This window comes from Amphibalanus amphitrite, unplaced genomic scaffold, assembly GCF_019059575.1.
Source record: "Amphibalanus amphitrite isolate SeventyFive unplaced genomic scaffold, NRLGWU_Aamphi_draft 000559F_arrow, whole genome shotgun sequence".
In the NCBI taxonomy this organism is placed as follows: Eukaryota; Metazoa; Arthropoda; class Thecostraca; order Balanomorpha; family Balanidae; genus Amphibalanus; species Amphibalanus amphitrite.
Window position 1 is genome coordinate 350948 of NW_024882053.1, and position 104744 is coordinate 455691.

General features: G+C 49.6%; 5 protein-coding genes across 8 annotated transcripts; 3 read left to right on the forward strand and 2 right to left on the reverse strand.

The window, feature by feature from the left end:
* The first annotated feature begins 418 nt into the window (after positions 1-418).
* LOC122393858 (cubilin-like) lies at positions 419-53651 on the forward strand. Of its 3 annotated transcripts, none has more exons than XM_043390277.1 (17): positions 419-529; positions 9932-10095; positions 12351-12434; positions 14869-15046; positions 15556-15764; positions 19935-20054; positions 20288-20378; positions 20683-20891; positions 21267-21415; positions 23017-23129; positions 24630-24823; positions 25788-26010; positions 43077-43297; positions 46360-46530; positions 50349-50546; positions 50952-51065; positions 51758-53651. In XM_043390277.1, the coding sequence occupies exons 2-17, from the start codon at positions 9948-9950 to the stop codon at positions 51958-51960; spliced, it is 2625 nt and encodes an 874-aa protein (XP_043246212.1). In that variant the 5' UTR covers positions 419-529; positions 9932-9947; the 3' UTR covers positions 51961-53651. The 3 variants fall into 3 exon arrangements, with proteins under 3 accessions (XP_043246212.1, XP_043246215.1, XP_043246214.1); XM_043390279.1 differs by having other exon boundaries at positions 422-529; positions 9932-10011; XM_043390280.1 differs by lacking the exon at positions 12351-12434 and having other exon boundaries at positions 421-529; positions 9932-10011.
* Positions 26986-28904, reverse strand: LOC122393860 (cytochrome P450 3A31-like). The gene has a single exon (XM_043390282.1). It carries the CDS (start codon positions 28376-28378, stop codon positions 27221-27223), a length of 1158 nt encoding a protein of 385 aa, XP_043246217.1. The 5' UTR covers positions 28379-28904; the 3' UTR covers positions 26986-27220.
* LOC122393859 (probable cytochrome P450 6a13) lies at positions 30069-32046 on the forward strand. The gene has a single exon (XM_043390281.1). It carries the CDS (start codon positions 30201-30203, stop codon positions 31755-31757), a length of 1557 nt encoding a protein of 518 aa, XP_043246216.1. The 5' UTR covers positions 30069-30200; the 3' UTR covers positions 31758-32046.
* A 14824-nt stretch (positions 53652-68475) lies between the features above and the next one.
* On the reverse strand, positions 68476-71050 carry LOC122393861 (uncharacterized protein K02A2.6-like). 2 transcript variants are annotated; one of them, XM_043390283.1, is made up of 4 exons: positions 70340-71050; positions 69404-69655; positions 68955-69095; positions 68476-68698 (listed from the first exon to the last, which is right to left on the reverse strand). In XM_043390283.1, exons 1-3 carry the CDS (start codon positions 70904-70906, stop codon positions 68970-68972), a joined length of 945 nt encoding a protein of 314 aa, XP_043246218.1. In that variant the 5' UTR covers positions 70907-71050; the 3' UTR covers positions 68476-68698; positions 68955-68969. The 2 variants fall into 2 exon arrangements, with proteins under 2 accessions (XP_043246218.1, XP_043246219.1); XM_043390284.1 differs by lacking the exon at positions 68476-68698 and having other exon boundaries at positions 68705-69095; positions 69559-69655; positions 70340-71049.
* A 3860-nt stretch (positions 71051-74910) lies between these two features.
* On the forward strand, positions 74911-92018 carry LOC122393862 (transducin-like enhancer protein 4). The gene is made up of 4 exons (XM_043390285.1): positions 74911-75404; positions 80904-81001; positions 89769-89832; positions 90861-92018. The coding sequence occupies exons 1-4, from the start codon at positions 75354-75356 to the stop codon at positions 90915-90917; spliced, it is 270 nt and encodes an 89-aa protein (XP_043246220.1). The 5' UTR covers positions 74911-75353; the 3' UTR covers positions 90918-92018.
* The last annotated feature ends 12726 nt before the right edge of the window (positions 92019-104744 follow it).

Sequence of the window (104744 nt, forward strand, 5' to 3'; positions counted from 1 at the left end):
GACATTAATAAATAGAAAGAGCAAATGTGTACAATGAAACCAAACACGAAACATGAATAGAATAGCGTAAGCTACATGAATAGCTGCTTTTTAGTAACAAGTTGTGTAAATGCCCAAAAGCATATGCCCAGCGCATCTTTACCGCGCAAGTAGCGAAAGCGTTTGATTCAGTTGCACTTTTTCAGACCTGCATTATGCCTGCTACATACCTATGTCGGATATTCGGCAATGATCAAACAAGGCTGATATAAATGTCTTTAGACCAAAACCATTTTTGCGTTTTATTTTGCCTGCCTCCGTCTCGCCGCCGCCGCCGCCGCCGCCGCCGCCATGCATGACGTCACGGCCCGGCTACAGCTGCCGCCGCTGCCGCCGCCGTCTCTGGCCCGGATCGATAGACGGGAGACTCGGCCAGTCGGCTCTCGGTCGGCGCGCAGTGCTCGTGCCACCACCACCTCCTCCACCGCTAGCGGAGCCGACATGCCCCTGGGCCGGCCCAGGTCACCGCCCAGCCTCCTCTCCTGATCAGGTCAGTGGGAGCAGAGGGTCTGAGGTCAGAGTGAAACAGTGGGAGGCGAGAGGAGTGGCGAGCAGAGAGAAGTGCACCCGTAGAGGGGCTTTGCAAGCCGGACGTGGGAATTGCTCCTGGTAAGTGTTATGTTATCCCTCTTTTCGCAACAACAGAGCATTTACACATAATACCTCATGGGCCACTAGCTATACGAACGGTGACTATAGGTTGTCGTGTAGCTATAGGTGGTAGAACACTTGTTTGGCGCAGAGCCAGCATCGATTTTGTCACAGCATTCAGCCATTGAGAGCACTGGATGAAGAATGCTTAGCCTTGTTAAACGATGTCCTTTAGAGCCGAATATGTATAAGCTCTTGTTGTTCTTCAACAAATTATACGTTAAGATTCCTGAAGCGTAAAAATCGTGTAAATTAGTGCGAAATATTTTGGTTCTTATCAAAAATGAAGTAAGTGCCATCACTTTCCCACACGAAGAGCAATAGATAGCTGAACTTTTATAACTTTTGCGTCTTATGTCTTAGTGATTCGGAAACTATATAAAATGAGCTTTAAGCATTTCATCTGTTACTATGCAGAGTTATTTTTTACAGCTCTTTTTAGATTGCCAGTACGTTTGAGCTTGGGATACCGACAGATTGACAAATTTACTCTTTCTTGGGTTTTAGCTTTTCTTTTTGAAAGTAGCAAAATACAATTCTAAACAATGATAAATGATGAAATACAAATAATAATAAAAATAAAACACAATGCTTATAATGATCAAACTGTGTAGGTATACCTATACTCGTACACTTGTGAGGTTTATGTACAAAACTATGACTTATTCGTGAGATAATCTAAGAAAATAAAATCAGCAGCAAGGTAAAATTGCAAAGCTACATAGTTTTCAGTTAGTGCTAAATGCATTGTACTATGAGCCCTGTGTTCTAATTAAAGGCATTGTAATACTTATGGGAGCGAAGAATTACCCTTTCTTCCTAGTCATGATGACCACAGTGTATTAATGGAGGGCACTGCCTTCCCCTAAATGACCGTTACTTCCTCCCTGGGAACACGGTCTCGCACTCAACGATTGTTCAGGATTGTGCGTGGCTGCGGGATGCGGTGATGGTCATGCTCTGGTATTTTGTATTGGATGAATTGTTTTGCATTGGATTGTTATATGGTATCTGGCCCAATGGTAAAGTTCTGTGATCAGAGACTAGGGGGGGGGGGGGGCGATATGGGGGATCGGTTAGTCATAACAGCGTTCGCAATTCCTTGATTATGTCTGAAGAAAGTAACCAGAATGTCAGATTGTAAAAGAAATATCCTGGCGGTATACCCCAGCGAGCCACATGCTGCCCTTATATTGTACGGTGACCTCTTCGTTTGTTCAGTAGCCGACCTTTTCCAGAGGTCAGCTGTGCCACATCAGTCTAGTAACTGACCCGGACCCGCAGCCTCCGGGAGCATTGCGAAAGATCCCGCGCGCCGGGGCAGCGGTCCAGAGGAGCGTCGCTGACACTTCAATCGATGACTCTGACCGCTGTCTATGGGGGTAGAGTGGGAGGAAGAGAGAGAGAGGAGAGGAGGCATGGAGGCTCTGGGTTAGTCTCGGTACTGACTGCTGATGCCTATAGGTACAGTGCACACTGCACAGCGGGGAGAGAGAGAGAGAGAGAGAGAGAGAGAGAGAGAGAGAGAGAGAGAGAGAGAGAGAGAGAGAGAGAGAGAGAGAGAGAGAGAGAGAGAGAGAGAGAGAGAAAGAGAGAAAGAGAGAGAGAGAGAGAGAGAGAGAGAGAGAGAGAGAGAGAGAGAGAGAGAGAGAGAGAGAGAGAGAGAGAGAGAGAGAGAGAGAGAGAGAGAGAGAGAGAGGAGAGAGCTGTGATGGGCAATTTAACGGCAATGTCCAATGATGGCAGCATTACTGGCCGGAGCCGGTCCACCATGTTTATTTTGCCGGAGCTCAATGCTGCGCTGTTGTTGTAGTGAGCAGATGACTATGCGAGCCAGCTGGTCCTCAAAGCCATCCAGCTGGTCCCCCTCACGCAGTTTGAGCGATAAACGAACAAGTGTGCGCTGCCTCGAACGGCGCGCCACCTGCGCCAATCATGTCACCGCTCTGTGCGACCACACCAGCCGTCTGCTTTCCGCTGCCTTTGCGTCTGAATAACCGACGTTGTCTCTTCTAACTCCGTCGTACTCTCCGTATGTCTCCCCGTCTTAGTGTCTTTCGTCCTGTCTCGGTGTCATTGTTGCTAGTCTTAGTGTCTTGGCATCGTCTTCCTTTGAACCTCAGCCTCTCCTTCACGGAGAAAAATATTTGCTCCGCTAGGCGGGGTTCTGACGTCCCAAATACAGTACCGATATTGGAGTAGATTTTCGCCTTGTTTTGGAGTTTTATCCATTTAACTCCATCTTACCGGGTTTCAATACTCCAAATAATTATGCATGAGGAGTAGGAGAACTCCCAGGCTTCTTCATTTACTCTGGTACATCAAGTGAGATACTTAAGTTACTCTGCCTCGTCATGGAACACTCCAAAGTTAATGGTATATGAACACCGATAAAAGTAGTTTCCGAAATAAGGTGTTTGTAAATCCTTCGAGGCGTAAATATTTTTATCCGTGTTGGCTGAGGATCTATTCAACTTCCCTCAACTTTCTGTCACTGTTTATCGGCAAATGTGCTTCCCGTCTAACTCTTCTTTGTATCCGTCTTTCTGTCTCAATGTTCCCCCATCTCACTACCTCTTCTTCTCTTCCTTTCTCCTCACTGTCTCTCCGTTCGTCCCTCGATCCTGACCCTATCTCAGTCTGCGATCCAATAGCAAACAGCACTGGCTGGTGCCACACCATAAGGGACTCGTCAGCGCTTTTAGAGCTCGGCATCGGCGCCGTTTGTTTTGGCGCCTCTCGAGGCAGAGTACTGCGCTCTGCCTGAGTGTCGAGAGAAGGAAAGAGAAGACTGAGACAACGAGAGCACTGCGCTCTGCTGTGTCTGCAAAGAACTGCTTCAGTGTCTGAGCGTGTGGGCGAGTTCGAAACCAGGATAGAAGGATTAACAGTAAAAAAAAAAGTAGGGGAGAGTGGGGTAATTTGGCCGGTGGTGTAAATTGGCCGCCCCCACCTGTACGAAAGCTGATAAAAGTGAATGAAATAACTTTAGTCTCTATTCATTTGTCATCGTCAGAACATACTCCAGAACAAATGTCAAAACTTTCCCCCTCTTAGTTTTATTCAAAATTAATAAAACGTGAATTTCGTTAGAAAATGATAACTTTTACTTCCGTTTAAAAATTTGTATAACATGTAGTATTTGGGCTGTAAACGAATCCCAACATTATAGCGCCATTCTTGAGAGTGTTCAGCGGTTCCAAGAGCAATTTCATCTAGTTCTGTACAGCCATGACGACTTTATAGACAAAAATTTTCAGAATGGCAATGTGGGGTTATTTGGCCGGGACTAGCGGGGCAACTTGGCCGGTGCGCTCAGAGTCACTATGCTGGGACGGCCAAGTTGTCATGGTCAATTATACCATAAAGGACATAATTCATGACCAACTTTGACTACCTTGATGCCATGTTTCCTATTGGACAGCTGTAAGGGCATGTGACGTCATCAAAGGTTACCTAACGCTTTTTTGCTAATAAATACTTACAGAAAAAAGATACAGCCGCGCAAATGGTCTCATTGTGTTCAGCTCGTCAACGCGCATCGAATGATATACATGATGACCTTGAACGCACGTAACCTTGAGGTCAAGCGACCTGAGGTAACGTGACCTGAAGCCAACCTTTGACCTTGACCTCTCGAGGTCAACACATACATGTTTCGATGCGGAATGACGAGAGAATTACGATGGTACTTTTAGTTTTGGCCTAGCTTGATTACTTCAAAAGCTATTCTTAAAAAACTGTCATCGCATCTAAAGCCGCTATTTTGACTATTTTCGACCCCTGTGACCGCTGAGTCAACCTCCAAAATGCTTCAAATGCGTCGTAGGACATGCGTCATTGCTGAATGTGAAGCTGACTCGCCTATAACAAAAATCATGGCCTGAAACTAACACCGGCCAAATTGCCCCACACCCCCGGCCAAATAACCCTGCTAGTGGGGCAATTTGGCCGCTTTGCAGACCTTTGTAATCCGTCACAATTTCAATATAAGTAGTTACTCTATCATTTCAAGTTTACTGTCCAGGAAAGTAAAATGTATGCCACACCTGGCAGCGTTGAGAAAATGCAGAAGTGTGTTGTCGATTTTTCGTTACATCGTTTTCTAAAAAAAGCGGCCAAATTACCCCACTGTCCCCTACATAAACGCATTACTACGACCGCAGCTAGCTCTGGTTTGCATGGCCGCTATTGTGTCCATAAACAGTATTATTTCTAGCTATTTAATCCGGCGGCCGCTGGGACTTGCACCCATCCGCCAGCCCACTACACGATTCGTTATATTGTTACTTATTCCCCATTGAGCTGATGGCAGTAGCTTGTAGTTTCGGATATTCGCTTTCTTTTAGAAATAATGCATTTATAGAACAGTCTCATATTTTTGTTGTATTGGCACAAATGGCTATTTTGTTGTCTGTGTTTTCCACCAAATTGAGGACAATATGAAGGAGACATGGGATTGCCAACATTTGGTGTATGTTTTATTTAAATAAAATGATCATTGCAACTTGACAAATACACCGATCAGTCCAACAGCAAAGGTTAGCGCTTTAAACAAAACAAAGGTTAACACTGACCTTAAATACCTCGGTGTACAGGGGTCAATGCTCGGACACATGCAGACTATTCGTGCTCAGAGCTTATTTCCTAGCTGAGGTGCCCCCAAATTATTGAGCGGGCCGCACAGAAGGCATGCGGTGCCCTGCAGCAGTGCTGTTCACCACCCTCGGACGGCGCGATGGTCATAGAGTTATGTCGAAGTGAAGTGGGTAATGCAGCAGCCACATCGAGCCCAGGACATAGCTTCAACTTCTAGCCCACCTCTTAGCGTCGCTGCCGGACAAAAGGGAATGGATTCTACAAACAAAAGGAATATTTAGGTTCAGGAGTCTGGGTAAGAATGATTTAATGCAATGCTAAGGTTTATGACACATCTACCTCTTATTCATATCGTAGAAAGGCTCAAGGGAGTACAATTCAAGCAAGTAAATTTTAAATATGATTATGCATAGGACTCATCTTGAGACATTTTTAAGGATGATTGGCGGCAAATGTATTTGCGATTACATTTTGAACTTCAGTACGGGAAGCTAATTTCAATGAGTAGTGAGAATATAAATAGGTAGGTTAGTTACAAAGTGCACAACGCTATTGTGCATTGTTTTAGTGAGTCTTTGGAAAATCATGTTGTTTGAAAGGTATTGTGGTCAGCTGTAGGGCACGTCCATGGAACATTTTCAGAAAAAGAGTGGGGAGAAAAAGAGGAAAGAGAGTGTTATGTAACATGCATTCAAGACATGTTGTCCTCTTCCCTGTAGTAAATGCAGCCATATGACTTTCAGAAAAAATACATATTTCTCGACACAAAGTATTGGTGATCCTTCGTTTCTTCTTTCCGTATTATATTCGTTCCTGCCAGAGACCTATTTCACCCGTTTACTATTACACGTAAGTATTCATTGCACAATGAAACCGCACACTCGACAACTTGTGCCTGGTTCACTCTGACACACGTTCGCTCCCCTTCTCTCCTCCTCTCCCCACCTCACCCCATGGGTCCCGCGCTCTCCGGGCTCCCCTATAGCCAATAACGTCTACCCCAGTGAGCCACCCGCGGCCCACCGCTGCCCCGCTAACCACTGGGCGGCGGCGGCCGGCCGGCGGCGTTCGGCATCGATCCCCGGGCAGAGCGGGAAAGAGCGATGGGGGACGGCGCTGTCCCGGTCACGTGGCGGGCCTCGGAGATGAAAAGGTGCTGAACTTGTGCCGGCGAATGGAGGAACTCTCTGCGGATGGTGTCCAAAGTAGTTGACGAAAAGCGGCAAAGTCGTGTGACAATTCAGGGGCTTGGGGATTATTTATTAGATTAGATATTATTTATTACGTTAATTATTTGGGATTTGGATATTATTTATTAGAAATTAATTAGAAATTGCTGATCACGACCCAACTAGGTCGAGTTTTCCGGGAACAAGTTTTCAAATGCAGCAAAGGCGAACATCATGTTTCATAGTTTTTTTTAAGTAGGAAGTACTTTGTGTTTGGATCTTGCAGAAAGGACACGCTGGTAGAAACGTTGCGTCGTATCATTTAGCGGGATCATCAGAGGTGAAAAAACCCTGCTACTCGCCTGCGTGCGTAGGTGACAGCCATAGGAATAAAGAGACAGATTCGAGCATCTCAGTTGTTGCATTTAAAATAGATAACTAGTCCGTTCCCGCTAAAATCAGAGCTGTCTTCCCATAGAGGGCCACTATGGACCACGGCACAAAAATTTAACAGCGTCATCTCTTTGTAGACAGCTGGGGCTGAAAATACCGCCGGTGCGACAGCCGGTGCGTTGTGAAGCGCCATAGACGGTTCCATGACAACTGAACCAGTGACAACTGAACCAGGACAACTGAACCAGTGACAACTGAACCAGGGACAACTGAACCAGTGACAGCTGAACCAGGGACAACTGAACAAGTGACAACTGAACCAGGGACAACTGAACCAGGGACAACTGAACCAGTGACAACTGAACTAGTGACAACTGAACCAGTGACAACTGAACCAGTGACAAATGAACCAGTAGACAACTGAACCAGTAGACAACTGAACCAGTGGACAACTGAACCAGCGGACAACTGAACCAGCGGACAACTGAACCAGTGACAACTGAACCAGTGACAACTGAACCAGTGACAACTGAACCAGTGACAACTGAACCAGTGATAACTGAACCAGTGGACAACTGAACCAGTGGACAACTGAACCAGTGGACAACTGAACCAGTGACAACTGAACCACTAACCAGTAGCCCAGCAAGCAATTTTACTCCGGGCCCAAGCAAGCTGAAGTGCGGCTTGCCCGAGATTTTTAGTCGAGCTAAAGTCGGCTAGCGCTTGGACTAAAGTCGGCTAGCGCTTGTGCTAAAGACTAAAGTCGGCGTATGACACAAAAACGCCGACTAAAACCCATGCTCTGCCGGAGGTATGCCCTCTGGGCCTCTCGGCGAGCTCAGGACAGCCGTTGTTTAGCCCTAGTTGTGCGACGTTTGGCGTAAGCCCGATGGATGTAAGCCCGAGCAGTGAATCCATTTATATACCGGAGATTCCTCTGGGCCCAGGCGGGCTGAACTCTGCCAAGCCCACGTTGCGTGCCCTGTCTGTCCCGAGTTAGGCCATCAAAGTGAATATCATTTATACGTTGCTAACTATTCGGGCGTCCCAGGTGGGCGTAACGGTTGCCACACCAGTTCGCGACCACCAGGCTAGCTGTCAGCCCTGTCAGCCGTCGTACGGCTCTGGGACGGACACTCTAATAGATCGGACACAGATCAATTGGCAGACCGGCAGATTGGCACAGACCGTCCGTCCAGCCACCCGCTACCTTATACCTATACAGCGCAGTACGACATTAGTTGTCCACTGGTTCAGTTGTCCACTGGTTCAGTTGTCCGCTGGCTCAGTTGTCTGCTGGCTCAGTTGTCCTGTCCACTGGTTTGGTCGTCCACTGGTTCAGTTGCCATACTGGTTCAGTTGTCCACTGGACACTGGTTCAGTTGTCACTGGTTCAGTTGTCACTGGTTCAGTTGTCACTGGTTCAGTTGTCACTGGTTCAGTTGTCACTGGTTCAGTTGTCATACTGGTTCAGTTGTCACTGGTTCAGTTGTCACTGACTCAGTTGTCACTGGTTCAGTTGTCTACTGGTTCAGTTGTCCACTGGTTCAGTTGTCCACTGGTTCAGTTGTCCACTGGTTCAGTTGTCACTGGTTCAGTTGTCCCTGGTTCAGTTGTCACTGGTTCAGTTGTCGCTGGTTCAGTTGTCGCTGGTTCAGTTGTCGCTGGTTCAGTTGTCACTGGCTCAGTTGTCACTGGTTCAGTTGTCCCTGGTTCAGTTTTACTGGTTCAGTTGTCCCTGGTTCAGTTGTCACTGGTTCAGTTGTCTGCCTACCCCATAGACAACGCAGGAAAAACGGCGACAGCGCGACAGCTCGTCCCCGCTCGTCGCCGGTTGAACGGTGGCGGGGACCGGCGCGGCCTTGGCCGCCGCCGGAGTAGGGAAGGACCGGGCGACTGGGACGGGGGACGTCACATCTGGGCCACAACTGGGGTGAGATCCATGACCATCGGTCCCAGAAACTTGGTTGGAGCGTTGATAATTGGTTCCGACTAGTGAAGCAAAGGCAAGTGAATCAGTGACAACTGACAATTCTTTCGTGAGTTCTGATTGAACTGGATCAGGAAGCCAGGACGAGCTAGGACGTCGGTCAGACCTAGGTTTAGGTAAGTTGGATGGTAGTGATTTATTTTTGTTGTACTGTGTCACTGAAATGTGGTGATGCGTTGTGATGCCCAGAGTCCGAAATTTTAAAGGTCAGTTTCTTTTCATTCTAGCCTCATTTTCATTTCTAGGCCTAAAAGGGTGATGAGAAAACGTCAAAAAGTACCTTCTGTTTCAAGATTACTGTTGGTGACAGCTAGACATCGCGTAGGTGACAGCTTTTGCGTTTTATTCACCTCTGGGGATCATTTTTCGTTCCCATTTCATATGACTGGCGGCTGAGATCGTAATCTGATGTACGTAACTTATAAAACAGTTTTCGTCGCATGTTTGTGGTTAAATACTTGGCAATCACGGAAGAATACATGAGTTGTCGATTAAATCCACAATTGATAATGGACTTCCTTGCGAGTTTTGGAAATACTACTGTTTGTGGATCCTAAATGATTGCGAAATGGAGAATATTTCACCTGACACTCGCCCAGATAATCTTCTAGGATCTTTTTGTGAAGTGGGTGGACCTCACGGACGGCAAGCTCTAAATCAACAGCAACCTTAATTATTCAACAACCAATCAGTGCATTTTTCTAACCCTCAGGACATTCAATTACGGTGCGGTTAAGTAGGAAAACTTTACAGATTGTTTTTCAGCACGGGCGATCTATCACCGGACACTATTTTCCGCTGATATGGGCCTCTCCCCACCTCTTACTCTTGTGCAACACGGTACCTTTTCATCTCCGCACTTATGAATCGAATATGTCATTAACCCGACCTATGTAAGGTTTTAAGGCTAGCCAAATGCTGCTTCAACATAAGACATGTCCAGATGATTTATTAGAGGAAAGATAACACTCTAATGATAACCTGAGCATTAGGACTATTAGGATCACTCTGTTATTACCTTCTCTCGAACAGAGCAGTATGCACAATAAGTACAATACACTAGGTAATTACCCCTCGCCGTTCCCAGGTGCGCTCTGGCCGCGATGCGGGCGCTCGGCTGGGCGCTGCTCGCCCTCCTGCTGGCCGTCGGCAGGTCGGCGGCGCAAGGTGAGCAGCCGATCGTCGACGACGACGATGCATGCGACGACGAGCCTAGCGAGCCGCCTTGCTCTCACTGCACACCGGCGCGCGGTAAGGGGCCTGCATGCGCGGCCAGGGGCGCAGCCAGGCACCGCGCCGCCGGGGGTCGGACGCTGCCCCGGCGCGGTGGAGAGAGGTCGGTTTGTGGAAAATGAGGATCGTAATGGATCAGTATTTTCGGTGGGAGAAGTTAAGATGAAGACGTTTTTGAGGCCGCATTGCTAAAAAAATATTTGCCTTTCGGAACATTGCACATCAATTCTCTATCCTATTAATTATGCTTCTCAAAGGGTTCTCAACATTTTGTACTCAAACCAATCTTTAATCCTCTTTTAACTTTATGTGCACCTAATGGCAGCCTTGTCGGCTGCTCCTCGCAAAGCGACATATACAAATTTCTGGTTTAAATCCGCTATTAAAATGCCCTCCGAAAAACTAAGATCCATCACTATCCGTGCAGAGTAAAACACTGTCTTTACACTGGTTTTGGTGGCAGTAATTGCCTGGCTGCGCCCCTGTGGTAGTTAAGCCAAAACATGACAAAAAGTCACACACATCTTTTTCATAGAGTGAAACGTGAATGACATGTATCTAGCTTGACATGTGTATTTTGAATAGACAATAACACTACACGTTGTTAGAGCCTAGAACACTGTATATGTGTAGCACTAAAACGGTTTGCTGATTAGGATGTACAATTACTTATTCAATTACAATACAAAGGCCAAACAATGTGATCTACGGCTTTAGATGTTCACCATGACCGACATAAATCCTGTTTGCAGGGAGTAGCATTTTTCTGCAGCACTGCTTACAATCAATTTTTATTATTGTTTTTCATGCTTGCAAAGGTAAATTTTTATGGAAGTAAAGCGAGCAAGGAAACATTCAAAACTGTAAGCATGCGCAGCAGTTTCGACATACCTTTACATAACCTCACCTATTATATAGTAACTGCCGGTTCCACTCAGGAGGGGGGTGGGGGACATATCAATGCATTTTTGGTTAGGACATTTTTGCACTACCTTCCCCGTGGTGTCTGAAGGCCACCTGTCTGAATCCGCCAGAGCATACGCGCAGCGTCATGCTTGCTTATTGCTTGCCGTAAGCTGCTAACGCTAATTCACCTCTTCCATAACTGCATAAAACACTCGGGATCTTATGCAGCTCAGTGCACATATTTGGCATTATAAGCACGTAGTAACCCCATCGTTTACGGGCTTCATTCTGCTTAAGACCACCAAGGCTCCAACCCATTTCGCGGACGGTGGGTTGCGTCACCAGTCGCCACAAATGCTGCTCTTTTAGATAGTGTCTGCCTCAGAAGGTCTTGGTCTGCCTAACAAAGGACTGTTGTAATGCAAGGGGCATCACCGATTGCGCTTTTGACACGAGATTAGACCGAGATGGAATGGCTTCCTCTTTGGGGAGAGAAGCTGCTGGCCAAACGAGCTCACTTTGTTGGGCAATGTTGACTTTTGGGCATAGGGAGACCGTTAAGCTATAGGCACAATTCAAACGCAATTTACTGTCATGAAGATTGTTTCGATAAATCAATGCATATTTGCGCTTCCTATTTTTCAAATATAAAAGACGCGAGGTTATCTAGAGGTCAATTTCGCACACCTTACGATTGAAGCATGCATTACGATGAAGCAATCTAAACTGCAATCATTAACTCTCTTGCAAGAAATACATGCTTACATGTAAATCATTACTAGACAGTTGCATTACACGTGCATATAGAAATGCATGAGACGTACCTACAATCAGGCAATAAAGTATTGTACATATTATTCACAGAATGCAGCGGTGACGCAACATTAGCAAGTTGACTCCTAATGGACTTGCATACATATCAACTGATCACGCTACAAATGAGATAATTGTGGGATGAACGAACCGCAGTTTGGTAGTAAATAGACGTTCTATTTTTACACTTAAAAAGGAAAAAGTAACGAAAGCAAAAAAAAAAATGACATGACGACTAAAATTCACCGTTCAAACATTGTCTGTCCATTTCCAAAAAAAAAATCAATAATGGTCATAACTCACAGACAGACTGACATACTTATTACGTAATACCTCGTGTTACTATTCACGATTTTTAATAACGCCAACCCCCAAACTACGCTAACCGTTTTCCGCATCACCTCTACCAATGCTGGCCACTGTAAGTTTTTGGTGGTGGTGAGTGGGGTGTGTGCTGTTTGCTGTGTCTCGGGAACCCCCCTCTGCCGCCGCCCTGTGCGCGCCCCTGGTTTGACCTTTGACTCTCCCCGCGCTGACCTCTGCCGGACTTTCAGTCGACGCTGCGGCGGGAGCAGACTCGGACGGCCCAGGGCCGGAGGGTGACCCCGATCGACCTTTTGTGCCGCTATCAGGAGCAAGTAGGTGACGCCGTGGCACACTGCTCACTTTGTCCTCTATATAGTGTTGGTACACCCTTCGTATAGCTAGATAGACGCTCAGTCTTACCGATGTGATGGACGAATGTATAATGTATATAATTTTGGTCACTTGTGCTGAAACGATGATGGCCTTTTTGAGCAAGAGTCCGGCATTATGAAAGGACTAGCATTACCTAACTACATCAGGAGATGAGCCTTGAATCAGTCTGAGTGTTTTAGATTATCACATTCGTCCTCGTTACAATCTGATGACTGAGGTCTACAATGCTAATAATTTATTCTTGTAGCACATGCTATCTACCTTCAACTTTTGCTTTGTCCTTGCAAAAACCTTCTTGAATTCTATTGTAGGTGGGCATTGGTTGGCTGACCCTTATGTATTTACTACTTTTGGTACACTTAAATAGCCCTCAGCGATTACATTACGTAGTAGTTAGATGGTTATTCTATGATGGCCTGTCACTTACCATCTGCCATTATTATGAACTCACTTTTTAGATCGACTCTCCAGTCTCCAAGCGCATCTCCACATTTGCATTCTTTTCTTTTGCTTATACCTGCATAAACAGCACAAAATATCAATTATACGCCTTCAATCTCATGTGTTTAGCTAAATTTTGAGCATAGCTCAGATGAAAATTTTGTTTTTCCCTCTCGATATGCCTGTATATCATATGTAGTTTCAGCACATCCTATCAGTAAGACTTTAGTGGGCCCCACACTGGGAAATACTGTAGCGATTCATTGATGCAAAATGTCCTGCTCAAGCCAATGGCTATCGGCGGATTACCGGAGGTAGGAGCTGAACTGATCACCTTCTCTTCTAAGCATGTCATTTTCTCCGTTCCTTGCATGGGTGTTTGTATTGTCAATATGTGGCAAGTTTGTGTGTGAACACATGAAATACATGTAGATAAATGTTGCAAGCGTGAATGCGTGATAAGGTGTCCATCCAAACATAATGGATACTAAAGGAAACATTCGTTACAATTCTGCTTATAGGCAGCTCATGTTGTTTATGTTCGTTTTCGTTGCATTGATTGAAAGGAAACTGAAAAAAAGTTCCAAGCAATCGTGCGAATAGCATCAGAGGCTGCACCAACGTGATTGCTAAACCCTCCCCTTGGTATGCGGCCAATGAAACATTTCTTGTATCAGTAAAGTCGTTGAAGTTGATGTCAACGCGTAAGTTATTCCCGCTTGGGCAAGAAGCAGCCATACAATATTTGAAATATGTCGCCTGAACGATTTAAAAGTTCCATTAAGATGAGGAAAGTTATTTTTACTACGAATGTGTCGCACTATTGACACTTGAATAGTGTCTCATAAACCTTCCACTCAAATGAACTAACATGTACTAGAATATGGTCACATCACAACTACATCAGGAGAGGCCAAACAGCCAGAGAAATGACACTTCATAACGAAGTTCCTTACCTGCGACGTACTGTAATTGCACTGCAGTGATAGGTTGTACCCATATTTCTGAGGCGAGGTTGATTAATGTGCCCTGAGGGTATTAAATTGGGCCGCTCTTCTAACCAGATGCTGTCCATTACAATGTGTAAAGCTTAGAACATAAAATTAATAAACGGCTATCAAAGCGTGTGCGTCATTTGGGTGGCTTGTTAGCCTGTACTTTAAATTGCTAATGTATAATTTCTTTTGCTCATTCATTCTGCTTATAATTGCGCTTTATTAGCAAAATTTATATCAGAGTATGCGCTGCCTTCTGTAAGTAAATGCTTTTTTGGCATCCGCTTGGTCTGTGTTGCCAGAGGGTATCGCGTGTTGTGGATAAACGTCTTGAATTTCATTTTGAAAATACGACTTGCAAGTTTGAGTTTCATCCATAAATGTGGATTTTAGTGTTCAGTTAATCCTCGCTGACACTAGCTATTGAACCATCATGGACGGCGCAAAGGGGTAATATGACCCTCCCCTTCCCCCAAAACAAGCATTTAACAGTCAAACTGTAAACTCAAATTTCAGTTTTTTTTTAAACCTATGTGTGCCCCATCGAAGACTTTTCAATACAAGTCGGAGTACCGGGACCAATAATAACTTTTACCCACTACCCAGTGAAAGTCCGTTAAAACAATTTCAAATAAGTAAAAATGTCAGTCAGCCTAACTTATATTTTTGATATCAGTGCATTTTGTCAAGTGGCTGGTGAAAGTTTGGGAGAATCCAAGGTCTAAAAATAACTACAGCAGGCGATTTTTCTGTTGGTAACACTGGCCTCAGAACCATCATTTTGTTAATGCTTGAACTGATTTTAGCAAGCACCACTCAATCATACAAAATTTATGTGCTGAAATTTCAGAACTGCCCTCTTAGCATCGACAGCTCCACTTTGGACTCGTCAACGGGGCGTTGTGTGCCAGCCGTCTGTATGTCTGTGTGTCCCCAGAGTGTGACAGGGTGTATGTGAGCCGCGAGGACCAGGACGAGCCGGCGCCGTTCGAGGCGCCCACTCTGCACAACCCCCTGGGTCACTCGCGCCAGTGCCTGCTCAAATTCATCGCACAGCCTCACCAGAGAGTGAAAATATCGTTTCGTCTGATGCGACTTCGAGGCACCTATCCAGAGTAAGGAGTGCATGATAGTAACCTTACCCTATGTAGTTGCATAGGGTAATGAGGAATAGGGATAGGGGAATGTATGACACAGTTGAGCTGTATTCCTTAGTTCAGCTGAATTATAAATAGGTACTACTTAAGTGTGGAAGTTATTAGTAAAAATAATTCAAACTTGTCAACACTCTTTTAATTGTGTTAAATAATAGGCATTAATAATACGCACCGTTTTCTGCATGCCTCATACTGCTCTGGGTAGAAAATTACGCTGAAACCATGGACAATTTTATGCATTATACATACAATATCTGTGAACGTATCTTGATGTATGCACAATTCAGACTCGATTCTCCAAGGCACATTCACACGGGCGTTATGTCTCTTTAGCATTGGGAAGTTACACGAGATGTAAATTATCTTCACTCACATTCCATTTCACGTTCCCTGTTCGGCCCTTACCGGCCTACATTATAGGCGCCTGTTCAACACTCGCCGGCACCGTCTTCCCCTTCTTTATGCAGCTGCCAGCACGAGTACCTGGACGTGTTCTCCGAGCTGCGTCGGCCCGACGAGGACCTGCTGGAGACGCCGTTCGGCGGCAGGTTCTGTGGCATGATCGCCCCCCGCGCCCGGATCAGCCTCTACAACAGCCTGGTGCTCGGCTTCTACACTGACCAGGCAGAGACAGACGGCGAGCTCTTCTACGGCACCTACCAGTTCATCAACGCCTGTGAGTTGGGCGTACCAGTTCATCAACGCCTGTGAGTTGGGCGTACCAGTTCATCAACGCCTGTGAGTTGTGAGTGGGGCGTACCAGTTCATCAACGTCGTGAACGACAAACGTCGTGAAAAAATACATCGTGAACCCTGCTGATAAAACTAACCAATATTTATGTTCATAGGCGTAGGAACAGGGGGGGGGGGCAATGGTCCCCACTTTCCAGCCATTTTTTTAAGTACAATGTTTATTTTTTAAATGCTAAGAGCAGGAACTGGTTCAGCAGGGTGAGATGAGCACAAAACTGCAAAGAATTTCTTCATAGGGGTACCTATTGGGGCTCCCACAAAGTGACGTTTAACCCGCGCCCCACTGGGGTCTGTGTATAACACGCCCTACTGGGGGGGGCTATTCATAGCCCCCCCTCCTAACTCCGAAACTACTGGGCCGATCGTCAAAATTCAAACGGCGTCTGATAGCCCCGGAAAAACTGTCGAGCGAAACCTAATTTCATTGACCTCGAGGTCACCGATGACGTCACAGGTCAGGTCAAAGTAAAAATTATTAGCACTTTGGCTTGTTCACATTTTGGGCTCTGGCCGCCGTCTTACAAGTCAGATCAGGCTCATTTTTGGTTTCCACACTCGTGAACAGATGCTCTAGATACCTTGAGGGTACCAAACTTGTACTTTGATTTTCAGGTCAGGGTCAGGTCATCACAGGTCACGAAAATATTATATCATGTGTCGGTCACGTGACACATTTTTCATGGTCCATTTAGGCCATAGATTTCGAATTTGATGTCGTCTGTGTCATTCGAGGTCATTTTGAGTCGAATTTAGCTTAGGTCAGGTCACTTTCAGGTCAAAAAAGGTCAAATTTTGAAGTTATAATTTTTTCAACAAAAAAGGTGTCTATTGGATGCAGTTTGAGCTCAGGAACACGATGGTGCCATTTATATTGGTGTACGATGTCAAATACGTACTGAAAAAGTGATTTGAAAAATTAATAATTGTGAATTTTTTGCAATAATGCGTATAACTTGGCCATTTTTGAAGATATTTAGCTAAAACTTGTTAGAGTTAGTCATAATCATGTGTTCTGTCACATATATTCCGGTTTTTTCGAAAAGTCAAAAACTTTTTGAAAAAAAATATAAAAATATAAATTTTGAATATTATGATATAAAATTTTCGAAATTAAAATCCGAGACAGCAGTTTGATAGCGCGGTCAATTTTGAGTCCTTTCATGCAAAGAAATTGGATCTAGCTTAAAAACTGAGCTCTTGGGAGCGATTGCCGTGGTTCAATGTTTTGCGTCGAAATCGGACGAACATGACGTCACTCTGACGTCATTTCCGGCCGACCTATGGTAGCTACGAAGTTCAAATTTTGACACAAGGTGTCAAATTGATGCAGCCGAAGGTACTGAAAGTTTGGCGTCGATACGTCAAGCGGTTTGGAAGTTATTGCAGAAAAACGGGAGGGGGGCTATAAATAGCCCCCCCCAGTGGGGCGCGGGTTAAGTTTCACTGCCCCACCCCCACACTTTTCGTGAGGTTCCTACTCCCATGTTTACGTTCAAATGCCAAGGCCACAGCAAGGCTCCTTGACCGTCGCGCCCTAGCCGTGGAGCTGCACTTGGTGTCCGGACAACATCAAAAACATTATGTCCAGTCCCGGGCTTTATTCGCATAGATCAGGCGACGGGTCACTGAACCCACTTATCACTTTCATGCAAATAATGTCAGACTTTATGTCGGAATTTATGTTTACGACCTGTATGACTGACTTCTATGAATGGCGACACTGCATCATCCGTGCTTGAGCGATGGTGTTTCACTTTGCACATAGTTGTTATGTAATAAATAACGCCTTTAAATTGATACTTGCTTACAAAGTAGTCGCCTTTCAGCTCCAGGGCAGCACTAATTTGCTTACTTTGTTTCATTTGTTTCAAGAAGCATTTGCTGGACGTTTGCTTTTTCGCTCACAATATGCAACACCGTTGCATTTCCAACAAAAAGGCAGTAAATCGAAATTGATTTCCAAGTTATTTTATAGACCATTTAACCCTGTCCATTCACGATCGACAACATCTGGCTCAAGACAGCTAGGCAAGAGTTTTTTTTTAACATATATTTCAGCAACATTTGCATTGAACTAGGAAAACGTTTGCATGAAAACATATGTTATAAATATGTCCTTAACCTTCCAGGCGGTGGGGGGGGGGGGCATTTTTTGCCCCCCCTTTAGTTTTTTTCGATATATCTGGAGAACCGCTGCGCCGATCGTCACCAAACTTTCAGTACCCTCCCGGGAGTAGCTAGCGCACATGGTGACCAAACATTTTTCCAAAGGCTATGATACGTTGGCCGCTAGTGACGTCAGAGTGACGTCATTTTTGCCATTTTCGGCCCAAAAAAAGGTTTCGCGGGAAGAGCTGTCAGGCCTTTAGCTTTAGAGATACAGAAAAATGTTTCAGACATAAGAGGTGTAGAATGAAGAGGGCTACAAACCTGATATTTCGGTTTTTCGATTTTTTTGGATTTTGACCCCCAAAAATTAAAAATAGATTTTTTGAATATAATAGCCGAAAAATCCAAAAAGTTTTTTGAATTTCGAAAAAAAAACGGAATACATGTGCTAATTCCTACCACCTTCTATCTACATACCAAATTTGAGATCAATACCTCTTTTTTGGCCAAGTTATAGCGAAAAAACTGTTCAAAATTGATGACGCCAAATTTTCAAACTCAATTTGTAGCAATTCTAGACCTCGTAGCGCAAAACAAAGACCACCATTAGACTCCCCGTGACGAGCTGCATCGAATCGATACCCATTTTATCCAAAAATATCAACTTTGAAATTTGACCTTTTTTGACCTGACCTTGACCTGACCTCCACCAGAAAGTGACCTAAACCGTACCTGATGGTCTTATAACCAACACTATTGAGTTGGAAATGAAAAACTGGCCATAAAACAGGCATCGCACAACCATAGTAAAGTTGGGTTCATGTGGTGACCCTTGGTGACCTTTGGTGACCTGAACTGTGACATGACCTGGTATGACCATTGACCTCTAATAGCAACATATGTACTAGACAACTGACGCCCTGTCGCTGATTTTCGACAAAATGCGTTTTACTCGGTGTTATAGCGCTTTCCCTTGAAGCCCCGTAAACGGTGAAACATTTTATCTTTGACCTGACCTGTGACGTCATCGGTGACCCCCAGGTCAATGAAATTTGGTTTCCTTCGACAAATTTGACAGGGCTATCAAACGCCGTTTGAATTTTCCGGATCCGTCCAGTAGTTTCGGAGATACGGGGGGGGGCAAAAAAATGCCCCCCCCCCCCCCCACCGCGCGGAAGATGGCCGGGAGGCCCACCGCCTGCCGGGTTAACCCATTCTTTATAAAGTACTAAGCCACACAGATCCGGCAAGTTTCTCAGCCCCGAACACCTATAATCCGAACCATGCACTGACGGATTGGATGGTAGGTAATACCATCTCGCCGTGAAGAACGGGGCAGTACTTCTTCAGCGCGAGACATTAGACAGCCTGCCTCAGCCTGTTGACCTTATCTAGGTTAGAGGAGATTCAGAGGCTTAGGGGAGGACTTCCAACGCCATCCACACTCCACCACTGTAATGATGCTCTGCTTCATAAGGAAGGTAGAGCGAGGAGGAGCGGTAGAGCAGCCATGGTGACAGTGAGAGCATTGCAAGCAGGCTAGTGAGATACAATAATTACGACAACGGCGAAGTGAGTTCAATCCATTGCTCTCACTCTCACTGTCACTCTCACTCTCGTCTCTATTTGTCTCTCCCCTTCTCTCTGTCTTTTTATTCCTCTTTCTCCATCTCTCTTTCTGCTCTATCCATCCCTCCATCTTGCTCTCGTCTCTCTGTTGTCTCTCTCCTTCTCTTTGTCTTTTGTTGCTCTTTCTCCATCTCTCCATTTCTCTATCTTGCTCTCGTCCCCGTGATCTTTCTCCTTCTCTCTCTCTTTTCTCTCCTTTTTCTCTCTCTCTCTAACTCTATCTCTCTTTCTTTCTCCCCCTCTCTCTGTCTCTGTCCCTTTCATTCTCCAATGCCTGATAGTCTGCCTGTAACTTGCAGCATACTTGGTGTAGCTCCTCATAGACATCTAATTGATTTTCTCATGGACGTTTCAGCAAAATATGAGCTCGGCACACCCATCCCGGGCAGTCCATGCAGCTTCGAGATAAACCACAGCAATCAGAAGCGGAAGGGGCTTCTGGTGTCGCCCACCTACCCAGGAGTGTACCCAAAGGGTAAGACTGAAATGACTTGCATGATAAATGTAGGTAACGTCGATTTGTATTAAACTGAACGATATAAGCAATTGTGCAGATGTTCCACCGTTGTTGATCGTATCAAAGAAGTACATGGAGAAGCTTTAGCATTGTATGCAGGGCGAATCCAAAGAGTGAAATGAAAATTCGCAGGGCGGAATGTTTTTATTCAACGAGGCCAGGGTAACAGGAACGTTCTCATATCTTTTCAGGTCTGAACTGCGAGTACCGCTTTGTGGGAAAACCCGGCCAGCGGATACGACTCGAGTTCAGAGACTTTGACCTCTTCATGGGCGGCCATCAGTGAGTAGAGACTCTGGGGGTGCATCAACTAGCGGAGTCTAGCTGGGCTGGGTTAACTGATTTCAGGGCGGGTCGATGACATTGTTCGTATACGGTGGCAGTATGTGGCTGAAATGGGAGTAGTTACTGAGAGGACACCCATCACCGGTTTTTTTTTTTTTTTTGGTGAAGGTTGTGGTATAGCCGCCTTATATGTCTGTCTGCGCTCTCAGTACCTCATTACCTCCGACTAATCAGTGCTCCTCTACACCTATAGGCATCGCTCCTCGACCACTAACCGCCCCTCCCTCGTAACTTGTTCCAGCTGCCCGTTCGACTTTGTGCGCATCTACGACGGAGCCAACCAGTCTGCCCCACTGATCGGCACTTTCTGCCGACCTGAGCGGAACCTGGTCAAATACTCCACCGGCCATCAGCTGCTGATGACCTTTGTCACCATCCAGAGGACGCCCAACCCGGAGAAACGCGGCTTCAGTGGCATCTACGAGTTCAGCGAGAGCTTCGTCAACCTCGGTCAGTTATCCGGAAAGACAATGGAGCTGGGGACTGTTTGCTGGTGTGCTGGAAAAGCGTAAAGTACACTGGCAATCATGTATATCAAGAGAAAAGCAAGAGCAATTACTATTGTAAACGAAGGCTTTTTAGGATATCCAGGAGCTTACGGAGATGCTGTTTCGTTTGCTAGTGATACCGTGGTATATTTAGCGTCCAACTGCATCGAGGAGGCAAAAGGAATATTGTCCGAGAATACCAATACCAAAAAGGTTATTGTGCAAAAATGCCGGTTTATGCAGTATCAGCCGTTCTGTGTTGCCTGTAAGTTGAGATTTTCAGAATGTCCTCTGGCTGTTAAGTTTACAACTTGATTCGCTGTAATTGTTGTTTCAGATTTTATCACTGGCCAGCACATACGCGGAACAGAGTGTGACCAGAGGATTCTGAGCAAGAGAGAGTCGTCAGGCATGGTGTACTCTCCAAATTATCCATTTCCGTATCTTCAGAATATTGTCTGCAAGTACTTCATATACGGAATGAAGGTAAGCACTTAGCGTTCAATAAAGGGATGTGAATTGAACACCAATTTTTGATATTCATATATCGATGGTCCATGCTAGCCGTTTTGACGACGGCCATCTGGCACACATTTGGTGTAGATTAGGTGCATATTTGGAACGGATTTGGTCAAATTAGGTTCACTGTAGCCGTTTTGATGACGGCCATCTGGCACACATTTCGTGTAGATAAGTTGCACATTTGGTGCAGATTTGGTCAAATTAGGTTCATTATGTTTCTTCAAAGTTATCAATTTGGGTTGCGCAAACGCTTATATGTCTCATTTTTCAAATAATCAGGCATCATTTTCGATTAAAACACTGAAATAAATTCAGGACATGAAGATATGCGTTATATTAGGTCGTTCAATAAGTAACGAACAATCGGTCATAACTTCTTTATTTCTTTATTTAACACTTTCAAACTTTCACAGATTATAGATCAAATGTTTCTGAATATAGCCTTTGCCTCAAACCAGTCGCCGCCCACCTGCACACACTTCTCCCAGCGTTCCGGCCAACGCCGGAATTCCGCCCGGAAAAACGCGTTTTCCGTCTTTTTCACCCAGTTCTTGACAACGCACTTGACTTCAGCGTCGGTCTCGAAGTGTTCACCACGGAGGCCATCCTTCAGGGGCCAGAGATGAAAATCTGAAGGAGCCAGGTTCGGACTGTAGGGCGTCTGGGGCATGATATTCAGCCCTGTCTCGCGATCTCCTCGCGTGTGGCGTGAGACATATGCGGACGAGCGTTGTCATGGTGTCATCCTGGTGGGCTTTCTTGAACCTGGGCGGACTATGGACAGCGGGCCGCTACATCACAGTCCTGCAGGAGACTGAGAAAAGCAATACTGAAGAAGAGGCGCGGCTCGGATGTCAACAACATCACCATACACCGTGACAACGCCCGACCGCACTTGTCTCACGCCACGCGCGAGGAGATCGCGTGACAGGGCTGAATATTAAGCCCCAGCCGCCCTACAGTCCGGACCTGGCTCCTTCAGATTTTCACCTCTTTGGTCCCCTGAAGGATGGCCTCCATGGTGAACACTTCGAGACCGACGCTGAAGTCATGTGCGCTGTCATGAACTGGGTGAAAAAGACGGAAAACGCGTTTTTCCGGGCGGAATTCCGGCGTTGGCCGGAACGCTGGGAGAAGTGTGTGCAGGCGGGCGGCGGCTGGTTTGAGGCATAGGCTGCATTCAGAAATGTCTGATCTATAATCTGTGAAAGTTTGAAAGTGTTAAATAAAGAAATAAAGAAGTTATGACCGATTGTTCGTTACTTATTGAACGACCTAAGAGATTTAGTGCAGATTTGGTCAAATTAGGTGCATTCGCCAGATAGCCCGTGGTGAAAACAACTACTCTTATGCTATTTGGTATCCAAAACATGTTTTTAAGCAGGATTGCTTATTTCGTGATACTTGATTGTCGTTTTTGATGATTTAGCATATATTAATGATTATTGATTAACTCGATTAGCTTCATTAAACAAATGGGAAGTTTAGGTATAGGCTGCCGGGTCTCAGGATAGAGCCAGGGTCACTGGCTGCCATGCTGACCGGGTGACCTCCCCGGTCGTCAGGACTCTCAGAACCTGGAGCGGGTGCTGCTGATGTTCGACATGTTCGACGTCCCCGGAGAGGCGCTGCAGACAGGCACCACAATCGCCGAGTACGACTCCGACACCGACAAGGGGTAAGGACGCGCCGCGATAAGACAAGAGGTAAGGGTGCTGCGGTAAGACAAGGGGTAAGGGCGCTGCGGTAAGATAAGGGGTAAGGGCACCGCGGTAAGACAAGAAGTAAGAGCGCCGCGGTAAGACAAGGGGTAAGGGCACCGCGGTAAGACAAGGGGTAAGGACGCGCCGCGATAAGACAAGGGGTAAGGGTGCTGCGGTAAGACAAGGGGTAAGGACGCGCCGCAGTAAGACAAGGGGTAAGGGCACCGCGGTAAGACAAGGGGTCAGAGCGCTGCAGTAAGACAAGTGGTAAGGGCGCCGTGGTAAAACAAGAGGTAGTAAGACCACTGCGGCTAGACACGGGTTAAGACAGGGATAAGAACGCCGAGATAAACAAAATGAAATGAGATAAAACAAAATGAGATAAACAAATGCACATCAGAACAGGATGTCAGCCACTTTCTGAAAGTTTCATGATACTCTCACCTTACCCCACATCCCCTGCCACGTCCTTCTGCTGGCCAGTCTTGCTCACAGCTATAATAACGATCTAAAGGACCATCTCATTACGAAATACGAATACAACACACCCACGTGACTGTCCCCATGCCGTCTTGGTCAGGTGCGACCGTGTACCTGACAGGTCAGGACACGAGCTCACCCCCTCGTCTTCCCCAGGTGTGACGGCGGCTACGTGCGCATCTATCTGCGCGGTCAGGACACGAGCTCACCCCCTCGTCTTCCTCAGGTGTGACGGCGGCTACGTGCGCATCTACCTGCGCGGTCAGTACACGAGCTCACCCCTCGTCTTCCCCAGGTGTGACGGCGGCTACGTGCGCATCTACCTGCGCGGTCAGGACACGAGCTCACCCCCTCGTCTTCCTCAGGTGCGACGGTGGCTACGTGCGCATCTACCTGCGCGGTCAGGACACGAGCTCACCCCCTCGTCTTCCCCAGGTGCGACGGTGGCTACGTGCGCATCTACCTGCGCGGTCAGGACACTAGCTCACCCCCTCGTCTTCCCCAGGTGTGACGGCGGCTACGTGCGCATCTATCTGCGCGGTCAGGACACGAGCTCACCCCCTCGTCTTCCTCAGGTGTGACGGCGGCTACGTGCGCATCTACCTGCGCGGTCAGTACACGAGCTCACCCCCTCGTCTTCCCCAGGTGTGACGGCGGCTACGTGCGCATCTACCTGCGCGGTCAGGACACGAGCTCACCCCCTCGTCTTCCCCAGGTGCGACGGCGGCTACGTGCGCATCTACCTGCGCGGTCAGGACACGAGCTCACCCCCTCGTCTTCCTCAGGTGTGACGGCGGCTACGTGCGCATCTACCTGCGCGGTCAGGACACGAGCTCACCCCCTCGTCTTCCTCAGGTGCGACGGCGGCTACGTGCGCATCTACCTGCGCGGTCAGGACACGAGCTCACCCCCTCGTCTTCCTCAGGTGTGACGGCGGCTACGTGCGCATCTACCTGCGCGGTCAGGACACGAGCTCACCCCCTCGTCTTCCTCAGGTGCGACGGCGGCTACGTGCGCATCTACCTGCGCGGTCAGGAGGTGAAGGAGGCGTTCGACAAGTTCGACCGTGAGCTGTGCGGCCGCCAGGTGCCCGAGTCGGTGCGCTCGAACGGCGCTCGGCTGACGCTGGTCTTCAGCAGCGGAGCCACGCAAGGCAGCGGCTTCAAGGCCAACTTCAAATTCGAGACAGGTGGGCTGCAGCTGATGACCGTTCTATCAAGTTGGCATGCGATGACTTTGACTAAAATCGGATTAATCAACTGTTGATGATGTTGAAAAGACACCTTGATTGAGGGATTTTTCTACCTTTACCGCCCGAAAAAGTACCAATTTAGCCACCCGAACCCGCCAACAGAGTACCTAAATATCTAACCACCTCTGCCTTCCGACAGAGTACCAATCTGACAACCTCTACCAGACGATAGAGTACCTTTCTAACCACCTCTACCTCCCGATAGGATACCAATCTGACAACCCCTACCTCCCGACAGAGTACCAATCTAACCACCTCTACCTCATCTCATCACATCTCATATATTTAACACATTCATTCGAAACAAACAATCAGTGTCGCCTCGATTGGCGCAAAAGTGCCGGAGCACTTAACTCGGGGCGCCGCACAATCACACTGGGTGCCGCCCACAGCCTCGCAGCCGCTGCCCGCCACCGCGCAGACCGCTCTCAATAGATGTAAAGGCGCCGGCGCCGAGGGCAGCGCTCTGTGACGACCGGTGTCAAAGGACTGGGCGTTAGTGATAGGTGGCAGGATGGGAAGGAGAGGCCTCCCGACAGAATACCAATCTGACCACCTCTACCTCCCGAAAGAGTTCTTTTCTAACCACCTCTACCTCCCGACAGAGTACCTTTCTAACCACCTCCACCTCCCGACAGGCTACCAATCTGACAACCCCTACCTGTCGACAGAATACCAATCTGACCACCTCTACCTCCCGACAGGGTACCAATCTGACCACCTCTACCTCCCGACAGGGTACCAATCTGACAACCCCTACCTGCCGTCAGAGTACCAATCTGACAACCCTACCTGCCGACAGAATACCAATCTGACCACATTTACCTCCCGACAGAGTACCAATCTGACCACCTCTACCTCCCGACGGAGTGCCAATCTGACCACCTCTACCTGCCGTCAGAGTACCTGATTCCGGGTACCGCCGCCCCCGACGGCAGCTGCCGGTTCACCTACAACTCAGCGGCCGGGAAGCGGGGCGACTTCAACTCACCTCGCCATCCGGCCAACTACCCTTCAGCCACCGCATGCGAGTACACGTTCGAAACGCAGCGTAACGAGCAGGTGCGCCTGGTCTTCGACAACTTTAAGGTGCGCGCCGAGAACATCAACGGTTCGGCGTACGGGTGAGTTCGGGACGGGGGAGCTCGCTGCCGAGATTTATATTCAGAGGCGGCTACTCGGCGCTCGCTGTTAGCACTGACACAGTTGGCCGCTACGTGCCCATTTCATTAGTAGTCGACCACTTCCCATCGACATTAATACATATGCAGGCTGATCCTCCCTGACCACTGCCCCAACTATCAGCACGGATATCTGCCCCCTGACCATAACAACCCTCTTTGCTCCTCGTGTCGACAAGCCTGATGTTGAGCGAGTAAAAAATAACAATTATAAAGAGCAATTAAAAATATATAAACCAAAAACAGTGGCTGTATCCGTCAACAAAAGTGATTCTCTTATCACAAGTAATTTCCGCCCTTAGTTACATGACCTTGCCTTGAGCTGATCTTCGATTCTCCTTCAAACAAACACCAAGTCATGGCACAATTTGATATGATCAGTCATTTAGCTGAGATAAAACTTACAAATTAAGAGTTATGTTTTGGCTGTGTAAACCGTTAGTCAGGTTATAACAAAAAGGAATAAAAAGGCCACCACCGTCTAATGTTTCACGAAAGCATGGATCAGCGCATGTGCTGATGTGCACATAGACGGTGGCCTTTTAACTAGAAGATCTTACCGTGAGACAAGACAGTCGGAGAACCTAGATCTGGTTGCTCCGCGAACAGATTTTATTAAATATTAATTTTCATATCATGGCTCTGAATTATGGAATAGTTTGCCCACTAGAATGAGGAATGCCTCAAAATGTGAATTGAAAAGTACCTCCTAGCAAAAGCAGACACTGACAACTGATGATCACGTTTCACCCAATGTGTGCGAATGTACTCGTATGTGCCCTGCAGTGTACCGTTAAACGTACCAACCATCACTGTTAACCGCATGAACAGACGTGTTGGAATTGGCCATTTTCCACTGTAACGCCCACTTTATGCTTGTGGTTAGTGGAATACACGATTTAATAATAACAATAATAATAATAATGTGGATGTTTTATTTTGTTTATTCTGCCCTTATTTTATTCAGTTTTGAATCACTTCGTGATAGCTAACATATATTCAAATGCGACATTCCAAAACGGCAATAACCATAATATTTGCACGGCCCAATTGCAACAACATAATCACTAATCATCCTCAGAGATGAAATATAATCCATAAAAGTGATCTTCTAACTTCCCTGAGGCAAAAGCCCAGACTTGGCACCAAGCAATCAGCGTCGCACCACCTTGAGCCAGGTGCTGCCCTTCTCCTGGGTCTGCGCAAGCCGAGGGTCCAGCACCGGCTCCATCTTCCCGGACTTTGGGCCCGTCACCAGCGAGTACTTCCTCAGCAGCGCCACCAGTGCCACCTTCGCCTGCAGCAGCGCGAACCGCATGCCGATGCAGTTGCGCGGTCCCTGACCGAACGGCAGGTAGGTGTACGAGTTGCGCATCTCTTTGCCTGTGGTCAGAAACCGATCCGGGTTGAAGGACTCCGGGTTCGGGTAGAGATCTGCGTCGTGCTGCATGGCTAGAGGAAACATGTACACAATGCTGTTGGCTGGCAGAACTGCGTCCGTGCCAGGAATGGGGTAGTCGCGAGTCGAGCAGCGCGTCAGCTGCGCCAGGGGGTACATCCTCAGGGTCTCCGTCAGGACGCTCTCAAGGTACGGCATGCCGCTGTTGACTTTGTCGAAGGCGATGGAGTCGTCACTAGATGGCAGTGCTTCGTCTATCTCGGCTTGGACTCGTTCTTGCATTTCAGGATGGAATGCAAGCTGACGCGCAGCCCACGCCAGAACGTTTGAAGTGGTATCGCTTCCTGCAAAGAAGAACAAGACGCACTGAGCCGTGATTTCGTCGTCGGTGAGCTTGCGCGCCTGACTGTCATCCCGACGTGAGTCGATGAGCAGCTGAAGGTAGTCATTGCGACGACGTTCCGGGTGCTCCTCTCGTTCCTTGATAGTACGTTTAGAGATGTTCACGAAAAAGTCGATGGCCTCCTTGTTAACCACAATGCTTGTCGGATCAAGTCGTTTCTTGATGAAGGACGGCATTATGATATAACTCATAAGGGCAAACATGCTCAGAGGTGTCAGTGGACTCCTGAGCAATTGTGCCTTCTTGGCGATGGTCGACTCTGGATTGCGGATGGAATCGGCATCCAGACCAAACGCTACTGACGCTATAGTGTCCATGGTGAGTCTAGCAAACAATTCCTTCACATTTACCTCTCCGTCTTTCTGGGACTCCTTAAACATCTGATCTGCTAGAGTGTTGGAAAGCTCTTCTAAAATGACTGTCATGCCACGGATTTTCCCGGTAGAAAAGGATGGAGTGGATATGCTTCTCACATCTTTCCATTCCTGTCCAGTGAGGCTTGACATCATCTTCGAAAAAACGCTGCCCGAAACAGAACTGAAAAAGTCTGGACGCCGGAACGGGAACGTTTCAAAGTCCTTGACCAGAATATTTTTGATCAGCTCTGGATCACTCACCACTATTCCAGGGCCTCCCCAGTCGATGATACCCAAGCATCCTCCTGCCTTTTTCGCCTCTTCATATAGTTTTGCACAGCCCTCATAGAAAGGTGTTTTAAAGAACTCCAATCCGGCAGTTTCCCATGGGGAAGCGGTACGGCTTGTTGGCGATACCCTTCCCCTTCCAGAAGTTCTTGTGGCGCGTCAGATAGCGGTAGATCAGCGTCAGGAGCAGCACCACGAGACCGATTGTCACCGGGCTGAACACCAGGGACGCCAGCCAGCCGAGCCAGCCGAGACACGCCGACAACATGACTGACAGACACTGTGATCAGGTCGCACGAGTTTTAGACAGGACGGTAAAACTATGCGTCCTCTCTAACCGATGCCGCGTAGAAGCGCAGGAAAGCACACAAACGTCGCCGCCGGCCGATGGTGACTTGATACGGTCATAGCGAAGAGAGAGAGAGAGAGCTCTTATACAGCCGTGCTAATCAGCAAGGTCGCCACCCGCCACACCTTCCCGTGGTCAGGGAATGATTAGCACTGTTTCTTGATAACAAGGTGCCCTATGTGCCCACCTTATCGATACGTCTGTTCGACGAGTCGGCGCTGCTGGATCATGTCATAAAATGTTACAACTTCTGCAATGTTAACATATTAAGTTTTCCGTAATATCGGCACCGGATATTGGTATATTTGAATAACTGTCAATTCTGGATTATATCAATATTACGCACGCTATACCTTAAGGTAGAAAGCTTGATGTCTTCTTTCGCAATGGGCGTTGTAAATGTGTGCTCTTTCGGGTGCGAACTTGATGGGAGTCCCAAAACCTGCGACTATTCATCACCGATTTCTTATTATTTCTTCAATAAGTGAAGTTTCCGTTTAGTTGCGAATGCGATAGCCAAACGAAGTTTAAGCACACACAGCTGATATTTCTAGCCAAAGTCAGGTCCCAGGCACCGCATCGTTGACGAAATGACCAACCGCCACCACCAATAAGAACGTCACTGACCTCTGACCACCGATAGGCCACAGCCTGCGCAGGGCTTCAGACAATACTCTGACGTCACCCAGCAGCCCCATCCACTGCTTTTGGCGCACTATGAAAGCTGCCGAGCAACAGCAAGTATTACCTTTGCACACACATTGTGGTAAATTTTGATTGGCAGTGAAACGTCGTGATAATTATGCAAAATAAAGAAGAAATAGAGCAGGTATGTAAGCATTCAGTGCTAAAACTTCGTTGCTGAAGTCATGCATTCAACATCTTTTTAAAGAAAACAAAATTTGAATGGCAGGCGAATTGCAATCTTGAGCATTACCTTATGTGACCTCATACCAATACACGTGTAGCAGCTTTTTCATGGTCAAAAATTCTAGAAATAATATGTAGGTATATGGATTCAGGTAATAACATTCGCACCAATTTTTGTTACACTTTAGTTATACATATACCACGTCAGCGAGTACACAGGTTTTGCATCTCCATCTCCCTCGAAGCCGGTGGTGGGGGCGGGGTGCGGTGACCTTGCCGATAGGCTCTGTGACTCATTGCTGCCGCCTCCCGCTGCGCATCGCACCGACTGGCCTCAGTGGACCACCAGAGGCCGGCTGGGACGGTGGTGCACGCTCCTGCCCGTCTACCGTGCCACCACGTCTGTGAGAGAGGAGACTTGGCTTCACCGCCCTGCCCGCCGTGCGACCTGATCACGGTGTGTCAGCCATGTTGTCGACGGTTCTCGGCTGGCTCGGGTGGCTGGCATCCCTGGTGTTCAGCCCGGTGACCATCGGTCTCGTGGTGCTGCTCCTGACGCTGGTATACCGTCATGTGACGCGCCACAAGAACTTCTGGAAGGGGAAGGGTATCGCCAATCTGCCGTATCGTTTCCCCATGGGAAACGCGGGATTCGACTTCTACAAAACACCGTTTTATCAGACAAACGCAAGGCTCTATGACGAATCAAAGAAGGCTGGAGGGTGTTTGGCCATGATCGACTGGATGGGCCCTGCTCTGGCAATCAGCGATCAAGAAATGATCAAGAATGTCATGGTTAAGGACTTTGAAACATTTTCAGTGAGGCAGCCAGCCTCTCTTAGTAACAGCGAGAGTGTCTTCTCGAAGATGATGACCAACATGAGGGGTCAGGAATGGAAAGATGTCCGAAATATATCCACTCCTACTTTTTCTACTGGGAAAATCCGCAGCATGACAACCCTTTTGGAGGAGCTTTCAAACACCCTCGCAGACCAAATGTTCAAGGAGTCCCAGAAGGATGGAGAGATCAACGTCAAGGACGTGTTTGCGAGATACACCATGGACACAATAGCGTCGGTAGCGTTTGGTCTGGAAGCCGACTCCATCCGCAATCCGGAGTCAGCGATCGCGAAGAAAGGCGTGCTGCTGAGAAAACCTCCACCCATGTACAAGATCCTGATCTTCATGAGCGTTTCTTACCTGCCATCCTTTATAAGGAAGCGCTTCGATTTCACCTCTTATATATTTGGGAACAACGCCCTGGAGTTCTTTGTCGACATCTCAAGGAGAACTATCAAGGAGCGAGAGGAGCACCCCGAACGGCGCCGCAACGACTACCTTCAGCTGCTCATCGACTCACGTCGGGACGACAGTCAGGCGCGCAAGCTCACCGACGACGAAATCACGGCTCAGTGTCTTCTGTTCTTCTTCGCCGGGAACGACACCACATCAAACGCTCTGACGTGGGCAGCGCGTGAGCTCGCTTTTCACCCAGAGGTGCAGGAACGCGTCCAGGCTGAGATAGATGAGGTGCTGAAGTCCGACAAGGACTCCATCACCTTCGACAAAGTCAACAGCGGCATGCCGTACCTTGAGTGCGTCCTGACGGAGACCCTAAGGATGTATCCCCTGATGCAACTGACTCGATGCTCGACTCGCGACTACCCCATCCCTGGGACGGACGCAGTTCTGCCAGCAAACAGCATTGTGTACATGATGCCGTACTCTATGCAGCACGACGCAGATCTCTACCCGAACCCGGAGTCCTTCGATCCGGAGAGGTTCCTGTCTAACAACAAGGAGGCACGGAACTCGTACACCTACCTGCCGTTCGGTCAGGGACCGCGCAACTGCATCGGCATGCGGTTCGCGCTGCTGCAGGCGAAGGTGGCACTGGTGGCGCTGCTGAGGAAGTACTCGCTGGTCACGGGTCCCAAGTCCGGAGAGATGGAGCCGGTCCTGGATCCCGGGTTCACGCAAACCCAGGAAAAGGGTGGAACCTGGCTCAAAGTTGTCAGGCGTTAATCGGTCTGCGCTGCACTGTTCTGCATGCTTTCAGTGGCTAGGTCGCCCGAAGTTAGTTCTTTAGGTAATCTGATTTTCTTTAGATATTGTTGTGGAAGCTTGACGCCATACAAATATGTTATACTTTCTCCTACGCGAGAAAAACATGACTTTAGCGGCTACAAATGATGGGTCTTAAGTGATACCAATGATGCTGAATGCCGGTTATCTTGTTGTAGGTGATGTCGCCATCTAATTAATCTGTTGCAATGTTTGAGGAAATATAATATAAAGGAAATGAGGGAGACCATACAGGCCACAGACAACTATCAGCCACAGCCCCCAGACTCCAGACGTGTGGCTGACAGCGACTCGGATGTGCGGCAGACGTTCGATTGTCAGGGGTGAAACTTAACCCTAGTCCATAGTGGTGTTTTGACAGCGTCTAACGTATATGGGGGGGGGACGTCCATTGGACCCCCTTGCCGTTCGGCCCCTGATCGAGCTAATGCTTCGTAGAGAAAAACGAGCGTGCTGCCCTCGACGAGAGGAAGCCGGAGATACCCAAGTTTAAGGTCCTAGTTCATTTTTTGACCTTCCAGGTCAGGTATAGGACCCAAAAGTCGAGAAAATCGGGACCTGCTAGAACTTTGCAAAGTGAAGTTGTAATAGGGCTTTTTGGGGTTTCGATCACGAATTTCATGTTAGACTTGACGACAGATGATGTCTTCATGCATTTAGGCCTTGTCGGGTCGGGTCAGGTCAACCAGTAGGCGTCCTGTCAGCTATCCATAGTATCAATCAACCACCACTGACAGCTTCGTAACATGCTACGAATGCACCACTACGTCGTTAATGTTCAAATGATTTCTAAATTCGAAATCAGCTCCAAAATCTATCTCAAAATAATGTAGCACTCGAAAAGTGAACCACGGTCTTTGAATATCATTAACCTGATTTGACCTTCAGGTGACCTTGACACCCACTAGGGGAGAGTGGGGTAAGATGCCCAGGGTGGGAAAGACGCCCCACCCCCTCTAGCGGGGAAACAAAGAATCGAACCTGGAAATTAATGTTCTTAGCGTAAAGCGGAAGCCTGCCTTGTTAACTGCTCAAAAATTTGCGAAGCTCAGTTGGGCAACGGCTGGCTGGTGATTGCATGTTTTTTATTTGCTGCTTTCAAAAAATATTTTGGCGTCAAAACATTGTAAATATCAAAGAAGGTAGATAATTTTTGCGTCCCTTGCTATAGTCGTGATACATTAACATGCGTGTACTGTGTCCCAAACAGTTTGTTTCAGATTGTAGTTTTATGGCTAACAAATTGTGCTGATTTAATGTTACTTCGGTACCTTGGGGTAAGATGCCCCCTGTCCTGATGGGGAAAGACGCCCCCCTAAATCCGTAGGCTGTCCTTCAAGCAACCCGTCAAATCATTTATTACATAATTGTGATGAGAGACAAAAGCCGATCTGGGACTATTGAGAGTCCGGTACGGTCGGGTGCTCCCCATGCCGGTCTCTCGGCCCACACAGCGACTTTTTGGGCGGCATCTGACTCTGAGAGCCCTCACGACGGCCTCTGTGGGCCCCATTATTGGTTCCAGGGCCCCTCACGACATCCTTTGAGGGCTCCCACGTTGGCTCCACGGGCCGCGCTGGCATCCGAGGTCCCCACGATGGGCTCGAGAGCCCTCAAGCATCATGAAGACCTATAAGGGCCCCACAGTGGTCTCCAAACGCCACCACGGAGGCTTGTTTGGCCACGCTGGACTACGATGGCCCTAACGATGACCTCTGAAGCCCCTTACGACTACTTTTGAGGGCCCTTACGATGACGTTTGGTGTCTACTGCAGGCTCGAAGGGACTACTGATTCGTTCAGGCGATTCACGTGCCTATTTATGTCACTTTTAGTGCAGGGGGCATCTTACCCAACGCCAGGGGGCGTCTTTTCCACCCTGTGGGGTAAGATGCCCCCTTTCACTTCTTCAGGAAAATGCTTAATAGCAAAAAAAGTTATCATATTTTAGGCACGAAAGTCTGATATTTTTGGAGAAAAATGATGTCGGCTTCCGTTGAAACTCCAAGTTTTGGCTTTCCAATCATCATTTTCGAATAATATATGACATAGTCAAACCCTGGGCATCTTTCCCCACTCTCCCCTATAATGCATGAGATTGATGAGATCAACATCATTTCACATGGTTGAAAGTTTAAAACCACAAAAAGAAATGAAACGCGCGCATAATGTGAGCCGACACACGCCGAATCGCGATTCCGGCCAAACATGGTATCGAGAAACAGGTCACAGGTCAAACGCCATTTGGCTCAGGGTCATGAAATTTTTCAGGGTAGGTGTAAAATTGATCAGCTCAGGGTACTATAAGCTTCGTCACGATCGGCCGATTTTTGCGCGAGTTAATCGCGAAAAAACCGGAAGGGTTTAACCCCCTATCAGTGCAAAGGTTAGCAGGCATATTCTTGGGGAACCTCTCAATATTTCCCAAGGCCCCACAGATGATAAGCTGGCTACCAATGTCCTACAAATGGCGGCGTGTGCTGTCGAACTCACCTCACCTGGGCATCGGGTGCAGCAGCAATAAACGCTACCGCTCCATCCAAACCCAGGGTGCTCCTTCAGAGCTCTCGGCGCCCGGTACTGAAGACCACAATAGGGCTGGGACCTGATCAACCACGCCGATATCCTTGGCACCAAAAAATAGCCATTCCGATTTGACCTATAGCGCATCCTCACATACACCAATATTTTTTCTTCTTAGATCATAAATTTCTCTAGACGATCATAGGTGTCTCAATATCCTTCAGGGCTTATGACCTGTAGGACGCCTCAAGTCATCAACTAGTCAATAGCATCATAACGTATACAGTCATAGTCATATACTATCATACTGAAGTCATCCTAGTGTGGTTAAGGTTTCCAGATGATTCTATACTTAGGGTAATAGTGTCCACACAGGATTTTGGGACATCCTCAGTCTCTGAAAAGCTTCACGACGCCCAGGACACAATAGACTCGACAAAGTCTGCTGGACGCCCTAGACTCCTGAAATCGCACAGCTCAGAAGCTGCAAGACGCCACGCCTCAAAACTACAATTTTAGGAGCCGCAGAACTGCGCAGCAGGATCCGATAGATACATTTATTTAGTTATTTATTGATTAGATATTTGCGATTAGCCCGCCCCTCTCTGGGTTATTTAGTCGATCGCGTCCTGCTGAAAGGGGAGGGGGTGGGGCAGCTTATGCCTCATCCTTTGTCCGCCCTACATCTGCTGGCCTTCCTGGTACTGCTGCGCCGCCCTATCGCGACCTCTCCTTACCCGGTACAGCGCTCTCCTGTCCTCCGTTACCCACCCCTTCAGAGGTGGCTCCTAGAACACTTCAGTAGAAGTACGACGTGACTCATCAGACCAGCAGACCTGTACCCTCATGTCGACTGTAGAGATGCAGGGTCAGGCGGGGGGCGTAGGCATTACTTCCTCAGTATTTTTTACGCTTTTGGTCAAAAAATCTTTCTTTACAGAATGTATGTTCATTGTTTTGAACACATTAGCGGGACGCCGCCCATTCGATATTGTTTCAAGTTTCAACACATGTATGAAGATGACCAGACGTAGGTATTCCCAAAAGCAGCCAGCCTCAACCCAGTCAGGTCATTTGCAAATGATCTGAATTCTCAAGGTGCTTTGAACATAAGCAGCTAGTTATGGCAGACCCAGCCTATGCATAGTTAAATATTAGCACTTTGCATATACTCATGCAAAGGATATCAATCCCGAGCCCCATTGCATGTGAGAAGATAAACGTCTGTTTTTACTGCGATATAACACTGCATAGATGCATAGGTACACAATCAATTAACTTCGCTGTTCAAGAAGCAACCAAGTACGAAGTTGGTATATAGTGGGTAATCTCTAAAAATAGCCCTCTCCTCCCCACCCGGCACCCGCCCCCGATGGTTTATCGCAGGTGACCGTCTGTTAGAGCCGGCTGTTGCTGATAGGACCGGGACCGGCGGGCTCTCAGGCCGACGCGGACAGGCGGCCCGGGACGCCGCTGACTAGTGACCTTGCCGATAGGCTCGATGACGAAGCGCGCCAGCGGCGGCGGTATGTAAGCGCCCCGAGTAGCGGCGGTGACAACAGTGGGCGGCCAGCGCTCGGCGGAGACGGTAGTCTGTGCTAAGACGGACCGTGTGTCGGAAAAGACGTGCTTCGCCTTCTGTGTAACCATACCACGGTGTGTCAGCCATGTTGTCGGCGTGTCTCGGCTGGCTCGGCTGGCTGGCATCCCTGGTGTTCAGCCCGGTGACCATCGGTCTCGTGGTGCTGCTCCTGACGCTGACATACCGCTATCTGACGCGCCACAAGAACTTCTGGAAGGGGAAGGGTATCGCCAATCTGCCGTATCGATTCCCCATGGGAAACGCCGGATTCGAGTTCTTCAAAACGTCGTTCGATGAAAGCTCGGCTGAATTGTACAGAGAGACCAAGAAGGCTGGAGGATGTATGGGCATGATTGACTGGATGGGCCCTGCACTAGCAATCAGTGACAAAGACATGATCAAGAATGTTCTGGTCAAGGACTTTGAATCATTTTCCTTGAGACAGCCGGAATCATTCAACGCAGTCCAAGGGAACGTTATGTCGAAGATGCTGTCAAATCTGACGGGGCAAGAGTGGAAAGATGTCAGGAATATATCCACTCCTACCTTCTCGACAGGTAAAATCCGCGGCATGACAACCATTCTGGAAGACCTTTCTAACACCCTCGCAGACCAGATGTTCAAGGAGTCCCAGAAAGATGGAGAGATCAATGTCAAGGACGTGTTTTCTAGATTCACCATGGACACAATAGCGTCGGTAGCATTCGGTTTGGAAGCCGACTCCATCCGCAATCCGGAGTCAGCGATCGCCAAGAAGGCAGAAATGTTGAGAAAACCACCGTCAGCCTTCAATCTGTTTGTCTTCCTGGCTCTCTCCTCAATGCCGGAGTTCGTCAAAGAGCATTTCGACATGACCTCGTATGTCATCGACAAAGAGAGCCACGACTTTTTCGTCAACATCTCGAGACGTTCTATCAAGGAACGAGAGGAGCACCCCGAACGGCGCCGCAACGACTACCTTCAGCTGCTCATCGACTCACGTCGGGACGACAGTCAGGCGCGCAAGCTCACCGACGACGAAATCACGGCTCAGTGTCTTCTGTTCTTCTTCGCCGGGAACGATACCACTTCAAACACTCTGGCGTGGGCTGTGCGTCAGCTTGCATTCCATCCTGAAATGCAAGAACGAGTCCAAGCCGAGATCGACGAAGCACTGCCATCTAGTGACGACTCCATCACCTTCGACAAAGTCAACAGCGGCATGCCGTACCTTGAGAGCGTCCTGACGGAGACCCTGAGGATGTACCCCCTGGCGCAGCTGACGCGCTGCTCGACTCGCGACTACCCCATTCCTGGCACGGACGCAGTTCTGCCAGCCAACAGTATGGTGTACATGTTTCCTCTAGCCATGCAGTACGACGAAGATCTCTACCCGAACCCGGAGTCCTTCGATCCGGAGAGGTACTTGCCCAACAGCAAGGAGGCCCGCAACTCGTACACCTACCTGCCGTTCGGTCAGGGACCGCGCAACTGCATCGGCATGCGGTTCGCGCTGCTGCAGGCGAAGGTGGCACTGGTGGCGCTGCTGAGGAAGTACTCGCTGGTGACGGGTCCAAAGTCCGGGAAGATGGAGCCGGTGCTGGATCCCGGGTTCTCGCTGACCCAGGAGAAGGGCGGAACCTGGCTTAAGGTGGTGCGACGCTAAAACGGAGCTGCGCCGAAAATGTTTCGCCTGCAGCTAGACAAAGTTAGGCGGTCTGGCTGTTTGTGCTGTTACTGGACTGAATAGTAACGCTCATATCTATCTTTATCGTATGGGTAATTATTCAGAGACATCAAATGGACTCTGCGACGAACTTTTGATTGCCATTTGTCAGTGCTTCTTTCAAAGCGATTGGTCTAACTGGTTGTGCAGTGTGCAAATAAGTTGTGAGCTTAAGCACTGATCTTTCTTGTCGGTGTTGTTTCGTTGCTTACGTTGTGTTTTTGTGTGTTGTGTTTTGTGTTTGTGGTTGCGTTGGTTGTGTTTGTGTTTTGCGTTGCAGGCAAAGACATTGTTTAACTGTCTTGGCTGAATCAATAAAATAATTTGTTGAGCTTATCAACATACGTTTTGTCAATCCTATATCTTCCAAGTTCCATGCAATATCATGCTGTGAAGTTTGAATGGCGCAAGACCATCATTGTGTGGTATTGAGATAAAAGATCATTGAAAAAATGATACAAAAGGTCAGCTAATGTAACGTCGAACACTTTTCATATATAGATAGGTGGGTAATCGCACGATCATCGCACAACGCACCGATTACCCATGCTTTTGAGTTTTGGGTGGGTAATAGGGGTAATTTTGGGGAGGTTTATTGCTAGTTACGGACTTAGTGACTTTAATAGTTGGTGAGGGGGTTCAATCTAACACAAAACTAGTGGGAAGTGAGGGAAGGATACAGAAGCAATAAATATAGGTAAACAAATATTTTCATTAGTTTTTCGTTACGAATTCTACACATTTTTTAAAGATTGGCTAGGTAGCGCTCTGCTTACCATAATGTTTTCTGCTATTTATCTACTTGTGTTAACAGAATCAAGATTGACCAAATCTTGACCCATACCGCGAGTGATGGGGGAGGGGGGGGGGGGCTCTACAGATTCGATACTTCCGAAACTACTCGTCTGATATTCAAAATCTGAACGGGGCACGGTAGCCCAAAAACTGTTTGATGAAACTTCAGTTTGCTTACCTCGAGACCACTGATGATACCACGGGTCAGGTCAAAGTAAACATAAGTTACATTTCGACATAACGGCCGGCACATGTTAACCCTACCAGGCCAAGGGGTCGGGTACCACTGGGACAATTTTTCGCGATTGCTTGGAACACGCCGGCCATAGATAATTAAAAGTTGGCCTACCCGACTTTTGACTTAAGTCGGAACTTAATCTTTCACTTTTGCCGTATAATAACAAATACCTTCACCGTCGGTTCTATCTTCCAATTTAAGGACAGAGATCCCAAACCTTGGTGTTTTTTACCAGTTTTGTTGCTCCTCGTGTGGGGAGTCGTACATTGGATTCACCCATGTACGCCTCTTTACCAGATTGTGCCAGCACATGGGGATTTCTGACCGCACCGATTAAATGGTAATTAGCCCAAAGCCCTCATCTTAACATGATGTCATAATGCATATTGCATAATTTGCTTACCTACCTCATTATGATTGAGTTACGAGCCTACAGGCAGTAAAACATTTACCCAGTTGCAGCTATGAGCGTGTCTTACATGTCGAGCAATGGGACGTGGACGCGAGGTAATTACAGCCTACTAACTATGCAATAATTGTTCATTTATCACCTTTCAGGCCTACTCCTCTATTGACGGCGGAGGCAAGATGTGGGGATTCAGCCAATGGGCACGGAACCATTCACGGCAAATCGCCCTAGCTAAAATAAATAGCTTTGTTTGTTGGCTACAGGGACCATTTTCAAATGAAGGGAACGACTTTCTTCAACACCAAGAGGCCGCGGGGGTTGCAACCTAGATAGATAGTGGTTTCTGAACCTCGCCGCAAACTTGGCTATCTCAACTCAAACCCCATGTTAAAGGTGGGATAGTCCCTTTAAAGACCATGCTGATGAGTGTGGCACTGCCTTCTCAATCAACAATTTCGAGATTTTACAAAGAAGTTGCCTAGAATCGGACATGAGATTATTAGAATCTCTATATTTGTACAAACGCGGACCAAAACTGAAAACAAAAAACTCCGCCCTGCCAACTTAATATAGTGGTGTGAGTGACCTGCGCGTCACACAGCGGAGGCGTTCAGAGATAATTGAGACAATTGTCAGATACTTAGGGAAATGTGTATCGCGATTCAGTGCCTGATCTTACGATTTATATTAACCCGCGCCCTAATGGGGGTATTTTGCCCCCCCCTCCCATCATATCCTTTCCGTCATTCCATTTCCTGTTGTTTTTTAATAGCGAAAAACGACGGCGCGCAGCGCCGCCAAATGTTTAGTAGCTTTTCAGACATCAATTTGACATTTTTATTCAAAACTTCAAGTCGTAGGTCATCTAAGGTCAGGAGATATTGACCCTCGCACGACCAGGCCATTTCTCATAACACGAACGACCAGGGGGGGGGGGGTTGTTACGACCCCCCCTGGCGTTTCGAAACGGAAGGTCGTAGAGCTTAGCGGAAAAAACCAACGGATTGCTCTCAACGAGGTCTCGCGATTGGTGGTATATTTTTTGGTCCTAGGTCAACATTTGACCTACTTTTGACCGGTCGAAGGTCAAATTTTCGGAAAAATATACTTTTTTCAACTTTCGGCGGCGATTGCGGCAAAACGGTGGGAGATATCGACTTGAAACCTTCACTATCGTGTTCCTTGATCAATTCTCTATCGTTTGGTATGTATTTCGTTTCCCTAGCTCTAAAAATGGCGCGTTGGGAGCGACGGAAGTCGGCAAGGTCACAGTCGGCGGCAGAAATTCGAAAAAATCAAAATTTAAATTTTTGAAATCTGATTGTATTTTTGGATTTGGGAGGTCCATTTGCTCCCTATAGAAGCTAATATTGCTGCATATTCCCATTGAGGTGACAAGAATTAGCAAAATAGTGGTTCGGGCGCTTTTCAAAAATAGTACCGGACGCTGTTCCTCTTGTGACGTCATAACTCCGTGACCTGACCTGACCCGGTCAATTTTCTTGCACCACACGATAGCCAATGCTTGCCCCAACATGCATGGGAAGTTTCATCATGATCCATCAAATAATGTGGGTATCACCGGCAGAAAACCTAGGGATTCGGCGCACACGTTTGGTAACTGTCGGCCGGAGGCTGTACCTCTTATGACGTCATAACTCCGTGACCTGACATGACCCGATCAATTTTTTCGGCAAAAGATGCGCAAAGGTTGCCCCAGAGGGTATTGAAAATTTCAGCCCGCTACGACAAGCCGTTTAGCGTGCACTTCGAAAAAACCTCAGGGGGGGGGGGTTGATACAACCCCCGCCAGGCGTTCTAGGGTTGAGGTCTATGTAGCTGAGGTCATGCTGGAGCAAAAATGAGCAAAAAACATAAAATTTTGAAACGCTGATTAAAGCTACAGTTAAGAGCAATTTCAAAGTTCTTTATATGGTCTTGTAGAGGAAAAACGTTGTTACAAAATTCTTATCTCGTATTTTCAAAATTCCGTGATTTTCACCAGATTTTTTAAATAAAATAGTATATAAATCCTAAAAGATTTTTGTCGAATTTCGACAAAAAAATGGAATATGTATGATGATCCCCACCCTCGTCTATCTACATACCAACTTTTAGATCGATATATCCTTTTTTGGCAAAGTTAGGTATAGCGAAAAAACTGCTCAAAATTGATGAAGTCAAATTTTTGAACTCAATTTGTAGCAATTCTAAACTACGTAGCAAAAACCAAAGACAACCATTAGACTCCCCGTGACGAGCTGCATCGAGCTGCACCCATTTATGCAAAAATACCAAGTTAAAAGTTTGACCTTTTTTGACCTGACCTTTTTTTATAAATTTAGTCCAAACCTTTTGATAGGAAGGATTCACAAGGACAGAGCCACCGCTAAGCGAAGTTTGTTGCGGTGACCCTGCCCTCTACCCTCCGATCGCGCAATTCCAGTTCTATGGCAGAATTTAGAGTCCAAATTTTAACGTGCGCACATATCCGCGCACGGCCGGTCCCCTCACTGACTTCGCCTGGCTACGGCCTGCCACCAACCGCAACCATACCTGTCAGGAGGCCCATAGATGTCAAGCGCCCGTCGCGCTCGAACCCGGACTGTTTCAACCGGGAACGCGTGCTCTCACCACGCGGAGTCCAACGTTCTACCAACTGAGCTACGGACCTTGACCTGACCTTCACCAGAACATAACCTAAACTGGCCCCAAAGGTTGCCTGACCCACATAATCGCATTTGTCATATAAAATGGACCATGAAACATGCATCACATGATATCTTCATATTGTGACCCTCAGTGACCTGACCTCTGTGGCCTGACCTGGTATCAGTGACCTCAATTAGCAAAATATTTGTTTGACGAGCAATTCCCCATTGATGATTTTCAATTGAATGCATTTTAGCCTTTAGGTACTCTATTTTACAACGCATTTCTTTGAAATGTTTGTAAACGGAATGCCTGTAAATTCATACTATGTTTAAATTGCCCCACCTGTTCAATTTACTCCACCCTACCCTACCTTTCGATGCTTCTGATCATGGACATAGCACAATGTTGCCAAAACCCCGGCTCTGCGATAATTTTCTTGGCAAAGCTATTTACCAAAAATCCTGAACCCTACCTGATACCTAAGACTTTAAAGGCCGCCCCACACTGGACCTCGCATGCGGGTTGCGAGTATTTGGGTTTTCGGGTTTCTTCAAAATCAAAGAATACAATCTAAGCTGAGTGATCCACACTACCATCTAACAAGCGAGCCTGCATGTTTTTAGCTTGCGAGCCACCTTGCATCGCATTTCAAAAGTTTTTTTTTAGAGTCAACTTTCGATTTTCCTCGCTGCGAGGTGTGCGAGTTCTGCGAGGTTTGCGGGTTTTTCGTTGTCCAGTCGAATTTTGGTTCGTTGCTCTGGTATTGCGACTATATGTATTTTTCTGAAGGTGTACCGGCTTCACTGCATTCATGAAGTTACCATCAGGGAACGGTCTAATCACTCTATTAGTATTATCACAGATAACAGTAGTACTACTGTTATCTGTGGTATTATGAATATATGAATATATATTAGTATTATGAATTAGTATTATGCCCGCAAACTCAAAACCCGCAAACTCGCAACCCGCATGCGAGGTTCAGTGTGGGGCGACCTCAGTCGCTACGTCCCGCAACGGCACACACGTCACTTCTAGCTCAATTAAGGGTGAAACTGTGAGGGTTTCCAACCTAACCCCATTCCCTTCTTCGGCCGGGGACATGTATGAAGAAAATTGATAGGTTAGCGACGGTTGACCAAAGTTCTTCAATGAATCAAAAGATAGTTAAATTACAAAATTAAGAATTCAGGTATTACAAATTATTACAAATTGTAAAAAATGGTCAAATTACAAATTACCTGCTACGCGGTCATCGTTGAACTCTGTCTGGAGCTGCACACATAAGTACAAATAGACAAATAGCTATATGACCTATTTCTACATGATATATTTATTTTCTTACTCTGACAGAGTGCACAACTGCCACGAAGACTGGCTGGAGATATACAACATCTACTACGACAACAGCACGGACCTGATCGCCCGGTACTGCAACCAGTCGACTCCGGGTCCCACTGAGTCCATCCGGGGTGCCCGCGGACTCCGAGTCATTCTGCACTCTGACGCTGATCACGTATCCAGCGGCTTCAAAGCCAAGTACATATTCCTCAACGCAAAGGACATATTTGGAGGTGAGTGTGGGCAGTTGACGATTAGTGCCCCCCATCATTGCTAACTTGTGTGGGAGGAGAGCCTGCGTTTGACGGGGAGGGACACAGCTGTGGCAGCCGAGTGTAGGCGGGAAAACAAACCCACTGACGCTGACCGAATGGGCCTCGACGGTCGAACATCGATTTTCCATCGATTGTGTTCTTTATTATTTCGCTTCTGTTAAAAGTGCAACGACATAACGTCAGGCAGACAATAATGGATACATTTTGTCATTATTTTCTTACTTTTGAAATTATGCGTAGCACTTCATTTTGTAGCGTAGAATTTGACTGCTATGCACCCTTATTTTTAAGTGAAGGCCAAATGATGTGGTCGGGCCAGTCAGGACGCACCATGACACACCTTTTTCCAAATGCGGTCAAACATTATCTCAGCATAAATGGAGAAATGCACGGCAAAGGTTTTACCGTGGTTGCTTACATCTTATTTTGATACATGACGCTGCTCTAATTTTGGTAACCGATGAATCTTGCATTTAATCGTCACCTCAAAGAAGAGATATTGAGACAAAGAAACGTTACCTCAAAGAACGACATTGATATTGAGACCCTCGTTGGATCTAGGTGTAGTCAGAACGTTTAAGGCCGCCGTCCACTGTGCGGAACGCGTGCGGTCCGTACGGAATTTAACACAGAACCCTATGGGCGCATCCGGTCCGTACGGAAATCGTGTGCGCTCCGTCCGGACCGCATCCGAACGGCAATCAGCTGTTGATTTTCCGTCAGCTCTCCGCATGCGTTTCGGATGCGGTTGCTACGGAGACGGAAGAGTGATGTCCGACGCGTTGAACTTTTCTGCGGAAAACGCATCCGGAACGTCCGGAACAGATGGTTTGGGGCCGTATCGGAGGCAAACATTGTGAATTGTACGAAGAATTGGAACTCGATCATCATGAAGTAAGTAAAAATTATTTCCTTAGAATAGCAAGAGTATTCGCTGCTGGTTACTTGCAATATTTTATTTGGTAATAAGTGATAGGAAATATTTATTAGCTCTCCGCATCCGGACCGCATCCGGACCGCATCCGGACCGGATGCGGCGACATTCCGGACGGACTCCGGACGGAATTCCGTCGCAGTGGACGGCGGCCTTTAGTTTAATAGAAGGATGCAAGTCACTGGGTGACTCAACCATTCAAAGCTTTCAGTGACACGAGCTATATAGCAGGAACCGGTCAGAGTTCATTTATTTCGGTCATGGGTCTTCATGAACAGGGTGTGTTCGATACTAATAAGGTATCTGTCTCTATCAATGAGTTCAGTGTGCTCAAGGTTCCCCGATAGTGTTATCAACTCAAGTGTGTGGCTGCCTAGGTGGGCTTGACAGACCATATTCGGTCTAAGATAGGGCATCAGCCATATATGGTATGATCCCGTTGACACCATATCTGATTATATGGTGCATCGGTTTAATAAACTTGGTTATGATGATGATGATGATTGTATGTATCGTGTCAGACATTGTGATATTTATTCACTTTCGATGGCAACATAAAAGCAAATATTCTAAATAGCCAGACGTTTCGGCCTCAGGGTGCCTTCGTCAGTGACAATATCGAGATACTAATACATTAATAAATTAATCAATATCTTTTACACTTTCAAAATACTTTCAAAATTTCATGTCCAGGTCATGTGTATTTTGAAAGTGTTAAAGATATTGATTAGTTTGTTAATGTATTAGTATCTCGACATTTTCACTGACGAAGGCACCCTAAGACCGAAACGTCTGGCTATTTAGAATATTTGATTTTATGTTGCCATCGAAAGCGATGATGATGATATGTGAGACTGTTAGGTGGGTAACTGGTTTCGTACTCGTGAGCATTTAAAACCTGCTTCACGCCTTACCTCTATGAATATTTTATACAGGATCAAACTCGTTTGAAAAAAATATTTATTCCACATATCATTTTTGCACTTTAATTAATCAACAGTTCCTTTAGAGTTTGCGTAACGATGTGTTTCCTTTTGCGTGCTCTGAATGCGAATTTCGAGTAATTCAGAACGATTTTCAACGAAGATTGGAAATGTAAACGTGGATTCAAAGACGCTTTAGGGATTGGCGACTATTTCAGGGTCTATTTCTTACCTGAAACGCTAGATATGATAAAAATATCGACGTAATAATATGAAATTAATGTTAAAAATACATCATTTCTTTCAAGTCACATTATCCTTAAATTATGAAGCACCATGACAGCTCCTCCCTGTTGGCAGTAGCGGCGGAACACCTTCAATTGGGGGGGGGGGGGGGTGTCACTGCCGACTTTTGGTCCCATTCTTTCCATGCAACGCTCATAGGGCTAATGTTAAAATGGCAAAATCAAGGGGGCACGGTGCGCTGGTGCCCCCCCCCCCCCGTTCCGCTGCCTATGCCTGTTGGTATACCAAACTTGTCGGTATAAGAATTGCAGGTTCGAAAGTCCATATATGAGCTTTCGAACCTGCAATTTTTACAGAGTAGCAATGGGCAGTTTTGCATTTGCCTGTGTAACACAATCTGATTTGCATCAATGCACGTACAAATGGTTTCAAGTTGGTAGGTATCAACGTAGCAAACTGCTTGACTAGTAGGTACCGATTGCTTTTCTGTAACTTTTTAGCTAGTGTATAGTCGACTACAGAATGATGTTCCACTTTTCACAGGCAGTTATTTGCTTGGAGTGGTAGGCTGTGCCGCATCACACGGGCTGAGTTCACAAATTATAGCTTTGTCCCAATGCTCACAATCGACACGCTTAATTGCGTGATAAAAGGCACAACTTAGCGCTCCGGTCAACTGATAGCTTCTAAGGAGTGGAACATCATTCTGTAGTCGACTATACGTTTAATTATTCCACCGTTTTATTATATTATTACCATACTACACTTTATTTATTTCCAATTCAGTGTTTGAAGCCCGTGTCTATACCGGCTGCTTTGTAAGCAGTTACGTGCCGTTGATGACTACCTAGACTACCTACACAGGTCGCCGTGTCCGCTGGCTGTTTTCCAACTATACACTGCCTCTGCGCCCACAGACTGCGGTAAGAACATCAGCAGCTCCCAGGACGGCGTGGTGACCTCGCCCCTCTTCCCGGACAACTACCCGGCCAAGGAGAGCAAGGTCTGCCACTGGTACATCCACGTCAAACCCGAGAGGAAGATCCTGCTCTACTTCGACACGTTCATCGTGGAGGGAGACCGATCCAGTGAGTCGACCTCCTAGGTCACTATGAGGTCACTGTGAGGTCACTGTGGGGTCAGCTAGGGTTCCTCCGGGGTCAACGTGGGCCTGTGGAACGAACAGCAACACAGCGACACTGATGTGATGGCGACGGGCTGGGGTCCCAATAATGCCAATAACCAATTTGATACCAACTATTTATTGGAAGGCGTATAACTGTATAAGACATCCATCTATTTCTTATTTCTGAGCGGATGGGCCACATATTGAATAAGCGGTAGTGACACCGCTAGCTCCCGTTGCTGTTATGTTGCACAAGCCCTGCTCTGCAATCTCTGAAAAAACACTCGGTCTGAGCCTTCCTGCTGCTTCCGAATGCACTTGACCTTCGGCTTGCTCCCCACGCGGCGTGAGAGCGGGGAGGGGGCAAGAGGGGGAGGGGAGGGAGGGGAAGCGTCGTGAGGTAGCGTGGCGGCGCGGCGGTCACCGGCACCAAATATGGCATGGTACGGGCGCGGTCGATGGTCCCGTGACTCAGCTGATTCGCACCAGGTGTCACAGTAAGATGGCGGTCCATATAAGGCGAGCATAGCGCGCTGGAGTGAGTAATATGCTATTGATGAACGGAAGCTCACATGGACAGCCGAACAGCGGCAGACGGGCAGACGAAATGATAGAACTACTGACGGGCGGCGGATTGACGCATCAGGCAGATACACTGGCGGATCCAGGCTTGCGTTTTGGGGGGGGCCAACTCATGCAGGAGCCAAACCTAGGGTACCCCCAAATCCTGTTTTCTCATCGGATTTAGGCCACTTATTTTTCGTCACAGCCCTGACACTATGATTTTTTTTAAACTAAAAAGAAAAATATATAAATGGTAGCCCACCCGACCCATGCCTTTATATTACTTTGTAAACACTTACCATTGTTTTTATCGACCAGTTAAAGGGACCCTCCCACCTTAGCATTAGATTTGAGCTGAGATAGCCAAAATGGGGTCCCTGGCTCACAATTACCGGTTTCGGCACGCACTCACAACATCGAGAAATGCCTTAAATCGGAAATATTGAATTTCCAAATTGCAGCATTTTGATTCAGAGGGGCTAATGCTTTTGGATACCCCTCTGAATGTGTGACGTCAGCGGAGATCTAATGATTTTTTAATATTTTACTAAAACGTTTGGTAGCATGCGGTGGTATAGGCTGCTTTGCGCGCAACAAATGCCGCACTTTCAAATAAAGTCGCTAGGAACAGCAGCGGATATCCCAAAAACTAAACGAAAATAAAAGTCTAATCTCTTGAAAACCGGTGAATATTTTTCGATAAAATTTGGTAGATATTCGTTTTCGCCCTTTCTGAACCTAGCGACATCACTTTCATGCCAATTCATTAACTTTTTGAAGGTGGGAGGGTCTCTTTAACCCGCTTCGAGTCAGTGCTTGGGTCCCTTTGCGGGCCGGGAGGTGGTAAAACAGCCCTGTCTAACTCGGCTCCTGGGCCACGCCCTGATTGAACTATGTTTCATTATCGTTCGGGGGAGGGGGAAAACGGGCCACTTTAGGCCTCTGGGAAGGGGGCATGGCCCTAAATGCCCCCTCCCTGGATCCGCCAGTGTAAGAAGAGACCATTGGAGCTGCAGTTGGGTACCTCAGACATCAGGGTACGCCCTCAGATGTATGTATAGGACTCGCATGGAGACCTCTTATGCTATAGTGTACTGAAAGGACCCAAAGGAGCCTGTCTATATGGGCTCCCGGAGGTAGACGTGGGCCCTCAGGAGCCCGCCAGAGCCCCAATGAGGGATAAGTGAGGGATACCAAGTGCCTGCAATTGCATATTGCATAAGCCATAACGCCTTTACAAATCAATATATTATGCATCAGTGGCAGATCCAAGGGGGGCCACATGGGTCATGACCCCCTTGGTGCCCGGGGGCACAACAGGCCTGTCAGGGGCACCACCGGCCTAGTAGGGGCACCACCAGCCCGCCAGGGGCACCACAGGCCTAGCAAGGGCACCACGGGCCTGTGAGGGGCCCCACAGGCTTGTCAGGGGCACCCCAGGTCTGTCAGGGACACAAGAGACCTGCCAGGGGCGCCGCCGGCCTCGCAGGGGCACCATGGGCCTGTCAGGGACACCAGAGGCCTAGCAGGGGTACCACAGGCCTTACAGGGGCACCACCGGCCTTGCAGGGGCACCTTGGGCCTGTCAGGGGCACCACAGTCCTGTCAGGGCCCAGGGGCACCAGCGGCCTAGCAGGGGCACCACAGGCCTGCCAGGGGCACCACCGGTCTAGCAGGGGCACCATGGGCCTGTCAGGGGCCCCACCGGCCTCGCAGGGGGCACCACCGGCCTCGCAGGCATCACGGCATCACGCAGGGGCACCTTGGGCCTGTCGGGGGCATCACGGGCCTGTTGGGGGCACTTTAGGCTTGTCAGGGGCACCACAGTCCTGTCAGGTCCCAGGGGCATCAGCAGCCTAGCAGGGGCACCCTAGGCCCGCCAGATGTACAGCCCACCGCTAAAGTAATGTAGGGTTTTACCAAACTCAACGGTTGGCTTTGACTGGCGATTGTTTAATGCGAAGTGATTGAAAAGAAGATGTCAATAGCTAAAGTTGCAGCTGCAAGGGTGACGATACATATAAGCTACATTCAAAGTTTCATTGTAGTCTGGCTAATCGTTCCTAAGCTTCAGAAGCAGAACATACCCATGACTGAAACCCCACATTACTTCTGCTGTGGACTGTACCACAGGCCTGCCAGGGTCCAGGGGCACCACAGGCCTAGCAAGGGCACCACGGGCCTGTCAGGGGCACCTCAGGCTCCCGTGCCCCCCCCCCCCAGATCCGCCAGTGATGCCACACCACGCGAAACACCGCCAACTACCAGCTGCCGCGCCATAAACACGTGCCAACAACAGTCTTTTTTTTAAGGTCGACTCCGCTCGCACAACTTTTGACTGACCCTCACTGCTACTATATTGCTTCCATATTATGCTGTGGAAAGCTTTACTTCACCAAGTGGCTAAAAACCTCCATCAAGGTACATATATTTTCTTAGCAATTTTTCTGGCGTTTTGGGGGGGGCCAAACAGGCCACTTTAGGCCTTTGGGGGGGGGGGCCATGGCCCCCGTGGCCCCCCCTGGATCCGCCAGTGGGCAGATAGATAGATAGAAGGATAGACGGATAGTCTAATGGACGTATGTATAGGCGTATAGACGGATAGTCGGATAATCGGATAGCAAGACCAGACAAACGCCGAGACGGTCGACGGATGAACGAATGGACGAATCGCTGAATTGATAGGCGGTTAAAGATGTTCTGTTCACAACACTATGCTCGTAAACTTGTTTCTGTTGTTACTGCCGCTAGTTACGTGCTTTAATTTTCTCTATTCCTGTCAAAAAAATCGAATATTTGGAAATAGTGTTCATCTTCAAGCGGCCGGTTACAGCCTTTCCAGGTGCACCCTCACGCTCTTCAGTATGACTTTCCCCAACTGACGTTTGTCGATTCCAGTGACCTCTGACCTCCCCCATTGACCAATAACCCTTCCAACTGACCTTTACTGATCCTAGTGACCTCTTATCTGTCGTGCTGACCCCGTACCTATTCCTCTGTCCTCTGAGTCTCTCTGCTGACCTCTGAGTCTCCCCGGCGACCCCTGACCTCTTCTAGTGACCGCTGAGTCTCTCTGGTGACCTCTCGGTCTCCCGCTGACCTCTCGGTCCCCCGGTGACCTCTGGGCCTCCCCGATGACCTCTCGGTCTCCCGCTGACCTCTCGGTCCCCCGGTGATCTCTGGGCCTCCCCACTGACCTTTGACCCGTGCCGACAGACCGCGGCTGCCCGGCGGCGGTGGTGCGAATCTGGCAGGACCTGAAGAGCACCCCCATCGAGCTGTGCGGAGACACACTGATGTCACGCTACAAGCAGATCATCTCTGCCAGTAACGTAATGAAGCTGTCGTTCATATCGTCAGAGAAGTCGGTCGGTCAGCAGGGATTCCGAGCGTACTGGACTGAGATGAAGGACGGTGAGTGATGGAGCTGGGAGGAGGGGGAGGGAGAGAGGGAGAGGAGGGGGTGAATGAAGGGACAATGAGAGTGACCGAAGGTGAAGAGGGGACGGAGGAAGGAAGGGAGCGATCGAGAGAGAAGAGCGAGAAAAACATGGGCCAATGAACCGATTACTGAAACTCCTCACGAAAAAAGAGCTATTCATGCTCTCACTCTTTTTAATAGATGTAGATTGTAGGTACGTAAGATATATGATACGATTCCTATCTACCAACCCTCATGTCCTCAATATCAATTGACCCGGACCTCATTGCCCCGATAGTGTTTGCGGGCATCAGACCTGTGCCTTGTGTTTATGTCGGCTGCTGACACCAAATGATGTACCGTGTTTGATGGTAGATTTACCTGTTCTGCCTCCACAGACAAGGAGTGTGACGGTTTCCACTGTGAGAAGAACGGCTTCTGCATCCCTGAGCGGCTCCGATGCAACATGAGAGCCAACTGTGGCGTGGGTGACCTTAGCGACGAGACTGGCTGTAAGATCCCGACCCTAAACCCGAACCCAACGGACCTCAGCAGTGTTCAACATCGACGCGTTTTTGTTCCAAACCCCACATCGGTGCTGCCCTGAATTTCCGAGAAGCACGAAAGACCCCTTTTAAGAAAGTGTATAATCGTCCGATCATGATCAAATAGTTGTGTGTGTTTGTAAGCGTGTTCTGCCAAGATCTGCCAAGACACACAGACTTGAGAAAAAACGAGTGACTGTACCTTTTTTTAAGTTTCTATCCAACTTGTCGAAAATTCAAGGGAGAACAGATGTGGGGTTTTGAAAAAAAAAAAAACTCGTCGATGTATTAGAACGTGAAACAGTTCATAAACGCAATTAGGTATATCATTATTTTCTGAAAACGGCAAATGTCTGGGTGAAAGTAATGACAAAACTCGCGTACGAAAAATGCGACTCTTGGGGCCAACGCTGTGCCCTGTCTTTGCTCAATGTGACCTTTAGAGTTACAGTAACCCAATGTGACCCATGGCCCGCCGTGACCCCTGTCATTTTTTCACAAACCTCAGAAACTTGGCAAAACTTTTCTGTAACCCGTCGTGATCTGCGTGATTCACCGTGACCTGCGTTGACCCCCAACTGACCCCATGCGACATCCGCTGGCGTCTGTGATCTGATGTGACCCCTCTGACTCTCGCTATGACCTGCCTGTGCCCTCAGGCGCCACGGCCGCCGAGGTGGACGTATTCATGCTGCTGGGCGTCATACTGGCCATCGTGGCGGTGGCCGGTCTGGGTCTGTGCGTCTGGTGCCGACGCCGCGGGGAGGACCGTCACCGGCGCCACCCGACCTCACCCTCACACCGTCACGTGCACGTGTGTGACCACCTGGGGTCGCGGCTCTCCACCATGGACACCGTATGAGAGAGGTGGCGGTTCGGGCCCAGTGATCCGCCCAGTGTCGCCTCATCCACCGGTACACTGTGACACGGTGCGGGCGATACAGGGGAGAGGAGAGGCTGGGTAGAGCACAGGGAGAGGGGCAGGACTGGAGAGAGACGCGCGTTGTAGAGGTGGAAACCTAAAGGATGGCTCAGATACGAAATGATTCGTGCGGGGGGGGGGGGAGGCACGCTTTTCAGATGAAGTTGTCAGAAGTCAGACTGTTCTTTTCTACTTCTGGGTTTGTTTCAACCAGAAAACTTTCGTCAAGCCTGGCTCCAACACGGATAGGTACCGCGTAGTATGAGCTGGATTGAGGACCTGACCCCAGTGACCTGACAGCTGGTCGGAACGCCCCCTCTTCACTGAGTGACCTGAGTGACCCAACAGCTGCCTCGGACCGCCTACTCGAGTGACCTGAGTGACCTGAATCGACCGGACTGACCTGAGCAGGAGTCACTCCGGTTTCAAACGGACCCGTCGTCGCCACCGAAACGCAGAGCACTCTCGAAACGATCGCACAATCGCACAATAAAGAGAAAAACTCAGCAGTGACCGGTCCACAAGTGACTGGAGGGACGCCAAACCTACCGAAATTGTTGGACTAGTCAGCGTCAGTGACTGTGAAATGTGAACTGAGAGCAATGCACGGACGGACGTGCATCAGTTTCATTCAGTGTGATGGTTTTGTGTAATGTTATGGGCAAGCGGCGCCAAAGACATTTGCTTGTCAATTGAAATACGCCAAATAAACGCCAAAGTTGTAGGGGAACTGCAACTAGACCGCGAGAAGTTAGCAGTTGTTGGCTATTTCACGATGTGCTGTCAAAATATGGGATGAAATCTCGCTGGTGCTATGTGTTGTGGGATGGAGGATGGGTACAACTTGCGTTGTGAATGTGTTTGTGTGTGCGTGTTGTGAACGGGATGGACACCGGACGGCATGCCAGAGGTCGCCCTAAGAATGATTGCCAACCTGTTATTTTCCTGTTAGTCCAACTTTACTAGAAAAAGGCTTCACCGACAGCGCTGCTGCCTGAACCGTTGAAGCAAAAAGCTGGTGATAGATGCTGCAGTGTGTGTCATTACATGGCCAAACGCAACTATGCGAGCAGCTACGGGTGAATTCTACTAGTGATCTTAGCGATGTCGACAGTCGATTAATTACACACCTATGTAGGTATTTATTTTGTACCTTATACCCTACTTCTGATATTTTTGTTCAGCTTGTTGTCAGACCAACGAGCAAATAATGTCAGTTGTGTCTTGTCAGATCCTTCATAGCACCTAAACCTAAACTACCGAATGCCAGTGTGAAATCGAAGGGCATTGTGACTCAATGGAGGGCACCAGTCCTTTGCTTGATGGCTGCGCCACCTAGGATGTAGTTTGGCGATGGTGCTGCCACCTAGGGCACTGACCTGGCAGCTCTCCAGCTGCGGCTGTCAGTGTGAGGATTGCACACACAGATCAGTGTGACGATGGGCCGGTATTGGGTTGTGCTCAAGCCGTCTTCACGATGGCAATAGTTGTAGTAACTTAAATGCGCAATGTGGGACAAAATCAGAGTGTGAATCGCTTCAATTGATTCATGTTGCGACTTGTGGAGCGTCGTGTATGTGCTTACTGTTGTCAGACGAGCCACGAGTGCTGTTACTAAATACTTTACCACAGTGTTTTGTTTGAAATTAATTTACAACCATAGACAGCGAGATAAAGCTATTGCGCCGTACGCTTTGGTCTCAGGACGTTTTTTCAGTGTTTGTTGTAACTTTGGGAATGTAGGGCCGTTGTAGATAATTTGCGTACAAAATAAATATGCATACCACAGTTTATCAGCCTCTATCCTACTTATAATTTAGATTTTAACTCATTCTTAATGTGTTCAATAATCACTGCGAAAGGCACCCTGACCAAAATGTTTGGCTCATTAGATGTCATTTAGAAATACCGAGATTTAGGAGAAACGTCCTTCAATTTTAGTGCGTTTATACCTACATCTTCTTTTTTCTCACCAAAATGCTAATACACCTGGGATGGTGGTGGACAAGTTGGTAAGGATGCAATGTGAGTTGTGACTCTGTAAGTTTCGTACCTTTTTGTGCCATTTGAGGCAGTGCTCAGTAGGCAGTAGGCAGTACTCAAGAGCGAGATGAACACTTTTAGCGTAAAAACTTAGTCTTGGAAGCATTATAATTTCTGCGACTTCATATCTTTTTTTGTAGCGATTAGCGAGGCATTTTGATGTTGTCCTTAAGTCCGCGCCAGTTTTACAATGTAGGATGGATTAAAAAGCATGCATTAGAAAACGGATGATTCCATGCTGTTGACCTGGAAACAATTTCTGACAATAAACAGAGCGAACGTGAATATCTGTTTAGTTTAAACGTTTCCCTCGCTGAAGTCGTGTGGTAACGACTCCAAATACGGGCTAGATAAGCGTGCAGATCTTTCGGTGATGCAAGAGCCATCTCTGGTATCCGATAAGTGCAAGATCTTTGATTACGGAAGCAACCAAGAGCTTTCTAAATATGATAATTCTGCAATGCGCAATTCCAGCCGACAGATAAGCCTATTCTGACGGGCAGCGATGATAGGGCCCCGGCAGCACCGGCAAGGAGCTATTATCAGTGCCTACCTTAAAAATCAAGAGTGTTTTAACTACAAAACTTGAAACACATTGTATTGAAACAAGTATGAGTTTTCCTAGTTATTGCAAATCTATTTTTTTAATAGCAGCTTATAATGTAGACGACAAACGTAGATGTGCACTATTTATCAAAGGGACTACCTATGGTTTGTGACATTTTAAAGGCAAACCTATTATAATCTGTAGGGATTATCCTAAATTCAGATTAAGTATTTTCCTGTCATTTTAATAAAGACAGGTACCTACTGGCACTGTTACCTGGCAAATGAAAAATCTTTTATATGTAGCTCCATCAATAATGGCCCTTCCATGCCGGTGCCGGTAACTAATAATGTCCAGACGAATGGGTCTGGAATCGTGTGTCCCATGACCAATATATCTACTATCGAAACTCAGTTGTGGTGAACCCGTAGCTTTCGTCAAATATTCGTCTGATTCAGTGCGACCCGGTCCCGGACCAATCCATTTTTCTGAGACGAGCAGCATGCGTTGACTGGAATGTAAAACATGGAACATGGATGCATCATCGGATCTAGCCAGAGATAGCCTTCATCTCTGTCTGCATGCAAAATGAGACCGATAAGGGCATGATGCAATCAATACTGCCAAAGACAGCCTCCGCTGAAATTCATCACTGATACATTCGGATAATCGTTGATAGAACATGATGTCTCCTGTGTAGCCAGCGTAGCCCTGCGTAGCAATTTATAGAGTCCATCGTGCGACTCCGTCAGAGGAGCCTACATATAGTACCTACACCTGAGTCCGCTTCACTCGTCTCGTATGTGTGAAAACTTTGCTGGTAACAGCATTAGTCGCTTTCACGACGGGCTATCCGGCGAATGCACCTAATTTGACCAAATCTGCACCTAATCTCTTTTACAGCAAATATTTTCACTTTATGAATTTATTTCAGTGTTTTAATCCATGATGCTCTCTGTCGTCTCTGATAATATGACAAACTAGGCATACAAGCAATAAGTGCAACCCTAGCTGATAGCTACTAAGAGATACACTGAACCTAATTTGACCAAATTTGCACCTATCTGCACCAGATGTGCACCAAATGTGTACCAGATGGACGTCGTGAAAACGGCTATTATAAAATATACAGCAGCAACTGTGTACAGGAATGTAGCTGTTCCGGTGATACAAACTGTTAACTGATAGCAACACATATAGGGTGTCGCCTATATTCGAGCGTACGTGTACCGTTAACGTCCCACTCCCGTTGATGCCTCTTGAGTGCCAATGGCGTAATTTATGTACAGTCAGCACTGGTAATTACTGCGATACACCATCTTTTTCAAGTCTTGCCTCCTATCCACCAAGTGATGAAAAAGATCATGAGTACCTATGCCATTCATTGCCCCTTATATGTAAGAGTGCATGGCGCACTTACATGTACAAGAGAACAAACAAACAAGAGATAATGCAAATGCTCGCAAGGTCGCATTAACCCTCGCCGGGCCAGGGGGTTGATGCAACCCCCCTGTTTTTCGCAAATAACGTAAAAACGGCGAAGTTTGGCATACTCTCTAGGGTGGCCTTTTGGGACCTTCCCTAAAAATTTCAGATCTATAAGCCCCAACAAACAAACAAAAATTTCAGATATCTGTCATTTCAGGTCAGGTCACCGAAACCGGTACAATGTCAGGGTAAAATTGGACTTTATCAGCGACAACGGATTCGCTGAGTTTATCGCTAATAGTGTAAGAACTAAGAACCGTAAGAGTTATGGCCACCAAATTTCAGACAGAACTTGGGGCAGCCATGTGACACGTTTCCTAGAAGTTTTGTGTCCCAGTGACCTCAGGTCAGGTCACAAGGTCACAAAAAACGGTACACGGTCAAAATGGCACTGAAAATTTGTTTATTTGTTTATTTACCAAAATCACCAACAGGGACAAGCCCCACTGACACGCGAAGTCAAGATAAAAACAATTAAACAGTATAAGACACATTGTAAACATCAAACGACAAGAAAGCATGCCACTTGTCACTGACGGTTTCGGCAAAGAAAACATAATCCCAGTCGACATCGAGTAAGTCGTGGATACAGTGCAAGGTGACCTAGGCGCTTAAAGGGACTATCCCACCTTCTAAAATGTTGTTAAAACTAGTTAAATTGTGCCCGACTTTATAGATTGGATGACCAGGAACACGGTTCTGGCATTTATTTTTCATTAAACATCTTAGGCTTCCCATGTTCCAAACACAAACTTTCAAATATGTGACGTCACAGCCCAAAATTACCTCCTTCCCCAGGCCACATTACTGTCATAAAGCTGATTCTTTTTACTCTGTAGGCACCACAACAAAGTTCAGACCAAGTTTTAAGCGATTTTTCAACGAACAAACCCATTTAAATCAGAATGACTAAACGAGGTGACGTCACACTAACGGTCGCTCCATGTTGAAGATAGGGCTTTGTACAAGGCCCATTTTCAAATCAGTCGGGGAAACTGTGGTAAAATCTGCCATTTTTAGCAGTCTGCTATTTTTAGCAGAAATCTGCTAAAAATGGGTACGGACCTGCTAAAAATGGGTACGCACGTGACGTCATCGTACCCAAATATAGCAGATTTGGGTACGGACCCATACAAAAACAGATTTGCGCACTACTTGAAGCAAATGCGCATCAAATGCCTGGCAGATTCATGATGAGAATAGTGCTGAGAGTGTCCTCTTCTATTTTCTTTCAGATCCGACTATTTTTTGATAAGATATTGCCATTGGAAGATGAATGCACTGAAATTTCCTAGAAATTGGTCATTGTTTTAGGTATTTTATGTTTCTTCTATTAAGAATAGACAGAAAATAATGTTGAAAACAAAATCTAGCAAAAAAATACATATGGTTGAGATTCATTACTAGAACAGGCCATCACTATAACAAACACAATTTGGCATGATTGGTTGACACACATGTTATCAAGGTCATACCATTGAAGGGGTAAATAGCCATGTAGGCATATTTTAATAGTTAATTTAGCCCTTTATGTGGTTTGTTAAGATGACCCTGGCCACAGTGTTTCTTATAATGGTAAATTTGGCACATAGCATTGCCTGGTTTTGTTCAAACAGCAGCTTATGCCCTGCTGGGTCTTGGCACGACTTTTCAACCTTCATGGTTAGGATGTCATTTTAGTGGTTTAATAATCCATTTTGGTTAAAAATGTTACCTCCATCTTATTCTCCAGACTTTAAAGTGTATGTAATGACCAGCTATTTTGAATCAAGACAATTCTTTTTTGGGAAATGAGTAGAAGTTTGGCACAGCCTAGCAGTCAAACACGTCAGGGTGCAGGCTGATGGTCAATTATTTACTATTTTTTCACATGTTTTGTTCCTCAAGATGACTATTATTTTCAAAAATCAACATCAAATTGCCAAACCTTAAAAAACATTGGTGTGGGTGTGTGTTTATTTGTTGATCATTATCATTGCATAGTGATTGCGTGACCAGATGAATATTGAATGTTGCATGGTGTGAGTCTACCACAGATCTTACGAGGGCCATATGGGTAATGGGGCTTCACGCCTCACGGTTTAAGAACCTGATGTTATTTCTGTATGTGTCTGCATGCTTTTGCCTGTTTGAAATGCGTACTGTCTCAGTCTTGTCTGGACGTGCTAGGACTTAGTAAACTTTGATATGTGGGGTACATGATGACACGTATTGCAGTAATCAGACTGTTTTCAAGAAACCTTCCACACTTTTGAATGCTGTAAAAAGCTCTCTCCCTCGCTCTCGCTCTCTCTCTCTCTCTCTCTCTCTCTCTCTCTCTCTCTCTCTCTCTCTCTCTCTCTCTCTCTCTCTCTCTCTCTCTCTCTCTCTCTCTCTCTCTCTCTCTCTCTCTCTCTCTCGGTCTCGGTCTCGGTCTCGGTCTCGGTCTCGGTCTCGGTCTCGGTCTCGGTCTCGGTCTCGGTCTCGGTCTCGGTCTCGGTCTCTGTCTCTGTCTCTGTCTCTGTTTCAGCCTGGTCAACAGTACTGTGCCATTGCCTTAAGATGGTGCTGCTAGGCAACAGTGTACTGCCTCCTCTGGTGGATGGAGTGGGCGTGGGGTGCCAAAGCTCAGTTATACATGTACATTTCACCATTGATCAATAGATACATAGATATATCTTCTGCTATTTTTAGCAGATGCAGCTGCTAAAAATAGCAGTTTCTAATAACATTTGGGGCTTCCTGAATCAGCAAAATTTACAGCATTGTTCCTTAAAGTTTTTAGGCAAATGATAGGTTCATTTGAAAATGTGAGAATTGTAGTATAGACATTGCATGCAAAATAGTGTGTTTCTGAGTGAAAGATGAATGTTTGACCAGTTTTCAAACAGTACTTTTTACCGTACCCATTTTTAGCAGATTCGTACCCATTTTTAGCAGAATTCTGCTAAAAATAGCAGACTGCTAAAAATGGCAGATTTTACCATAGTTTCCCCGACTGAAATGAAGGGAACGAATTTATTCAACACCAAGAGGCCGCGGGGGTTGCAACCTAGATAGATAGTGGTTTCTGAATCTCGCCGCAAACTTGGCTATTTCAACTCAAACCCCATGTTAAAGGTGGGATAGTCCCTTTAACCCGCACCCCGCTGGGGGGGGGGGGGCAGAATCTGCCCCCTCCCGTTTTTCGCCAATAACTTCTAAACGCGTTACGCCAGCAACGTCAAACTTTCAGAACCTTATCATACATCAATTTGACACGTTCTCTAAAAATTTGAGCGAAATCCGTCGGAAATTTTTTGAGAAATTGACGTTTTAGTGACGTCATGTTCGCCATTTTCGCCTCAAAAACGGCAAAATTTCCAACGCCGCTAACATCTTCATTTTAAAGGAATCAAGACGTAACAAAAAAGGTTATACGTGATTCTACCTTGTCTATCAAGTGGCTATCTCGGTTTTTTGAAAATTTTGGATTTTGGCCCATTTTTTTCAAAAAACTGACTTTTTGGGGAAAATAATTATAAAATCCAAAATTTTCAGTGTATCGAAAAAAAACGGAATATATGTCAGAGAAGTGGTCTATGTGCACCTACATACCAATTTTTAGAAGAATCGGTTAAAAAATGTGGGAGTTATTCAAAATTTTATGACGTCACTGTGGCATTCAAACTTTGCGTCTATCGTAGACTGTATTTCTTCACCCTTCAGACATCTCAACGCGCACACCGACCCGTCCTCTCTCTCTCCCGCCCTGCTCTCCACTGCCCGCCCGTCTCCAAATGTCCAGCCGGGCCGCCTGATATACGGGCCGGCGTGTCCCTGCTGCCGCGCACATGTGTGGCACATGGACCTCCATTTATGACCACTTATGACCCGACGCCGACCCTACGCGACAAGGCTAGAATACAAACTATGTAACAAACAGAGAGACACATTCCCCCCTGTTCCTAAAGAACACATCTAACTACAATTTAACTAATGGGGGATGGGAGCGCCGAAGAGATGCGGCGCACGCCTGCAGCGCAAACCCCTTCTTAGCACGTCACTATAACTATCGATATTATCTACACTTTCCGCTGGCGCTCTACCTTCGTTCACACGGTCGTTTGACAATCCCTCAGTTTCTGTTTTTACAACTTTCACTGTATGGATCCGCTCCTCTGTTCCGGCACCGCCATCCGTCTCAGCTGCTGCTCGAGGGACCGGCTCGGTCTGCTCGGTCGGCGCGACAGCTGGGGTCAGCTCTGACGGCTCCACCGCCGCCGGCGCCTCAATGGCCAGCTGTCCAGGCACATGGGCGGTCGGAACCGGACAGGCGATCTCCTCTTCCTGCTCATCATCCGTCGAAGCAGCCATTGCGTCGTCACCGTTGTCCACTGTCACGACGAGGTCGTACTCGCTGGAGAGCTGCTTGAAAACGGCCACCCGCCGCCGAACCAGCATTTCCGACTGTGCCTTCGTCCTCAGTCGGGCACGGCCTGTCAGAGCGTCGGTCAGCCAGCGCTGAACAGTGACAGAGTCTGTGCGGAGGATCACACGCTTGAATCCCCACGCCACCGCCATATTCATACCGTTCAGCGCGGCATCCAGCTCCGATAGGTTTATGTGCATGTCTGAGTCACTGTCAGATCGGAGCCACGCGGCGTCTTCGATAACCTCACCCGTGGTGGGGTCACTTAGCACTACGCCGCGGGCGATGGAGCTGGCATCAGTCCACACCGTCACCGAGTCTCCTGAGACGCACCACTGTCCTCGTGCCGGGTCACACTCTGCCAGCCGCCGGGCCAGATCACTGACTTGTTTGCGCAGGTCATCGTCAGTGATCGGTGAGTCCCAATCTTTGGTGACCTTGTTCGCCGCCCTTTTCAGCCAGGCGGCGGCCGGCCGCAGCCACCCGGCGACGGGCACGTGTGCCTCCTGGAGGAGCCCGCCTTCAGACGCCTGGCGTCACGGTGGGAGGTGTGGGCCGTCAGGCCCGCCGCGCCCGGTCTGCAGCCGGAACGCGGTCACCAAACGGGCTCCAACCGTGCCCTCTCCGAGAGGGACCTGGCAGCGGCCTCCCGCCGCGCCACCTGTTGCTTCGCACCTCTTCCAGACAGCGCTACCTACCAGATCGACCTCATCGCCCAGGGCAGCGTATGCCACCAGCGGGTCCGGAGTCGCGCGCCGGCGCGACCCGGCCCGCTAGATGATTAGTCAGCGGGCCGCGCCCGCCCCCGATACCGCCGACGGGGGCGGCGCGCCACACGGGAGGCGCCCGGCCGGCCGGAGACGAGCCAAGAATCGCCGATATCGTCGCAACCGTCGGACGAGAAGCCACATGATCGTAGTATCATGGAACGCGGAGGGACTCCGGTCGAAGATCACCGAGCTCCAACGCTGGCTTCCCACGGTCAGAGCAGACGTGCTGGCGGTGCAGGAGGGTCAGTTTCCGAAGGCCGTGCCGAGGCTCTCAGGGTTTCAGCCACCCGTTGTGGTGCGGAGAGCGCGAGGGCGAAGAGCGGACATGGAGGTGGTGAAGGGGGGCGACGTGGCCATCTACGTGCGAGCTGGCCTGGCCTTCACCCCCGTCATCGACAACCTTCTGGCCGCTACCGACGACTCCACAGAGCTGTGTGGGGTACGCATCCTGGGACCCACCCCGACTCGTATCTTGAACATCTACCGACCGCCAATCAGAGCGACGAACGATGACCGGGAGGACAACTTCGACCCGGACCTCCTGCCCAGTGACGACGAAACACTCATCGTCGGTGACCTGAATGCCCACCACCCCTCCTGGGACTCGGGCTGCGAAGCTGCAGACCGGGTCGGAACGCGAATCGCGGACTGGCTCGAGAGGATCGACTGGGCGCCACTCAACAGCGGCGACCCGACCTTCGCCAGTTACCGCTCCGGAGGTCAGTCCGCGCCCGACCTGGCGGTGTGTGGATCGGCCCTGGCCCGAAGGAGCAGGTGGTGGATCGGTCCGGACCTCGGGAGCGATCACCTGCCGATGGTGGTGGAGATGCGCGGAATTCGAGAGCAACCCCGCAGGATCCGCAAGGCGAGGATGGCTTACGACAAGGCCGACTGGGTTGCGTTCCGCGACACCTGTGAGGCGGCCCTCCTTGAGGCCGGGACTCCGGGAGAGTCGGCGCAGCTCCAGAGCGACCGGTTTTCGACGGCCCTACGTCAGGCGGGCGTGCGGCATATCCCCTGCGGGGCCCGCGCGGACCCCAAACCGTGGGCACTCGACCCCGAGCTGAGGGAGGCCGTAGCGGAGCGCCGGGAGGCCCGACGCCTGCTGCAGCCTGGGAACGAGCGGTCCAGGACCAGGTGGACGGAGGCGAAACAGAGGGCGGCGGAGGTGGAGAGGAGAGTGTCCCGTGATCGCTTCCGTCAATTCGTCTCTGAGACGCTGAACCGACCAGCCAGTCTGGGGAGAGTTTCAAAACTCCTAAAGAAGTGGGACAAGTCAACGGATGAGGAACAGCGAGATGGCCAGGCAATGGAGGACGGCGGCCGACTGCTTGTCACCGACCGCGCCAAGGCGGATGCTTTTGCCAGGACGTACGCCCATGTGTCCCGGCAGATCCGAGCAACGAAGATAGACCGAGAGGTCAAGAAGAAGTTGCAAGAACCCGCCCTCAAGCGCTGTGCGGAATGTCAAGGAGACAGAGAGGCCGGGCGCTGCTGTGGGCCCTTCACCCCTGAAGAACTCGCTCAACACATCCGAGAAACCAAGCTGAAGAAAGCCCCTGGCCCGGACGGGATCTCAAACGAGATGCTGCGGCACCTCGGTCCTGTCGCGCGTGACGCCCTGCTACGTCTCATCAACACCTCGTGGGCGACAGCAGAAGTCCCAAGAGAATGGCGCGCGGCGACAGTGATTCCCATCCCCAAGGCCGGGAAAGACAAGAGGCTCCTCAGCAGCTACCGTCCCATTGCCCTGACGAGCCACGTCGGGAAGCTGGCAGAGCGACTGATCCTGGCCCGGCTCACCTACCTCAGCGAGAGCAGGGGCATGGTGCCGCCGGAGCAGGTGGGCTTCAGAGCTCACCGCTCTGTGGAGGACAGCATCGGCCGCCTCGTGCAGGAGGTACAAGATGGGTGGCAGCTCCCCCGACCGAGACACCAGAACCATCAAGACGGCGCCACAGCGCAGAAGTACGTCCTCCTCGCGTTCGATTTTGCGAGGGCGTACGACAAAGTCGACCACCGCCTCCTCAGACTGCGGTTGCTGGAACTGGGCCTCCCGGCTTGCATGGTGAACTGGGTGTGGCAGTGGCTCAGAGATCGTCGAGTCAAGGTAGAGGTGAACGGGGTGCTCAGCGGGGAGAGAGTGTTTAGAGCGGGCCTGCCCCAGGGCAGTGTGCTCTCGCCGTCCCTGTTTTTGTTATGGGCGGCGACACTCGTGCAAGATCTCCGCGACATCCCCGGTGTCTCACCGTATATGTACGCGGACGACACCGCAGCACTGTGCGCCGGGAACTCCATCCAGATAGCCAAGGACAGGGCCCAGAGGGCTGCAGACGCCCTTCTCGCCTGGGCAAAGAAGTCGAAGATGGTCGTTGCAGCTGAGAAGACCCAGATGCTGGTGTTGTCACAGTGGCACCGCGACGCAGTCGACTGCCAGATTAAGATGGCGGGGAAGACAGTGTCAGCCACGGACTCCATCAGCCTACTCGGCGTGCAGTTAGACCGTCTGCTCCACTTCGGCCCCCACTGCCATAAGCTGAGGAAGAAGGTCCGTCCACGCATCGCGCAGCTGCGTCAGCTGTCCGGACGCTCCTGGGGCCTCGAGGAGGACCTGCTCCGGACAGTAGCCAGCGGCTATGTCCGAGGAGCCCTGGAGCATGCCGCAGCAGCCTGGCTTCCTGCCACGCCGCCCTCCCACGTGGAACTTCTGGAGAGGGAAATGAGAGCAGCGGCGAGAGTCGTCACGGGGTGCACTCGCAGCACTCCGTCGGACGCGCTCATGGCGGAAGCGGGCCTTCTCCCGGTATCGGTGAGGAGAAGGACACTGGCTGCGCGTTTCCTGGCCAAGGCGACTGCGCTCCCCCCGGAGGAGCCGCTCCATCGAGTAGCCGCGTCGGACGCCCCGGCCCGTCTAAGATCCGTGACGGGCTGGAGAACCCTGGGACGAGAGATGTGGGAGGCGGCCGGTGTCGGCCCCCCTATCGACCCAGTATCGCAGGCGAGCGTCCCCCCGTGGGAAGTGAAGAGCGGGGTCACCATCAGCCTGGACGTGGGACCACTACCACTGAATGCGACCTCCACACAGAAGAGAGACGCGGCGACCTGTCACCTAGGTAGTCTGCCACAGTGCGCGACTTGGGTTTGGTCCGACGGCTCGGTGGAGGGAGGCATCACAAACGGCGGCGCTGGCGTTTTCATCGAGGACCCGGACGGCCAGCAGCACCTACTCACGGTGCCGGCGGGGAACGTCTGCTCCAGCTACCGTGCTGAAATGGTAGCCCTCAGAGAAGCGCTGAAGTTCCTGCTGGACCGACAAACCCTCCCTCCTGAGCCGATCGTGATATGCACGGACTCCCAGTCAGCTCTGGCGACACTCCGGGGTGGCCCCTCTACCCAAACAACCCTCATAGGAGGAGAAATCTGGGCGGCGCTTCAACAGCTGGCGGCCCGCGGCAGGCGTACCTACCTACAGTGGGTACCTTCCCACTGCGGCCTGCCCGGGAACGAGAGAGCGGACGAGCTGGCGAAGCAAGCTTCAGCACTGGACCAAGAGGAAGTCCCCGTCGACGCCATGACGGTGTACCGCGCGGTGGCAAGGACGGCGCGGGACCAGTGGGTCAGCGACTGGCCGCGCGGATGGTACCGCAGCCTCATGGGAGCGAAGCTGCCGGGACCAGTCAGACACCTGGATCGAGCGGAGGCGGTGGATGTGCACCAGTTGCGAGCGGGGCACTGGTCAGGCTCCGCCCAGTACCTCCACCGAATCGGCCGGAACCCGTCGCGACACTGCCCGCAGTGCGAAGACGTGGACTGCCAGGGTGCCCGTTGCCCCCTGTGCAGAGAGACGGCGGATACTCCGTACCACGTCCTGGTCGAGTGCCCGGCCCTGATGGGCGCCAGGCTGCGACTCACCGGGACAATCAGACCCAACAGGGAAGAGGTGCGGAGCGACGGAGTTGTCGCGGCCCTGGCGGCCGCGTTCAGGACCCTGCAGAGCCGTCAGGCTACAGTCGACTGAGGTCGACCTGGAGGGAACAAACAACAACAACAACAACGGGCACGTGTGAGGTTAGCTGACCCGCCCAGGCGAAGATTGACCGCCTGGTCAGCACCCCGGGTGGCTCAGCTGGTGTCACGCCGTCCCGAGACCATCTCAGTGTGCCGTCACCGCCAGACTGCCGTCTCACTCGGAGCCCCAGCATCCGGGCTCCGGCCTCGTCCGCTACCCGTTCCGGTGGCTTACACGAGAGCCCGTATGCGGCAAAATGTTCGGTCACCCGCTCAGCAGAGATGAGCGTCTCGTTAACGAGCAGGTCGTCAGCGTACGGGAGCAATGCTTTTGCGATCTCTGGACTTTGATCCAAAACTTCCCGCACTACCGCTCGCATGATGCCGCTTGCAACGCTGAGACCAAATCCGACCCTTGTCAGACAATGTCGCTGGCCGTCCACGATTACCGTCTGAAACGGCCACAGCTCCTGGGCCACGTATGTACAGCTGCAGAAACGCCTTCTTCAGGTCGATGACGGCCACATCGTCGCCGTGTTGCCGCCACTTGCGGAGCTGGTCGCGGCACACATCAGCTTCAGCCGTATGAGCCACCAGGTGCTCATTCAGCTCACGGTAGTCGAGCACCGGCCTGACCTTGTCCTTGGCTTCCTGGGTGACCGCCATGAGCGGAATTAGGCCACGCACCGGCCCGTGTTCCTGCTCATTATACGGCCGCAGCCACCCTTCCTCGATCCACAGCCGTAACTCTGCGTCGAACCGCTCCTGCGTCTCTGCCGGCACGCGATATTGCCGCACAGTATTCTTGAGTTGTTTTGGCTCCTTTCCGTCGGCCCACTTCCACCAAACTGTCCACTTTCCGTCGCTGAACTTAGCCACAAAATCAGCCGTCTCGATTTGTCTGTCTACTGGACCACGCCCCTGAGACACCGCTGCCGACATACCGCTCGATTCTGCCTTAACACCGGCGCACCTCGAACGCTCCCCCGTCACCACTTTACACCAAAACACACCTCTCCACCACTAACAAACACACCACCCAGCGCCTCTAACCCGGTCATGCCCAACAGCACGTCAACACCCAACAACCTTTCCGCCACTACCACAGCACGGACCACCGCCCGCCGGCCTTGTGCCTCCAGCAGCACCTCTGCACTCCCGCAGCATCGCACGGCACTCCCATTCACCGCGGTCAAGTTTGTCTCACATCGATCCCATTTATCGACACAACCCGCGAACACTACGGTCTCCTCGCAGCCCGTGTCCACCAGCGCGTGACACGGTCGCCCGTCGAGCAGCATCTGGATTACCGGCGCTCTGCTGCCGGCTCGGTGGACGGCGGAGGAGGTGCTGGCGCTGATGCAGCTCCCCCGCCGCAGCCGTTTGGGCACATCCGGGCGACATGACCTGGGCGACCACATATCCAGCATCTGATCGGAGCCGGCCGGCGACTTGACCTTGAAATGTCACGTGATGGCCCACTCGCCGCCGCCGCCGCCGCCGCCGCCGCCGGTGGCGCTGCCGTGACTGCTGTCCTGGACAGCACGGTTCTCGCTCGGTCCAGGACGTACTCGAGAGTGAACTCGTCTTCGAGCCCGTCCCGAACCGCAGCTTGCGCAGCCTCCGGCAGCCCATTGACGAAGGTGATGGCGATAGCTCTCTCCGGCAGACCTCCCATCAACTCAGCGAGCTGCTGCAGCGCCGCTAAGTACACATCCGCCGTCTCTCCGGGATGAAGGCGACGCCGTGCCATTTCCGCCTGCGCGGTGAACGGGTCCAACCGTCCATGGCGAAGGCCCTCAGCAGCTTAGCCTTCACGCTGGGCAGCTGATGACGAGTCGCTGCGGGCATTCGGGACCACACCGCGAAAGCACCGCCGCGCAGGCGAGTCGGCAACACAGCCATCAAGGACACTGATCGCAGCTCGCACAGGAGAGCAGCCTGCTCCAGCCACTCCACTACGTTTCCAGTTCCGTCGAACTCCGGAATAGTCCTGGCGTCGAACGCCGGAGTCACCTCCATCACCGCTCTTCCCGCGGCGTCACTGGTCTCCTCCTCGACACTCGGCATCTTCTCACCACTTGTCAGAAAAATGCCGAAATAGCTTGTGGCATTCAAACTTTGCGTCTATCGTAGACTGTATTTCTTCACCCTTCAGACATCTCAACGCGCACACCGACCCGTCCTCTCTCTCTCCCGCCCTGCTCTCCACTGCCCGCCCGTCTCCAAATGTCCAGCCTGATATACGGACCGGCGTGTCCCTGCTGCCGCGCACATGTGTGGCACATGGACCTCCATTTATGACCACTTATGACCCGACGCCGACCCTACGCGACAAGGCTAGAATACAAACTATGTGAACAAACAGAGAGACACAGTCACGACACACAAAAATTTTGAAAAATGATTTTTTGGAAGTTCTAGACCTCGTACGGAAACAAAAATAGCACCATTCGATTCGCCGTGAAAAACTGCATCAGATAGACACCTTTTTAGGCCTTAACAACCAACTTCAAAATTTGACCTCACTGTAACATCCAGGCTCAGCACGGACCTTTATTGGCACCGGTCCAACTCCAGACTGCCGGCCGCCGCTCCGGCCCGGCGGTCGGCACGCTCACACCGCCACTCAGCTGACCCAGCGCCCCGGGTCATAGACCGCAGTCAGGGGCCTACAATCAAGCCGGCCCAGTGACACTCAAACCATCACATTACCTCCCTCCAAAAAAAAAACAACAAACAAACCACAAACACCATTCCTGGCTCAGTAACGAAAAGAACACAACAGCTACACAGAAGTCTCAAGTGTTCATTAACACATATCTACCCAGCACCGGGTCTGTAGTAGTCCGGCTTGCGTCGTTCACGCTGTGATCGACGCAGTGTGACCGACGGAACACCTTCCGCTCTCTCTAGTGAGCCCGACAGCCCTCGGGACACCAAAGAATCCTGAGTCACGCCCGTGGCAGTCCCTTCACTCAAAGTCTGACTCTGATCACCTGTACACGCGCGCGCACTCGAAGTCTGATCACCCGCACATACGCACGCACCAGAGGGGAGACGAGCAGCCGGAGACGACTGTACTCCGGGACTCTCCGAGCTCTGCTCAGGCTGGCCGGCGTCAGCCGCCGGTCTCCGGTCCGAGATCACCACGGGATCCTCCCGCTGATCGTCCTCCAGCCAACTCTCGTCCGGCTCGCCACCCGACAGGTCCCGCCTCCCCCGCAGCCGTCCGAAGTCGCAGACGTCCGTCTCCGTGCGATTCTTCGGAGCAGAGTCGCCCGCAGACCGCAGCTGATCGAAGTGACGGCGCCACAGTCGACCATCGTCCAGCCGGACCTCCGCCATCGTTGCACCGAGGAGAGAGCCGACCACTCCGGGCGACCAAACCGGTCCGCTCCCGAAGCCTCTGGCGTAGACTCTGTCGGACACCTGAAATTGACGGCCTTTAGTACGCATATCATAGTACTCTTTCTGTCTATCCTTCTGCTGCTCTACAGTCCGTTCCAAGTCCGGTTTGAGAAGTTGCAGTCTCGTCTTTAATTCTCGACCGAACATCATAGACGCAGGCGTTACCCCCGTTGTTGCATTGGGTGTTGAATGGCAGCTGATCAGCCATTTAGCAAGTTTGACGGACATGGTTCCGGAAGTGGATCTTTGAAGCGCATACTTTACTTCCTTGACGTACCTTTCCGCCAACCCGTTACTTGCCGGCCTGTGAGGAGCCGTCCTCACATGACGGATGCCGTTCCTCCTCGTGAACCGCTGGAACTCCTCCCCGATGAAGGCCGGACCGTTGTCCGAGACGATGGTGTCCGGGAGGCCGAACCTGCAGCACAGCAAACGAAGAGCATCCACGGTAACAGCGCTGGACGTAGAAGTCGTCAACACAACCTCCACCCATTTCGATGTTGCATCAACGACCACCAGTACATACTTCCCATTCACAGGCCCGCCGTAATCGACATGAATTCGCGACCAAATTTTTCTCGGCCAATTCCACTGATGTAGCTCGTTTCTTACAGGATGGGGCCTGGTTTGTTGGCACCCATCGCAAGAGCGCACGAATCGCTCGATGTCTCCATCTATATGAGTCCACCACACACATGTTCTCGCCACAGCTTTCATCCGACTCACCCCAGGGTGTCCTTCATGTAGCTCGTGTAAAACGTGCTTCTGTGCCTTGGCAGGCACGACCACGCGGCTGCCCCACAGCAGCACTCCGCGGATCACCGACAGCTCATCTCTCCTGTGGAAGAATGAGCGGATGTCCTCCTCGTCAGGCCACTCACCAGTCTCTATGGCCTGCCGCACCCGACTCAGCAGAGTGTCCCGAGACGTCAGCGCAGCAATCCGGGAGGAGTCCAATGCAAACTCCTCCTCCAAGCTCTGCAACAAACACACCATCTCAGACACCTCATGGTCACGCTCCTTCGAGACGGGAAGGGGTAATCTGCTGAGACCATCGGCATGTCCTATCTGCGTCGTTGATCTGTACTGAATCGTGTAATTGTACGCGGATAACCGTAGCGCCCATCTCGAAATCCTTGCGGATGCTGTCGCCGGAATCCCTTCATGCTCACCGAACAGTTTGACCAGTAGCTTGTGGTCAGTCACCAAAATGAATTTGTCATTTCCAAACAAATACTGGTGAAACTTCGTGACGCCAAACACCAAGGCCAACGCCTCCCTCTCAATTTGGCTCATTTTCTGCTCAGCTTTGGATAGCGATCGTGAAACAAACCCCACTGGCTTCTCGGACCCATCCCTGTATCTGTGTGAGAGCACTGAGCCAATGCCAACAGAGGATGCGTCACAAGTGAGCACAAGAGGAACGGTTGGATCAAAATGCGCCAGCACTCGTTCCGACGTTATCAACGTTTTTGCCTCATTGAAAGCACTCTGCTGCTTTGGTCCCCAGGCCCACAAAGCATCCTTTTTCAAAAGCTCATGCAATGGTGACAGTACCTCAGATCGGTTTGGTAGAAAACGAGCATAGTAATTCAGAATGCCCAAGAAACTTTTCAGCTCGGACACGTTTTTGGGACTTGGCGCAGAGTGGATGGCTCTCACCTTCGCCTCTGTGGGGTGACAGCCCTCAGCGTCGATCCTGTGCCCCAGGTACTCCACGCTGTCCACGCAGAATTTGCACTTCTTCTCCGACACACGGAGTCCGGCATCTTGCAGCTTCTCCAACACCGCAGATGTGCGCTGTAAGCAGTCGTTCTGGGATTTCCCAGTAATGAGCACATCATCTAGGAAAACACAGACACCAGGCATACCATTCAACAACTTCTCCATCTCTCGCTGAAACAACGCCACCGCCGAGTTGACACCGAAGCCCAGGCGTCGATACCTGAGAGGTCCAAGGTGAGTGTTAATCGTCAGGACATCTCTGCAGTCTTCATCCACCACGCACTGCTGGTAGGCCTGGCTCAGATCGAGTTTGGTGAAGACTTTGCCTCCCGCCAGTGAGGCAAAGAGATCTTCTATCCTTGGAAGTGGGTATTTGTCAACACGAATGGCACGATTTGCTGTCAGCTTGAAATTCCCACAGATTCTGACACTGCCGTCTGACTTTAACACCGGTACAATCGGAGCACCCCAAGCTGCATGTCCAACTGGTTCAAGCACACCCATGTCAATCTCTCGCTTGAGCTGCTCATCGACCCTTTTCTTCAATGCAAAAGGTAGCGGCCTCGGTTTATAAAACTTGGGAGCCACACTACTGTCAATGTCTAGTTTAACTTTCACCCCCTTGAGCTCACCCAGGCCTGGTCTGAACACTTCAGCGTATTTCTCTTTCAGAGCCGTGACAGCATCACTTCCACTCACCGAGAAGATGTTGAACCAGTCCAGCTTCAGGTTCCCAAGCCAGTCGCGCCCGAGGAGGTTTGGTCCATCTCCTCCAACCACCACCAGTGGAAGCCATCTCGCCTGGTTGTTGTACTTCACGTCCGCGATGAATTCACCCACGACCGGAATCTTGGCTCCAGTGTAGGTTCTGAGGACAGACTTTGGCTTCTTCAACTCAGGAGTCGGATGTATCTCCTGAAACGTCTTCACATTCAAAAGCAAGACAGCCGAGCCCGTGTCAACCTCCATTTGTATGACTGTGCCCTCGACATCAACATCAACAATGACCGGCTGAGACGCATTTTGAACGGCGTTGACTACAGTATGAATCCTATCTGAATCAGAATCAGACTCGTCAGAAATGGGCGGGTCCCTTTCCACCAGGCTGGTTGTCTGGGAGGGTCCCTTTCCACCAGCCTGGTTGTCTGGGTTTCCCACTCGTCGGGTTTGAGACTGTTCTCCGCTCCCTCTGGGGACTACACAACGGCGTGCTAAATGTCCAATTTTTCCACAATTGAAACATTTGAAGCTGGCGTAGCGACATGTTTGGGCCGGATGAGAACGGCCACAGCGGTGGCATGGCTTACCGCGACTGCGTTGGCCGGCGTGCACTTCATTGATCCCACCCGGCGTCACGTCCCGACCCGGCACAGAGATCTCGTTGACGGTGCTCTCCTGTCCTCCGATGATCCTGGCGTCCCTGGAAGCCGCTTCTAGTGACAGACAAATCCGGTTAGCCTGAGAAAACGTCAGTGTCTCTTCCGACAACAACTTCCTTTGCATCTGAGCATCATTCACTCCACATACCAAACGATCTCTCAACATCTCATTCAGGGTCTCTCCAAAAGAACAGTGCTCAGTCAGCTTCCTCAGCTCAGCAACATACTCTGCTACTGACTGGCCCTCCTTTCTACAGCACGTGTTAAATTTGAATCGAGCCACAGTCACAGACGTTCGAGGTTTCAAGTGACCATTGAGCAAAGTCACAATTTCTGTGTACGATTTGTCACCGACTTTGCCTGGCGACACCAAACTCCGTAACACAGAATAGGTATCCTTACCGCATTGTGAAAGCAGGTAGGACTTCTTCTTGCCATTGTCAGTCACATTTCTTGCATCCAAGTAAAACTCAAATCTCTCGAACCACTCTTCCCACACATCTTCGCGTAAATTAAATGGGGCTAAACTGAAGCCTTCAGCCATCTTCCATAGCACGATATTCACCTCGTCGCCAATTGTAACATCCAGGCTCAGCACGGACCTTTATTGGCACCGGTCCAACTCCAGACTGCCGGCCGCCGCTCCGGCCCGGCGGTCGGCACGCTCACACCGCCACTCAGCTGACCCAGCGCCCCGGGTCATAGACCGCAGTCAGGGGCCTACAATCAAGCCGGCCCAGTGACACTCAAACCATCACACTCACTTGACCTGACCTTGACCTGACCTCGACCTGAAATTCATCCAGAGGTGGTCCATATCACTTATTGAGTGTGCCTATTGAATTCTATGAGTAAAATGACCCATAAAACATGTGTCGCACATGCCCTTTTCTATATTTTGTTTTTGGTGACCTGACCTGACCTGACCTGACCTTGACCTTGACCTTTGAGTGACATTGTATGCAACGAATATTGTCTTGGTAGTCTAAGAACACGTTTTGGGCAATCAGTTTCAGTCCATTCTTCGGCAACTACGGTGCAAGGCCGATACTGTAGAAACTTGCATTTTGTACCCTTGACCTGACGTTGACCTGACCTCTGACCTACTTAAACAAAAAAAAAAATTGGGCTCTTAAGATCCGCCTTGTTGAGAGCTTTCGATTGCCGTTTTCCCCGTCTTTCTACAACCATCGGTTCGGAAGTTAGACAGGGGAGGGGCAGAATCTGCCCCCCCCCCCTGTCTGAGGAAGATCTGAGGAAAGACACGTCGCCCTCTATAATGAAATGAACCCAACGAATGACGCCGTAATTGTCCTGTTGCAATTGTGAAAACATGTCGGAAAGCTATCATAAAATTGGAGGCATTTTAGTTGATCATCACCCACGACATAATCGTGCCATCCTAAAAAACAAAACACCGATTGACAATGTTGTCCTTATGGACCTCTGATGTCACCAACAACGGTACCGACCCTCGTCGTGAATCATCAAAAGGAAACGCTAACCACGAAAAAGACATTGTCGTCGTGCCAATGAATCCGCATCTATCAGATAACGACCAGATCAAAGGCTAAGTTTTTATCGCGACCACTTTGACTCTACCAGTGCAGTTATCTTGTCCGATCAAAAAGGCAGATGTTCACCGGGTGTAGTGCTCCACTTTTCCGCGTGTCTTGCTCTCGCTGGGCGATGTTACACCTTTTCTATGTTTCTGCAGCCTCTTTACACCAGTGCCGTCACGAAAACACGGTCTTGTCCTCATACACACGACACCTGTAATCACACCCTGATCAACACCTCTGGGACCATCCATCGGAGACCACCCGGGACCTCAGCGGACCACCCACGGGCCGCCGGGGACCACTGGCCGCTGGACCACCCGGCTGTAGACAGACGCGGCGCGGGGGCAGCATTCATGGCGCAGGGCTCTGTCCAGTGTCTACCGCCGTGCGCCGGGCCGTCAGATAATCCTCCTTTTGACCTCAGGGCCTTTGTGCCCCAATGATCGCAGTTTCCGCGGGCGTCGCTCGCTAAGAGACGCGTTCACGATTCGCCGGCGCCTTTTGAACGAGCTCGGGTGCCTCGATGGCGTTTGGAATGGTCTCAGACTGGCAGCGGATATCGAGGAAGAGAGGAGATAGAGGGAGAGGGTGTGAGAGAGGAAAGGGAGATTCTAGAGAGAGAGAGAGGGTGAGAGGGTGAAATATTGGGTGAAAGAGTGAGGTGAGAAGGGAGAGAGAGAGAGAGAGAGAGAGAGAGAGAGAGAGAGAGAGAGAGAGAGAGAGAGAGAGAGAGAGAGAGAGAGAGAGAGAGAGAGAGAGAGAGAGAGAGAGAGAGAGAGAGAGAGAAAAAAGAGGGGGCTATGTGTGAGAGGGGGCTCCGGGCTAACGCGGGTTATGTTTTTTTTTTCGGACAGCTGTCGAGGTGGTAACCAGACGATATCTCAATTATCTCCATATGCTCTACGGCCTACGCGCTGTGTCCACTAAGAGATCCTCGGAAATTCTTAATTTCCCATAATTGACCACAAGACTCTGTCACTTAAATTCTCTCCGAGACATTGGCGCGTTGAGTGCTATTCCTGCAGTCTCTGCAGACATATCTTTGCGTAATTAAACACTGTAGTGTGACACGTCGCCTATGAGCGCCGCGCTCTGCTCACGGTAATGATCCTCCCCAGAGCGGCGAGATACTAGCCCATCCCGCCCGGATCAAAGGCCTCTGCCGACCGCCTTCATCCCCCGGCCGGCACCGCTCGCCCCCGAGCACGCGCGTCCCGCCCCCGGCGACCTATTTGCCGGCGACCGGCGGCGATGTGTGGATCGCCCATGATCGTAAATACAATACAATACAATACAATACAGCGCCTGGGATGGCGGCCGATAACTGCCCCGAGGGCGGAGCGGTACCGCCGTAACACCCGGCCGCCCGCGCAGCCCCACGTGGGGTTCTCGGCCGCAGAGCGGCGCGCTGATTGGTTGGTGGTTTGAGAGCGGGCGTATGATTGGTCGCCGTCAGACCCCACGTGGGTGAGTCGCCGTGGTGCGGTTGGCGCCCGGCCGTTGCCACCCCACGTGGTTGTATGACCATTGACTGGTCGGTAATGATCTGGCCGGTAACAGGATGGGCTCGCCGCAGCCGCAGGCGGCAGCCTCCTCTTTTTACGTTATGCATGTTTCCTGGGTATCATCCAGTAATGGACGAAACTCGAGCGGCGCTGCCCGGCGAGCGGGACGCCGCCGGGTGCGGAAACGCCAACAGAGGGCCTCGGTGCCCGGCGGCGGTGGCGCCCCCAGTGATGCGGTAGTGCGGCTTGAAATCAATAGGTGGCGCTGTAGACCGTAAATGGGCGCATAAAATGTTATTGATTGCAGTGGGCAAGTAAACGTGTTGGGCAAATCGGTTAGCTGTTGAGCGCCGACGGCGGCGGCTGGCGGGCGGCGGCGGCGGGGCGTCAGACGCGCTCAGGCGGCCGGCACGTGCGAGTGTGTATCGCGGCGCTGGTGGTCGGTTCAGCGAGTGTGCGGCGATAGAGTGAGGCGGCGTGCGCGTGGGATGCGTGTGTGCGGAGAATGTTCTCCGGTATGAACCCAGCGGCAGCGGCGGCCGCCGCGCGGCACACGGTGAGTGACCTCTGACCCCTCCCCCGCTACTCCCCCCCACTTCCCCTACCCTTACCCTCCCCCATATACCTGACAGACTAACCCGCGTCCCCAACATTGCCGGCAGTGAGTAGATGTAGATTTCAGTTGTCAGATGAGTACGAGCTAGGTTGATCATTGATCAATGATCATTGATCAATGATCATTGATTACCCACCGGTCCATTCTTATATACTCGTAGGTATTTGTGACAAGCTAGTAATTGCCCGCTGTAAATAACTTTGTGATGAAACAATTGCTACGATGGAAATGTGTGGGAAACTGTCGTCACGAATGGTAAATTACAAGGGCTCATTCCGAGTGGCGGCAAACATTAATAAGGCGACGTTTGCATGCTAAGACAGAGCCATTTAACGAATTTGCTCAGCGTTAATCATTACATGCTTTGTCGGAAGACAGCGATTAAACCCAGACTTGTTTATGAATTCTGTGGTCAGGCAATTGTAAATGAGTAAGTAGCTGCAGAAAAGAGGTTTCCGTGCTCAGTGCTGGCTTGCCTGCAATATGGTGTGGCTTGTCGGTAGTGATTAAGCTCACTTTACGGATAAAGGGGAGATTATTTCTGCAAAAGAGATGTGTTTGTGACGAGAACAAAGGAGCAGGAAAAATGGATTTCAATGGATTTGGCAGGTGCTAATTGCTATTCAGAATTTAACACGTGAATGAAGGAGTTGAAAGCTGCCAAACCCGCTCACTCGCCCTGCTTAGAGTGAGCCCAAAACTTCAGCGCGCGGTGGCCTAACGGGGTGTCACAGCCCCTCCAGCGAGGTCAGGTCAGGTCAGGTCAGGTAGCCTTCCTGTCAGCGCTGATGATTTAATTCAGAGACCACATTTGAAGGAGGTTTTGAATGGAAATACTGATGTGTCGTTGTTAACTTCTGGAAACCTCTTTTATATAATTAAAAGCGTGATTATTTAATTGGGTAATTGCAACAGATATTCCAGCGTTGCTTTGGCGCACAGAGGTCAATGATAGGTAGATGTGTTAACATTGTTTTAAAACCGTTTTTAACACTGTTGTTGTTTTATGATGTTAGGCTAGATTATTTGACTGTCGTTTTATATGTGAAGGATTGTATTTCAAATTTGATATACCTGACCACATAAAAATGCAATTTATGCGTAGCGACGACCTCCACTGTCTCTGGCGAGTCATCTCCATTATAACTACCATAGATCTGAGCTTGGATGAGCGGATATCAGTACCTCACACGAAATTGATGCATGTCGTTCCCCTGGGGCACTCGCCGCTTGGATCTCATCGAACTCAATGACCCCCACCCGTAACCGACGGGAGTATTTATATGGATCGCAGTACATACCATTGGTCATCGAAATGCGTGATGTAAATGCGCGCCGAACTGCGCGCTTCCAATGCGCCAGCTCAGTATTCTGACTCTGAGGTGGTCCAATAGTTCCATTTCCTATCAGTCCGGACTCTGTTGCGGCTCAATGGCTCCAGTTTAGATCAGTCCGGACTCCATGATGTAGTCCAATGGTTCCAGTTCAGCTCAGTTCGGACTCTGGTGCGTTGCATTCAGCTTGGAGTAATAATATGTGGCGAACTGATAAGCGCTGAGCAGATAATGCGCTGAATGAAGGGAACTATTAGTACTTTAGGCAGATAACGTGCTGTCCAGTGTAAGTGTTCTTGTGAATACGTTTACCTCTATCCAACACCACCCAGCCAGCCTCCTCCCCAATAAAAACAGCAGTTTTGGCAACTAATCAGCTCGATACTGAAGACCAGACGGCGCGGATCCGAGAGTCATCTGTTGCTGGATCGGCGACAGGTCCCCACTGACTCACTGAGTAGTCACGCTGTTTTGGCCAAACCGGAGGTACCCTACGCCACATTATGGTTACGCTTTGACAAACCAAATGTTTGACATGGGCTCTCAACGACAGTTGGCACTGATGACTGTGTTCCGTGCAGTGCGGAAGCCATCCAGTGGACCTTAGGGTTTTACGGGCTTCCTTTCGTAGGTCGCGTTCTTGGAAAGACCGCCACACGGAACTAGCATAAGTGACGGCAGAAATGGCCAGCGCCGCCTGGTGATGGCTTTGCAGCGTTTGTGGTCAGCATGGAGTAGTGCTTTGGAAGAAAAGACTTGTGCAGGACTTCGTGCCGAAAAGTGGAACTCAGTTAATTCATGTTTCCTTGTTTCTATATAATACTTTTAAAAAGCAATTACTTTATATCTAAAGCAGAAGTGATTTAAAATATATAAATCAAAGAGAATGAAGTCAGCCCATGCCGTCATGCACGACTGTTGGTGTGCATCAGATATATGGCTAATTTGGATGAAGCTCCAGTAGTCGGAACTATATTTATTTGATTCTTGGCGCGCTCATAGGTGTTGTTTACTATCGGTAAATACCTACGCGATGAACGTTGACTGAAGGCTAAGGTGGCTAATGCATCGGCTGATTCAGTGCGGCCGGGGACATCTTCTAGCTCCTGTCGCTCTTTACCGAGCCCCTTGGGTCGCTCCACGCCACAGGCGCCAAATTAGAGGACGCCGATCAATGGCAAATCAAAGAGCGCCGATCAATGACAAATCAAAGAGCACCGATCAATGACACACAGCTGCTGCTCTGATCCTCCCGCTACACCGCGGTGGTATCGATTTACCGCTGATTTCGTATCGATTGTACAACGATTTCATATCGATTTACCGATGATTTCATATCGATTTTACATCGAGCGTTGGAAGCGCGCCCCCATGATGCGTGCTTAAACAAAGACCTCAGCCCCCACTTAAGTGATTTCAGCGTTCGAGCTGTCAAAATCATGACGAGGCACTCTTTTAGTTCGCCCTTTATCAGCGACAACAGCCCGCATCGCCACCGCCGCCATTTCGTCCCATCAACTCGGGCACAAAAACTCTCCTTCCCGGCTCCCCCTTGCCCTCCCCCTATACACACATACACACAAACACACACACGCCACCGTGGCCGGCAGCTGTACCGCCGGTGAGCCGAGGGAGCTCCGATACCCCCCGGGGATTCTGTCGGCAGCCAACAGTGCCGTGGCCGAGGTAGCCAAATCGCCCCAGGGGCGCACACACTGAGTGATGGTAATTAAATCGGCGTTAATTGGTGACCGGTGGAGGGTTTATGAACTCGAGTGGTCACATAGTGTAGCCCTATGTAGCATAGAGGGTTTGCAACGGTGGCAAGCAAATGCAATAGCTAAGTTGTAGGAGCCAGCTGCTGAGAAAAAAATAACAGTAAGATAAGAAAATGAGCAAATAATTATCAAATTTTAACAATCACAATTTCCTTTAAATTAAACTTCTGCGATGTCCATTTATGGTCTTTAGCCCTTATAGACACGTCTATAGCTCTAAGAGTCCGTCTATAGCTCTAGTTTCTGTAGTTAATGGGACGAGATATGTTTAGTTGAAACTTAAATTTGACAGGTTCATCGAGGCCTGAGCCATCCACAGCGTTCTGAGTGTGACTAAAAACGAGCGCACATGCACATTGTGCGTGCATATCCAGCTCTCACCATGTGCACACTGCTGACGGCTGCATGCAACAGTGCACTGTGCACACTGTCGCCCGCTGACTGTGCACAGTCACGCCAGCCGGCAACACAGTCGTAATGCGGCTCCGAGCTGAGTGACGCACTGGCAGAGGACGCTGCAGAAGCAATTATTGTCACATTAACTGACCGTTTGCCGCACGCGAACCTGGCTCTAATGGCTGCAGCGGACGCCGAGCGCCGTGGAGTTGTATACGCTGGGCAAACACGATAAGGGTCCTAAATGGTCGTCCACTTGAAGAAAAGCTTGGTCGTTTTGTTTGATAATGAATCGAAAACATGAACTATGAATCATGCCATTGGTCACTTTTAACCACTTGTTTCGGTAGCAAGGTTGTTTTTAGTTAATTGCGCACTTTCTATTTGTGAAGTTGAACAGTAGATTATTTACTTTGATGACGCCTGTTCCTTGTTTACTTGGTACCTAACTGATAAAAATTTACTGTGAGTGCCTTCTTAATTTGTACTTCTTTAATTATGTAATCATCAGACACTCTGAATGACGCTCTGATTGTCTGCCGGCGTTGACGCAGAACTCGGGGGACCCCTGGCACCTCCTTGGGGAAGCCCGTCAACGGTGGCCGGTCAGTTGTCACAAGGATGTGGGGCTTGACCTGAACACGCCCCGGGCACGTATCGCCCGGCGATGACGGGCTTCTCGGCTACTTTTTCCAACTCACTGTCACGCCAAGGAACGTGTGATGAAAAAATGTTACCGGGTACAGGGAATTGAGAAAGCTGCGATAGGCGTCTTCATAACTTCTGGTAGGCTGCTGAATGGGCTTTGAATTGAACATACAAATTAACTGAGTAATATATTGTCAGAGGCAAATTTTCATTTCAATGCGTATTGCAAGCATTGCAAATGAATTTTCGGCGGTACTTAAACTATGTCGTATAGGCGGTATAGGCAATTAATCAAGCGCATACAAAGTGATTTTTATGTGTCTTTTTTAGTGTTTAGTGGGTCCTACTATTAATGACAAAGTTAAACAACAAGCGAAGCATATATTTATTCCTAGATGATGCGCTAACATGACATTTAAGTGTGTTTTTGTTTTGTGCAGCTGCCTTTTCCATGCTGTAGGATATCAGATATAATACTGCCGTTTGCTTCGGAGATTCGTCTTTGGATGTAGTGTATTAAAAAAAAGCTTTATGCAGTTCATGCAATGTGTGTATACTGGCAGTAGGAAAACATTTTATCGAGGTAGGTAGGTATAGGAAAACTTTCAACTACAAAACAAAATATGTGCCTGACTATGAACAGAAGCTTGTTAAGACGAATTTTATGCATCTAACAAAACGAACATGTTTATGCTACGCTTCAGAATATACCCCGAATGAGGTTTAGAACAAAGGAGACGATATGTCATGCATTCTTTTGACTTCACGATTCGGTGGAACTAAGTACCTATACTTGAACAAATATGTACATGATGATCGGACAGCTTTGTGACTAACGTTGCGATGGCTTTGTCTTATCAGAAAAGGGAAACAAAGCTAGTTGACGGAGCTATCAAACAAGTAGCAGAATTTGCTACCTAAAGGCGATGCCACTGGAGCCAACACCAGTGCAATTTTTTATTGCCAATAGTTCCGCTACTGTTTTACCGCCGCGCTGATTAATAGTAATGGCTACCGTGTAAGATACTGTGCTGTGGTTAATTGAATAGCTATAGCATCGTGTTTTTGTTCGCTGAAGTGATTCTTCCCACTGATATTGCCAACGCTGATTCAATAAAGTGAATTATAAGGCTGTTTATATCTTGACAAGTTCCAATGCACTTATTACGTTGGTTATGCATGTGAATACCTGTGAGTATGTTTGTTGAGCAAGCCACTTGCCTCGGTATCAAAGGCGTCTACGGAAGCTCTGACCTCTGATGACCTTTTGTTGACCTTTTCAGGCACCTGGGCAGCCGGGACAGCCGTTCAAATTCACTGTCTCAGACTCGTGTGACCGAATTAAAGAAGAGTTCTCATTTCTGCAGGCGCAATATCACAAGTAAGTGCCGTTTCCCTTCCCCGACGAGAGTGGTGACATTTCACTCTATTGCGGTGCGTTTCCCAGCCGTAAAACGTCCGTTTCAAGTTCTCAGTTCGTAGTCACTGCACTGTAGCGGCGAGCGCAGTGGTCTGAAGCTAATGACTCAGATTTGTGATTAGGTGTTTCAACAGGTCGCTTTCCGCTGTGAGCTGATTTGCCGACTCATCGAACCGTGTCATAGTGTGTTTTCGAACTGTCGTGCCCGCAACTAAACTCGACGCGCGGACCACATCAGTGGCGGCGGCCCGATTCAGGCGGCCCTGTTGATGGGTATAACCGCAATCGCCGGCTCCACTCGACATTGTGTCGGCCGGTCCACTTGTGTTTGATGAGCTCATCCGGCCTTCGGCGCAGATTTCCTGTCGGTAGATACTAGATAACTGAACTGGCCGACGGCAGGCCTGTTTTGCCGGGCTGTTGGAGCTACGGGGGACGCCTGCACATAGCTGTTACAAACCCTCGCCAGTAACTCAAGCGGCTTTAGCTCTCTATTGTGTGTCCCCCTTGATCCGCCAGCAGCGTCCCTCACTGCGGATCATCAGCTGATGGTGCACGTGCGGGAGTGGCCAGGAAGGGGGGGGGGGTGTTTATCAAAGCACGCCGCCGCCGGGGCGCCTGACCCCGTGACCTCACCCGTTCGGTGGTTCTCAAACCGCGTCATATCGGCAGTGTACCGCTCACAAGCGCACGTGTGTTTGCTGATTACCCTTCCTAATTATCGGCGCTGTCGGTGGCAGTGTCGACCCTAATATCGATCTCTGTCCTACCGTCCCTCCCCTCTCTCTCTCCCTCCGCAACTCTCTCCTCTATCCGATGATCGACCGCCGGCGGTGACAGCCGTGCGGCCCTTTGTGTAACCCGAACGGGCCCGGCGCCCCGCCACCACATTAGCGTCCAAGTGTCTGTGAGCACCGCCCCGGGGGCCGACCGTTGTCGCCTGTGGTTCGCCGCCCGAGCCGCGGTCATCCATCAACACAGCCGGTGTTTAGCGAACGCCTCGCAACCAAAGTGACTCGTTAATCACGGGACGTGGCTCGGCCTCTGGAAACCGCCGACTGTCCGATAATAGAGTAACTAATCGAGAAGCTGGAGCGGACATTATGAGGCCGATTTTCTGCGGGTCGGTTGAAAACTGTTGGGTGTGTTGGCGGTCTAAGACGGCCTTGGAGGTGCCGTCGGCGTCTGAGGCTTTTCCTTAGATGACAAGTGTGTCTGTAACTGTGTCTCATGTGTGCTTGTGTGTGACAACACTCCCACGGGTCTTGAGGGAATTATTTTCCTCTCCCAAGACTGAGCTGTCAGAAAAGCCGGTGCAAGTTTGCGCCGATCCGAGGAAATAGCTCCAGCTGTTTTTGGCATGTTGGCCTCAGCGACAACGTTGTCGTTAGCTGTTGCAAATTTTATGTTGTCAACGCAGCTCGAACTGAGGTCGTTTTGCTCGCTTCAGCCGGTATTATTTTAGACATTTTAGTAATGGTATATCTGTTAAACAGATAATCACATTTTGTCCGAAGGTATTACTTTCGACGATAAAGGTAAAAGTACGTCAAGTGTGGAAGCTTATGACCAACCCAGCAACCGTCGTCTCAGATGTTTTAACGCTGGATTTCCCTGCTACAAATAATGCGCCCATGACAAGGTTTGATCCGTGTCCTACACCGTCTGTTCGTGATGCTGGCTTCCGACTTGTGTCATTACCGAATTCCACTGCGCCGGCTCGTAAACCAACCACACGATTCGGCGATACATGTGTCGCAGGTGAGCTCACCAGCAAGACAGGAGGATTAGTGTCACCATTTTGTAACAATCGTATTATCCTCGTGGTGCGGTGTCACCGGCGATTCGTTTATTCGTCAGACATGACTCGCCGCCGTCGGCAAGGCTGTTTAGGGCTGGCTACACATGGGCTAGGGGAAAGGTTGCCGAATGTTTTACCACTCTGGGAAAATATGTGATTCTTGCTTTATGACAATGACTTTGGCTGTCAAGGACTTTGAAGGAGCCCCGCCGTAGAAAAGGAACTGGAACATATGCGCTTTATATGATCCCGAAAGGTGCATAGAAACTGTTGGAACCGACTGAATTGCAGGTAAATCGCATCTAAACCGTAACGAACAATTTGTTGATTGTGTGATAGACCTAAGATTCTAGGCACTGTTATTCCCTTTAACATTTAGCACCATAGACGATGCTGAATGTAGCATAAATGTAGCATCATCAAGCATCATTTACACTGTCATCTACATTTTTCTGGAGTTGAACGAGCGGCCACAATGCGAGCATTGATCGGATGATAACTGGGGACTCCAGAGTCGCTTCTGGAGTCTGGAGTCCCCAAGGACTCCAGTCGACTGGGGACTCCAGAGTCGACTGGGGACTCCAGAGCAATTTTTTGCCCGAATCTTTCACAATATCCGGTATTCAGTGATGCAGAAATTGCGTTCGGTAGACGACCATGTAATGGTAATTTCGTCGTTGTCATTTTTTTCGTCGGGTTGGACAAGGAATATTTTTAGTGATGAACGATTGGCTTTGAACTTAACTTATCTCGCGTTTTGTGAGCTAAATGAGTGGGGATCGCAGTGTATACTCGGGTGTCGTTTCCTGCAGATCAACATTAGACATGTCGTCACTGCCCCACATCGGTTAAACCCACCTGGTTTTCCAGGACAAACTCGGCTGTTCGTTCTTAAAACTCAGATTCAGCGGGATCCGATTTCGAACAAAGATACACGACTTATCTTCTTGTCCATGTTATCTTCCTATCATTATCACATTATCCTCATTTTATCATCATGTTAAACTACCACAAAGCTGGTACTTGTCGTGTCCAGCTTGTCCGGCGCTTACAACTCAGGAAAATCGCGATGTTAGCCGATATTTAAGTCTAATCTGATGCTTTTACACGAAGTGTGACTTCAAGAGGAAATCGTCTTTTTCGGCGCTGCAGCTGCGCTCAAAGGGACGCTCGTGTCTTAGGTTAGGTCGTCGAAATGCGCTTTGGAGCCAGCTTTATATTGCTGGCAACAGGGACACGTGGCAGCTAATTGCTCATTATTAATTGTTTGGTCATGATGTAAATGCAGCATCAGTGTATCCACGGTAAGTGCACCGCTTAAAATTAATTGACTTTGCTCTGGCCGCTTATACACAAAAGCCCTCTGAACCTGACATCAAGTCACCAAATGATATGCATTGACACAAATGTAGAAACTATGTACCACATACCGATACCGGGTACTTTTGTCAACCATTAAGCTCAATTCCTATATTCCTCCCACTCCCGTAACGCAGGCACGTTATAGGCACACCCACCACCTCCCCCACGGCATATGAAAGCCACTGTGGCCTGGCTAACAGGCACGTAAGTCGATAGCATCCATATTTGAACACCGTATTTACCCTGAATAAACTATAAGGTGGCACGTGCTTTTTGTGCCACACCGCAGCGAACGCATGGGACAACGGGTGCCCGAACACACCCCATTGCGTGGATGGTCAATAGGGGCGGGTTTTTGTGGTATACAGGAGAAGCGCTCGCCCTTATTGGTGGCGTTTGGCTTAGTATAGGCGGTGGCACCAAGGCTCAATACTGGGGATCTGTAGATCCAGCCGTCACTCAGGATGTGGCCACTAACTAATGCGATATGAATGGAAACCATAGCTGCCCCAGGGCAGTGGCCGGGTATGATTTACCTCCAGAAATAATTCGGTAGAGGAGGTTAATTGTGACTCCTGGTGGATGAATTAGCGAGAATTGTAAAGCTAGAGTGAAAGCTGATTGCAACAGCTTCATTAGCAAACGTCGACACTTTTCCTGCGATAATTGGTCAGCTCATGTTCTTAGTCAGAGGCAGACGTCAGGCTGTTTTATCCACGGACACACTGCTCGGCTTTGAATTACCATATCACTTAGGTATCATTGTTTTCCTATTGATCTCCCGTCTAACCAAAACTGTATCACATAGGTTTATCCATTTTATATTTACTTTCGGAGCAAAATCTAATCGTAACTAACCTGTGCAGGTGATTAGTAAGATTATCCACTATTTTCGTCACCTCTCCGATCATATGTCTTCCATATTGCCGTGTCTCTTTGGGTCGCATTTACCACAAAATGGCCGTCGCGGGCCCGCGCTGTGATTAATCGTCTGCGCCAGTAACGATCCAGCGCCGCTGTGCGTCAGCTTTGTCGCCTTTGCGGCGTCTTTGTCGTCCCTGCGCCGCCGCCTTTCGTCGGAGTCTTTGTCGATGTAGCGCCGCTATCGTCGAAGTGCAATAAACAAACGTCATATGACACGACCCAACATCAGTTCCGCCACCCATTAGGCCGGTCGGACCCTCACTTCTGGCTATTGCGGACCATCCGTCTTTCATTTTGTTTGCGGTTCCGTATGTCATTTGGTGTGTCGCTCTGCTGTCTGGTTGACGTTTTATCTGACATTTTATGTAGTCACAGAGTTCACCTACTGCAACGGGCACAAAGATCAGTGGGTTCACGCGAGGCACGATCAAGGGTCAATGCCGTTTCCTACGCAATATTCCAATAGCACGGATCAACCTACGTGGCCTTACATAATCAATAAATTACCAATGCTTACCGCTCCTGTTACCCACAAAGTTGTCCACAACCAACTGCAAAGAAGTTATAGGTGCAAATTTTCAATACTGTGACGCATGTTCACAAAGAAAAACGAACCGCAGCTATTGGTTTTCACGAAGTCTATAGAGCTACTTTGAAACATTGTGGATTTTTAGTTATGAGTCAAATTCGTTAAACATTTCGCCAGTAAATCTGAAAACGAAAAACTTTACCACCTGTAAAGTAACACCGCCTGCGATGAGCAGCTTTCATCAAGTCCTCGTCACTCAACTGCGAGCCCAATCTCCTTTCGCCTCCGTCACCGCACATTGCTGAAACTTCTCCGCCCGGCGCCCACGAGCGCGGCCAACTTCAATCCGGGGACTGCTGCCGCCCGGTCCGGTGGCGGCCCACCTCATTAGAAAGTTTCCCAGCCATTATGTCGAGTTGGCGACGTGGGCCGCCCCGAGGGTGTCCCCAAGTCGTTTCGCAGAGATCTTGAGGCCACTTTGGTCTCATTGGAGATCCTGAGGCCACTTTGGTTTCATCTGCAGTCGGCAGACTTTGGTAAGCCCTTTGTGGCTGTCCCAGCTCAAAGTGCGTGGCAGCGTGGTGATGCTCTATGACCTCTCACGCCGTCGTCTTGGTCTCTTACTCGGTCACCACTTGCCCAGTTCTCTAGACAGAAATCCACTTAGAGACTTACCATCGACGAGCGATACCCCTGGCTAGACTCGTATGATACTCGGCTAGACTCTGTGATACTCGGGACCTCTTGATCTCTTTCTCTGCGCTGGGCGGCGCTCGATGGATTCTGTGAAACGGTTCAGTGCTCTTGAACGGGGCCGGATCGGCTCCACAATCCCTTTATTCGCCACTGAATCTCTTTGGTCAGCCCGCATTTCTGGCAGAGTCTGTCACACCAATGCTCTGCTCTTTTCCTCTTCATCCTCTACCCCTCCTCTGCCTGCCAAACTCTATCCCCTCATCCGCGCCACCCGACAATGTGGAGAGACCGGATCAGTTTCCATCAGAATGGCCCCTCCGCCGTCCGATCCGCCTCTCCACTGCCCTCTCCCCCTCCCCCCTCCCTCCCCGTCGTCGGTCCGTAGTGGGGCGTCGTGTCGCCCGCCGTCGGTCGGTCGGCTCGTCGGCGGCCGTCGGTCGACCGTGGCTCCCGTCGATAACGACACGCCCGATGATTTTCCGGCCGATGCGCGCATCGATCGGTGCCCTCTTCCGAGCGGCATCTCATTTGCGCTCGATGCCGGGCCTCGTCGGCTCCGCTGCGGGTCCACTCGACCGCGGGAAGCGCACACCACTGCATGGGGCTCTTGGTGTACGCTCCTAGCACTGGTCGCCCGGGGTGTGTGGCTGCGGGCGCCATCGTGGGTGCGCCGACGCCGACGTGGCGCCTCCGATGCCCGTCGGCGGGTCTGTCACCACCACGCGCGAGTTTTTCATCGACCACGCGGTCCCCAGCCGCTGAGTGGAAACTGGAAGGGTTACCCGGCGGCGCGGCGGTGTATTAATTGAGCGCGTCGACGGCCGCCTGCACGCGCCCTCCCGCGGGATGCCTAGCTGGGGGAGGACCCCAACCAGGGGAGCACGCCGGCATGAAAATTACATCGAGGGATAATTTGTTTACGGCACAAATGACGATGGTGGCGGACGGCGCGCACGGCAGCACTGCGCCGCTAACGTCACAGTCGCTTCGCCAGTGCCGCGGCGCGTGAATAATAGAGATGGGTGGACGTGATTGGTCGTGGCGGCACACCCTAATCGCCGACTCTGGTTACCGGGCGGACCCGCGTGAGGGCGAGTGTGTCGCATTCGACGGGGGAGCTTTGAACGCAGGGGGTGATTATTAGAACGGGTCCGCCTCAGCGGGGGCGCCCAGTGAGTAATCCGTGCTATCGTGAGCCTTATTGAGTCATGCTTTGACGTTGATCGGAAAATCAATTCAACCGCCGCAGCATGACAAAGACTCACTGATTACCGGTGTGTGGTTATGATGGCGAAGTACGTACGTTTATGCCCAACCAAGACACATTTGGAAGGTTTTTTTGTCTTCGGCAGGGAATCTCTAATGCGGCTATCAATGAAGATATTTACTGTTCACTGTGTTCAGGGTTCTGCTGAAGTTGGTGTGCCTGCTTCTCAGTGGCGGCAGCCATGGACCAAATTGGCAAATTGATGGCTAACTGTGTCTTCTCAAAACGTATTGGTATGCAAGATCGGCACGGTCGGGCGTGTCAATATGACACTGGCGCCGCCTGGTGAACAGCTGACCAACTACAGTTTGTTCGTCTGCCACGATACGACGTGTTCAACAGGCTGTGTGCGTGGTGCGATCGTACGCAATCCAGTGAGTTTGGCGCCTGAGAAGCCTGGCGCAACTGTTGCCCCTGTGAATGGCAGGCTCCAGCTGTCGAACGGCGTCAGATTCTGCTGTTCACATGACGTAGCAGGCGAGATTGATAGCTAATTGGCGCTGTAATGCTGTTAGCGCTTCGAGTACCCGGGGCTCGAGTGCTATTTTAGAATGTTTGCCGCCCATTCAGATTTACTGAAGCCTCAGTCCATTCATAGCCGCCTTCGGGAGGATTTTGGTCAAGTTGCTACGTTATCAGTTCGGTGCCTTTGTATTTGTCACCCAAAATGCTTAATTAAGTCGCCACTTAAAGGGCGATTATCTGAGGTTTTGTAGGTGTGCGATGAGTATTGGGTACCTTAAAAAGAATATCACTTGACAGTGCAAATCCTCATATATTTTCGTTAAATTCAGACAAACGCATTTTGACATTTTGTATTGTCATTGCTACCCTCCCTCATCTTTTCAACGCTCGAAAGCTCGTCATTGATTATGGTGCCACGGTTGTGGTTATTTGAGCGGCTACATTATTACTGCACCGTCACCGAGCTCCTAACCCTAGCAAACAACATTTCAGGAAAAAATTCCCCAGTGTGTGCGCGTCCAATTAAATGTTCCTGCATTATCAACTCCCTCGTCACTGCCACACCCGCCCTCCTCAGACCTCCCTAGCCCTCCTCTCTAATGACAAACTTCATCGGCTGCGCGTCTCCCCGACAGACCTCGAGCTCTCCCCTCCCCTAGCTGTCACTACCGCTTTAATCAATCGCCCCGACAGTCCTGAGAGGCCGTTGATTGGCCATTTTTTCCGTGTATCCACAAAGGTTTTTCATTTCTCCCCTCGTGAGATCCCCTCCGCAAATCCTCTGAGTAGCGCGAATCCTCCACCCCTGCTCCTTCACTTTCATCTCTCCCCTTCCTCCTCCATTCTTTTCGTTTCCACTCGCCCGTGCTCGATGGGGAAATCGCGCTACTCCGATTATTCCAGCTACTGAGGCGTGTTCCAAACGGGCATAGCACGAGCCGAACCGATAGAGCGCTTTGACTCTAAGCAAAATAGCTCTTAACTAATAGTTTTTACCATTTCTCACAGACAGTGACAATACATTAACAATTAAAATATTCTTATTGTATTTGTATTTGTTGCTAACTCGTCATTATCTGTGAGAAAAACGAAAGGTCTCTAGCTCTTCTACATAATCTAACTTTACTTATAGCCTTGAGCCTCGATAAAAATGGAAAGCACTGAAAAGCACAATGCTGTTGATGTTTTGCATGATTCATGTTATAAAGGCTATAAAGGTCAAATTATGTCAATTTCAACATATCTTCTCCATCAAAACGGCAACCAAGCGGCAGGTAAGTTTTTATTAATGCGAGCTCAATCTGCACTAAGCTGAGCTCTAAACAAGAACCGAAGTACGCCAGCGAACACTATACCCACCTCGCGCCATATGCCCTGTTCACACAATCCCCGAGTACTGCTGCCCGCAGCTGTGCGTCTGCTCACGATGATTCTGATTGGCTGCGCTCCACCCGGGCTGCCAAACTCGTGTTCATTGATGTCTGTTCTCCGCTGCGAACGTCTGTGGGCACCTCCATTGTGAAGAAACGTCAGCTGTTGTGCACTCGTCCATCTCTGAGCCTCGCCATTCATTGTGTTGCTTCGCGGCCACGATCCCATCAGTATAATGATGGTACCTGTCTGTCAACTGTCGACCAGAACACGATGGGCGAACGCTGACTGAGAACTTCTCTTTCTTCCGCAGCCTGAAGCTGGAATGCGAAAAGCTGGCCAGCGAAAAGATTGAGATACAGCGCCACTATGTGATGGTGAGTGTTCGAGGTTTTGGGGACTGTGGGAGGTGGGGTTGGGGCGGGACTGTGGAGCTTAGGAAGGTAAGAAGGTGTTTTGCTGGGAAGTGGACGATAGAGAGTGTGGGACAGGAGTGTTGGAAGGGTTTGTGAAAGTTGGGAAAAGGAGCGACTGCCGCCATTGTTTAAGATTTTGTGGTAAAATATAATCGATGTAACGTCTAACTTTTTGTCTGTAAAAAAAATCAAAATTTGCTTACGAACCGGCACGGCCAATACTGCCACTCACTCTCTTGTGACATAATCGCCGCCGCCACTTCTTTTTTGTCAACATGCAAATAAAAAAACAACAACGACAACAAAAACAGAGTGGCAGTTATCATAAGCGGTGGCATGTAGCACGTCTCGAGTCCGCTCCCCTAGACCGCGCTGACAAATTCATCACGTCCCGTGGCCGGCTGCCAAGCCCCGTTCACCGGACGGCCGACTGGGGAGCCGTTTCGGTAGGCCGATTTCGTCGATAAATTTCGACGTTGATTTATTGAAATTGCTACCGAGCATCAGTTTTCGAGATAACTTTGATGGCGTGCCCGGGCTCGGCGCCCAGACCTCATACAGGGCTCGTCCGTGATTGAGAAAACTTGGCCGAAACTATTAATTCGCGCTGTCAGGGAGGTGTCGGCGGCGGTCGGTGGGCGTCGGAACATTATTAGAGTTAGGGGGGAGGGGGAGGGGGCCTACCTGGGTCACGTCAGGTGGGTTGGAGAGGGGGAGTGAGACAGGGAGGGACAAAGGGCCTGGGGCAAGGTTGGCGTCTGTTTTTGGAGACGTGTCAACAGGTTATTAAAAGTGTGTTGTGATGGTTTCGGCAATGCATTGAACATTATTCGCATAGGTACTACATATAGTGTATTACGATACGCCGTCAAAATAATTTTCGTGCTACTTAATTGTGATATTTAGCCCGTGTTAGTTAGTTAGTAGCTAACGTGCGGTTCCATAGTCCTTACAGCACAGAACTGATGTCTCGCCGCTGTCTGTTTCAGTACTACGAGATGTCCTATGGACTCAACGTGGAAATGCACAAACAGGTGAGTTTATGACGTCCATAAATGGCAGCTTTCAGCAGTCTGTGAGTCTTAGATGTGGCACACTTCAGTCCGTGGACAATCAAACGATAGTGACACAGCTTTTGACAACATCTTAGTTCGTGTCACTTAACATGTCCCGCATTTCGCACATTTTAGTATGTTCGTTTCAAATCTAGGCGTGTGTGACGCCAGAAGGTGACACGTTCCAGAACATGACACTCAAAACTCACATAATTAGGTTTGTGACGTCCACTCCGTAACGTAGATGATGCTACACACTTCTCTGACGGTCATACGCCCGCTGAATGAGACCAGCGCGAAGATGTGTTTCCAAACACCACTGTCACCTGAACTATGAGAGCTGAATTTTTCTGTCACTGCTCAGTGATTCCTTCCAGTGTTCACAAGACACGATTTACTTTTCATCTTTCCCGACAGAGCATACCTACCCATATTCTGGCCACTACTGAGTACATCCCCACTTGTTGGCCCCCTGTTGATCGATACAGAAGCGTTAGCTACATTGATTAATTCCCTGCAAAGATCATCCCGTGACGACACTCGGCGCTGATTTAGGTACTTAGTTTAATTACTCCAATAAAACTCAACGCTCTAATACCCACAAATGACATTTATGAGCCGATGTGAGCTCTGTTTCCGAGCCATAATTCCCGGCATATTTCTGGACGATAATTCATCCTTTTCAAAGACGGGCTAATTTACCGCCGGGCGGCCTGCGTCCCCGCCGGAGTTTCCCGACTTTGTTCCTGCCGACGATGTCGCAGACCGACGATAATTAAACACAGAAATCCAGCGTCGTTAATCAGCTGAGTGGTAATTATTACTGTCCAGACAATGCTGATGACGCCGCAACGTGTGAAAATAACAGCGGCGACTCCACTGCTGGAAACTGATAGGGATAATTGAATTAGCTGGGTAGCTGGAATGCGCTGGCATTGATGGCTAGATTGGGTTCGTCTTTGACGCAGCTTATTAGTGCTTTGCCGCTCATGTAAATGATGTTCGAGATAATCGATTCAGATATGTTTTTGGTATTATGCTTAGGTACCTACATTTCTAAACGACCCATGCTACCGTTAAAAGAAACTATAGGATTAAATTGGACTTACTCCACAAGAGAATCGTTTTCGGTCGTAAGTAGTAAGTCGTTTTGGAGTAAGTCCAATTTAATCCTATAATATCTATTTGCTCTCCACACTAACATGTCTCTAAGTTAAAAGAAACTGTACAGAAGATGAGGCGTGAGTGTGACCCTTGTTTTGAGGAAGGACTATCCTTCCTTTTTGCCCCATGCTTGTCAGTTTCTAGTTCTATCCTTTTCCAAACACCTGGACTGGACGTCTTCATCGCCTCGCATGGCTTTGCAATATCACCCCGAACGCTCCGGAGCTATGCGCCACCGCACACGCCTCTCAGCATCATTTACATTTCCCATTTTCAGGCCACCGAGCAAAACCAGGCCATCCTTTTCAGGCTGTCGCTATTCGCCAGGGCAGTTCATCTCCTGCAGACCGACGGCTTCCCGCCGAAAATGGTGGCGGGAAGTACCTACTGTCGGCCGCGGCCGCCAGGGCGGCGCCACTGTCCGTGGCCCGTTAAATCGTCAGCGGCGGAGCCGCCAGTGGAAATGTTGAACGATCATTGATCGTCGGACGCGACGGCTCGGCAAAGCAATCATAGGACTCTATATCTATGTGTCTGGTGATTGGAGATCAATACCACGAGTCAGTGAGAGCGGTGGAGAGCGGGGCAGAGGGGGGGGGGGGCGGGGGGGGGGGGCACCCGAAGGCTTCCGAGACGCCTGAGGTCACCTCAAACACTGCAGCTGTGACATGTCATTGATTCTGAGCCGCAACTTTTGTGGTCCGAAGTCGAACCGGACTCAGATAGCGCTAATAGAACAGCTTGACCGACCAATCAGCGGCCGAGTTGACGTAGTGACGTCATTGAGTGGAGCAATGACGTCATTGATTGAATGGCAGCTACCAGTTGGCCGGAAAGAAGCGAGTGCTTGTTTATTCTAAGCGTCGAAAGTCCGGATTCCCTTAGCTTTACAAAGCTGACGGTTAAAGGGACTATCCCACCTTCTAAAATGTTGTTAAAACCAGTTAAATTGTGCCCGACTTTATAGATTGGATGACCAGGAACACGGTTCTGGCATTTATTTTTCATTAAACATCTTAGGCTTCCCATATTCCAAACACAAACTTTCAAATATGTGACGTCACAGCCCAAAATTACCTCCTTCCCCAGGCCACATTACTGTCATAAAGCTGATTCTTTTTACTCTGTAGGCACCACAACAAAGTTCAGACCAAGTTTTAAGCGATTTTTTCAACGAACAAACCCATTTAAATCAGAATGACTAAACGAGGTGACGTCACACTAACGGTCGCTCCATGTTGAAGATAGGGCCTTGTACAAGGCCCATTTTCAAATGAAGGGAACGAATTTCTTCAACACCAAGAGGCCGCGGGGGTTGCAACCTAGATAGATAGTGGTTTCTGAACCTCGCTGCAAACTTGGCTATCTCAACTCAAACCCCATGTTAAAGGTGGGATAGTCCCTTTAAATGATGAAGTTAATCAATGAACCCAAAGTAAAGCGAACAATGAAATAATTAGGCATAAGTCGTCGTGCTACATGTCACACCGGTCCTTAAGCTTGCGATTGCTATAGCTAGTTCAGACCAAAATAATAAACGTCAGTTAAGAGGCATTAAGTACCCAAATATACCATCCCGCCAACCTCATTCCAACCTCCATCCATTGCTCCTCCTTTGTAACAAACTGCCTCTGACATAATCCTCTATTTAATTTCTAAGACATTGTGAATAAGTAGCACTTATGTTTAGCACTGTGTTAGTGCTCGCAGTCACTCCTGACCTTTCTTGGCGGGTTCTTTGTCACCGTCGGTGTCTGTGGCGCAGTGGCGGCGTTTACGGCGCGCGGTGCGCCACTTTCGTGCCGGTGCGCCAGGGGCGGACTGAGGCTGCTGTCTGTCGCCGCTGGAAGACTGTTTACAGGCGGTGGGATTTGTTAGTCGGGCGGTGACACGGCTTCCGCTAATGATGACCCACAAAGGGCGGCGTGCAGTGGCGCACCCAGTGAGGTCAAATGAGGAGGCAGCCGGGATGTAGTTCGTGCAGTGGCGCGCCAAGCGAGGTCAGCTGGAGAGGCAGACTGCTCCTAACCCATATTGCTCACAAACGCAGACGAACACTGAGATAAGATGACTTCTCTTGTGAACTCAACTGAAAGTTCCGCCAAAGACGAGTCAAAACAAATCAATACGCAGAAGTGTGTCACACTTCATCGGGCTAATAATTTGCATTCGGGACAACATCACTCGGAAATTCTTTGTTCATTTTTGTTTTCCTTCGTGTGAACAAAAATTAAGGGAAATATTGCTGTTCGACGACGAACATAGTTATGTAACTACAGCTCCATTTGTCACCTAGTCCAAACACCTGACGGCTTTAGCAATAAGCATCATTTAAGTAACTATGCAATCAGAGTCGGCACTCACCTTCTAATTGTATAGCTGGACGCTTATGCGCCACTGCCGTTAGGAATGGTCTGTGAAGTTGTCAGCCCCCCATACATGACAGTTGCGCTACCCGACACTGATCAGTAGGATCCGAGCTGCGTCAAGGCGGCCGCAGGCACCACAACGGCTGTCAGCAGCCCTGATAATTATACCAGCTTCTGGCACGGGGACGGTAATTATGCAATTACTAGGGAGGATTATAGAGCTGATGGTCGCTTGTTACCCATCACAGGTGCAGACACAGCATGCTACCTGACTGAATAAAGTCACGAGCTTGGATCTGGCATCATTGTCGTCAGCATGACTTCCGGTGAAAATATGAAAGTTGGAAAGTATGATCCCCCATCATACAATAATAGGAAAGGTCACAAATACCACAAATATTTATTGTTTGCTTATTCATTATCCTTTGATTCATTGCTGTAAGCTGACAATAAATAATTGAATATGACAATAACTGATTTCTTTCAATAAATCAGTTTTGTATAATTCTAACCAGTATAACGCCTTTTGGGGCGACTAACGGAGCGAGCGAGAGGGTGGGCCTTGCACGTGCGAAATTGCGAGGGGTACCTCCAACTGACTTGTGCACGGCACCCTACTAACCGGTCTCTAGCGATGTGTCAAATTTGGGCACAATCGGCCCAGCCGTTCTCGAGATCTGGAAGCGGCACCCTGCACGTGCGCACGTGCAAAATGGGTCCCAACTGACTTGTGCACGGCACCCTACTAACCGGTCCCTAACTGTGTACCAAATTTGAGCGCAATCGGTCCAGCCGTTCTCGAGATCTGGAAACGACCCCTGCACGTGCGCACGTGCAGCAGCACCCCATCTCTGGCACATGAATATGCAGTGCCTAGTGGGTGCCTACCTACATGCCAACTTTCAGCGCAATCGGCCAAGTAGTTACCGAGATATTGCAACAATTACAAAACTGACACCTCTTCGTTTTGCACGTGGCACGTGCATAAGGGGTCACCCACATGCATCGGGAATAGTCCAATACTTGGTAGAAGGAATGAAGCTACCCTACAAAAATTACCGCATGTAAATCGGTCAAGTGGTTGCTGAGATATAAGCCTCGCAAAAGCGTCCGCACGGCCGGCCGGCCGGCCGGCCGCTCATACTCAGAAATTTCCGTTAATCTAAGGAAAGACTACTATAAACCAGTATAGCGCCTTTTGGGGCGACTAACGGAGCGAGCGAGAGGGTGAGCCTTGCACGTGCGAAATTTCGAGGGGGTACCTCCAACTGACTTGTGCACGGCACCCTACTGACCGGTTTCTAGCGATGTGCCAAATTTGAGCACAATCGGCCCAGCCGTTCTCGAGATCTGGGAGCGGCACCCTGCACGTGCGCACGTGCAAAATGGGTCCCGACTGGCTTTTGCACGGCACCCTACTAACCGGTCCCTAACTGTGTACCAAATTTGAGCGCAATCGGTCCAGCCGTTCTCGAGATCTGGAAACGACCCCTGCACGTGCGCACGTGCAGCAGCACCCCAACTCTGGCACATGGATATGCAGTGCCTAGTGGGTGCCTACCTACATGCCAACTTTCAGCGCAATCGGCCAAGTAGTTACCGAAATATTGCAACAATTGCAAAACTGACACCTCTTCGTTTTGCACGTGGCACGTGCATAAGGGGTCACCCGCATGCATCGGGAATAGTCCAATACTTGGTAGAAGGAATGAAGCTACCCTATAAAAATTACCGCGTGTAAATCGGTCAAGTGGTTGCTGAGATATAAGCCTCGCAAAAGCGTCCGCACGGCCGGCCGGCCGGCCGGCCGGCCGCTCATACTCAGAAATTTCCGTTATTCTACGTAAGACTCCGCTCGCTTCGCTCGCTCCGTAAAAAAGAAAAAGACTATATAAAAAGACTACTACTATAAAGACTACTATACGCTCGCTTCGCTCGCTCCGTAATAATCAAATAAAGTAACCGTAGGTACTCTCATAGTTAATATCCAAAATCGTAAGAAAAAGGCCTGATAATTCCGAGGAGCTATCGGGTTACGCCTTCTTCAACTCGCTCTACTTTACTTGTATAGTTACTAACTTTGTATAGTTCTATGCAAATTTGGCAGCTCACTTAACCCGCGCGGGGCTGGGGAGGGGTAAATTTTACCCCCCCCCTCGCGAATTTTTGCGATATCTCAAAAACGGCGGCGCGCAGCGCCGCCAAACTTTCAGTACCTTTTCTTACATCAATTTGACACGTTCCCTGAAAATTTGAGCGAAATCCGTCGGAATTTTTTTGAGAAATTGACGTTTTAGTGACGTCATGTTCGCCATTTTCGCCTCAAAAACGGCAAAAGTTCAAACGCCGCTAACATCTTCATTTTTAAAGGAATCAAGACGTATCAAAAAAGGTTATACGTAATTTTACTTTGTCTATCAAATGGCTATCTCTGTTTTTTGAAAATTTTGGATTTTGGCCTAATTTTTTTTCAAAAAACTGACTTTTTTGGGAAAATCATTATAAAATCCAAAATTTTGAGTCTATCGAAAAAACCGGAATATATGTCAGAGAAGTGGTCTATGTGCACCTACATACCAAATTTTAGAAGAATCGGTTCAAAAATGTGGGAGTTATTCAAAATTTTATGACGTCACAACACACACAATTTTTGAAAAATGACTTTTTTGGAAGTTCTAGACCTCGTACGGAAACAAAAATAGCACCATTCGATTCGCCGTGAATAACTGCATCAGATAGGCACCTTTTTAGGCCTTAACAACTAACTTCAAAATTTGACCTTACTTGACCTGACCTTGACCTGACCTCGACCTGAAATTCATCCAGAGGTGGTCCATATCACTTATTGAGTGTGCCTATTGAATTCTATGAGTAAAATGACCCATAAACATGTGTCGCACATGCCCTTTTCTATATTTTGTTTTTTGGTGACCTGACCTGACCTGACCTGACCTTGACCTTGACCTCTGAATGATATTGTATGCAAGGAATATTGTCTTGGTAGCCTAAGAACACGTTTTGGGCGATCAGTCTCAGTCCATGACTCCATTCTTCGGCAACTACGGTGCAAGGCCGATACTGTAGAAACTTGCAATTTGTACCCTTGACCTGACCTTGACCTTGACCTCAAACTTTAAATTAAGTACACGTTTTTAGTAGTTCGTGATGAGAGCTTTCGATTGGCGTTTGAATTTTCCAAATCGGACCATTAGTTCGGGAGATAACAGGGGGGGGGGGTAAAATTTACCCCCCCCCCCCCAGCCCCGCGCGTTCAGCTGGAGACCCCAGCCCCGCGCGGGTTAATGATCACCAATAATCACCGCTCTTGGACCGTGGTAAAAATAATGTATTTCGCTAGCCATATGTTCCTTTCGACCACCATGGTACAGACTAAGCAGTCACCTGCACTGGTGTGAATTGATCACCGGGGATGTCGCCGTGACCTGCAGGGGCGGGTGGGGGCCGTGGGTGGCGGTGGGCGGGGGCGGGGGCGTCCGCGGCTCTGAGACCCAGCACCGTCACGAGCGCTTCTGTTATGTTAATGAGCCGGGCGGCGGCGCGGGCGGCGACTGTCGCGTCGGCCCGATTTATTGCCGTGCTGGAGACATGTCAACTCAACGGGCGGTGCCGGTGGTGGGACACAAAGGGGGGGAGAGGGCAGCACCTGGTCACAGTTGGAACAGGCTGGCCAGTCACAGTTAGCCGCTGTGATGTGTCAGTGTTAGATGGTGTGACGGATTGGGGAAGCAACTTAAAAGCAACAAATGATCATGTGAACTTTATAATAACAAGGAATTAATTGCATTAACCTTTCGGATTCTTAGCTGTGAGTTCACCAACCTAAAACAAACTCATTCATGCGCAAAGCCAATATCTTCTCACAAGAAATTAATTCCAGGCCTTTCGCTAGCGCTCACAAAAAAATTACCCACCATTTCTGCCTTCTGGATAGTCCCCTTTGTCAGCTTGCCATCCGGGGGACTCACTAAGAGAATACTTGCCAAAGGTTTTCTTAGAATGAAGGTGGTGCTTAGTGCACCGTGGTGCCTTGCTGAGAGCGAGGGACGACCCAGCAGTGACATGGGGCCACTTAGAGTGGTGACCCGCGTTGAGGCAATTCATCGGCGCATGGCTGAGGGACAGCGCCGCGGTCTATTGCTGAGGGACAAGGGACGACCCAGCGCGTTAGGTCTTCCCTTTGCAGAGGCCCGGCCCGGCAGACCACTAGATGAATGACCGAGCATTCGGCGCAGAGCCCTTGCAAAACCGCGCCGGCGTTGCGAAATGTGTCAATCAGCGGGTGCATCCGCGTGTTGAATGGCCGCTGGCTGTCAGAGGTCTAACTGAGGCAGGGGCTGTCAGCTGTCTGATTGAGGCAGAACTGTCGGATGTCTGGTTGAGGGGGAGGCTGTTAGGGATGTGGCAGAAGATGTCAGGAGTCTGACTGAGGTCAAAGTGATGAGCTGCTGTCTGTTTCCGTGGCTCGAGGTGCTGAGCCTCCACAATGAAAGGAAGCGAGAGCTAAAACGAAGACGTTTGGAGTGGACCTGTTTACATGGGCGTAGGAACGGCTGGAACATTGTGGGTGCATGGGTGCAGAAATCCAGCCATGGCCGGTGAAGCGGGGGGGGGGGCGACACCCGAGCGAAGGCTCGTTACGGGCTTTGAGGGTGTACCATGTCGAAAAGGTACCAACCGATAAGTGCATCTGGAAGCATTGACCCTCGCATGTGTACGGGGTCGGATGAACCCCCCCCCATGGTTGTTCGCAAATAACTCGCGCAAAAAGCGGCCGATCGCGACGAAACTTTTAGTACCCTCGAGTTGATCAGTTTTACACCTACTCTAAAAATTTCATGACCCTGACCCAAAAGACCTTTGACCTGTGACCTGATTCTCGAGACCATGTTCGGCCGGAATCGCGATTTGGCGTATGTCAGCTCACATTATCCGCGCGTTTCCAGTCTTTTTGTGATTGTAGACGTCCAAACATGTGAAATGATGTTCTTCCCATGCATCACGGTGGGTGTGAAGATAACCTGAAGGTCAGGTCAGGTCATTGACCTTTGATGACCTCGGTTCACTTTTTCGGGTTTTACATGTTTCTAGGGTAGTTTATAGGGCTGATTTCGAATTTAGCATCCATTTGAACGTTTACGAAGTAGTTTTAGTGCTTTCGTGACATGCTACGACGCCGTCAGTGGTAGTTGACACATACTATGGATAGCTGGTAGGACGCCTAATGGTTGACCTGACCTGACCTGACCCGATCTGGCCTAAATGCATGAAGAAATCATCTGTGATCAAAACTAACATCAGATATTTGCGATGAGCACCCCGAAAAAAACGATAACAGCTTCACTTTACGCAGTTCTAGCAGGTCCCGATTTTCCCGACTTTTGGAATATTGACCTGACCTGGAAGGTCAACCAATGAAGTAGGACCTTAAAATTGGGTATCATCGGCTTCCTCTCGTCACGGGCAACACCCTCGTTTTTTCCGCGAAGCTCTAGCTCGATCAGGGGCCGAACGGCAGGGGGTCCGACCGACCCCCTCCCCCTCCCCCTACACATTAGAAGCTGGAAAACGCTGCACACATTCGAGGGCTAATTTTGTCAATATTGACTACCGCAAAAAGTAAAAGCGGCCAACTTAGCCATTTTCGAAGATATCGGGCTAAAATGTTTGACAGTGGGTCATCGGTTCGGTATGTGTTCAATCACATGCTCCATTTCCCTTTTTTCAGCACAAATGTAGGTTTTGAAGACCATCACTGATCACAGTAGCAAATGCTTCGAAAGATGAATAGTAGGCAACATATCCTGAATTTGCCGTGCTGCATGGGAAGTAGTGTTGATGAAAAAGGGGTTTTTGGTTCAGATTATTGTGGGTGCAGAATACATTGTCTGCACCCACTGGATAAATATTGTGGGTGCAGCTGCATCCTTGCACCCATGGTTCCTACGCTTATGCCTGTTTATATCTGGCTGATTGGTGCCTCCCGCTAGGCACTACGTTGTGCTTTCCTTTCTTTTATCCCCTTCCTCTCTCTCCCTCCTCTCTGCTGCCAAGTTGCGCCGCAGGGGACCGCAGTATAGCACGGCGCGGACGGCGGCAGACAGACTGGTATAAATAGACTCGGCTGCGGCGAGTGACGCGGAAAAACCGCCGGCCGCGGGATGGGCCGCAGACTCCGCGTAAGGTAGCACAAGCGGCCATTGTCGCCACTGGGACTGACAGTGTCGCAGTCGCCGTCAGGCACGTGCTACCGCGAGCTGAAGATAAAGCTGAAGTCGTGGCTGTAATAACACTACTGTGGTCGTTGACAGTCGTCCCATGCTGCCGCCAATAATCTTCATGCTTTTTATTGGTCATGGATACTAGCTTCACCACATCAACTTAGCTCAGGTCAATGCTCACATCCATAGACGATTCTAGGAATGCTTGAGTTGACGCTGTCGACCGCCCAACCACATCCAATAATATTTGACTACCTTTGCTGCGAGATGTAATATAGCTGTCCCACCCGCCGGCTCCTGGCCTCTTACCACTCGCCACTCGCCAGTTGCTTTTCTTAGTCAAAATCAGACTCCCCCACACACACACCTCTTGAAAGGCCCGCTCCCTGAGTGTCAGTGAGCCCCTCCCCGAGTCTCAGCCCGGCACGCCGTCGCGCGTCGCTGCCGTCGCGTCGCGCCTGGCACGTGGCCGCCGACACGCTCCGGCTGTCGGCGCGTCGTTGTCGACTTTGGAGCGCCACTCATTGTACTCCTTCGTCGAGGCCGACGCTCGCCAGCGACGCTTCGACGACGCTCTTCGGACGCCCCGACGACGACCATCGAAGCTCGTCGTCGACGTCGTCGCCGGTTGCCAGCGGGCCAGAAATACCTGGTGGCGCGAGCAAATAAAAATAAGCGACGCCTGTCGTGAGTAACACGCCACTCGCTGAGAGGGGAGAGTGAGGAGGGTGTGGGTAGAGGAGGGAGGGAGGGCGAGTATGGAGACTCGAGCCGTCTTCGGACGGCTCTGGCTCGGCGCTGAAGAGGGCGGTGTACTCACGTGTGAGAGATAATACGCTCACCGCTCTCGCTGACAGGAATGTGAGCAATGTGCGGCCGGCGCCAGCTGTTGTCAGAGAGAGCGGTCGCGTCAGGGGAGCGGGAGGAGGGCAGCTCTGGCAGAGGGGGAGGGAGGGTGTTTATTTTTCTCCATCCGTCGCCAGGGTTTTCATCGCGCCAACAAATTGTGCCGAGCGATAACAAACAGCCTGCTCTCCGGCTCTGTAAACCAGATGCCGACGTGGCTTGGATAAATATTATCGGAGGGAGAGCCGCGCTCGGTCGAGCGGGTGTCATACCGCCCCCACCCCCTCCTCCGCCCCTCCCGGCCGGGGACGGGGGGCGGCGCGGGTGGTCGCCGGGTGGGGAGGGGTGTTTGCTTGGCTGGGGGGGGGGGGTCTGTGGGAGACGTCCCACGCGGCCCGATGGCTGGCAACCATTCGGAGACGGTGTGTAGCACCGCCGATGATGGCCGCCCCTCCCCTTATCCTCCCCTCCCCCTCCCCGCCCCCGCCGGCTCACGGTCTCTGTTTGGGCGGAAACGATCCGAGGGGATGACAGCTGCGGGGGCGGGGGGAGAGGGAGGGGGCAGAGCCAGGTGCTGTGGCTGTGATTACGGCCCGCCGCCGAGCCATGCAGTGCACACACATACACACACGTCACGGTAAATGAGATAAACGAATGGGACGGCGCAAACTGCACAGTTGTGGTGGAACGGATAATGGTATCGGGCAAATAGCCCGGACGCGCGCCCTATCAGAAGGAGAAACAGTGGCGGGTGATGTATGAACTATAGAGGGATTATATCGGCGCTAGGCAGAGATACAGCTGAGAGAGAGAGATAGATAGAGAGAGAGAGAGAGAGAGAGAGAGAGAGAGAGAGAGAGAGAGAGAGAGAGAGAGAGAGAGAGAGAGAGTGAGAGAGAGAGAGAGAGAGTGAGAGAGTGAGAGAGTGAGAGAGAGAGAGAGAGAGAGAGAGAGAGAGGAGAGAGAGAGAGAGAGAGAGAGAGAGAGAGAGAGAGAGAGAGAGAGAGAGAGAGAGAGAGAGAGAGAGAGAGAGAGAGAGAGAGAGAAGCAGACGAGAGCAGAAGAGAGAAGAGAAGCAGACAAGAGAGCAGCGGACGCGATGAAGAAGCCCTCCCATCCCCTACCCATTCTCCCCAGACGACTATTACCGCGCGAGTGACCGCCGGTGGCTGCTGTGCGCACTTCCGGTCTCTGTCGCTTCCGGTGCCGCCACTTCCGGCCCCTGTCGCTTCCGGTGCCGCCACTTCCGGCGTCTCGCGTGGCCACTATTGGGCCCACTTCCGGTGGGTCGTTCCGGCTGCCGGTAACCGTCTCCGCCACACTCTCTTCTCTCTCTTTACTATCTCTTCCTCCTCTCTCTATTTCCCTCCCCCCGCCGCCATCGCTATTCCTATCCAGAAGCTGGGTTTTTGTCAGTGCCGGGTGACAACTCCGTGGAACTATCAACCAACTATAAAAAGCTGACGCTCAAAGTGGCGCGCTGAGGCGAACGTAGCGCACCGGCGACGTGGTGGTGGCGCCACGAGTGTCTTTTTGTTGACGGCTAGTGGCGCGGTGGTGACATTTGTCGCCATGACGTGGTCGGTGCGCTGGAAGAGGCGGGGGAGGAGGATGGACTGTAAGGAGGGGAGGGTGGGGAGTGGTAGGAGAGGCTGGAGAGAGAGAGAAAGAGAGAGAGAGAGAGAGAGAGAGAGAGAGAGAGAGAGAGAGAGAGAGAGAGAGAGAGAGAGAGAGAGAGAGAGAGAGAGAGAGAGAGAGAGAGAGAGAGAGAGAGAGAGAGAGAGAGAGGAAAAAAGTGCTTATGTTGTTGATAGTACAAGAAAAACGCGATGGGGCTGTGTGTTTTTAAATGGGGAGGGGAGGTATGTGTGCTGCTCACCTATATTAGGGATGAAAGGATGCTGTGTTAGGATAAGAGGAGCAGTGGCTGGAGGGAGATAAGAGGTGAGAGGGGGCGGTATGTAGGCGGAGGGGGAGGGTCAGGAGCCAGTGAGGGGGCTGTGTGGGCTGCCCCGGTGATGGCGATGTGTTTGACAGGTGATAGAGAGCCAACATTGGCGAGAATGGCGTGCTCCCGGACAAACTGTGGCCTGGCTGATAGGTGCGGGAAACCACCTCACCAGCGGAGCGCCGATGTATGAGAATCTGGGCTCTATAAACTTCCAGCGGCGAGCTGCCCACTGCCCACCAACAAAGTTTGGATAACTCTGCATCTGATGGACTGAATGTTAAACGTTTTGCATGAGTTATACACTTTTGGAAGTTTGAAGCCCTGCAATCAAAAGAACAAGTACTGTGGTGAACAGCATTATATGTAATATAGACGTATTTAATGGAACACCCTTCTGTTCTAATGGCTATAAATGTTTATCACTTGAACCGGTGGAGGAACGCCTCCGAAATACATTCTAGTGTTTTTTTGTAACTTTTGACAACTCTTAGAACTTTGAACAGAAGGTACAATATTTAATGAATCAAATATTGAATCCCAGCACTTGAAAAGCAGTGGCTTGTGAAAAGCAGCATATAATGAACATAAATTCGTGAATTGCATTGTTTATTAAGCATTAGTTCGTTTGTTGTCTTAATATACATATAAGTACAAATCAATAGAGTTATGTAGATGTCTATGTACACCACAAGCATATGATATGCAAAATGTTTCTTGAAGTTTATATATCTTGTTAAATGTCCTTGAGAAATATTTCAACACAATGCACTTCGAATTCGCACACAGCCATTAAATACTACTATAGCCACCATCGTATATTGTAGCACAGCGCGACCATAAATTATTTTAGAACAACCCACCGACGTTGGTGATCGTAGATTTATATCCCACGAATGGTCGTATAAAATTGAGATTCATGGACGATTACAGCACCTCTGATCCCAGCGTTACGACGCAGTAAATATCAGACATTCTCTCTGAGGTTCACCGCCAATTAGAGCGGGGTTAACAGCGCCAGCAGAGTGCCGAGCTAATGAATGAACGCCGAGTCTTTGATATGTGACCCACGCTGTTAATCAGACTGCTCCGGCTGTAGGCGGCTCATTTTTCAGTCCCGCATCTGATATGGACATACACGGCTGTTAATTGCATGTAGATTGTCGGCCTATGTGTGTCACAGGGCGCTCTTTAGCTGTGCAACCCCACCGCTGCTGCTGTAAGAACAGTTTAGTAACACCCGTAATGTCGT

Bases quoted from the DNA above. Each gene is read 5' to 3' on its own strand.
- LOC122393859 (XM_043390281.1), top strand. From the start codon at position 30,201: ATGTTGTCGACGGTTCTCGGCTGGCTCGGGTGGCTGGCATCCCTGGTG.
- LOC122393860 (XM_043390282.1), bottom strand. From the start codon at position 28,378: ATGATGTCAAGCCTCACTGGACAGGAATGGAAAGATGTGAGAAGCATA.
- LOC122393862 (XM_043390285.1), top strand. From the start codon at position 75,354: ATGTTCTCCGGTATGAACCCAGCGGCAGCGGCGGCCGCCGCGCGGCAC. The intron at 81,002-89,768 runs GTAAGTGCCGTT...TTTCTTCCGCAG, and splicing joins CTGCAGGCGCAATATCACAA to CCTGAAGCTGGAATGCGAAA. The intron at 89,833-90,860 runs GTGAGTGTTCGA...TGTCTGTTTCAG, and splicing joins TACAGCGCCACTATGTGATG to TACTACGAGATGTCCTATGG.
- LOC122393858 (XM_043390277.1), top strand. From the start codon at position 9,948: ATGCGGGCGCTCGGCTGGGCGCTGCTCGCCCTCCTGCTGGCCGTCGGC. The intron at 10,096-12,350 runs GTAAGGGGCCTG...CCGGACTTTCAG, and splicing joins TCACTGCACACCGGCGCGCG to TCGACGCTGCGGCGGGAGCA. The intron at 21,416-23,016 runs GTAAGCACTTAG...CCCGGTCGTCAG, and splicing joins ACTTCATATACGGAATGAAG to GACTCTCAGAACCTGGAGCG.
- LOC122393861 (XM_043390283.1), bottom strand. From the start codon at position 70,906: ATGGGTGTGCTTGAACCAGTTGGACATGCAGCTTGGGGTGCTCCGATT. The intron at 69,656-70,339 runs GTGAGAGCCATC...TGTTTGTTGCAG, and splicing joins GTCACCCCACAGAGGCGAAG to AGCTTGGAGGAGGAGTTTGC. The intron at 69,096-69,403 runs GTGAGTCGGATG...GCTGTGCTGCAG, and splicing joins TACATGAAGGACACCCTGGG to GTTCGGCCTCCCGGACACCA.